The following is a 120,587-nucleotide window of genomic DNA, read 5'->3' as shown; positions in this document are numbered from 1 at the left end:
ATTAGAGCGAGAAGGATTGTGAGTTTGGAACTGTATAAACATTTGTTTGCGTTCAGCATGATAGTCTCTGCCATCTACTGCTGGCAAGAATATGATTGCACGGCAAACATGTTAAACATAAACTTCCCATTTTCAATCATCTTAGACAGTATTCGTCAATAGAACCGTTGTTGAGGGGGCAAATCACGCCACTGTTCACTTCATATCACCCTGCGCATTTCAGTACCATCAGCATCGCTCCATGACAGTTCGTCTGATAACCGTCGAAATACAGCTGTCATAACAATCCCATACGTCTTCCTCATACACATCTTTGCTAACCACAAAAAGGTAGAGTTCCATCCGAGTGTTAATAGAAATTAATATTGAAATCAATTTAAGTCATCCTGTAGTAAGCTTCGCTGTATACAAAACAAGGAGACCAAATGTAAGTCGAGATGAATTATTGTAAATCATATCTGAATTCATTATGTGAATATATTATATTATAGCTTTGAGCTCGCTCACCAACAATTCCCGCGTGCTGCAAAGAGTCGTCCGAAAAAACCCCAACAAACTCAAAGATTTGTTGCAACGTGTTGCAAGTAGCAAACCAGGATGCCGGAGACGGATCGTTTCGATTGCCAAATGTGCGATCTCGCCAACAACGCCGATGACATGGTACAATGCGAAGGATGCGGCAAATGGTCGCACTTCGGATGTGCTGGTTTCGATGAAGGGCGAAAGGACGAACATTGGATGTGCCATAAATGCGTCGTCGAATCTGCTAACAGCGTCGTCGGTGTTGATTCGAATGTTTCGGTTGGCCTCGAACCTGCACACGGGCAAACTAACGCGAACGGATCCGACGAAGGAGCAAAGCCGATTGGGGAACTCGCCCAGCTTAACCTCAAACTGTTGGAAGAGCGGAAGGCATTCCTGCTAAGGGAAATTGAGCTGCAACAGACGAACCAGTTGGAACAACGTAAGCTGCAGTTGGAGAAAGAGATGTGGAAAGCGCGGTACGACATCATCAATGCGAGGTGTGGAGCAACCAACAGGGATGTGATGGCTGGTAGTCTTGGAGATTGGTTACATCGCTTGGATCAGGTCGCCGTCAGCCAGAATGAGCTAACTTCTGCGCCGGCGAGAACGGTGACGGTCTCAGCAACGTCTTCCAGAACCAGACCGCAGCATTCCGCTGCTGGAAATACAAAAAATATTCCACAAACAACACCATCGTCACCTGCGGTCACGTCATTGTTCGGAGGTACATCTGTTCTCCCTTCTTGGATAATCTCTCCTACGATGTCGATGCAATCAAACTCGCAACTAAGCCAACCGACAACGAGTGGGTATGCAAGTGGGCAAGGTAGCCTCTCCCACGATTTTCAACCTGGCAGAGGAGCAAACGGACCGGGGGCGTCGACGCCAGTCAGCACGATCAATTGGGTCAATCCAGTGACAGGCTTTACCAGTTCCACCCAGTGCCTGCCACCATACATCAGCTCAGTGGGACAGATTGGAAGTCATCCAATGCAACCGTGGCACGTGAGTCAGCCATATCAGGTACCGAATAGTTTACACAATTTCGCACCAGTAGGTCAGGTAGCCTCTTCGCAGTATGCTTACGGTAGCGTAGGAACACTGAATCCTGTAGCCAGTTCAATAAATGCATATCCCTCTTACATCCCCTATTCCTTTCCATCGATGCTTCCGCAACCTAATCCATACCTCCCGCAAATCCCTCTGGGTGGGCAAATGGGACCTCTTGGTGGACAAATGGGACCAGCTGCGATTATCGACGAGCTAGCCCCTACACCTCGTCAAATCGCAGCGCGACATGTTATGCCGAAGGATTTACCGTTGTTCAGTGGCAATTCCGAAGAGTGGCCCATGTTCTTCAGTGCTTTTAACACCTCCACGGAAGCATGCGGCTACAGTAACGTTGAAAACCTTGGTCGTCTCCAACAGTGCCTGAAGGGTGCCGCATTGGAGGCAGTTCGTAGTCGTTTATTATTACCTACATCAGTGCCACAAGTGATACATACGCTGCAGATGCTGTACGGGCGGCCAGAACAAATAATATACGCGCTGCTCCAGAAGATCCGCGATGTTCCAGCACCAAAAGCGGATAATTTGTGCACGATCGCGGCTTTCGGCATGGCGGTACAGAACTTCAGCGAACATTTGGAGGCGGCGGGACAAGTGCAACATCTATCTAACCCGGTGCTGCTCCAAGAACTTGTGGATAAGCTGCCAGCAAATTTGAAGCTTGACTGGGTGGCGTTCAAACGACAATTCGCGGAGGTCGACCTCCGTGTATTCGGTCGGTACATGGCAAATCTGGTCTCGGCAGCAGCTGAAGTCACTCTTACGTTGGATCCGAGGGGAAGTAAGCAGAAGAGAGAGGAGAAGCTGAAAGGTTTTGTGAATGCTCATGCTGCTACATCAGACGCAACAGCTGACGAGGCCCCGAAGGTGGAATCACCAAAAGCAGCTTCGCAAATTAGCTGTTTGGTCTGCGGGAATCCAGACCATCGAGTGAAGGATTGTGACGTCTTCAAAAAGATGGACCGGGATGACCGCTGGCAAGTGGTGCATAATTATTATTTGTGTCGTATCTGCCTCGGGAAGCACGGAAGAAAACCCTGCCGGTCCTCATCGCGCTGTGAAGTTCTAGGTTGTCAAATGCGACACCATCCGCTTCTGCACGGCGATTCGGGCAGTTCGTCGACCAATCCATCTCATCCAATACCTCAAAGAGGCGGAGCAGGCCAGCGAAGTGATGCAACGGAAGGTGTGAATGCTCACAACGTCCAGAGCTCGACACTGTTTCGCATGTTGCCGGTGCGACTCTTCAACAAAGGACGGTGTATTGAGACGCTAGCTTTCATCGACGAAGGATCGTCCGTCACACTCCTCGAAAAGGGAATAGCCGACGTACTACAGGTTGAAGGCACGGAAAAGCGTCTTTGCCTAACCTGGACAAGTAACGTTAGCCGTGAGGAAGAAGGCTCCCGTCAGGTAGAGGTGGAGATTTCGGGTATCAGTGGAGGCAAGCGATATCCACTAAAAGACGTCAGGACGGTCGAGTCCCTTGCACTACCTGCGCAGACGCTGTGCTATAAAGAGCTTGCCGAGCGTTTCCCTCATCTGCGGAAGCTACCGGTCGTAGACTTCGAATCCAAAGCTTCAGGAATTCTCATTGGAGCCAAGAATACTCACCTCACCGCCACCCAACAAATACGCGAAGGTTGCGTGGGAGAGCCGGTGGCAGCAAAAACTCGTCTCGGATGGGCGATCTACGGCTCAATGCCAAACGGGACGAACGTTGCGAGTTGCAACTTGCACATCTGTGGTTGTGATGTAGACAGGAGCCTGCACGAGCTAGTGAAGCAATACTTCACGGTCGAGAACGTGGGCGTCTCGGTGAATCAGAGTCCCGAATCGAACGACGACAAGCGAGCGAGGGCAATACTCGAGCAGACGACTAGAAGAGTCGAAAACGGCTTCGAGACTGGATTACTGTGGCGCTACGATTATGTAGAATTTCCCAATAATTACGCTATGGCTGTCCGACGGCTACGATGCTTGGAACGCCGTTTCAACGCGGATTCATCCTTGTTTGATAAAGTCCAGCGGCAGATAGCGCAATACCAGCAAAAGGGCTACATTCACGAAGCTACGGAGGAGGAACTAGCCGAAGCGGATCAAAGGAGACTGTGGTATCTGCCGGTTGGAATAGTTCGAAACCCCAAGAAGCCCAACAAGATTCGCATCGTGTGGGATGCCGCAGCAACAGTGAACGGCATATCCCTGAATAGCATGCTACTAAAAGGACCGGATCTAGTCCAACCTCTCCCAGATATTCTCTGTGGATTCCGTGAGCGGAAGATTGCAGTCGTGGGAGATATCATGGAAATGTTCCATCAGTTGAAGATACGGCAAGCAGATCGTTACAGTCAGTTGTTCGTCTGGCCCGGTGAAACCGGGCGTCCTTCGAAAACCTTCGTGATCGACGTAGCAACCTTCGGCTCAACTAGCTCACCATGCTCGGCGCAGTTCGTAAAAAATTTGAATGCAGCCGAGCAAGCAGAACAATATCCGAGGGCCGCGGAGGCGATTGTGCGCCGGCATTATGTCGACGATTACCTGCATAGTTTCGACAGTGAGGAAGAAGCATGTCAAGTTGTAGAGGAGGTCAAGTTGGTGCATAAACGAGGCGGATTCACAATTCGCAACTGGCTTTCGAATTCAGGCGCAGTACTCCGCCAGATTGGGGATACCGAAGCGAGAGCAACGAAGATCGTCGGTGAAGGCGGTCCCGAAGCAGAACGCGTGCTAGGCATGCAATGGAGAGCAACCGAGGATGTCTTCGTGTTCTCCAGCGATACCGACTTGGGAGCCGTCACCCCTACAAAGCGAGGCATCTTACGGTGCGTTATGAGTCAGTTTGATCCGTTGGGGCTTCTTTCCCATTTCCTCATCCATGGCCGCGTTATCATTCAGGATATATGGCGCACAAAAGCTGGTTGGGACGACGTGGTAGGCAAGCCAATCCTTGAACGATGGCATTTGTGGGTAGCCAAATTCAACGACCTGAAAGCTGTTCGTATACCTCGTGCCTATTTTCCGGGCGTAACGACATCAGAAATCGAGGAATTGCACTTGCATATATTTGTCGACGGCAGCGAGACTGCCTATGCTTGTGTCGCCTACTTGAGGGCCACCATCCATGGAAAGTTCCAGTGTGCACTTGTCGGAGGAAAAGCGAAAGTAGCACCTTTGAAAACGTTATCCATCCCGAGGCTGGAGCTGCAGGCGGCGTTAATAGGCTGTAGGTTGATGAAAACGTTATGCAGCAGTCACAGTCTCCCAATATCGCGACGAGTGATTTGGACCGATTCAAAAACCGTCCTTTCGTGGATCCATTCTGATCATCGTCGCTATCGACAGTTTGTCGCCTGCCGGATAGGAGAAATCCTCTCCAAGACAAACATTGAGGAGTGGCGGTACGTTCCATCGAAAATCAACATCGCGGATGATGGAACCAAGTGGGCTAGTGGACCAAACCTGAAACCCGACAGCCGTTGGTTCAAAGGCCCGGAGTTTCTATGGGCACCAGAGGAGGCTTGGCCACAACAAGTAAAACCAGAGGAAACCGAAACCGAAGCTCGACCATGTCACATCCATATAGCAGTGCAACATGACGAAATCATTAACTGGGAACGCTTTTCGAAGTTCGAGAGGCTCCAAAGAACAGTTGCATACATCCACCGCTTCACAGACAACTGTAGACGCAAGGCGGCAAAACAACCACTGCAATCCTCGCACATTACCCAGGAAGAAATCTATAGAGCTGAAAATACCCTATGGCGATCGGCGCAGCTAGCTGAGTTTCCGGAAGAGATGGTTCGACTCCAGATGACAAAAGATGGAGGAAAATCGAAACTCAACCAAGGTAGCCGTCTTTACAAGCTATCACCGTTCATCGACGAATGGGGAGTAGCGCGAATGGACACTCGAATCGCTGGGGCAATCTTCGTTCCGCACGATACTAGATTCCCAATCATCCTCCCGAAGGGTCATCGCCTCACCAACCTGGTCGTAGAGTGGTATCACCGACATTATCTGCATGCGAACAATGAAACCGTTATCAACGAGGTCCGCCAGCGATTTCACGTACCCTGTCTCCGAGCACTAGTCAGGAAACTCTCCAGAACCTGTATGCAGTGCAGAGTGTCAAAGGCAAAACCGCTGTGCCCACGTGAAGCACCACTTCCTGATGCGAGACTCAGTCCATATACTCGACCGTTCAGCTATGTTGGACTGGACTACTTCGGTCCCATTCAAGTCAAGGTCGGACGTTCTCTGGCCAAACGATGGGTGGCGCTGTTTACGTGCCTCACCATTCGGGCCGTCCATCTGGAGGTGGTACACTCCCTTTCCACTGATGCCTGTAAGATGGCGATACGACGATTCGTAGTGCGGCGTGGATCACCCTTGGAGATTAGAAGTGATAACGGCACCAACTTCCTCGGAGCCAACCGCGAGCTACAGCATCAGATCCTGGATATGAACCAACAGCTATCCGCCGTGTTCACCAACGCTGCCACCAAGTGGGTATTCAATCCTCCGTCCGCTCCCCACATGGGTGGTTCGTGGGAGAGGCTCGTCCGGTCGATCAAGATCGCCTTTTCGTCCCTGAATAGCAGCAGAAACCCAGACGACGAAACTCTTCTCACATTGATGACCGAAGCGGAAGGGATAGTCAACTCTAGACCTCTGACATTTGTATCACTGGAAGCGGAATCGCAAGAAGCTCTCACGCCAAATCATTTTCTGCTGCTGAGCTCGCAGGGAGTTACTCAACCTCCGAAGCCTATATCTGGATGTTCTGAATCTGTTCGGACCAACTGGAGACTGACCACTAACCTCGTGGACCAATTTTGGAGCCGCTGGGTGCGAGAGTATCTCCCGACCATTGCTGGTCGTACCAAATGGTACGGAGAGGTGAAAGAACCGAAAGTTGGAGACCTAGCTGTCGTCGTGGATCCGTCTGTCCGAAACGGATGGCTGCGAGGACGTATTGTTTCCGTAATAAAGGGGAGAGATGGGCGAAGCAGACAAGTTCAAGTGAAGACGTCAGGAGGAGTGATGCGACGACCAGTGACTCGGGTTGCCATCTTGAACATCAAGGCCTCGGAAAACACTGAAGCAGGAAGTAACGCAGTACCACCGGACTCGATGGACGTGCATTACGGGTAGGGGAATGTTGAGGGGGCAAATCACGCCACTGTTCACTTCATATCACCCTGCGCATTTCAGTACCATCAGCATCGCTCCATGACAGTTCGTCTGATAACCGTCGAAATACAGCTGTCATAACAATCCCATACGTCTTCCTCATACACATCTTTGCTAACCACAAAAAGGTAGAGTTCCATCCGAGTGTTAATAGAAATTAATATTGAAATCAATTTAAGTCATCCTGTAGTAAGCTTCGCTGTATACAAAACAAGGAGACCAAATGTAAGTCGAGATGAATTATTGTAAATCATATCTGAATTCATTATGTGAATATATTATATTATAGCTATGAGCTCGCTCACCAACAATTCCCGCGTGCTGCAAAGAGTCGTCCGAAAAAACCCCAACAACCGTCAAATTTGAATTCATTGTCATCGCTACAGCCTAAATCGCACTCTGAAATAGTAAATTTTGCGATCACCATTTTTCACTGATCCGTTCAGTCGGAGTGGACCAAGTTCATTTTTTCATATACTCAGAATGTGCACATTTTACACTAAGGGGTTCAAGCACATTTCGACAAGGTATCTTTAAACTTCACGGAAATGTTTTGTTGGTTTAAATTTGGTGCTTGGATATTGTTTAAATTCAATATACAAATGATTGTCACATGGTCCACTCTGTCTGCACATGATATAGAGCCATTTCGCCATGGTAAATGGTACATGGTCCGCTCTGAATGCATACTATGAGGGATTTTCGTTGATCAATCATATCAATTTCGATCCTTTATTCCTGCTGTATGCGTGATTTTCCAAATCTGATGAATGTGGTGTGTAGCTTACAAAATGCTTAACCAAATGTAATCAATAACTCGAAATTTTTATTTTTGCGACTTGGTTCCCTCTGACTTAACACCGACCAACTATTCTCGATATGAAACAACATGTATAGTGTGAGGTGTACAGAAGGCTTAATATCATCAGTAACCTTCCCCCTTAATTAGTCGTTATAGGATGCAGTTGGAAGCACTGTTTGACGCAATGTTGGTTGTCATCCTTTGGGTTGCCGGGTCAGTCTCATCCGCAGAACAAGAGTGGTAAGCCGATCGGTTCATTGTCTCCCTGTGCAAAGTGATTGTTGTCGAGTACTCTAGCGAACACTCCTCCGGGAAAGTACCATATTCACATATAGAAAGTTATATCTCATGAAAAACCATTTACGCATACCACGAAATCTCAATCTCAATCCCTTGGAATCGTTTATTTTTTTATAGTTTTGGGTTATGGGCGTCTATGCATACTACGTAACTATGAAAGTTCGATCAAAGGAATTTTACATGAGATATTTTTTAGAATATAGATATAGAAAAGTTCAATGATATGAGAAAAAAATATGAACGTTTGACTGGGTTGCACTCTCAGACTGTTCAATTCGTTTTTTGATAAATACGGAGAGTTTTGAAATTCTTAAAAATATAAATTTTATTTAATTTTGAATGTATAGGTGATTGTATTTGAAAGAGTTCTGTTCTTCCTGTTCACGTGGATTATGCGTGAACATTTTCTTACCGGCTTACCGCCCCCCCCCCCTTTAGTTGTACACGTGGTATGTGGACAGCCCCTTAGTAGAATAAATGATACTCTACTACCAATAGAAGTAGATTGTTTCACGTACGTTACTTTCAGAATACACATTTCAACGTTTCACGATATCAAAATATGGGTGTTTGCCAGTTTTTTTTTCTTTCATCATTAATAAGATTTTCAGCCAAATGCTGGTTCATCTCTTAAGCCAGGCTACTTGTTATTTATTAATATTTAGGGTGCTAAGTATCAGAATGCATGAAAATAGAGAACAGTTTTCATTTATTTCATTAAGGTGAATAAAAGTACCTCTAGCAGCCATTGTGTGTACTATTATTCAGGGCTCAGAATTTCTGGTTTGCGTCTCGTCGCGTCGACTATCGATGCTTAGTATAACGTCCGACTATCACAGTCTGTCGATTTGTAATCGAAATTTAGTGCAACAGTCACTGTTATTTTGTGGTAATGAAAGCGAAGCAAATTGTCATTCAGCAGTTGAATCTGTAATTCCGATTAATGTTATGTGCTTTATTCTCCTTGCTCTAAAAACAAAGCTGAATATGTATTACAACACCTCAAACAACGCTCACGTCATTGCGCATGTCTATATGGAAGTACACATCTTGAAAATGGAACTGTCGACGCGACGTGACGCACAACGTGGCATTTTGAGCCCAGCTTTAGCCTTCCGTCGTCGTCTGAAAGTATATCACTCATGTCTATTCATTTTTAATTCTAGCAAACTTACGATCACGAGTTTCTATATTGTTTCTCCGGCAGTTTAACATCATCCCGGAGCATGTCATTCTTGCTAGTTTATGTTTTCTAGCATATCTTTTGAACATTTTCATCAAGCAATTTCTAACGCAAGCAAGAATATCGCGCGAAAGAAAAACATTACATTGTGAAATATTCGGTATAGGAGTTTCGTTAAGTTCGTTCATTACCGGTTCTCATATTTATTTTGGTAAACATGCCGCTCAAAACGTCAAAACACAAAATAACGTGCGCGATCCATCCATGCCAGTGTTTACCGTGAGATATTCCTCGTTTGGTGGAGATATTTCGTTGTTTTCAACGCTTCGGTATTAAAATCCAAGTTTTGAATCTGTCGAGAAGACACGATAAAAATGTCCGGTTTGGAGATAATCGTCGGCACGTACGAGGAGTATACCGTCGGCTACAAGGTGGAACCACTAAAAACGGTTGGTGTCTATCACTGTTATCACATTTACTAGCTTTTCTATATTTTATATATTTTTATATTTTAATTTTGCAGGATCCCTCCAGTCTGTATTTGAAGGAAATTTTCTCCACCCATAGTCACACATCTTCAATTCGGGTGCTGGCCAGCCACGACAAATTTCTTGCCTCGGGAGGAGCGGACGATCGAATCTGTATTTTCGATCTAGAATCGGGCACCCTGAAGGACGAACTGCTGCATCACAACGGAACCGTCAATTGTCTAACCTTCGTTCCGGACGGAAGCTACCTGTTCAGTTGCAGTTTCGATGGATCCGTTTCGGCGATCAATATGAAAAAGCTGGCAATTGATAAGACGTGGAAAAATGCCCACAAAGCACCAGTGCTGTGTATTAGCGTTCATCCCAGTGGCAACCTAATGCTTACCCTCGGGGCGGATATGAGTTTGCGAACGTGGGATCTGGTCAAGGGAAGGATGATCTACACTCGGGGTCTACGTAACGATCCCAAGTACAAGGGTGGACTAAGCTGGGTGGAATGGGGTCCGGATGGAAGCTTTTTTGCGCTTATGGGCGCCCATTCTATAGATGTGATTTCGTTAGAAACAACCAAATCCGTTCGCACCGTGCAGTGTCCCTGTCGGCCGGTAACATTCTGCTGGATTTCCGAAACCGAAATTGCCGTAGGATTGGACGATGGTCACTTGCTGATGTTTAATGTTAACGAGGAGGGAGAACCGGAGAAGATTAAGGCGTACGAAACGCGCCTCAAGGCAATGCAATTTGCCGCGGGTCATCTGGCGACCGCTTCGAGCGGTGGCGATATAAGTTTGTGGAAAATCGAGAACAATGAACTTCGCGAGGTTTGCACTACCAATCTAGGCTGCAGACCGACCTGTCTCGTGCTGGTGGAAGCGGATCGACTCGGGCTACACAAGTATCTGGCCACACAGGAGGATAGCAAGGAGGAATTGAAACAACAGTTGAAAAGAATTCGTTCGATCGGGAAGGTTATTGTGGAGCGCGAAGACGAGCTGCAAGAGTCCGATGAGGAAGGTGGAAAAAGTTCGAAAAAGAGTAAACGACAATCGAGGCAGAATGGGAAGGAGCAGATCACCTCTCCGGTGTTGAAGAAGAAAAAGAAAATAAAGGAGCAACTCTCCGGTTTACCGGTTGTAGCGTCGCTAACAGAGTCAAACAAGGAAAGACATAACCAAAGCACTTCGGGGATCTGGGAGGAAGAGGATATACAGGAAATAAAAGAATCAGTAGAAGAAACACCGAGTAGAGAAAAGCTTAAGAAAAAAAAATCTAACATGCAGGTGCAAATATTGTAAACAGTAAAGTGTTTCAAGTGTTAAAGTAACGAATAAAAAGACTAGATTAGAGGCGAATGAACTGCAAAGTTTAAAGCCTCTTAAAAACAAAGAAAGAAGAAGAAAAGACTAGATGACAGAACTATCTTACAACAGGGTATATACAAAAAGGTTGAGTCTGGCATTAATTTGGACAGCGTTGAAATTGTAATAACTTTTCAAAAAATATACTTGTTGCGTATGACGAAAAACTTCATTAAATTTTGTCAACTTTGCGGTGGCTATCGAACACTACAAATGTTCCGTATTTTTGGGATAATATGATGAAAGCTGCATTTTCCATAGCTTTTTGACGTAGAAGTACGTCTTTCAGATCAGGAAAGGTGCCAAATCAGAAAACAGGTCACGTTTTTATGAAATAAAGTTAACGTTAATAACTATTTTCAATGTGAACGAATTCTCATGCTTTGCATACCAATCGAATCGGGAATTGTCTTAGATTTATTTGATATGCTATACATTGCAATTCGCTAATCTCTAAACGGTTGAAATTCATGAAAACTGGAAGAACTTCCTTTTTCCCATACATTTATTCTCCTTATTTGTGTGCTAGCCTTACCCGTATTTCGAATGCTTATAACTCGAACATCTCTTAACAGATCGGAAAGATGTTTGCATCAATTGATAGGAAATATTTCTACGCGTCCATCACGATTAATAGAATGTTATTTTTCATGAGATGAACAATTGAATGACTGTAAAATGTCAAGCGTTATCTAAACGCCCTAACTGCCAAGTTTTGATTGGCCCGATTTACAGTTTCCTCAACACAGACTTCAAAATCGATGTACCTGTGGAAATACGCTTTGCAAATATACATGCAAGTTGGGGGTATTTTTGTTCCCACCGAGCTGCGTTTCCCTAACACAGACTTCAAAATTAATGTGCGTAGGGGAATCCGCTTTGCAAATACATGCAAGTTAGGGGTATTATTTGGTGTTGAGTACTTTTGTACTCGCTTGTCGTTGTGCAGACCGGAATTTTTTTCAGTTCAGCTGCACTAGTTCGTTCGTAAACAGTTCGCCCGCAAACACTTCGTTCTCAAACAGTTCGTTCCCAAACAGTTCACTCTCAATCAGTTCTTTCCCATACAGTTCACTCGCAAACAGTGCGTCCTGAACCAGTTCGTTCACAAGCAGTTCACTCGCAAACAGTTCACTCGCAAACCGTTCACTCTCAATCAGTTCGTGGGGAGAACTACCGTTCTTTGAAAAAGAACGACCGTTCGTTCACTCTTTTCGGCGAACTAGTTCGTTCGTACCGTTCGTGAACGGTTTGCCCATCTCTACCTAAAACGTACTTTTAAACTGAGAAGCCTGGGAAAATCGTGATTTCAGATACTAGAGGTGGATGAACTTTCGCGGTTCGAGAACTACGTAGACATGAGGTGTGTAATAATCTCAGAGGGAAATGTAAAATACAATGATCGTTTGACAAATCTTCCTTTCACATATTTTGGTAATCCTAGGCATCATATCAAACGTAAAAGGATGTTCATCAAATTTATTTGTAACGAAGAACATAATCTATTACAAAAAAAATCGGGTGGGTAATGTCGGGGACATAACCGGAGTGACGTAGGACTATACAAAGGGGACAGCTTTTGCTAAATATATATTTTAAATATATTGTTTTATTTTCTTCTGCTACGTGAATACCTACCTATCTACCTGAAAAATGGATTAGTTTACTGTTTACTCTTCATGAACATGTTGTGGATTCTGAAAAGAACCTTTGGTGTTGTGTTTTTGCGTTTTTTTTTACAAACTTTCTCAATTTTTTCTCGCTGTCTTATAGTTAATTCTTGATTTTTTTTCCGAAGGCTTTGTACTTATTAAATGTTCAACGCCGGGCATCTTTCGGCGTATGCACATATCGTACAATCAAAATGATGGCTGTGATAGGGGATGCATAGGTGGTCATCAGCTCATTCACTATCATATATTTCACTATTGAGCACATTACCGTACCTTAAACTGTTTCCGTGTTTCGGAGACGAATGAATTGTAAGATTTGTAGTTTCCGCAAACAAAGTAAATAAAAATGAAAAAGAACTGAGGTTTTGGAGACGAACTCTACGATCTGTCGAGAAATAAACGAGCTATAAGCGTTCTGAAAAACCAACAGTAAATACATGGACGAATGACCTTCGGATTAAAGCCCTTTAAAATAAGAACAGAGCAGCAGGAAATACATAGAGGCGAATGAACTGCAAAGTTCAAAGCCTCTTAAAAACAAAGAAAGAAGAATAAGGAAATACATAGCTCATCATGTTGCTCCTTAGTTATTTTTCTATACAATGCAGATGTAACGTCATTCATTTTTCAACATCAGTTATCAACCAAAGAAAGCAGTTCTTGCTACCGAGAAAATTCGTTAATGCCATCCTGCATACAACGTGTTGTAATTTGAAGCCATTTTTAATTCGGAAACCATGCATGGGTTTGTGAAAACTGAATGCTCAATTTAAAAGACCCCAACCACCAATAAGTTCAAGAACAAGATAAACAAAATAAATCAGTTTATATTATATGTCATATTATGTCACTTTAGAATGCATTGGTATTGTGAAAAACTTTCAATAACTCTTCTTTGAAAGGTTTAATGGCCCTGAAAAGCGCCGTGTTTTACGGTGGCTGGTTTTGCCACCAAAGCAGTCTGAATAAACGAACTTTTTCCTTCTTCTAACTGCTTCCGTTTTGCGATTGCGTTTGCCACTCGCTGAAACTAGTTGTTGCCACCGAACCGAATGTGCTCTGTTCTGTTCGGTTTTGCGGGTTTTTTTTATTGTTGTGAGCAGCTTTGCAAGTCAACTCGAGCACTCCGGCGGCCGAAATTCTATAACCGCTATTAGGTATACTGGTGCTCCGGCACCAATCCGTTGATGCGATGTGATGTGAAACGATGCCACACAACCAAACTGATATACGGTTTGAAAGAGAATGATATATTTTTCAGCGGATCCGCGCCTTTTGTACTCTAGCGGTACACACTCACAGGATAGAGACAAATCAGCAGACTAAGCCAAAGGGGCGAGTCCAACGAGACGAACGAAAGCGCGTTAAAAGGCAGCGATGGCAAAAAAATACATTCATTACGATTTGTTCGCTCGTTGGATTAACATGCAGGCTAAAAAGGGTCCTTTTCAGGATCACAAAATTTTCTTCAATGTAAAGAGTTTATTGTTTTGTTATCACTCGATATCCCCATCTTGTTCGGCTAAACCTTCCTGTTTAGCGATTGCGTTTGCCACTCGCCACAGCTTTCACAGTTGGAAAATTTCTTCCCATCCAGCTTGTGACATGTTGTACAGTAAATTACATTTAATGCGACGTGCCAAAACACCACTCAGTGTCGCATTGGAGGTGATTTTAACCTGTAATTGAACATTTGCGATGACAGTGGTACAGTGTCGACTTTCGATGTGGGGTCATAATTTGGACCTCGAACTTTATGTTTACAAAAATGTCCAACTAAATATGTCGCAATACAGGTCCGTCCAATTAGCTGAATGTCGAGCTAAATGTAAATTACTGTACTTTCAATCTAGAAGCAATTTAAAAATTAATGAATATTGAATAATCGGGAAAGTTCCCAACCATAAATAAGCTCAGAACAACTGCCAAATTCACATACTCATCATATACTGGCAAACAAATTATGAAAAAATCAATTTGTGTTTTATTATTATTTTGGATATTGTTTTAAAAAGCATTGAACTGTATTTCGTAAACTCTTTTTTGAAAGGTTTAATGGCCCTGATAAGCGCCGTGTTTTATGGAATTTTAGAAAACTTAGTACTCGTGGTTTTGAAAAAAACCATTTCGAACGCCCTCGATGCCTCCTTATTCTGGATTTGCCACCAAAGCAGATTGTATAAAGAACAAACTTTTTTCTTCTGCTACCAGCTGCCGTTTTGCGATTGCGTTTGCCACTCGCTGCAACTGCCTGTTGTCTTGATGTCCACCGAACCGAATGTGTCCTGTTCCGAATGCGGGTTTTCTTATCGTCGCGAGCAGCTTTACCAGCCAACTCGATCACTTCGACGGCCGAAACTATATAACGCCGGCTAGGTGGACTGGTGCACTGGTACTAACGCGCTCGGCCTAGCTACCCTTGCGGGGAACTCCAGATCAACACGATTCGAGCGGGATTTTGCCTTTCCCTTCACTTTTCCTCCTTTGCCATGTCCAGACATGGCTGCTTGGGTTGGTTTGTTGAAGTGTTTTGATGCGAACCGATGTGGTGTACGGTTTGAATGAGAATGATCGTTACGGCAGCGGAGCGGGGATTTTTAAGCTGACTGGCTGGCTCGAGAATTACGCATGTGTGAGACAGCGACCAATGTTTCGTTCCTTTTTTTCTTTTTCCTTTCCAATGGTGCTTCATTCTATTTCGCTGCTGCTCTGGTTGCCCGTTTTGGTCGGTACGATTTGAGGAGCACTAAATGGACCAATCAAAAATGGGCACATAGTGCATTTGGACAATGCTTGATATTTCACAATTATTCAATTATTTATCTCAAGAAAAATGAAATGTTATTCATTATGATAGATGCGTAGATATATTTCCTATCAATTGATGCCAAAACCATTGCGATCTATTGAGAAATGCTCGAGTTATAAGCGTTCCAAATCTTGCATTTTTTCCTACTTGTTCAGTGCCTAGATTTCCATTTCACCCCCTATATCTTCCGGTTAGACGTAGTCCTACGTCAAAATATCGATGCATTCTAAAATAATATTCGAAGTGGTAAACAAGTGGATTGCATAATATAATTGCGTAGTTCTTCGTCGAAAATAGCCCTTACCCCTTAAAATACAACCCCTTACGTTTTTTATTTTAGCTGATTCCATGGAGATTTCGCAGATCATCATATCTGGGGCAACCGCACAGGAACTGTTCGACGGAGTTGTGAACTTGGCAGTGGTCGAAGAATAGATGGAAAGATACTCTGTTGAATTCATGTGAGAGCGAGCAATGACCGGTCCTCAGTCTGGACAGGATTCGTTGTTCTCTCTTTTTTTACACGTCGTTGAACCTGACGGTCTTGCACCCTTGATTTTTCTGAGAAAGTGCCCTCTCTCTCTGCTAACCATCTTTCAGTTCAAATCCACAATTTACGTCGTCCAGCGGCAGCTCCTGGGTGAAAAGCGGTGTGAGCACAGTGTCGGGGAATAGGTACTTCCTGATAGTCTTTACCCAAGGATGTTTGGACCTGGTCGCACCGATGGCATCAATAGCGCTCGCCGAATCGTAGAAGACCAAAAACGGCTTGGAAGATGAAATTGTGGTTGCCTCAAAGATGCCGGCCAACTCGGCCGAGAAGACCTGATGTCCAGATGTTTCTTGCTGGAAATTGGAATAATATTACTATCACTTATCCCATATCCATCTTCTGATAGACCTTTTAAGCCGTCCGAATATTTGATCTCGTGGAGACGGTATTTTTCTGCTATGATGGCCTTGAAATATTCTAGCAGACCGGTCGAGTTTGCTCCGGATCGGAAGTTGTTCCTGATACCGTTCTTGACGAGAACAGTTGGAAACCTCCAGTCGTTCGCACCAAACCAGGATTGCTTTACCACCGGGGGGAGGTTGGGATGCGCCACCCGCTGCAGGATCGTGTTGCTAAGGTCGGTCAGGTGGGTCTCCCCTCTACCGCTGGTTTTCGACTAGAAACTGACAGTCCTGGCTACGATCGCCGAGCCTATGATAAAATCGAAAGGAGGTTCTCCAATTTCAGCGCAGACAGAGGCAGATGGTGTTGATGGTAGGAGGCCGGACACAGTCCGTAGTGCCTTGTTATAGATGGGTGCCAGAGTCTTTGGGAACTTGTCTCCAGCCAAACACGTCAGTTCGAGGACATATGTGAGGCGGCTGCTGATGATAGCTTTGGCCACCCGTAGTCGGACCTTTCTGTTGTTGTCACCAATTTTAACCACAAGGGTTCGGCGTGTGTCGAAGTTCTTGATGAAGTGCAGTAATTTTCCGTCAACGCCCCAATCTGCCAGAGTTTTCAGCACTAACGGGATCAATGTTCTGTTGAATGCCTTTTCCAGGTTCAGTGCTACCTTTTCCATGTGCTGACGGTTCCATCCCAAGTCGCTGTCGCCCATTGTCGCTGCTTTGGCCAACCTTAGGTGTGGGTATTACTAGGCTATGTCTCCAACTCTCGGGGAATTAGTCTGTATTCCACAGGTCGTTAAAGATGCTGAGAAAAACGGACTGTCCGAGCTGGGACAGCTGTTTCAGCTTCTTATAGCCAATACCGTCAAGGGCCAGTTGACTCACCTTTGGCAAAACGTAGGGTGACGGAAAGTTCCTTGATGGTGAAGTTCCAGTTGAGATGATTATTAGGACTCACGATTCACAGGGACCACAAAGTTTCTGACCGAAGTGATATCCGCTCCCTGTCGACGGATGAACTCGGGCTCACATTCGGAGATCGAGGACAGTCCTGCGAAATATTCCCCGAGCGTGTTAGAAGTATCTGCCGGATCGCTGAGACTTATATCATCCACTTGAAGAATGGTGTTGTGTGCCGTTCTCTTCCCATTGAGTGCATTTACTCTGCGCCAAAGATCCGCAGAGGACTGGTTTTCGTTGATAGACTCCAGAAAATCGGTCCAACTGTCCAAGTTGGCCTTCCGGATTAACCGCCGTAACCTGATGTGTTGCGCTCGGTACCTGTTAATGGCAGCTTCCTTCATCGGGTCTCCGATTGGTAGTCGTTTGGCCGCATGCAGAAACTTTCTCCGCTTCTTGGCCGCACCTTTGATGTCGTCGGACCACTAATGCAGCGCTTTTTTCCCCGGAGTGGTTTTCGTTCTTGGAATGAAGGCTTCGACCGCCTCCATGATGGTTTTGTTGAAAGTGGCAATAGTGGTTGGATTGTCTCTAGATAGTAAGAAGTCGGGGAATTTTTGAAAAGTCAGCTCTTTCGTAGATTCATCTCGAACTGCGAGTCGTGAGCGGCGGTGGGCCGTGGAAACTGATGTTTATCGGGTGATGGTCGCTGCCATGAAGGTCATCGGCTTTGTTCCACCCTAACCTACTGTTGTGGACAACCCTATTTTGCCGCGCTCGGATACGTTATTCATCCGACGTAGCTCGGACCGCAGGGCTCGCGTGCGACAGCATGACTGTCACTGAGCGATGCTGGAGATGCGCATATATGTGTTTTGAATGTGGTTGTCACTTGTTGTTGTTTACATTGTTATTGTTGTAGACATTGTCATTGTTTATCGTCCATAGTGAAATGTATCGTTTAGTCATGTCGTGAATAAAGTTTGTTTTATTTATTGTACCGTGCGCGTTTCATTAACCCTGTCGTGATATTGTCCCAGTGCAAGTCCAGGGTCCCGCGGTACAAAAGTGGCGACGAGTAATCGCGAGTGTGTGTTGTTTTTCACCGTCGGAAAAACACACTGAACATTTCGCCCCCCGCGCGTAAGAAAAGAAAGTGGAGTGAAAGTGCGATGGCGAGCAACGACGACGGGCAGAATAGTGTTGACCCCACGGGTGTGATAAACAATCAACGGCAACAAAACCAGCCGATTATCCCCGTGCCGGCGGTCCACTATCAGCAGCAGTTTATTCCCGTCTCTGCCGCCCAGCAACAGCAGTACGCGCCCTTTCCGCCCCATCAACCGCAAGCACAGGTCGGTAGCGATGTGTTCGTGCAAATTTTGCAAATGATGCAGCAGCAGCACCGAGAGATGATGACCCAGCTGATTCAACAGCAGCAGCAAAGTGATGAGAAGCATGAACGCTTTCTCCGTACGATCGCATCGTCAATCAACGTGCAGGTACCACCGAATCCGGAACAGATCCTTGACTCTTTGGCCGGCAACATCAAGGAATTCCGATTCGAGGCCGACTCCAACGTGACGTTTGCGGCTTGGTACTCGAGGTACGACGATCTCTTCGAAAAAGACGCTGCTAGATTGGATGGTGAAGCAAAGGTTCGACTTCTTTTCCGAAAGCTGGGTGCATCGGAGCACGAACGGTACGTGAGCTATATTTTACCGAAACTCCCGAAAAATTTTAGCTTTTTAGAAACAGTGGCTAAGCTCAAGAGCCTGTTCGGAGCTAAAGAATCGGTGATCAACCGTCGCTACCGATGCCTGCAGATAGCCAAAAACCCGGCAGAGGACCATGTGGCATTCGCTTGCCGCGTGAACAAAGCTTGCGTGGAGTTTGAGCTGGGTAAGCTCTCGGAGGAGCAATTCAAGTGCTTGGTCTACGTGTGTGGTTTGAAATCGGAGAACGACGTCGAGATTCGCACCCGCCTCCTCACGAAAATCGAAGAGAGGAACGATGTGACGCTGGAGCAGCTTTCGGAGGAGTGCCAGCGGCTGTACAACCTGAAGCATGACAGCGCCATGATCGAATCTCCGTCCACGTACGACCAAGTACAATCGATACGAAAGTTTGGTGGGAAGCGGTACGAAAAGCGTGACCGTGAGTCACCGAAACATCCTTCCAGTGACACCGACAGGAAACCAAATTCGCCATGTTGGTTTTGCGGTGGATTCCACTACGTTCGGGACTGTAGATACAAGAGCCACAAGTGTTCCGAATGTGGCCAGTTCGGGCATCGTGAGGGGTACTGTGCCAGTGCCAAACCCCGAAAAACTGGAAGGGGGCGCAGGAAGCAACCAGTGTCCGCCAAGGTGGTGGTCGTCGATGTGTGCAGTGTGCAGCAACGACGCAGATATGTCTCCGTAGGCTTTTCCGGAACAAAAATTCGCCTGCAACTCGACACCGCCTCAGACATCACCGTCATTAGCAGGGAGATTTGGCGGAGCATTGGCAGTCCTGCGTTATCGTCAGCAACGGTGAAGGCGAAGACGGCATCTGGCAGCATACTATCGCTCGATGGGGAGTTCGAGTGCGACGTCACCATCGGAAGCAGTACACGACGTGAGCTCATCCGTGTAACCGAGAAGCAGCTGCAGTTACTCGGATCCGATTTGGTCGACAGTTTCAACCTTTGGGCCGTCCCTATGGACACCTTCAGCTGCCACGTGTCTGGAACGCCAGTGTCGACAGGTGCACTCAAGTCGTCTTTTCCAGAGGTCTTCAGCGAGAAGCTCGGCTTGTGCACCAGAACAAAAGTGAAGTTGGAGTTGAAAGAAAACGTTCGACCCGTCTTCTGTCCGAAGCGTCCGGTAGCTTACGCTATGTATGATACCGTTGATCGCGAGCTCGACCGGTTAGAGAAATTGGACATCATCACCCCGGTCGATTATTCGGAGTGGGCCGCTCCGATCGTCGTAGTCCGCAAGTCCAATGGCTCCATCAGGATTTGCGGAGACTACTCAACGGGTCTGAATGCAGCTCTCCAATCACAGCAGTATCCACTTCCACTTCCGGATGACATCTTCGCCAAGCTAGCTAAGTGTAAGATCTTCAGCCAGATAGATTTGTCCGACGCCTTCTTACAGGTGGAAGTTGACGAGCAGTACCGTAGTTTGCTGACGATCAATACGCATCGTGGTCTCTACCTCTACAACCGCCTGCCGCCGGGTTTGAAGATCGCGCCTGGCGCATTTCAGCAGCTCATCGACATAATGTTAGCCGGACTGAAGGGCACTTCTGGCTACCTCGATGACGTCATCTTCGGCGGAGGAACTGAAGAGGAGCACGACCTCAATCTACGGGGTGTCCTGAAGCGAATCCAAGATTTCGGATTCACGATTCGTGTTGACAAGTGTTCGTTTCGCAAGCAGCAAATCCGATACTTGGGGCACATCGTCGACAGTCGCGGGTTGCGACCAGATCCAACGAAAATCGAGGCGATCACCAAGCTGCCGCCTCCAGCCGATGTATCCGGTGTGCGATCGTTTTTGGGGGCCGTCAACTACTACGGCAAGTTCGTCCCCAACATGCGCATGCTACGCTACCCGCTCGACAATCTCCTCAAGGTGGAGACGAAGTTCAGCTGGAGTCCGGAGTGCCAGAAAGCGTTCGACCGGTTCAAGCAGATTCTCTCGTCGGATCTTCTCCTCACACACTACGATTCGAAGCGGGAAATCATAGTTTCTGCTGACGCTTCATCCGTTGGACTTGGGGCTACCATTAGCCATAGGTTCCCAGATGGAACCATCAAGGTGGTCCAACATGCATCCAGGGCGCTCACGAAGGCAGAACAGGGCTACAGTCAGCCCGATCGCGAAGGTCTGGCCATCATCTTCGCCGTCACGAAGTTCCACAAAATGCTCTTCGGACGGCACTTCCGTTTGCAAACCGATCATCGCCCGCTGCTTCGTATCTTCGGCTCTAAGAAGGGAATTCCAGTGTACACTGCGAACCGCCTGCAACGCTTCGTCCTCAACTTGCTGCTCTACGACTTTGAGATCGAGTACGTGTCCACTGAGAAGTTCGGCAACGCAGACCTGCTCTCCCGGTTGATCGACCAGCACATCAAGCCTGAAGAGGACTACGTCATCGCGAGTCTCAATCTGGAAGAGGATATTAGGTCAGTAGTAACTAATACGGTTAAAGTGTTGCCTCTCAATTTCAGAGTCGTTGCGCAAAGCACCCAAGCAGATCCGCTGTTCCGTCAAGTCCACCGCTACGTTCAGAACGGCTGGCCCCAGTCAACACTCGATGGGTCAGAACTTCGCCGGTTCCAATCAAGGCAGGAATCGCTCTCTGTGGTGGATGGGTGTATTTTGTTTGCCGAACGACTCGTCATTCCGTCGCTGCATCGGAAACGGTGCCTCGAACAGCTGCACCGTGGCCATCCGGGTATGCAGCGAATGAAAGCCATCGCTAGGAGCTACGTGTACTGGCCTACGTTGGATACCGACATCGTCAGCTTCGTCAAGGCATGCCAGCAGTGTGCGTCTGTAGCTCGATCACCTCCTCACTCCCCATCGGTGCCGTGGCCCAAATCGACCGCTCCGTGGCAACGCGTCCACGTCGACTTCGCCGGTCCAATCGAAGGCGACTACTACCTGCTCGCTATCGATTCGTTCTCTAAGTGGCCCGAGATCATCCGAACGACCCGCATCACCTCTGCTGCGACCATCAGTATCTTGCGTGGGTTGTTCGCGCGGCTGGGTATGCCCGTAACCTTGGTCAGTGACAACGGTACCCAGTTTACCAGCGCCGAATTCGCCGATTTCTGCGCTTCCAATGGCATCGAGCACCTCACGACAGCACCGTTTCATCCACAATCAAATGGCCAGGCGGAACGATTCGTGGATACCTTCAAGCGAGCCGTCAAGAAAATCCGAGAGGGGAGAGGATCCATTGAAGAAGCACTGGATGTCTTCTTGCTGACGTACCGAAGCACGCCCAGTCGTGCTCTGCCGGATCAGAAGTCGCCATCTGAGATCATGTTTGGTCGCAAAATCCGAACGTGTCTCGAGCTTCTGCGTCCACCACCGGTACGTGTCCCAGTGCCAACCGACGATGACCGCAAGCAACCGAGGTCCTTCAACCGAAACGAGACCGTGTACGCCAAACTACATGGTCGTACCGGTTGGAAGTGGGCTCCTGGTGTCGTCGTCGAGAAGATCGGAGACGTTATGTACAACGTGTGGGTCGAAAATCGCCGAATGCTACGCTCGCATATCAACCAACTTCGGAGTCGCCTTGCTGCTGGCGCGATACCGAAGCAACCCACTGTACATGCCACCTTATACCAACATTCGCTGCCGCTGGACATTTTGCTGGATGCCTGGGATCTCCCAAGCCAATCACCAGGTCCATCTTCACCAGAGCCTGTCTCCAGTGCTGAGCGAACCATGGTAGGTTCCGGGCCGACTCTTGCAACGTCTACGCCACGTCATGAGGTCTCGGCGTTCGTCCCGTCATCAGCATCGTCATCATCAACAACAACAACGCCAACATCGACAGAGTTCGAGTCCGCTGTCGAAGTAGAACTAGCTGTAGACATCCCTAGGCGCTCTTCACGACTACGAAGACCGCCAGTAAGGTTTGATCCGTACCACCTCTATTAAGAGGGGTGATGTTGTGGACAACCCTATTTTGCCGCGCTCGGATACGTTATTCATCCGACGTAGCTCAGACCGCAGGGCTCGCGTGCGACAGCATGACTGTCACTGAGCGATGCTGGAGATGCGCATATATGTGTTTTTAATGTGGTTGTCACTTGTTGTTGTTTACATTGTTATTGTTGTGGACATTGTCATTGTTTATCGTCCATAGTGAAATGTATCGTTTAGTCATGTCGTGAATAAAGTTTGTTTTATTTATTGTACCGTGCGCGTTTCATTAACCCTGTCGTGATATTGTCCCAGTGCAAGTCCAGGGTCCCGCGGTACAAAACCTACCCACCAGGTTGAGACTAGCTGCTGTGATATCTATGAACTGCTGATAGTCCAATTTCTTGTTTTAGGACAAAAATGTGACCAGACGTCCGTTGGCTATTCTTTCCAGGATTTTGGAATCTTTTGATCAACCATTGGTCAACCTGAGCGGTCCTTTCATATTATTCTTTGCTAAAGAGCTTTGTTTCCAGTGGCACCATAGAACTAATTTATAGAGAGCCTCTCGGTTCTTTCTTAGCTTGGAATTAGTATTTGTAACGGGAATAGGGAAGATTTCTTTCCAAAAAAAATGAATCGTTTAGCTGCCTATTGTTAATGCTATTCTAATATTTCGCTTTTTCCTAGCTTATATTCGTACGGTTAAGGTAGTGTCGATGATTATACAGTAACGATTAAACAACATCTTCATTGCGTTTCTATTACTCGTGTTATGCCCATTACTCGCACATTGTATACCAATAACCGAAAATTAGTAATATCAAATTTAAAAAAGGTTCACGCAATTTTAACGGGAAAAAAATATTTTTGAAATGTGTCATGTACTCTGATATCATGTCAGCTCCTGCTAACGATAAGTAATATAGCTAGTTATCTCTTTCTACGACATAAACAATTCGCGTATTGATTGCGTCTACTATATAGTGAAGCTTCTACGAGTGCTATTCCATCGTTTTATCCCATTAACGTAACATTCCGTTTCTAACAAATCGTACAATCCATATCGCCCTGCTTGGGCAGCCCTTCCAACACGGAGGCAACTGCCCTCGCAATGTATGTCATCGTTCCGAAACTACCACTGGGGGCGCTATCATACAAATGCTGACAGATGTAGGCAGCACCACCGCAGAGCAGCAACCCAGCGGTTGTGGTCTCCCGGGTGTCAAGATTTTTCGCACAGCAAAGCATAGCGTCGCCCTGAACCTTCCGCTGGTCCTCCAGAAACAGTTGATTCGCCTTGTGCACCAAATGCTCCACATAGATAATGTCCCCCAGCGAGGCGATTATATTGTGCTCGGTGACCAGCGTCAGGACCATCAGAGCTTCCACGACCAGCTGACGGTACTCGGGCTGAGGGATCGTATTGAGAGCGGTTTCGACTTCCAGCGCAAACTTCAGCTCGTTTGGTGTCATCTCCTGGGTGAGACTTTGGGGCAAGATGCGACCCTCGATGGCCAGCCCTTGGCAACGCTCCAGCACTGTCCAAACTCTCGGGTAGAAATCCCTGGGAACTCGATTCAACGCTCCGTCCAGACGACGTCTTCTCAGCCACTGGCCCTGACGATCGTCAATCATCACGGTTTCATTCTCCTCGAGGTCCTTACCCAAACCAATCTGACTCTTCTTGCTTACCCGGCTGGATTTGCAACTTACGATCGAGATATTACCTCTGGCGACGCTGTTGATCGCAAATTCCTTACCGCTGAGGATGTGATGCAGGAGATTCTTCATCTCGAACGGTGACAGGTTAAGTAGATGTTCGGAAGCTTGCTCTCCGTCGCAGTTCAGCGTTCGCGAGAGCTCCTTAGCCATGACCTGGATAATGAGACCCACTCGTAGTCGCAGCATCTCATGGAACAACTGGGGCTCCGTGCGGATAAACATGGCTAGATAAACGAGCAACTCCTGCGTCAACATAGCCGTACTCTCGTCGTCGCCATACGCTTCGTGAATCAGTGTACGCAACTCCGTCTCGGGTAGTGGCGCAGTGATGGTGTACTCGCTGTTCGGTGGCATACCAACTGTCACCTGGAGGAAAACAAACATTTTACAGTGAACATACGGTGAGTGTGTGCTAACCAACAACCAACCTGCTTCTGCCGGACGAGCAAATCCGTGACGGATTTGGCCAGATCCTCGACCCTCTTGCCCAGCATACCGGCCGTGTGACGCACCAGGCCCCACATCTTCTGCTGGCAGGCTTTCTCGTAGAGTCCCTTCAGCAGCCCGCGAACGGTGACGACGCGACCTTCCTCTAGCATGCCTTTGGATTGGGAATCATCATTAGCAGCACCGCTAAGCAGCTCTAGAGGGGCAGAGGCGCGGCAAACCGAATTCCATGCGTAATGTGTTGCGCATTTTTTGTTTTGTTTTGGTCAAGAGCATCATCATCATCATCGGCAGGACACAGCAAAGCAAAACATTCGCGGTTTGTTTGTGGTGGTGGGTGTGGTTGGTTTCGCACGTGCATACGGAAAGCATGTGTTGTGTTTTGTTTTTTTTTTTATTGTGTGATGAAATTGGTGTGATGTTGAAAGTTGCATCAACGGCAGTACGTAATCGATACAGATGATAGGAGTACACAACAGATGCGGAAAACGGTTTTATGTGTATGTTTGTGTGTTATTTTAGCGGTAGATTCAATAGACGTGTTTGAAACGAGAAAACCAAGCAAATGAAGTTAGATAATATTTCTTCAGTTATTGTTATCAAGTAATACTTGTAGTACGACCTTTTTTAATTGTTTAATTTTGCGAACGGACACAATTTCACCCATATCGTGTGTAAGATTCATTCCAAGTTAACTCATAGAAATTTCGATCATTCGGTAATCAGCGGTCATTCGGATCGGTCGTTTCTATCGATAACCCTTGCAGTGTTTAGAATATAAACAGCCTTCCTCAACGCAGAGTGATTCCCTTTGATATTTTCTTTACGATTGGTCCGGATAAAGAAGAATTGCCTGGAATTGGTGAACAATAGAAACCACCAGTGCGCTCCGTGTGCAGATATAATCAAATCATCAAATCAGATTGAAGCCGGCTAAAAAGGAATTTTACATACTACCGTTAACGTTGAATCACCGTTAGAAGTGAAAACGTCGAAGGGGTGCACCGGAGCGCAACTGTTCGATACGCAATCGAACATTAATTCGTATAACTTGGCATATTCAAAGTCAGGGATTCTCAAAGTGGTCGATAGCGACCCCTTGAGTGTAAATTGATTCCCCAGGGAACGATATAAACAAAAACTGATTTTGGGGATCGACGACTTCTAAAAATCGATTAAATAATAACAAGTTCATGTTTGAAACTTTCAAAATATTGTATAATGAGTGTATCGGAAATAAGATTTAAAAATTTTTTGTGTCCCTGTCCATTGATGTACAAACGAATGCAGTTGTGCTTCCCTGTATTTAGTTTCTTGATCTGTCAAAAGTCCACCAAGGATTTGTTTACGTGTGGATTTTTCATTCCTTCCGAAATGTCACGTATAAAAAAGGAGACTAAAGTTCAAGTTTTGGACACACGGATGCAAGAGAAGGATATTACAACGAATGAAGAGACAAAACGTTTCTGTATTCATCTGGCTGGTGTGAAATTCATTAACCAGAAGTTCGGAGAACACTATTCATTCGACGATTTACCGGGAAGAGAAAGAAAACCAGGACCTTCCCACCCCGATTTGGAACGGAAAGTTTTCATTCATTTACTATGATTCTACACCCCATTGAGAGATTAGATCTGATTCACAACTTTTCGCCAATAAACCCGATCCATGGCTGCAGTTCTCCAACTCCCGGCTGCACGATTCTTGCCAAGTCCTGCTCTGCCTGGTCCAGCTACCTCGCCTGCTGGGCTCCTCTCTTTCTTGATTCTACCGGATTCGATGCGAACACCATCTTTGCAGGGCTGCTGTCCGGTAATCTTGCAACATGCCCTGGATGCTGGGTTCGCCATAGAGTTGCGCCAATTCGTGGTTCATTCTCCTCTTCCATACTCCGTTTTCCTGTACACCACCGTATATTGTTCTGACCATTCGGCGTTCTAAAAAAAACGAAACACCAAGTGCTTGTGAGTCCTCTTCAAGCATCGTCCATCCTTCATGCCCATAGAGAACAACCGGTCGAATTAGGGATTTGTACATGGTACACTTCATACGGGGTCGGAGTTTGTTGGACCTTAACCATAGTAGGCGCGACTTCCATTGACTATGCGTCTTTATTTTTAACGGCTGTTGGTGTTGTCAGTTGTTATCAACGAGCCAAGGTAGACATATTCCTCTACCACCTCGAACTCGTCACCGTCGATCACAACACTACTACCAAGAAGAACTCTGTTGGGATCAGTCCATCCTGCTAGCATGTATTTAGTCTTAGACGCATTGATCCCAAGCCCAATCGGCCCTACTTCGTCGGGTATAGAAGTCGGCTACCGTCGCATGTGTTCTTACGATTATGTCCACGTCGTCGGCGTAGCAGATAAACTGACTAGATTTGTTGAAAATCGTGCCCCGCATGTTGAAGCCTGCTCTCCGCAAAACACCTTCCAGCGCCACGTCGAAGTGCTGACAGGAGAGTTCATCGCCTTGTCGAAGTCCCCTGTGAGTTTCAAATGATTCCGACAGCTCACCTGAGATCCGCACACTGCACCGCCCACCGTTCATCGTCGCCTGAATCAGTCTGGTCAGTTTTCGGGGAAAGCCGTGTTCGTCCATGATCATCCATAGTTTTTGTCGGTCGATTGTATCATATGCGGCCTTAAAATCAACGAAGATGTGATGCGTAGGGACCTGATACTCGCGGCACTTTTGGAGAATCTACCGCAGTGTAAAAATCTGGTCCGTCGTCGAGCAACCGGGCATTAATCCGGCCTGATAACATCCCACAAATCAACTCACAATTGGCGATAGATGGCGAAAGAGGATCTGAGATAGAATTTTGTAGGCACCATTCAGCATTGTGATGGCACGATAATTCCCACGTCGTTGTTGTTCACTGCACCGGTGTAGTCCTCCTCAACGCCGTCTTGGTCTCCTGTCTGCGCGCTCATCGTAGTGCTGCCTCCACCTCTCGATCACCTCGCGTTCGTTCGTCAAGATGCTTCCTTCCTTGTTCCTGCACATTTCGGCCCGCGGCACAAAGCCTTTGTGCGAGGCGTTTTGTTTCTCGAAAAACTTACGCGATTCCCGAGAATGATAAAGCAGCTCCATCTCCTCACACTGTTTCTCTTCCAGACGGCGCTTTTTCCCGAAAGATATGTGTTTGCTGTCTTCGCTTCAGTCTGTATCGTTCCATGTTTTGTCGAGTCGCTCGTTGCAGCATGGCTGCTCGTGCTGCCTCCTTCTCGTTCAAGAGCGCTCGGCACTCGTCGTCAAACCATTCGTTCCGTTGTCCTCGTTGTTCATACCCGATGACGGCCTCTGCTGTGCTGCTAATTGCTGCTTTTTCCAGCATTCATCGAGGGGAGTAACATCCAGTTCGTCTACCCCCGGTAACGCAGCTTCAAGACGCTGCGAGTATGTTGCAGCAACGTTCGGCTGCTGCAGTCGTCGTAGGTGGTACCGTGGTGAGCGCTGGTGTCTTATGTTATTGACGACTGACAGTTTAAAACGCAGTTTGACCATCACCAGGTAGTGGTTTGAATTGAGGTTAGCGCCACGATAGGTTCTGACGTCGATGATATCCGAGAAGTTCCGACCGTCGATCAAAACGTGGTTAATTTGTGTTTCTGTTTGCTGTGGTGATCTCCAGGTGTAACAGTATTGGAGGCTGTGCTGGAAGAAAGTGCTACGTATGACCATGTTCTTGGAGGCAGCGAAGTCGAGAAGTCTTAGGCCATTTTCGTTGGTTCTCTGATGGGAGCTGAACTGATAATACTGATGTTGAAGAAGTGGCCTCGCATTCTCAATCTGCACATTCTTTCATTGATCGGCCACCAGCCAATCACCCGTTTTTGCATCTCCCCCATCATGATGAAAGCTCGTGTGTTTTCGCAGCTCTGGTAGATGGTATACCCACCTTGAAACGATCGCACCATCGAACCTTTTCAGCACACCTCCGGCAAAAATTTGATACAGATTCTTTGATCCATTTTTGCAATTGGAAAAAATCGAATATGAACCAAAACACAATATGGTTGCCATGGTTGCTTCGGTTGAGTGCTCTGCTCAAAAAGTTCACCAAGTTCAAGAGTTCACCCCTGCGAATATCGAGAGTTCTGAATCACAACATAGTTGTGCCGTCGGTGATACTAAACGAAGTGCTCCAGTTTCCCATTGCATGTTCTATAAACCTGAAGGCACTATCGTGTATCTTGTACATTTTGATACCTTGATTAGGTACTGAGTCGTATGATTTATTATAATCAATGTACGCCATGCTCAGATTCGTTTTGTTTCGGCTAGCATGTCCGGCGATGACTGCATCGATAATGACTTAATCTTCGCAGCCTCACCTGTTTTGTTTACAGCCTCTGTTTTTCTGTTATTATATTGTTGACACTGCAATGGTTTTCAATCTTTCTATTAATCACCGTTGTAAGTAGCTTGTACAGGCCTGTTAGACATGTGATTGCCCTGTACTTCGCAGCGTTCGCTTTGTCTTGATCCTTTGGCATCAAATGAGTAATTCTCCTGGTCACGAATCATGTTGTTGTTTGGGAGTTTTCCAGTAACTTATTGAAGCGCTCTACAATTCGCACGTGAGTTGAGGAAAACTTTCCGTACCATAAATTGTGTACAAACTCTGGTTGAGGCAGCTCGATTCCTTGCAAATCGTACGACTTCGTTTACATCATGGGCGGTTACCACAACGGCAGGCATTGCTTCAAATCCGTTTCTGTGCAAACGGATAACTTCGTCAATCTCGGTAAGACCACCATGGTAATTATTATGTGTTTGTTTGATGCGGCTGTGGAACTCCCTCTCGTTCATACTAAACATACGAGTATCCACATGTGTATTCGTACATTCCGTATAACGTGTCAACCTTTTCGATAGAGCATTCAACCGTTGTATATGGGTGGCGAGGTTCTCAATGATGCGGTTTTCATTTAAATCAGAGAGCTCTGCCGGCTTAACAATTTAAGCTACTCCTCGAACCAGCATTCTCGATCCACTTCCCCTCTTGTACTGCGTTAGTCAACCGATTTTTACTCGGAGCGCTTGCATACGACCTTCCAGATGTCTCATCCAAGGTTTGTTGGAGAGTACGCGGATCTGTCTATCGTCTTGGTGAAAGGCACGCATTCATAGCGTCCGTACAACAACTACAGTTCCACAATGACCATAAATTGACTTCTACGACTTCTAGGTACACAGGTGGAACATTCTGGTTGAGTACTTGGATGACACTCCCCAATCGATAGGAATACTGCAACTTAGGAATCTTATGTCGGGTTGAGGGATCCGTACCGTAAAACTGGGTCACTGCTACATCTATGTGGAAAGCTAATAAAATAATTTGGTGGGGCAATCGTGGAAAAAGGGATCCTTCACAATAAAATTTTAGACGTCTCCTCGGTTGCTCAAAAAGAGGACAGGAAGCTTTAGATTTTTCTGATAAGTTAACTAGGAATGATACACACGTTGTCATGCCAATTAGAATTCCAGGACAAAAACAATCACAAAAATACCAACAAATCATATTTTTGCCCGCAATGAACCAAGCCAATGATTATTCCATCGAACACACAAAACTCAGACACAAAATCCATCGCAAATCCGCTCTTCGATTTCACCATACATTTCGCCTTCAGAATATGTCGAAAGCTGCAGTAAGAGACAGTCGACTTACCCGTGTTAAAGTCCAATCCCTGAGTATCAACCAGATGCTGCAAGATATCGCCCTGCTCCTCGAGATTCTCCGTCTCACGGAGCATCGCAATCAATTCTTCTACCTCAGTGTTTTCGAAATTCGCTTCCGACGCTGGACGATGTCGGGGTAGAGGTTGTATTTGAATCTTCGGTGCTAAAATTAATCGTTAATTGCATTGGTGAAAAATTTGGAACTAATCACTCGCTCTCTCACTTGCAGCCGTGGCCGAAGTTTGAATGTGCAACTTCTTGTTGTCATCCATCGAAACACGCTGCTCGCCAAACCGACTCGGCTGATGTGGCGATGGATCCCGTGATGTTTGAACCGTGCCATCTTGCTCGGGCTCCAACCACTGCGGGGTGACCGAATGGGACAGCCGTCGCTCGGTGACGTTACCTTCCATACCAAGTGTTTCCGCTGGGGGAGATGAAACAAATTAATGAGTATTTTCCACTGAATCACGATACTTACAGTCGACATTGATCGATCGAGTCTTCTTGATAGCGCCCTTGACGGACATCCGACGACGAAGGCTCTTGGGACGTAGTCCGGACGAGCGAACCGAGGTCGTTGAAGTGCGATGGCTAAACGAGCGCAGCAGATGTTCATCCAGATAGGCCTGTACCGATGGGTTAAGCTCTGGAAGCAAGTAAACATCGATCACAACCTTGCATTTAAACCAGCATCACGTGCGTAACCTACTATCAGGATAGCCATCCTCCTGGCTACCGAGGAAGCTCAAGTCGGTGATGGCGGACGTGTTGATGAAATCGCACAGGTTCCCCAGAATCACTCGTGTTCCGTTGATGTAGCCGGATTTCAACTTCTTCATCGTTTGAATCATCGCCAGAGGAATTTTGTTGTTATCTATGTGACGGAGTGTGACTTTAGTGATCGTACCGTAAACAAATGCTCGCGAGTAGGAACTTAAATTAGGGGGGCACAACAGAATAGTAACATAAACCAAAATAATAAACTAGTATTTGTACACAAACGAATCGAAGCGGTTAAGAACTAGTAAGAAAAATTCTAAAAACAGTAAACAATCGGTGAGTGGGTAAGTAGGGCTAAGCTAAGCTAGTGATTAACGAATAAGGAAACTTAAACCATTATTTTTGATCAACCAATGGCGCAAGGCTAAACGATAACAAAGCGTACAGTTTTTGTCCACCTCCAATGATTAAAAGAATCGCGTAGGAAAAATATCTAAAACTAGGTTAGAAACATCTTGAACCAACCGCATACGTTGCCACATTGATATATCTTCGGTCCTCAGGGATTTAACCCCACATTTACACAATATGTGTCCAGTGACGACACCCGCGAGGGTCATGATTTACCGTTGAAACTCTCATCTTCCTTGATAATAGTAATCAGAACTATCACGAAATACATTCAACTGATTTAGAAAAGCTATGCTTATAGTATACTCTAACTTGTTTTCATTCCTGGTGAACATGATCTAATTGGTTTTCATATTATTATTGTACCGTTTCGACTCAAACACCGAACTCTTCATTTAAAAACTAAATTTACTGAACATCAATGTTGTTTTGATACCTATAAATATTGTTATACGTTTGGAATTTGAGTCAAAACGATACAATTGATTGCTAAAAAAAATATGATTACCATGTTTTATGATTGTTTTCTTTTGCTACTGTAGTAGGCTAGAATGATTGTACACTTGAGTAGACACCGAATAATCAATTCTGCCAATTGGATCCTACGTCTTCTTCTATGTTTTCAAGAGACTTTAAACATTGCAGTTCAAACGCCTCTAAGTGGATCGCACCTCTTTAGCAAACGGGTAGAGTTGGACTAAACCCCGTTACATTAGTGATGAATTGGGAGCGTTTTGAAAAACTACGGAGATAAAACGTGTTCAAGTGAAGAAAACATCTTGTATTTTGGTAACATCCGTACCTCTCACGCTCAAGCTCACTCCCGACATTCTTCCAAAAATGGAAGTAAAAGTTACGAACCAGCCAAGAGTGTTAAAAGTCACTATAATACAGACAAAAAAAATCTTGTATTTCGATGGGAATTGTTAATAAAGTTGAATCATTAATTATTCTTGCAGAAGAACACACTTCGATTTGGAAAAATAAATCCTAGCCGGGCAGATCTATTTGGGAAACAAACGAGTTTGGACCTCAGGGAAGTCGTGCCAAACGAATGCTTGTTAACCGATATCGAGAAGTTATAAGCATCGAACAATCATCATTCTCCTTGAACAGCTATGCGCTACGAGTGGTTGAACCCTTTGGGGCACGGTGGTATTAAAATGTCCCACCTTTCTGATACGTAATGACGCATAGTGGAACATTTTTTGACCCACCTAGAAATATTAGAATAGATCATATTTTTTTTCGGAACCTTCTCATTTAAAGTAGTTGACCATTAGCAAATGTCAGAAATATATTCGATTGCGTTGGCAAGGTTTATCATCATATGACAACACACCATTTTTTCAATTTTGAATGATATAAAATTTCCGTGTAACATAGGTATTTTTATTTTCTAAAATTCTATGCCTCAAAGAGCTAAGTATCCCAAAAGAAAGTTGCCAGTTTGCATTTCGGTTAAATTCTACGTTATGCTATGTGCTTCGGTGATCAAATGCATCCGATGATCAAGAATTAGATAGTGTACGCTATCAGTAGAGACGGCAAGCCAACGGCTAAATACCTCGAAACTAACACGTCACTTTACTAACGCTTGCGTTGGAAAATTAATTGTTCAAATTTTACCAATTTTCCATGCCTTAACTCCTGGCGATGAGACTACTTGTGCATCGTCAATCACAGTAACCCATGAGTGTTTTGAACAAAATTTGACAGAACTATCAGTTGAACTATGGAAATTATGACGGAAACAATAGAGTAAGTGCGCTACATGGTTTGTGCGTACTGGGAGCTCCAACCCGTTGCGAATAAAGCGGATATCGTCAGGTACTACGAGTCCCTCAGATACGCCCGTTCCGGTATCTATGATATTCTTACACTTCCGGAGAAGAATGAGCGCATTGAACGGAAGCCTGGTTCCGGTTGTCCTAAGGTGCTAAGCGATCGTAAACTGCAGCTGGAGTTACATCGTTCCAGGCATTGGACCGGGAGGTCGGAGCAACCTCGCGGAGATGGACATCATCATGCGGAAACGTAAGTCAAGATCGGCCCACAGTGGTCCCTCACACATTCTAGGTGGAAAAATGAATGGAAATGCCTTGAAATTAGGTTACGGGGGTTTACGAAGGTGCTGAATCTATTTTTGAGTCATTTTGGTTCTGAACCCCAAAGCAAGGGCAGGGAGAGGGGGCCACTGTGCCACTGTGCGGCCGTGTCGGAACAGCGAGCTGTGACCCAGAGACAAACGCTGAAAGAAATTTTTCCGGCGAAGCGGAACATCGCGGTCGTCATGGACAACGAGACGAGACCATTACGCAAAGAAGTCGCTGGACGAGATGAACCGCTTTAAGATAGATGTTCTTCGAAGTCCGCCAACCCCCAGCTGCATCCTATCGAGCATTTCTGGGCAAACCTGAAGCGGAAGGGTTATTCCAACAATTCCGTGGAAGGCCGCCCGAGCGGATGTCGAAATATTTTTGTAATATGGTCAATAACATTATGTTTTAATGGGAATTCGTATCTTTTGCAGTTTTTTTTTATCGCCATCCGAAAATTGTCCATTTTTTTAATGCAAGCGTTAAAAGCATGTCGCACTTTATGAGTCGATGAAGTGACAAATTCATATATTCGGTAGGTTCGAATGCCTTTATATATTTAGAAATTGTTGAATAGATAAGTCTATCGTTCCAGTAAGGTAATCAGCTTCTGGGAGAGAAAGCGACGTTTATAAGCGTGATGCCGCAGTAGGTGCTATCAGCTCAACTTGTCGACCTTTTTTGCAGATTAGGCACACAATTCCATAAATACAATCTTGTGGCACCTTCTTCTCATCCTATGTTTTTGAGATACCCCGATGAAGCACCCTCTCTCTTCTGCATACTTCGAAAGCTCGCCACCGATTGTTTTTTTTTCTGCTTCTCAATCTCTTCCTTAAACTTCTGCAATTTAGGTGCTGGGATCGTGTCGTCGGATGTGAGCTCTCATAGGTCAATTTCTCTTCCGCCTATGTTTGCTGCGTCATCGTCGAGATTTTCCTCGTAATACTGCATACACCTGTTGACAACTTCGCCTTCGTTTGTAATTTTGAGTGTACAACTTAATTCGTACCGTTTTTTTCTGCATGAAAAACATATTTATTTAAATAATAAAATGAATTAATACATTATTCGAAGTATTGGTCATCGCTAGCCAATACTTTTTCCCATCTTTTTGGCAATTTTCAGATTCATCTTTAGAAGCCAAGGACGATTCCAGCTAATTTGATACCCTGATATGAAGCGTATTCCACTAAAAGGGTTCTGCATCGATCGAAAGAAATGGTAGTCAGAAGGGGCAAGGGGTGGAGTGTAAAGCGAGTGACCCAAAATTTCCCATCCACTTTTTTCCAAATGATTTTAAACTTGAACAGCAGTATGAGATCGAGCGTTGTTATGATAGAATATTATTGACTCGTATCTAGTCGCACAATCTGGACTTTTTTCGGCAACAGCTCGCTTTGAAAGAATCAATTGTTGCCTGTAAATATTTCCTTTGATCATTTGATCATATTTTATCAGCTAATGGGGGATCACACTATTTTGATCCCACCAAATACGGAGTATTACTTTGGCGTGGATATTCGGCTTGATGCCTCCGTGACCGAGAGGTTAGCGTCACACACTATTATGCTGGGGGTTCGGTTCAATTTCGGTTCTTCGTTTTGGATTATCGTAGTGAATCCATTTCTCGTCTCCGGTATCGATTCCGTGTAACAAAGGCTTCCTTTCTTGAACGGCCAAAGCAACATTTCAGACAAACAAAATCGCCATTCGACATCTCTCGCTTTCAATTCGTATGCAACATAATTTTCATGTTTTTGAAAGTATCCTGCGGCTCTGAGTCGTTGAAAAACAGCTTTTATAAACTACTCCCAACGATTCTGCAAGCTCTGTTTTTCTCTACTTCTTCGTCCCGAAACTTTTTCGGTTTACCCGGACGCTTTTTGTCTTTTAAATTAAAATTACCACTCTTAAATTGTCCTACAAAATCGGTCCCATGGTGCAGAGTCACCATGAACTTCCACAAGCAATCGATGCACTTCAGCTGCACTTTTCTTCTAATTGAAACAGAAAAACAAAACTTCCCGCAAATTGTGCTTATTTGCAAAGAAACCCGGCATTTGAACGCAATAAAAATTGAACTTGTTGTGCAAAACTCAAAACAATATTTGGTTGACAGATGTCGACACTTTCCGAATCAGCAAAAATCAGCTGTCGCCATCGACTATTGAAAGAAATGAGTTTAGTTTTAACAACATTCAGGTCCTTGTACATAACGGATCGCGGTATGAAGCCTTTATGTTTCTGATTCATCTACTCATAGAACTTCTGCATCTCATTCGAACGGTGCAACTGTTCTATTTCCTAACCATATCGATTCTCCTACTGGCACTATTTGCTCTGGAAATCAATGTCTGGCGATTTTGATTGACTTCTTAGTGTTACTCGTTCATTCATGTTCATTCATACAGCACTCTTTCCATGCTGCTTTCTTCGCGTTGAAACGCTTGAATATATGCTCGGTAAGAGATTGTCTCGATTTGCAAAATTTTTTCTCGGTGTGATAGTGATAGGGATTGTATCGACTTCTCGATATACATAATAGGTCCCTTTGTTTCTTGCTCCGTCTGGCTTAAACCGCTCCACCATTCAGATCATATTCACCTCCTGAAACAAGCAGAGGAAACCCCACTCAATTTAAGTAAATTTTTTTTAATGCCAAGCCAATCGGTAATAAGAGACCCCATTCGAAAAACAAACAAAAAACACCCACAGACACAACAGCAAAACATGATAGTATAGGGATGATATCTGCTTCTGAAACCCAGAATTGAAAACGATAACACAGCGCACAGACAAAAATGAATCAGATAAACGTGACAAGAGCGATAACATGAGATGCAGATGAGATGACATTCGGCGCAGGATGCGTAAACATGACAATAGATGATAGCAGATGAGAGTGTAATGTGTGGGATGCGAGCGATCGAATGATGGAAAGAGCTATGAGTGGCAACAATAATTACCTATCGACCAGTGGGTGGCAGTCAGCGTGATCGTTGGTCGACCAAGCAGATGGCGCCAGCTTATGCTGAGGAACGCGAGCACGTCCATAAAATTGCTGACCATCAGTGCCGGGTCGCGGGACGTGTAATACTCGTCATGATCAAAGGTCTATGGCGTGGTGGATTGGCGCGTTTTTATTATTTTTTAATTAATGGGGGAACAACAGTGCATCGTCATCATCACCAATCGATTAGATGATAGGTTGATTGATTGATTAATTGGTGGTTTTCGAATGAGTCGTAGGTGAGTAGTGGTGGCGACCATGGTCGATTCCAGCGTAGGTGGTATGTTTTTTTGTATTATCGGGGAATGTCGTTTTTGAGAATGCCAGCCAATTGAAGATAGATGAAATAAAAAGAAAGAAAAACGAAAAATACTAATCAAAGCTAGAGAAAAGCTACCACCCAAAGTGTCAGCGTTTTCAGTAATGTGTATCTTTACGCCTGTTGATTGAATTGATGCTCGCTTATTCACGAGAAGCTGATGAAAGACTTCGAACGAATGTAGATTTTCCCACCGAGAACGAATCGCAGGTTGGCAACGAGATGACAACTGGTTATGAGTGCCTTACGATGAATAGAGAACGCATCGCATGTGGAATCGTTACGACCGATTCAAGAGTGGAGCGGAGATCGGAGAGCAGATCAACGTTCTGCTCATTGTCCGAGCTCCACCTTTTAGGCAGCCTATACTCTAGCCTGAAGGACAGAACCTACATCTAAGCATAACTAATTTTGTATAAAAAGCCAAAAGGGAAAAAAGGATAGATAGCCAAAGCCTATTAGATTAATAAGTAAGAAAGAAAAAAAAACAACTAAAAAAAACTCGAATTAAAACAAAATCGAACGTAAGTGCAGAATTAGATAACGAACAGTGAAGGAGAAATATACAAAGAACAGATACTCCGGACCTAGCGAAATCAGTGATTTGTTTTTGCAGGTAAATAATTCATGTACTTGAAGTATGTACTTCGCTGTGTTGATCGCACAGAAGCTCGATGTGGTCGCTGTTCAGTCAGACCGGACTAAGTAACATGTGCTCCCGTGGCCGAGTGGTTAGCGTCACACCTAACATGCCGGGGGTTCGGATTCAATTTCTGGTTCTGGTCGGGGGAATTTTTCGTCAAAGAAATTTCCTCCGACTTGCACTGTGGTCACCCGTATTCCAGAGCTTGCCACTGGGAATGCATTCAAGACATAGAAATCTCAACTAAGTACCGTCGTGCGGAGCTTCTTTTGAAATGCGGGGCTACTTTTGACAATTTAGATTTTCAATAATTTCTTATGAAATTACATTTTTTTTAAATGTATTATCTGTGACAATTCATTCATACAATACCTTTCTACCATTTTACGTTGGCTGTTTCTTTTTACCGCAACTACTCCTTGTCAGAAAATTAAAAAGCTCCAAACATCTAGCGGTAGTGATTTGAAGCTCCAGAAACAATGTTTCCGGATACATTGTTCCTACAATCGCAAAATGCCTTTCAGCCATCTTGGAAGTTGTATGTAAACAATCTGCAATATTTTGCAATATGTTTTTTCGCTTCTTGTGTGTGGAATTTTTTTGGTGGCAATAAGAGCATTGGAAAGTTGAAAGGTAAGTCTTTTACGGTTAAAGTTAGGTTTGTAATATACTCTATCTCATTATATGTTTCAGCTCAAGAGAATAAATCGACTCTCGGTGTCGGTCGGTGATGGAGATATTTTTCCGGCGTTTTGCAGTTAAAGACGTCGGTTAATTGTTCGATTAATTCAAATAATCGAATATCTGAAATTTTAATCGAGTAATTTTGTATCAAATAATGAAAAATCTAAATATGAATACATCGAATAATAATTAAAGTAATCGCGATTAATAAAAGAGGGAATATTTTTTTTCAAAAAAAAACAGTGCAAAATTTGTCTAACCGTCGGTGTTCCGTCGAAATTCATCGAATATGCTAAACCATTTACGGTTGAAGCATAAAAATGATTCCCTGCTGGTGGAGGATACTGGGAAGAAAAATTCAGGGTCTGCAGGAGTAACATGCGGACTTGAAGAACTGGTGGTCTAAACTCCCGTTATAAAAATAAAAAATAAAAGTATTCAAACTCCGGATGCCAGGGAAAATATACCATACCAGTGGTCAATGATTCTATAAATATACTTCTATTGAACTAGTGGGTAGGGGCTGTCCACATACCACGTGGACAATTTTAGGGGGGGTAGGGGTTACAAAAATGTCCACGTTTGTCCACGGTGAGGGGGGAGGGGGTCTGTATCACATCCACGTGGACACTAATAAATATTTTGAAATATATATATATATATATATATATATATATATATATATATATATATATATATATATATATATATATATATATATGTGTTCACAAATATAAGAAAAATATTCTGCATTGCAAGCAAATCTATACGTATTTCTGCTGTCTGATAGCACTGCGCGGTGGAAATTCTATATTTATACATATTGTTGAAATTTTTGCCGAAATTTGTATTCAGAGAGTATCGCACATGAGCTGAGAGCTATCGATTTGTTTTAATTGATTTTAAAGAATCTTACATTATCTTTATCGATCAGAATTGGGACGCTATTATCGGCAGGATTCAGATACCACTAAAGCATGTTGGAATGTTGTAATATTAATAAAACATGACATTGTTTTCGATGTTTCGTTTCAGTTTCCGCTCTCAATGTAAAAACCGCTTCGTTTATGTTATTCAAGAACTCGAACAACAAATTCATTCACGTGGACCTATTTTTAGAGAAGTCTTCCTAGCAGCGATGCTCTTCTTCGGTGAATTATAATATTTTGTGGAATACGCTTCTAGTTATTGGGTAGTCCAGCAAGTTTGGGTGCGCAGCTGATGATAATCGAATCGAGACGCTGATGAAGAATAATCCTCGGTATACGACACATCAATTAGCAGGTTCCTTACAAGTATCTATGTTCATGAGCACCTGGTGAAACTAGATTAAGAAACGCTACAATGTATGAGTTCTACACCTATTGACCGAAAACATGAAATGGATCGTATCAACAACTCGCTTCATAAATGCAATGAAAACTCGCAGTTTGAAGCAAATAGTGTCAGGCGAAGAAAAATATTATCCTTTACAACAATGTTGAGCGAAAAAAAAATCTTTGAGGTGAGCGAAATGAACCATCATTAGATATCTCCAAAACCGATCTTCACCTGCAGAAAGTCATTCTTTGTGTCTAGTAAAAAAAAATTCTGAATTATAAGCTTCTACCAAACATCCAATCGATAAACTTCAACAAGCACTATTCGTAACTAAACGAAGCAAAATCGTCAATCTAGAACAAACGTTCAGAATTGGCCAAGGCATCCTCTTCCAGAATAATGCCAAACGTCATATTTCTTTGGAAGCCCCTCCAGAAATTTTTAGAGTTTGACTAGGATGTGATAGTCTACCCGCTATCATCAGATATTGCAATTTTTGTGCATCACTTGTTTAGACCCCCAATAAAAAAATATTGAAGGTCAAAAATTTTGGTTGCGCGTTCGCTTAGTAAGCGATCGATCGTGAGTTTAAAACTCAGGGTCCTCAATTGACCATCTTTGTGTTGTAACAGAATAACTACGTCCACGCAACAATTATCAGCGATGGAGATCGATCCACGGCCGAAATAAGATCGATTCATCCTTAGGGGCTGTCCACATACCACGTGGACAGAAAAAGCATGATTTTCGACACCCCCCTCCCCCTCCGTGGACAAGCGTGGACATTCCTTATACCCCTCCCCTGTTGTCCACGTGGACATTTCTCCGGCTTTGAGGAAAAAATTAAGAAATTCAATTTTTTTCGCTTAAATTTCATTTCAAGTTTGTTTCTATTTTCTATTCCATATTTTTATTGATAAAAATTATAGCCTTACCAATGGTAACGATTTGTCATGAAATCTTCGATTTTTTTTTCAACATTGTCCGGGAGCTCATTATTTTCTTCCGAATTCATTCACTTTAGCTCCATATCCATATCAAAATATCGATGAACACACACACACAACACACAATGAAATTAAGCACTTTGTTTGAAAACAGAATTTTCTCGTCTAAACATCAATGACTTTCACTCTTACAGGTTCGGTAGTGCCTGATGGCTACAATGAACCTAGTAAAAACAAAACATCTGCAGTATCATCGTGATCGATGATTCCGTTGACCTACAACCCTTAATTGATAAATCATGTTAAATATTGTCCTGAAAAATTCGTGCCGATTCTAAGGAAAAAACCAAAATCATATTTTTGTAGACATACATCTTTTCGATCATAGATGCACCGTTTTTTCCTGAATATTTCAGCATGTAACTTGAGAATTCCATCCTCTCAGAACTTATGCTGTGCAGTAAGTTGAAGTTCTTACAAGAATCTTAACAGTTAATAATCTGAAGATGCAATATCTGGTGAGTAGAGCAGGTGGAGTTTTAGAAGTGCCCAAGAAGCGTTCTGGATCGTTGATTTTAATACGTTCAGCTGCTAGCAGTACTTATTGCAATTCATCGAAACTAGTTGCTTGGTAGCGGCACATGATACAGATTTCCTTCCAGTCCAGTCCAGTCCTTCAAGCGCAAACCTGCTTCGGGGTTCCATTCACTTGCAGATTTTTTTGTACACTCAACATTCTTGTGAATGATTTGCCCTTCACAATTCGCTACAAATATGTTTATCCTTGCGTTTATGAAACGAATCACAGATTGAGATAAGTCCCTTCAAGTGTTTTTCGGTAAAATAAACCCTTATTCCAGAATCCGGTCGGATTTGATATTAGCAATGTTGCGTTCTTTTTTTATTCTAGTCTAGAAATTTGAAAAAAATCAATTTTTTTCTTCATATTTCTTTAATTCAGACTTTTAAAAATATACCATAGAAGAGACTTTTCGAAAATCTCATTATTTACGAAGTTATAGCCATTTTAGCGATGCGATATCTTATCTAGTACGGCCATAACAATTAACTTCAAACGCGTTTTTCTCGAAACATGTTTTTGCAAACTGGCTTACACGATATCTCAAGTTCTACTTATCCGTTTATATGAATACAATCTGTATGCATCTCTCTATCCCATGAACCTATAAAAAATCATAATTTCGTAACTTTACTATTTTAAAAAAAATCAAGAAACTCGAAAAAAATGTTTTGAACAGCATTTTTTTCCTCAAATTTCCGCCATTTTATCAAAAAACACGTTTTTGACTTGTCCGAGGTTCATGCGATAGTGACATCTTTACTGATTCAGAATCTGTTCGATTTGTTTGTTTCAGATAAGCAGAAGGGCTGAAATCGTGTACGCCATGGCATAACTTTTTTTGAGCCACCTCACTTGATCAGCTTCTAATTATGAATATATATTTTTTTCCGTTCAGTTCTTGTTTTATTGTTGAATGATAGATGAACAAATAGTGATATAATGGATGGTAAAAATATTCTTTGTTTTACTTTTTCGGAGCTCGAAAAAACGTCCGAAAATCGTATCTCTATCCCTCTTAATCTGATCGAGTCAAATCCTATCAAATCCTATCAAATGTTGCAACCTTGAAATGCAGAGTGCAAAACTTTATCTCGTTCGGATTGCGATACGTCAAATCCGATCGGGTTCCGTAATATGGGTTAATATGTAGCTCATGCGTTGTAGCGTTTTTCGTGATGTTTCGTTTCTCATGAACGGTGATTTTCGACATCTGTAGCGAATCTACCAATTCATGTGCATCAAGGATTAATCTTAATAATTGTCTCGATTTGATTGCCAGCAGTAGAAGCATGAACTCTCCAGACAACTCAAAAGAAGCGTATTACAAAAATTACCAGACATCAATGAAAAACAACATCATTGCAGGAAATAGATCTGCAGAGATACGGCCCTTACACTCATGGAAGAATTTGTTGTTCGTATCAATGTTCAGAAATCCTTGAGAGTTCTCGAAAAAAAAACCAAACAGTTTTGTTATCAAGAGCAAAAGTTGAATTCAACCCGCATCTAAGTCGTGATTTTTAATACTACAAAAAATCCAACATTCTTTGTGTTTTTGGTTGTCTTTATCCTGACAGATTTAATGGCCCTCTATTACCGATTGGAATAAATTGATGAATCCTAGTTCATGTACGTTACCTTCAAAATATACATTTCAGGAAAGAGGTTCAGTCATATGAAAAAATATGGATGTTTGACCGACCAGCACTCTCAGGCAGTTCAGTCTTTTTATTGATGAATACTGAGTACTCAGGGCGGGCGTGAAGTTAAAAAAATCGTGTAAATACAAAACAGATCTAATTAAATTTTGACTTTCAACTTGAATGCTTTACTTTAAAAAATACTTAACGTGTCTACGTTGACATTATTAAAACCCCTCCCCCCTCACCGTGGACAAACGTGGACATTTTTGAAACCCATACACCCCCTAAAGTTGTCACGTGGTATGTGGACAGCTCCTTACAACTGCACTGCTCTGCAAGAAACATCGGGCTGTTGTTCTATTAATAACACAACAATGATCATATTAACTGTGTCCGCTGTCCGGTGGTCCAGCTGGACAATGGAAGAACAGATAGAGTACTCTTACGCCTTAATGGCTATTGTATAATGTATTGTAAAAGGAATACTCTTACACCTAATATGGCAACTGTGTCATGCGCTATTTATAGATTTGACAAAAAAAATGTGACATGTACACGATAAAATGCTAATGAACCTAAATAAATAAACAAATGGGATAAAAAAAAAAGAATTACGACTCATTGGACACAGTTTTTTAACGAGAAAACAAAGAAGTTCTGCGATGATAAATTCTGCAAGTTGCATGAAGAATGATGAATGATCGGCAATTTTGGAGTTGAACTCGCCAAAACTACATAGCACAACACAACATGTTTATATCCTCATACATGTTATGATTTTCAATCACTGTATTCCAACTACGAAGCACTTGATTTCATTGTCTTATTCTCTTGAAAACTCACAGTTCAGCCAGTTTGCGTCGGTTTATGATAGAAAATGTCCGAGATTAGATTTACATGTGATGTTTTGCTATAACGTAAATATTATGTTTTATAACGTGATCACATGGTAAATGAAATTTGGAAGGAAACAAACAGCAATACGAATAGCTTCACGAGTTGTTGTCCCCCAAAGCTTCAAAGAATTGAGAAGAAATTGCCTCTGTTAATTATGTTCACATGTTTATAATGTACAAACATATAATAGAGAATAGAAACAAACATAAACTTAAATTTAAGCGCAATTCAGCTATTTTTACGATTATTTTTTTCCAAGAAATGGAGAAATGTCCACGTGGACAACAGGGGGAGGGGTATAGACAATGTCCATGTTTGTCCACGGTGGGGGAGGGGGGTGTCTGAAATCGTAGTTTTTCTGTCCACGTGGTATGTGGACAGCCCCTTATAGGGAAAAAGCAGAAAAATACACACAAATGAGCTATTTCAACAACATTCGAAGAATAGGTAATTTTGAACAACCATTTTATGTTGGTACAATAAAAATATTGTGCATCATTTTCATGTTGTGCTCTTTTTTCAATCGTCCTCAAAAAATCATGAAATGGCAAATTTATCAATATACTGAAGTACCATTTCATTCAAGAACCATTATTCTGCACCATGTTTATTTCAAAATTATATTTAATGTAACTTTTAAAATTATGACATCATTTATTTTATTATAAATCACTGTTCGTTTTGATTACAAGAAATAAATATTCGCTCGATTAATCGAATACTGAAAGCCAATTAAAAGTTTAAATTTAAAAATGACCCCACGATTAATCGAATAAACGGAAAATTTAGACATCTCTATTTGCAGTCAAATCCCTTTTCACAGTCCTCTGTATATTTATACCGTTTCCTCTCGCGCACTTATTGACGACACGGTCACACCTTTAGTTCACACATCTTGGACCAGAGCTGCAATTTGTCATTGTCGCTGCATATATTTGGGCTACTATGACGACCATTGCAACATTACCACCAAACGACGTGCCACAAAATATAAACCGACAAAACAAATTCCTCACTCTTCGATACTAAATAGTTTGTCAGAGTGTGTTGACAACCAAAACATGTTGCAAGTCAGTGCCATATGATCGTCAAGACGGGAAATATTATGTCACTTGATGTAATGGAAGTTTACATGTTTACCAGGGTCAATTTGTTTACGTTGGGCCACCTGAATACCATTCTTATACGTTATCGCGTGTTCGACATAGTATTTACTTCAGTAAATACAGGGAACAACAACCGGAACGAAAATCGAACCTTTGCTCGATGAGAATAAAATGCAGTCTCCGACAATCATCAATTCGATGCTGACAATTATACCGCCTACTTGGTCGGTCAAAACGTATTGACGAAGCTCAGTAACAGGCAAACAAGCCCCGGGCAAGGGGATATGATCCGCGAGTCAAGATGTGCTACAAATTTACCTGTCATTGCCAAACCTATCAAATTACTCGGCGAACTCAAGGCAAATCTATGGAACAAGGTGCGCCCATTCGCTAACTAAAAAAAGAATTGTTTTTTGAAAAAAAATTTTATGTGAAATGTAATGATCATGATGATCACAAGGGTCTGAATGATAATATAAAACGTAGAACCCTAGGTTGATCACTTGAAATGTAGTATTATATTATAATGTAAACCAACTTAAGAAATTGAAAGAATTTAAGTGAAATAAAAGGGTTTGAATGAATTCTGCATTATTTCAATAATTTCAGTTGTATTTAGCTGCTGCTCATGCTTTATTCGAAAATTTGCGTTTTGCGTGCGGAAAAACTGAAGCGTTTGCCGAATAAAACGTTCTATTGAATAGAGTTCACAAACCGTGCACAAGTGTATTATGTTTTGTTTACAGGTAATTCGTAAATTTTTAGCTTTACTTTTCAGCCGAAGAACACAGCTATCACCGCACTAAAATACCTTCTTTACATCTGGCTTAAAACGCACGTAAACGTAAACGTCATATTTAACTCGAAACAATCGTTAAATTCGTGAAAATTTAAAGAAGGTAGTTTTGAAATCTTATAAATAGTATGTAGATTTTTAAGTTATTCGATTACTTAAAACACGTAGTCCTGACGCTTACTTAGCCATTTGGTTGTATATTTCCAAATATTTTACAACACAATAATCACAAAAACTCACCATTATAATATAAAATCAGCATCAAACACAATTTCAGTTTCATATTTTTTCACAATTTTCGAGGAAACGTATTACTCTATTACATAGAATACATATTGAATACAGAAAAGTAAATTTTCATTCATTATTTTTTGTTCTAGAAGTGTGTTAATTTCGTCCTTAATTTCGTTTTCCAAATGGCGCAAATCATTATGGTGCCTTCAACGCAAAGACAATAAATGAAACGCTTGCAGCGTAAAACGTAATGAATATAATGAATATAGCAATGAGTATTTCATAAAGTATCAGTATATTCCACAAATTGTGCTCAATCGTCTTAATTTACTTTTGTGTATTTTTTAAATGGCTGCAGAAAACCACTTCACGTTTTGACCCACCTGGTAGTATGTTAAGTGCCTTGTTTTACACCAGCTTGAGAGTTTGGCAGTTCTCGCGAGTGACAGTGGTCGCAAATTGCATTTGCGACCCGGACATGTTTGACGCTGTCAAATCCTATGTGCTAGTATACGGATGCCCTCAGGCTGCAGGCAAATTGTTGCATGGTACTCCGTCAGTCACCATTTGACCAACATTTTTGTCAGTAGGATGTGACTAACGTGGGTCGTCAGTTGTCAGTAGAGATGGGCAAATCAGCTCATCATGGTGAGCGGCTCAGAGCCGTTCAGCTCATACAAGTGAGCTGCTCATTTGGAACAGCTCTTCAGCTCAGTTGAATTTTGCAGTTGTCCACACAATTGCATATGAAACGTAATCACCATGCGACATTGCATAGTGTGCATTTTTTTAATAGACGGAAAGCAAAAAATAAACGAATTTATTTTGTAATTGTACAAAAACTAAAACTGATATGAATTCTAATAATATAATATACAACAAATACTGAATGCTGAAATCCAACATAGAAGATGCTTAGGATATGCTGAACTTAAACAACTGAAAAACCAGCAGTAGCCAAATAGAATGCCTCCAGGAATATTGGCCGAGACAACGTTTTTTGAAAAAAAAACCATCGAGATTTTTTTTTGCATCCGAGGATATAAAAATAAATCCACTAATAGGTGCAACGAGAAATAATTATTCGCGATCACAAAGGTAACAAAAGGACCAGTATCAATCATCAACAATAATGCCGGGTGGTTTCCTGAATTGTTTTGATTCAGCACGCGGAAATAAATGTATGTGTTTCCATAGTAATGTTTAAATAACAATGTAATATATTAAATTTATTTACAAGCATATAATAATGTGCATTATTTTGTTTGGACATATAAGAAAAATTTAATGAATTAACGAACGATTGCATGTCTTCAAAACAAAAACATTTTTTCCTATCTGGCATCTCTGCTAAAGCTAAAGTACGAAGAGAGATACACGAAAACAAACTGACGTCATGCCATGAAGCGCGGGAGACGAAAAATCCTTTCGCGTCTTGCAATTCACACTCTCTGTAGCTTTTGCGCTCCACAGTTATGCAGCTCAACAGCTCAATAGCTCTTGAGCTCAACAGCTCAACAGCTCAACAGCTCATCAGCTCATCAGCTCAACAGCTCAATAGCTCATCAGCTCAACAGCTCAATAGCTCATCAGCTCAACAGCTCAACAGCTCATCAGCTCCAGCTCCGTAATGAGCTGATGAGCTGCGTTTTTTTGATTGCGAGCCGATCCGAATCCGCTCACTATGATGAAGCGATTCGAATGAACAGCTCATGAGCGGATGGCACATCTCTAGTTGTCAGTGACATTGATGAAAAAATGCAGCTCTGGTCTGGACATCAGAAAGTTTTTACTGAGACGGAAGAATTATTATCGTTTTCGGACCCTCTCGGCTGCTTGTCCGAGTGGGGCTTTCCCGTTGGAACCGTTGATCTGGGGAAAATAGTTCGAATTTATTTGATAAAGCAGGAAAGAAAAGTGCCAACTTTCGTAAGCAACAAACCTTCACGGGACTGGGTGGCACGATTACTTCGCGATCACCAGCAACTGAGCAAACGTAATAGCACGTGAAATAATCGCAGAGTACATGGCCAACTAGAAGGAATCTCTGGAAGGTGTTCCGGCTTCCAATATTTTTAATAACGACGAGACGAATTCGTCAGGTGATCTGGGCAAGAAGCCTGCTATCTGTAAGCGTGACTTAAAATACTTTGAGAACGTGAGGAACTTCAGTAAATCTGATAGCCTGAAGCCCGAGACGATAGGAGACTCATTCAAACAATCTCTGAAGGAACAGCGTAACGACGTGATCGGCTGTCCAGTTGGACCTCAACCGAAAAAAAGATTATAGGTTTCTCCTGGAAAAAGTGTTTCTCCTGATGAAATTCCAAAACGTAATTTGAAACCCAAATCTAAGACACCAGGTAAAAGGGGACTAAAGCCCAAAATCACCTCGTTGTGAAATACCTTGATATAATAACAAATTTAATTTTGAAAAATTCGTTTAAATGCACAGATATATAGCGATCCATAATTCCTTGTTTCAAAAAATGTTAATTTATCATTATCCTATGTATTTGGGGTGATTTTTAATTTTTAAATGGCTATGTCAAAAGCAGCCTCCAACTTATACAACCAAACTATTTTTGATCGCTCAACCAAAGTCATATTTCTCGATTAAATTAGCCTTTATTTTATACAAATGTCATCTATACATCCACGTTAAATATATGCTTAAATTGTTAAAATTCACATTCGAAAATTAGAGTTAAATGAACTCTTTGAGTTATATATACTATATGTACTTGGTCCACTATGAGTGAACAATTCATTTTTGATGAAATCATATCATTTATTCAGTGGATTTCAAGCTGTATAATTTTCTCCATTGAACATTTACAATGAAACAAACTGGTTTCATGGCTTGAAACAGTAGTTAAATTACCAAAAATAATCGATTATCATCACTTGAAAATTGCTCAACAAAATTACGAACTTTCGGAACATTCTATTTAGATAAAATCATAATGTCATATGAGAGTTAAAAGGTTTGCTATCTGTTTTCAGAATAATGGTTTATATTTCTCTAAAAATGGCGAATGTGTGTGCTAATGTATGAAAATTGACTCAAACTCATAATCGTACGCTGGTTGAAATTTCAACTCGATTTCGAAAGGGTTGGCCAATTTCCGAATTCCATCATTAGTGTGGTATCCCTTGTTCATTGCAACTATTTTTAGCTGTCTTTAGCCATATCTACGAGTTTTTTTTGTGTTCGGGAGGAATATTCATCAATTTTGCATCAAGCGGTTTTTGAAAACGTTTTTTTTAGAAATTTAATGGTTTCTAGATTTCCTACACAGATAACATCCTCAGTTTTTTACTGAGATTGATGTCGGAAGATTGTGTTCACGTAAACATTCTGATCCATTACATTGTAAACATTCTGATCCATTAAACCATCGATAAAAACCAAATTAAGCAAACAAAAAGTTTGGAATGTGCCTAGGAAGGGTAGCTTGAATGCCCTAGCACAGAGGGACAAACCGTTTCTAAGCAAAAAAAAATCAGTAACTCCAATCTAATTATTCCAAACAGCATGAAACACATCAATGTCTTATTGGTAAGATGTCATTTCCATAGATGGGTCCTAATTTGGAATGGAAGAGGCCATCGATGAATTAAACGTAAAAAAAATCTGAAAGCAACATTTAGACACTGTGGTGGTGGAGGGATGGTATGAAGGTGTATGTATGAGCAATTTGGTTTTCATCGATGGTGTATTGGATCAGAATGGTTACGTGAACATCCTGAAGGAAAATATGAAGCAAAGTGTCAACAAAATGTGATAGAATCGAGGATTCAAGTTTTGCTAAGACAATGACCCAGAGCTCAAGACATATGAAGTTCGCACATGGTGACATTACAATTACTCAAAAGTAATTAATATTCCTCCACAATCTTCCGACATCAATCCCAGTAAAAAACTAAGGAAGTTATCTGTGTAGGAAATTCAGAAACCATTAAATTTCTGGAAATTATTGTTTTTAAAACCACCTTATGAAAAAATTGATAAATATTCCTCCCGAATACACAAAAAAATCGTAGATAAGGCTGAAAACAGCTAGAGATAGTTGCAATGAACAAGGGATACCATACTAATGATGGGATTAGGAAATTGCCCAACGCCTTCGAAATCGAGTAGAGATTTCAATTAGCGTACGATTATGAGTTTGAGTCAATTTTCATACATTAGCACACACGTTCACCATTTTTAGAGAAATAAAAACCATTATTCTGAAAACAGATAGCAAACCTTTTAACTCTCATATGAAACTATGATTTTATCTAAATAGAATGTTGCGAAAGCTCGTTTCCGATTTTCAAAATGAGTTAAAAGAAATCTGCATGGTGGGGAACGATTACGGATTTGAGTCACTGTATATGTTTATTGGATTTTTTATCTGCGATAATGTGAAGAAAGAAAAAACGAAAAAACTTTTGTCGTGTTGAGTCCAAAGAAACTGTTTCAATCACACATTCTCTGCGCCAAACAAATCTCTGATTTCACCGGTCCCGGTAATGACACATCAACAGTAAAGAAAGTGCTACATTAATTTAAAAAAGTGCTACATTAACTTAGGAAGTACTAAAAAAAATCATATTCAAGAAAACAGGGAGAAAACGCGAGGAGACAAGACAGTTAAGCTTCAAAATTATCTGTTCAGGAAACACAGGGAGAACTACTTCCTAAATTATCAACAGTTTTTTTTTTTGGAAGGGGACAATGGCTCGGGGAGGAACAGACCTAGATTCACGTTCTTCAGCACCAGCGTGAGCAGCGGTCGGCCCAGCAGATTCTGCCAGGCCGATTTCAGAAAGTTGATTTCCCCCTTAAGCAGATCAATCATCAGTTCATTGTCCGAGGCGATGTAGAACCGGTTTACGTCGGAGAACTAAATGTACAATGTAATAGTTTAGCTTTGAAATGAATTGTCCTAAATCCCCGTTCTCCGCCCTTCCGGAAGCTGTGAAAAGATACTCCGAAACGAGGGTGGGCCAAAAATGTATGTATGCATATATGTGAATCTGTCCGGATTGCTTGCGATACGTACCTGAGGAGTGAACGCAAAGATACGATCCTTGAGGGAGTACAGTTTGCTGGTGCTAAGAATGCCGACATCTCGTGATTTACGACCGCTGAGGCCAAGTTTTTTGTTGCGTCCTAAGTAGGTGTACAGATGGCTGAGGACGCGAGCCGGTTGGACTTCAATCGGTGCCACTTCAGCGATTGTCTGCACCTGAATACCGTGTTCCGCTAGTTTGTCCCGAATATCGTTGTCTTCCGCTAGAATGACGACCTGGACGACGACGTCGGGCTTCTTCTGTGCTCCCAACCGTCGATTAAGTGGGTCCAGTTCACCAACCGCCAAGAATCCCTTAAATTTACCAAATCATTATTCGTTTGCTTGCCCTCGGCACAACATGAATTACCTCTTGAAGTAGCTTTCCCAAGATAAACAGAGACTGGCCCCACAAAAAGGGACACCTCCCAACAACCATTCGCTGCGAGGAACCAGGATTCTGATACTCATCACCCACTGCATCCCCTTTGACGGCATATAGTTCCGGAACCAGCCGCATTCCCTCTTCGGTTTTCACCAGAATCTCCTCCAGTTTCTGCGAGTACTTCACAACGGCCTCCCGGTCGTTTTGGAACTCCTTGTTCAGAATCAGATAGCAGAAAAACAGCGGCCACTCGCACTCAATATTCTCGAACATCCGCAACTCCCAGCGTTCGTAGTACAGCCGGGAGTTGTCCTCTTTCGGTGTCTTGTAACCATCGCGCAGGAAACGTTTGCAACCGTACCGTCCCTGGAGGCGAGTCACGATCGCATCCTGGGTGGATTCGATCAACTGTGGATCATCGCAAGCGAACGCAGGGAACCCAATCACCGACAGCAGACCGGCATCCAGTTCCTTGCTGTTGGACTCTCGCGGCAGCATCGACTGCAGCACAGCCTGGCACTTGTGGGCCTCATCGGCCAGTACGTGAATAACGCTGCCGGAACCACCGCGAGCTCCAAACAAATCCAGTTCATTCATAGCCTCCAAGGCGGCTTTGGCCATGCCGATCGAGCTGGCGTTAAGCTCGGTCTGGCCGTGGTTCGATTTATCACCTCTCTCCCATATGCCATAATCCGGAATGCAATAAGCCGACTCGATGTAAAACACCAAATTCTGAATGAAGGCAACCTCGTCCAGAGAGAATACTATCTGCAACCCAGACGCGGTCATCTGGGCCAAAATCAGCAGATACAGCGAGATGGCATCAATCTGCAAGTGTCCCCACTCATCATCACCCACAACGGTCTGGCCATTTTTGCTGGAGTATTTCGCATGCAGTGAATCCAATGGATTCTGGGTCGTTTTGAAACGCTCAACCTTATCCTTCTGATTCATCATAGCCATCAGCAAGCCACGCATCAACTTGACGCAGCACTGCTCCAGCTCATACGCTTTGGCTCGATCCTCATCCTGATCGGCAATCTTCTTGTACGCCATCGAGAGACCCCACACGGCGAGGATGCAATACACATTGTCTCGAATCTGGAAATAAATTAACGCGAGAACAGAATTACCCCGATATGACCTTGGGCAATTCAAGTCAAACTTGTCAGTGCGCGGTGATTGCACTCAACAAACCCACCAAACAATACACACCCAAGCATGTTGCGTCTGTGGGCTGGCAGGGAACAGCCCGGTTACGGGCTGCTGGTGGGACATAATCAGGCGGTGCACGATTCGTTGGTAGTAATCCAACCGTACACCCGAATTACTGCGGCTCCTCATTTTGGTTTTATTGAAATCCTTACAAACTTATCTTAACTTTCGACAATTCAGCATCTATTACTTTATAAATACTCTGCTGACGAAATCGTTGAACTTTTTCGTCGCAATCTTAATAAAATGTCAACGAAGAATTCACACCAGATTTGAATTTCCACTTCGATTGCACCGATTTTCTTCAACTTTTAGTGCTCCCTTCGGGAGGATCACACTTGCAGCACCAACAGAACTACTTTGCACCAATTTTAAAGCATTTTTCCGTCGGAAATCAAAGCAAAATAATTATCCTCCGTGCTGGGTTCAGAGTTCCGAGAAAACCGAAAGCAGAATGTCACTTGAATGTCAATTCAATCATCTGGCTCGCAGACCGCCGAGTGCGTTTAGGGGCGTCTCATGCTGCAAAGTATACAAGAGACGGTGTGAGAGAGGAAGAAATTGCGTGACGGGCTTTTGTTGTTTTCGGTTTCCATCTGCATTCTCTTCGCATTCGCGAGGGGTAGGCATGCGATTAAAAAGTGTAAACATTAAACCTAGATTACATTGAACGAGAATATTGTTGGATATTAATTTTAATGAGATCGCGTTTAACTGACTTTAAAATTGTGTTTCATTTTTAACCTTCCGATACTCGCGTATAAAATCATAACTCGTATTCTCGCGCACGGTGTCACAGACCGAAAGTTGAACTTCTCTATAATGCTGCTATTTTGTATTTTTCAGGTTTCATTGTCATTTATTTGAAGAAGAGGGTATAATTGAATGAAAAAAAAACTCCAAAAGATATGTGGGAGACGTGGGAGACACTCGCGATGCAAATATTTGGAGGCGAGTGCGTGGCAACATCCAGGGTATCACGTCCAGCTCTCTGCGGTGATGTCAAGTGTATTTCTGGTCTCATTTACCGAGGAATGCTGAAAGTATTCCTGGAAAACATTATTCGTGACACTGTTGCCAATCGTGGCACGATTGCCAATCTACACGAAAATTCTGATTGGTCGAGCAGAATCAGTTTGTGCTTCACCAGTTGCTTATTTAATACGAATATAGGACTGTGCAATGAATTATACGTTCGGTTTGTGTTTTTTTTTTATTGGTTTGAATTTTGATTGGTTCAATTTGCGTCCCCCAGTTCCGCCGTCTACAAAAGAGCAAGCGGCAATTAATTTTGTCGTGCAACAATAATGTAAGCCGTGTGTCGCGATTTCAGTTTTTCAAAATTATTATAGGGATTGGGTAGTGTATGGCAAGAGAGAGCTGAGAGTTTATTCGACAACATTGCTTACAAGTGCTAGGTTGTCCTGAGAACTACCACTACCATTGCGAAGCATGCTGTAATAATCAGTCTTCCGTTATTCGCTCGCTCGAAATGCGGTATATATATATATATATATATATATATATATATATATATATATATATATATATATATATATATATATATATATATATATATATATTCGACATATTGGTTACTTCGCGAAATTCCTTTGCAATAGCCGATCACGCTTTGTAAACTGTTTAGTACAAGGGTATGTTGATACTGTCTGGTATTAATTCTGTTGGAAATAGCTTCAAAGCTGAAACAAATTATTTAAGTCTTCAAACTTCAAACATTGTAATAAATCGCCACAAATATATGTTTGCGCATTATTCGAAAACGGATCTTCCGATTTGAGCCGTCTATTTTGTCGTATTATTAGTCTAATTGGAATCCGCGTTGATGCATTTAGCTTTGTTTGCCGTTGGTCCGAAGCAAAAATGACAATACAGAAACTATTCATTCACTCTCCATATATACCTTTAATTATGTTATCCACACAGTATGCCGGAGCCACAAAGGGCAGTTTTCAGCACATCTCATTCTCATTCTTTTATTGTTATATGCACCCTTCAACGACGAATTACCGTTCTTCTGCCGTAATCGCACAATTGTCTCACTGATAATTGGGTAATTTGGTATTAATTCATAAAATCTGGAAGGTCATGGCATGGTTTAATGAATAGAGGCTTTAGATTCTGGACTGGTCAGCTTGTTTACCAAATCAAAACCCTGTCAGGAACTGATGAGGAGTGATCGAACGAATAGTAGATGCAGCTTACAAGCAGTATGAGTGATTTGAAGAGCTTAAATGAGCAGTATCCTCTGCGAAGAACGAGATACACACTACAACATGGCGCGGCTTGGTCGTAACCACCTCGAATGGGTTATTTGAACTGAGTGAAAACTAAAGATGACCAACGAATTGGAAACTTATCGTAATTCATGTAAAATTGGCGTTAATTTTGTAAAGGAGTGAGAGTTTTTCCATCTGATTCTATAGTTATGAAACACTGGAATTTTAGTTTTTGAATATTAAGCGCCTGAACAATGTCTCATAACTGAAACATATCATAAAGAAGGAATGGGCAAAAATCGACGAAAATTTCCTAAGAAATCGTGTTAGTTCAGTGCAAATTCTATTGATTGAAGTCTTGAAAAAAAAGTAGAAGCAATACAAAATATTGATGTTTTAAAATAAAACCCTATGATGTATATATTTATTACAAAAATAGTGCTTTTATAATTATTTACATCATGTTTTCCCATTATATTTCGTTTCGTTATATTTCGTTATAAAACTTTAATTTTCAAAACAGTGCAGTTGATTATTTTCGCTATCTCAGGCAAATAGTAACACTTTTAGTTGGAAAAAAAATTAAGTAACTAATCAAATACTGAAAAAAATCCGATGCTTATATATATTTTTCCACCGCTAGATTCCGCTAGATTCTGAGAAAAACGTAGTTTTATAGAGAGCATCCACGTATCCAGCTGCCAACATGATAATAATCACTACATTGGAATCCAAAAATTCATTAATTTTCGACCATCCAGAGTAGGGTTCCCCCTTAAGATTTTATGTGCGCTCATTTTCCCTTTGTTTCCATTGCTTCAAAAACAATTCACTTGATTACAAAAAGTTGGTTTTAGAGCTCTCCAATTCATGTTATGTTTGTGATAAATTGAAACCAGGAATAGTTGGGCCAAGGATATAGTAAACGCGGTGCGGTGCGATGCGATGCGAAGCGATTAATTGGAATAATAATAAGAAAATAATAATTTAATAACTCAATTTTAATTTTCGTTCGATTTGTTATATTGTGAAAATATTTTTGAAAATCGTCTGGCAGCCATCACTTGCATTCACTCGCGGCAAAACACTCCATAAACAGTTTCACCGCATTGAAATCAGCATCGCATCGTGTTTACTATGGGCCTGATTCTTAAATACACTTCACGATGGAAACGAAATAAACGGCACGCCATTGAACTACGTTTTACGAGTTAGTGAAGTGTCGAAGATTATAATGAGTTTTCAGGCAGAATGAGTACTTTTCAAATAAAAATCAATAATGAAAATTAACTTCTTCGTATTAAACTGGTGTTCAATATGAATGGAAAACTTTCTTTTTCATGTGGTATAATAATCTCATACAAATAATAATTTGATATTATAATAAGAAGTTTTAGTGGGAAACTAATTTCGTATCCAGATGTCGACACCGTACCGTTGTCATCGCGAATACATTTCATTTCGTTTCCACCGTGAATTGTGTTCGAGAATCAGGCCCTATGTTTTTTTTTATCCCATCTGTTTATCTTTATTAAGCTCATTTAGCAATTCAGCTGTAATAGAGCCGAATTTTCATTTTTTTTTCTTATGTTGTATATTACACAGTAGACATTTAGGCGTAATAGTATTCCTATCTTATCGATACACATTTTTATCTATTACACATTAGCCATTTAGGCGTAAGAGTATTCATATTCTGCCGATACACAACACATGTCGCATTTTTCGGCGTAAGAATATCCCTATTGTTCGAATGTTCACAGTTGGACACAGCGGGACTGTTGATATAAAGAATGCATTGTTGTGTTATTGTTACGAACCTTTGGTGTCGTGCGCTCCCATCTATAATTACCTTGCCCTAATGACGATCAAAGTTGTGTTGGTTTGTTTTATTTGTAGTATGTTTTGGTATGTTATATGGGTTATTGTTTAAATTCAGAAGTTGAAAAGGATCCTACGGAGGCTGAAAGTTCCTTTATGTAATGTCGATTGTAGTCAGTAATAGAAATAGTGTCTATAGTGAAATATATGTTGAAAGATTACGACAATATTGCGAGTGCGAGAAGCTTCAATAATAGTATACCACAGTTAAATCAGAACATTGCGATTCGCTAAGCCCAGGGCAATAGTCTTACTGCGGTCGGTCGGAAAGTAGAGCACGAGAAGGAAAGAAGAACACTTGAAATATAGTTTTTGCAAAATCGGATATCGATTTATTATTTCCTGCCACAACATTTTTTAAAATCGTTTATAAGGATGTCCGACCGAGAAACTGCAAACGTAAACCTAGACTTAGTAGGTAAGCGTTCGATAAAAAGCGTTGATAAAAAGAAAAATAAAGAAGCTCAACAAGAATCCAATGAATTATTATTAAGTGGTAATACTCCCTTTGCAACTGGTGGCGCAGCCACAACGGAATGTAAGGCTGGAACATCTGAAAAGGAAAAATGTACTCCACCCTCTGTAGAAAATAACTGTCGTATCTGTAACTCTGAGGATGATAGTCGAATGGTACAATGCGACAATTGCGATGGTTGGTATCATTTTGCATGTGTGGGCGTTTCACAAGAAATAGAGCACCAAGATTGGATTTGTACGGAATGTGAGTCAGCAAAAAGTTCGCAGGAGAATGCATTAGGCGCTAAAAAGAAAACTGTATTGAAATCGAAACCACTCCAAACTAAGGAAGAAGACATGACATGAAAGAATGGTTGAACGATGACCAGGCGATGAATACTGCAGATAGAGAAGCTCATGGTGACGAAGATTTATGTGATTCCGATAATGATGCAGCGATATCAGGCAAAGGCGAAGAGGCGTGTGAAGATGGAAGTCAACATAACTTGTCAGGTCAGGCAGGTGAGGATCAGCGTAAATCTGAATTCAATCCACCTAAGCGATCGACTCCAGTAGGCGTGGAGGTTCCGCATACATCTCGTACATTTCGTTGTTCAATCCACTCCGAAAAAAGAATCACTCGCGAGCAGATTGCCGCCCGCCAGGTTGTACCACGCGATTTGCCAAAGTTCAGCGGTAATCCCGACGATTGGCCAATGTTTTTCTCCACCTATGAGAGTACAACGACAATGTGTGGGTACAGAGACGAAGAAAACATGATTCGCCTACGAAACTGCCTGAAAGACGAAGCTCTCGCCGCTGTTCGAAGCTTCCTCATGCACCCCTCAACCGTTTCCAAGGCAATAGCAGCGCTCAAGCTACGATTTGGACAACCACATACAATAATTAGATGTCTTAAGGAGAAAATATTGGCGATGCCTCCAATAAAGGGAGACTCCCTGGATCGACTAATAGATTTCGCCTTGTCGGTACAGAATCTGTGTGCCACTATTGACGCGTGTGGAACGAAGGAATATATGAAAGATGTTACGTTACTCCACGAATTAATCAACAAACTGACATCACCCCTGAAACTTGATTGGGCAAGGTATCAGAGAACACTGAGCAAAGTCAATTTAGCAATTTTCAATAAATGGATCTATACGTTAGCCGAAGATGCATATGCAGTTACTGAACCACACAGCAATCATAAGGGTAAAGTTTTCCTAAATGCACACTCGGAAGAGCCCGCTGTCGTTGAAGAAAGATCGTCCATCGGTGAGTCAATACATAACGCGCGGGTTGCCGCTGCTACTCACGCTAAGTCGAGTAATTCTTCACCGTTTGAATTGCTGCCACGTGGCTCGAATACATACGTCATAAAAAAATGCCCAGTGTGCAAAGGCAGATGCACAAGCGTCGGATTATGTAATATCTTCGAGAGACTGTCATATGAAGCACGATGGTCTATAGCACGCGGGATGAAAATATGCCGAAGGTGCCTCAAACAACACAGAGGAGGCTGCAGTGGCAAAGTTTGTGGGAAAAATGGATGTACCTTCAAGCATCATCCATTGCTTCACAAAGACTTTGTAATATCTCACGAAACAAACAGCCAATCGAGTCGCGAATCAGAACATGACCTTCACACGCACCAAACGGTTTCGAGCGGTGGATTGTTCCGCTACGTCCCAGTAGAGCTGTATGGAGCTAGGAAACATATTCGATGCTATGCATTCCTTGACGACGGTTCCGCCCTTACACTTATGGATCAGCAAATTGCGGATGATCTTGAATTATTCGGAGCGGTCAGTCCCCTGTGTTTAAGATGGACTGGAGGTACACACCGTTACGAAGCGAACTCCCAAATTGTGTCGGTGGACATATCTGGGTGTGAAGGTAAAAAGTTTCATCTCCGTGAGGTAAGAACTGTAGGGGAATTACAACTGCCATATCAATCCCTCAACATGGAAGAATTGCAAAGGAAACATCCGTACTTGTCAGGTCTACCAATAAATTCCTATCACGAAGTACGTCCTCGCATACTGATAGGGTTGAAACACGCCAACGTCACCCTAGTTAGACGCAGTCGCGAAGGGAAACAGGGTGAACCAATTGCTGTGAAAACCAATTTGGGATGGACGGTCTTTGGAGTTATGCCCGCGGAGCAGTCTACGAATATGGTACATTATACCTACCACATATGTTCTTGTGATGGAGTTTTGCAACAAGCTGTAAAAGACTATTTTTCTCTCGATAGCTTAGGAATAGCGAAGTTAAGTCATACGTTCAGTTCCAATGAAGACGAGAGAGCTTTGTCACTATTAAATTCGCTAACACGTTGCATGGGGGAACGCTTCGAGACGGGCCTCCTTTGGCGCTATGATGACGTTCGGTTGCCAGATAGCAGGCCTATGGCTCTCAAACGGGCAAAATGTCTTCGAAGCAGAATGACAAAGAACCCTCAATTGGCAGATTCACTTAACAACCTAATCGCCGAGTATCAATCGAAAGGTTACATCCGAAAAGTTTCGCAGAGTGAATTGGTTACGACTTCTCAGCGTGTGTGGTATCTTCCAATATTCCCGGTTTTTAATCCCAATAAACCCGGTAAATTGAGGATTGTGTGGGATGCGGCTGCGACGGTACATGGAACCTCACTCAATTCTGTTCTTCTGACTGGGCCATATCAGCTAACTTCACTCATCTCAGTACTGCAAAAATTCAGAGAACATCGATTCGCAATTTGTGGGGATATCCGTGAGATGTTCCATCAAGTTAGTATTAGAAAAGAAGATCAGCAATGTCAACGATTTTTGTGGTATGAAGGTGACGAACAGGAGCCTAGTACATTTGTGATGCAGGTCATGACCTTCGGTGCGTGCTGCTCTCCGAGTGCAGCTCAATTTGTGAAAAATAAAAACGCAAAGAGATTCGAAGTCGAGTTCCCGCGTGCCGCGGCTGCTATAATGAAAAACCACTATGTAGATGATTGGCTTGCAAGCGCTGAGACGGAAGAAGAGACTATTGAACTAGCGAGAGCAGTCCGGCACGTTCATGCGAAGGGTGGGTTTGAAATGCGGAATTGGGTGTCCAACTCCCCTAAGATTTTATCAGCCCTTTGCGAGAGACCAACAGGTTCCAAAGATTTGAACTTAGGAGCTGCATTAGCTGCGGAGAAGGTATTAGGAATGTGGTGGGATACATCGACAGATTCCTTTGCCTTCAAAATTTGTTGGGCGCGGTTGGATCATGATCTTCGGAACGGATGTCGACGACCAACGAAACGAGAAATGCTCCGTATACTGATGACCATTTTTGATCCATTAGGGTTGATTGCACATTTTCTCATGTTCCTGAAGATCATTCTTCAAGAGGTATGGCGTTTGGGTGTACAATGGGATGAGGCTATCCCTGAAAAACAATTTGAGAGCTGGATGTACTGGGTAGAACTGCTCCCAACATTAGAAAATGTTCGCGTTCGAAGATGTTACCGGCAGGAAACGTCTATCAGCAACAATAATGTCATCCAGATGCACACGTTTGTTGACGCCAGCGAGAATGGAATGGCAGCCGTTGTTTTTCTACGCTGTGAAGAAAATGGAAGAATTGAGTGTACGCTGGTGGGAGCTAAAACTCGTGTATCTCCTCTGAAGTATATGTCCATCCCAAGATTGGAACTCCAGGCAGCGGTGATTGGGACTAGGTTAGCCGATTCTATTATGGAGAATCTTACCATCAAAATATCAGAGAGATTCTTTTGGTCAGATTCCCGCAATGTACTGTGTTGGCTAAACTCTGATCATCGTCGTTATAGCCCATTTGTCGCCGCTAGGGTACCCTTAGAAAAATCCTCGGTCGAAAACTACTAAATACATTTGGTAATGCAAAATTAGTAGAATGTACAAATTTTTTGTACATATTGTCAACAAACCCGCATCCCTACCAGAGATTAGTATATTTTACTCGATAACATTAGTAAGCTTGGATATTGTCATATCTGAAAATTGGTGAGAAAAGCGCGTATTAAACATTTTCATTGTTCCCATAAGGCAATACGGAGGTATAATAAGGATATAATTCTGGTACGTGCATTTTCGGCGAGAAAATGTAGCCGATATTGGGCTTCCGAATCATGGTTCTGCTTGACATATGTGTTTATTAGTACGGTCGAAAATGACTATAGATTGGTAGTATTTACCAAAAAATTCGTTATATTTACTAATTATTTCTCTCAGTGTAGGAGAGATACTAGAATCAACGGATGTCAATGCGTGGAAATGGGTACCCACAAGATCTAATGTTGCCGACGATGGGACTAAATGGGTGCGTCAACCAGATTTAACTCCTAACAGCAGATGGTACCGTGGGCCAGATTTCCTACGGCAGAGTCGAAATAATTGGCCTGTTATGTTGCTTAAAAACAACTCAACGAATGAAGAACTACGACCTAATGTATTATTTCATCAACAAATGACAAATCCAGTGATTCAAGCAACTAAATTCTCGAGGTGGCAACTCGAACGTTAAACTCCGTCAGAGTAAACTACCTTTAAGTGTTGGACCTTTGACTAGCCTCGAATTACGCAGAGCGGAGGAGCAGAATCTCCGGCAAGCACAAAGCGATAAATATATGGATGAACTACTCCTTTTGACAAAGGCAAAGTCTACCCGAACGATAGCTAGCGTTCCCAAATCAAGTTCACTGTATAAGGTAAGTCCGTTCGTGGATAACAGCGACATGTTGAGAATGAAAGGAAGAGCCAACGCGTGTGAATTTCTCAGCTACGAGACTAAGAATCTAGTTATCCTGCCAACAGATCACCCAATCACCAATCTTATTGTTGCGAGCTATCATGATAGGTTTCATCATCGAAATCATGCGACGGTTATTAACGAGATTCGTCAAAAGTATCACATAATTCGTCTCCGAGCAACACTCTCCAAGGTCAGGAAGAACTGTCAGCGATGCAAGAATAGGGATGCAGTTCCGCACCCTCCTGAGATGGCAGAACTACCTTTCGCCCGACTAGCTGCCTTCACACGACCATTCACGCATGTTGGGGTTGACTATTTCGGACCGATTGAAATTAACATTGGAAGGAGAGTCGAGAAGAGGTGGGGGGTATTGCTAACGTGCCTTACAGTGCGAGCGGTTCACATAGAGGTCGCCGCTTCATTGAGTACCAGTTCGTGTATCATCGCACTCCGTAATTTTGTGTCGCGACGTGGAACCCCTAGAGCGTTTTATAGCGACAGAGGTACAAACTTTGTGGGAGCCCGTAAAGAACTTGAAAAACACCTGAAAAATATTGATCAAAACGCGATTGCTGAGGAATTTACTAGCTCTGAAACAGAATGGAACTTTAATCCCCCAGCTTCACCTCACATGGGAGGGGCCTGGGAGAGGCTAATTCAGTCTGTGAAACGAAATTTAACCGAAGTTCTGCGTACAAAACGACTCACAGAGGAAGAACTCCGGAATGCGTTAATCGAAATAGAGAATGTGCTAAATTCACGCCCCTTGACACATGTTCCTGTTGATGCCAATTCGGATACGGCACTAACTCCAAATCATTTATTATTGGGATCGTCAGGCGGCTCAAAACCACTCACCACTTGTGACGACAATGCTACAGTAGTACGACGAGGCTGGCAGATCTCTCAAATAATGGCGAACCATTTCTGGAGACGCTGGCTGCGTGATTACATACCGGAAATAACCAGACGAACAAAGTGGTTTCAGAAGGTTAAACCAATTGAAGTAGGCGATGTCGTCGTTATAGCCGATCCAAATCATCCAAGAAACTGTTGGTCAATAGGCAAGGTTATAGCTACTTCCCTTAAAGGCGACCAGGTGCGTAGCGCTACAGTAGAGACGGCGAAAGGTATATACGAACGTCCAGCAGTGAAGTTAGCCGTTTTGGACATAGCGAGCGAAGAGAGGTAAACCGAATCTATGCTTTCGGTTCACGGGGGGGAGTGTTACGAACCTTTGGTGTCGTGCGCTCCCATCTATAATTACCTTGCCCTAATGACGATCAAAGTTGTGTTGGTTTGTTTTATTTGTAGTATGTTTTGGTATGTTATATGGGTTATTGTTTAAATTCAGAAGTTGAAAAGGATCCTACGGAGGCTGAAAGTTCCTTTATGTAATGTCGATTGTAGTCAGTAATAGAAATAGTGTCTATAGTGAAATATATGTTGAAAGATTACGACAATATTGCGAGTGCGAGAAGCTTCAATAATAGTATACCACAGTTAGATCAGAACATTGCGATTCGCTAAGCCCAGGGCAATAGTCTTACTGCGGTCGGTCGGAAAGTAGAGCACGAGAAGGAAAGAAGAACACTTGAAATACAGTTTTTGCAAAATCGGAAATCGATTTATTCTTTCCTGCCACAACAGTTATGTATAGCACCAATTACCGATGCAGCAGATCGTATGTGGAGATGCATGGATGTAGTAGCTAGAATAACACACAAAGATGGTCAGTTGATGGCCCTGAGTTATGAGCTCATGATTGTTCATTTAGTAGCGGACATGCAACCAATTAGGCTATGACGGCCCCCGTTCACAATGTTCTCGGCCCCAGAAAACTAAGCTTTTTCAAATTTTGATTTATATTGAGGCAATTTTTCATCATGTCGGTCACTGTAAGTGCACCCGCAGCTTAACGTTGATGTACCTTTGATGTATTTTTTCTCAGCTCTGTAGCTGCTGTCATTACTGTCACTGTTTTTCAGCCCTTGCAAAGCGGAGAAAAGTTCATTCCTACTGGGTGCCGATATTAGTTGCGTGCTGAAGTTTTAGTTCAAATAAAATCTACAAAAATGGTAAGTAAAACTTAAGAACAATATACAATCGTTTTGTTGAGTTATAAATGTTTGGAAAAATTAGGCATTGATGCGAAAATCGCTCGAACTGCTAGAGAAAATTTCACTCAACTACACCGGGTGCTATCCGGTCTTGCGAATCACATGTGAGGTCGCTTACGCAGAGATCGTCGCTCGCCTACGATTTTTTTTTCCCATTTTATGTTCTCGATGTTTCCAGATGAATTTTAGCAGAATAGCCGTATTCGAATTTATTTATTCACAATAAGTGAATCTTTTCTATTGAACCGCATTACTATCAACGATATTCATTATTGAAGCAGCAGTTTGTGATCGAAAGTGTGCAATAACTGTTCATTGTTTACTACCTCTTCGAGGTTATGTACCAATGCCCGATGACTAATAGTGTCTCCAATCGATTTTAGGTCTCACTGAACCCGGTCCGTATTCTGAAAAATGAGGCAGAGGAGGAGAAGGGTGAAATTGCCCGGTTGTCTTCCTTTGTGGGTGCCATCGCCATTGGCGATCTGGTGAAGAGCACACTCGGCCCCAAAGGAATGGATAAAATTCTGGTGTCCCACGGTCGCAATGCTGGGCAGGTGATGGTCACCAATGATGGTGCTACAATCCTGAAGGCGGTGGGTGTTGATAATCCGGCGGCGAAGATTCTGGTCGATATGAGCCGCGTGCAGGATGATGAAGTTGGCGATGGTACTACTTCGGTTACGGTTCTCGCTTCGGAGCTGCTGCGGGAGGCAGAAAAGCTGATCGAAAAGAAGCTGCATCCACAGACGATTATTGCCGGATGGAGGCTCGCCGCACAAGCGGCTCGGAATGCACTGAATGCAGCCGCTCAAGATAATTCAAAGGATGCTGAGAAATTCCGGGAGGATTTGATGAATATCGCCAGAACAACATTGAGCTCGAAAATTTTGTCCCAGCACAAGGAACAATTCGCCAAGTTGGCTGTCGATGCCGTGCTCCGATTGAAGGGATCCGGCGAGATGACTGCAATTCAACGAATCAAGAAGACTGGAGGATGTTTGGAGGATTCCTTCCTGGATGAAGGATTCTTGCTGGACAAAAAACCTGGCGTACATCAGCCGAAGAGGATGGAAAACGCTAAGATTCTAATCGCAAATACGCCCATGGATACTGACAAGATTAAAGTGTTCGGATCCAGCATTAAGGTTGACTCCATGTCCAAAATTGCTGAACTAGAGGTTGCCGAGAAGGAGAAGATGAAGGATAAGGTTAACAAGATCCTCGCTCATGATTGTACCGTTTTCATCAACCGACAGTTGATTTATAACTATCCGGAACAGCTGTTTGCCGATGCCGGTGTTATGGCCATCGAGCATGCCGATTTTGATGGAATCGAACGCTTGGCTCTGGTCACCGGAGGTGAGATCGTATCCACCTTCGATAACCCTGGTTTGGTGAAACTTGGTCGATGTGATTTAATCGAACAGGTTATGATTGGAGAGGATACGCTGCTGCGTTTCAGCGGCGTTCCACTGGGTGAGGCTTGTACCATTGTTATCCGTGGTGCTACTCAGCAAATCATCGATGAAGCGGAACGTTCGCTCCATGATGCTCTGTGTGTTCTGGCAGCAACCGTTAAGGAGTCTCGTATCGTTTATGGAGGCGGTTGCTCGGAGACGCTGATGGCCACAGAAGTGTTGAAGCTGGCTGCCGAAACTCCCGGTAAAGAGGCGATGGCTATCGAATCTTTCGGACGCGCTTTGCTTCAACTTCCGACGACGATTGCTGACAACGCTGGTTACGATTCCGCCCAGTTGGTTTCGGAGCTGCGTGCAGGACACTCGCAGGGCAAGTCCACCATGGGGCTGAATATGACCGAAGGCAAGGTTGGCTGCATGAAAGAACTGGGAATCACCGAATCGTTCGCAGTCAAACGACAAGTTCTGATGTCCGCCTCGGAAGCCGCTGAGATGATTCTGCGTGTTGATAACATTATCAAGTGCGCGCCCAGAAGACGTGTTCCGGATCGTGGTTACTGTTAAGCACTTTTACATCGTACGCCTTTCAATATAACTATCTACAATATTTTTTCAAACATATATGTATAACTATTTAGTTGCTTAGGAAGTGCGTTTTTTTATTATCTAGCACCAAGCATCCACCTGCATTTACAGGTGGAACCCATTCATCGCCTCTTAAAACTCACACTCAATATTAAATGTAATCCTTTCGAATCGGAACGGATACTAGTTCCGAGCTGGGAGACCTAATCATTTGTTTACAATGGAATAAAGTCATTGTGATAACACAAAATTTATGCTTTTTAATTGATGAGAAATATAACAACTTATTTAGTAAATAATTAACTGATTTCTTTTGTGGTTTCCCCTCAAAAGATATCCATTTTGTGTTAATGTTCGAAGTGATGCATCAATGATCGCTAAATTATGAATAAACTTATTCATGTAATTGGCAAGACCCAGAATGCTACGTACTTCAGCTTCATTTTTCGGCTCACAAAATGAAACTATAGCATTAGATTTTGGTTTTGAAGGATATAAGGTAAATGATTTTGGTTTGTGTGCTATTCATTATAAAATATTAGTAGGCTTTGAGATGAATTGTAAAAAAAGAAAGGCGGAATAAAGATAGTTCCGGAAGTGTAAGACGTGTTCAGTGATTGGGAAACCAAATCTCCGAATATTATACCTTATCCGAATCGGGATTACCACATCTGGCGACGAGGAGCGGAAACGTACTCTTCGCACTTTAAAGGTAAGAGCGAGCACATATTAAAAGACGAAGTGACAGTTTCTAAGATTCTGTTAAAAATTTGTGGTAACAGAAAATAGGCAACAGCCGCTGCAATAAGCAGAAAAAGGTTATTTCCGCTGCTGTAGAGCAGGGACAGGCGTCGAGCCGCTGCTTGAAATCAAGGCATTAGCCGCTGCGTAAAGGCAGAAAAAAGGCGTGTTAGCCACTGCATGTGAGCAGAAAAGAACAGAATCCGTTGCACGTGAGCAAGGAAAGGCGTGAAGCCGCTACCTGAAGTAGAAATAGGCTCAAGCCGTCGATTTGAATTGGAACGGAAAGGTAAAAAAAACCGTTGAGGTTGTTTTTGCGTTGCTATGGTCACATAATGAACATAAAAAAAAACAATTTTCAGCATACAATCCGTCGCCTACTGAGCGTTTCTGATGGAGAGTTGGAACATCAATCCCTTCAAATTCAGTCATCTTCCAGATTCGCAAGTTCGCAAAGAATGGTTGCGATGGAAACTAAATTTCGAAGTAATCGTCGCTGCTAGTGAAGAGAAAAATGCTACCAAATTGAAAATCTTTTTACTGGCGAAAGGCGGACTCGAATTGCAGGACTTGTTTTACTCGATCGATGGCGCAGACGTCGAAGAAGATGCTGAAAAGGGAATAGACCCTTTTAAAACAGCTATTGGAAAGCTAGATGGACATTTCTCGCCGAAACAGCACGATTCGTTCGAACGGAACGAGTTTTGTAAAATGGTTCCAACGATAACTCCGGAGGGAACAAGTGAGCCATTGACCAAGTTTTTGATGCGATGTACCGAAAAAGCGAAAAGATGCGATTTTGGGAAAACAGAAGCAGAAAGTCGAGATTTGCGTGTTATCGACAAAATCATTTACCACGCACCGGCTGAGTTGAGAGAACGATTACTCCACGAAGAAACGCTTACGTTGTCACAAGTATCCAGGATGAAGTCATGAATCGATTAAACAGCAAGTTCAAGCAATTGCTGGAAATGGTAACGGTGATGTAATGACAGTTCAACGTATGAGTCAAGATAATGTGAATCGTATATATGTAAGTGGCAAGCCAGCGAATGGATGTTGTTATCGATGTGGACAAAGGAACCATTACGGAAATGATCAACAGTGCCCAGCTCGTAATAAGCAATGCGAAAAATGTCGTAAGTTTGGACATTTCGCTCGAGTGTGTCGGTCAACGACGAAACGTAGGTATGAAGATCCAATTCCATATCCAGCTCGTAAGAAAGTTAAAACAGATAATGTACGAGCGATATCAACAACAGAGAATGGAAATAGTTCGAGCTTCATTTATAATATTGGTGATGGAGATGAATTCCGTTGGGTTAACGTTGGAGGTGTACTTATTAAGATGCTAATTGATTCCGGTAGGCACTTAGCAAAGCATGCTTGAGCAAGGAGTTAAAAGCTGGAAACCGAAACAAGTCCCAAATACGATTCTGCGTGCGTATGGCCGTAACACGAAACCCTTAGTTGTGTCACATGTTCACATGTTCACAGCATTGTGTCAGTTGGAGCGAGACGTTTTCCGAAGATATAAAATGTTCAGCTGATTATTCCAATCAACAGAGACGTTGCTCCAATAGCTCAGCGAGTCAGACGTCCTCCGATTGCACTCCTGAGTCGAATCGAAGAGCAGCTGGACCAATTACTCGTAGCAGATATCATCGAACCTATGTCAGGAGCAGCGCCATGGGTTTCACCGTTGGTAACCATTGTCAAAGATAATGGAGATCTTCATCTTTGCATAGATATGCGGCGTGCCAATCAGGCTATCATGAGAGAACATCATATGATGCCCACGTTTGAAAGCTTCCTTCCAAGTTTGAAGACAGCCAAATACTTTAGTCGGCTTGACATCAAGGATGCATTTCACCAGATTGAGTTAGCTGAAGAATCACGTTTTATTACAACCTTCATATGTCACAAAGGGTATCTATACAACCCTTTGTGACATATGAAGGTTGTAATAAAACGTGATTAGACTTATGTTTGGCATTTCTTGCGCTCCAGAAATGTTCCAAAAAACTATGGGACAAATTTTGGCCGGGTGTAAAAATGTCATTAATTGACGACATTTTCATTTTCGGAGAAACGGAAGAAGAGCATAATATTGCTCTAGCCAAAGTTCTATCCGTATTAAAAGATAATAACATTATGCTGAATCAAGATAAATGTATATTCAAAGTCCAAAAACTCGAGTTTCTTGGTCATGTTATTTCATCTGAAGGAATACGACCAACTGATCAGAAAATTCAAGCTTTAAAAAAGTTTCGTGAACCTCGTACCTCAGACGAAGTGAGAAGCTTTCTTGGTTTAGCTACATATGTTGGAAAATTCATACCTGATTTAGCAACAATCACTGCTCCATTGCGAGAACTAATCTGCGTTAACAAACCATTTAAATGGACGGATGAACATCAAAGAAGTTTTCAGAAGCTAAAACAGTTGATATCGAATGCTAGCACTCTTGCTTTGCTTTAATGATTCTTTCCGCACAAGGGTTGTAGCTGATGCCTCCCCGGTTGCTTTGGGTGCAGTTCTTGTACAATTTGCAGATCACACTGATGATTGTCCACGTATAATCAGCTATGCTAGTAAAAGCTTAACTGATACTGAAAAACGTTACTGCCAAACGGAGAAAGAGGCTTTGGCCTTGGTATGGGCAGTAGAAAAATTCTCAGAATATTTGATTGGCAGAAAATTCGAACTGGAGACTGATCATAAACCACTTGAAGTAATTTTCAGTCCATCATCCACGCCGTGCGCAAGAATCGAACGATGGGTCTTGAGATTACAATCGTTTAGATTCACGGTGAAGTACCGTAAAGGAAGCGGAAACATTGCAGACTCTTTGTCTCGGTTGGTTTGCTCGGATGGTGCTGATGACTTCGGAAAGGACAACAAGTTCATGATTTTGGCAATTCAAGAATCTGTGGCGATAGATGTTAACGAAATTGAGGAAGCTTCACGTGATGATCCAGAGATTTCTGCAGTAAGAGAATGTCTTCGTGCTGGAATCTGGAAAACCCCAGTAACAAAACACTTTGAACCATTCCAAAATGAGTTAGGTTTTATAGGAGATATTATGATCCGAGGTAATAAACTGGTGGTTCCCAAGAAATTGAGGGAACGGATGTTACAGCTGGCACATGAAGGTCATCCCGGAGAATCTGTTATGAAGCGACGGTTGCGAGATCGAGCATGGTGGCCTTCAATGGATCGTGAAACAAAGGAGTACTGCAAAGCATGCGAAGGTTGTCAGTTGGTTGGTTTTCCGAGCCGACCAGAACCAATGAGCAGGAGAGAATTACCCACGAAGCCGTGGGAAGTTGAAATCATGAATCGCATCACTGCTTCTGAAACTGTTGAGCGCCTAAGCAAGATTTTTACCCGCTTAGGATAACCAAAAACCATCACGCTGGATAATGCTAAACAATTTATTGGCAAAGAATTTGAGGAATATTGTAAGATTCATGGTATTATTCTAAACCATTCAGCTCCACATTGGCCGCAGGAAAACGGTTTGGTGGAACGACAAAACAGGTCACTGCTAAAACGATTGCAGATTAGTTACGGACTTGCCAAAGACTGGAGAAAAGATTTGAAAGACTATTTAATCATGTTCATTCCACAACGGGTAAAACACCAACAGAATTGTGTTATCAGAAGCAAGTTACCAGCCATTGATGATATTGAGACAACTCCACCTGCATCTGACTACCGACATCAAGATTTTTTGAACAAACATAAAGGAAAGGAGCGAGAAGATATGCGACGACATGCGAAGACTTCTATTATCAGCGAAGGGGATACTGTACTCATGAAGAATCTAACACCAAGAAACAAATTAACAACAGCATTCAATAAAACCAAATTTACCGTATTGGATCGGTCAGGACCAAGAGCAACTGTTGTAGACCCGAATTCTGGAGTAACATATCAAAGAAATGTCGCTCACCTGAAGAAGATCGTTAACGTGCCTGAAACTTCGACAGAGGAACAAATAAATGAAAACGATCCTGAAAAGTCAATAGACGAAGAAGAGGATTTTGCAGGATTTGGCGATGAAGAAAATGAAACTCTCAACACTGGATTTGCTCCTTTGCTTTAGACTAGTAATGAATACTAATGGTGTGGTTGACGAACTTTTTTAAATGATCAAACATTGTTAATTTTATAAAATTTCAAGAAAAGGGAGATGTGCTATTCATTATAAAATATTAGTAGGCTTTGAGATGAATTGTAAAAAAGAAAGGCGGAATAAAGATAGTTCCGGAAGTGTAAGACGTGTTCAGTGATTGGGAAACCAAATCTCCGAATATTATACCTTATCCGAATCGGGATTACCACAGTTTGTCCAGTCGAAAATGTGATCATGGCTTGTCCATTATTCTTGAATGCTCTAATTTAGCACACCTTTGTCAAATCAGGTATTCCAATGTTTTGAAACATATAAATAAATTGTCTTTTGCATGATTTACATTTTTTTTTATAGTATATTTTTATAGAAACACATGTTTTAAAGGATTATAAAATACACCTTCTGTTTGGGGGCTGTCCACATACCACGTGGACAACTTTAGGGGGGTTAGGGGTCACGAAAATGTCCACGGTGGGGGAGGAGGGGGTTTAGATAATATCCACGTAGACACGATAAATTTTCAAGCTGTATTTTCAAGAATTATTGAACTTTCCGCCCACTCTGTATTCTGTGTTCTTTAAAAAAGGGTTGAGCTGCTTGAGTGCATCAAACATCCGTATTTTTCATATGACGAAATTTCTTCCCTGAAATGTGTATTCTGAAAGTCATTCATATGAACTGAGAGCGATCGATTTATTCCCATTGTTAGAAGAGAACTCGAGATACTCGACAAAGAAATTAGATGAACAGAGTGTTAAGTTGAAAATTTTAAGTGATTTTGAAATGCTGTAACTTCGTGGAAAACCAACATACATCATTCCAAATCTTCAACTTCAACATTTCAAAACTTCAAGTTTTGGAATATATTACGGACACATTGTTATCTTGGTGTATGTGAATGTAGTGAATAAAAATATAGGAACAAATAAAAACCCATCCTCTTTCTGTTATTTCAAGGTTTTTCGGGACTTTTAGCTAAATAAGTCAACAGAAAATCCAATTTACCTTATCAACCTGGAAAAAAACGATTATTAACTTCAGTTTTCACGCGTTTGTGTTGAAAATTCAAGCTTCAAATTATGTATATCCTATATTCATGCGTTGATTTTTCACGTTATTCCAAAAATTACTCAAAAATTTCGACTTTAAACTCTGTACCTATATTTTTTTTGTCGAATGTATTCAAAGCACGACTTTATTTTTGTATATGCGGGTTGCGATTCAGCAATACAGGTTCATTACAGATATCTAAAACCACCTTTCATTGACATCTGGTGAATAATGGTTCATAAAACGCTGCAATGGAAAACAATTGATTGAATGCATCTCCAGGTTCATTGTAGCCGCCATGCGCTACCCAACCAAGTTTTTTTGTAGTGTAAATTATGCTTAGAGGAGAAAATATTCTACATTAATAAACTAATCTTGATAGGTATGATGAATCTGTTTGAATACATCTATAAGTTTGAAAACTCAAAAAACTCAGCAAACGTGCGTCGGTTTTTAATAAAAATGTACGAGATTAGATTATCCATGAGTAATATTTCAATATGGACTTCAGTGGCAAAAAAAACTGAAGAGCTTCCCGCGCTCGGTAAACAGTAAAAAAATGACAACAAACCATTTAATAGTAATAGCTAACATTTTTACCAATAAAAATATGGAACAAAACATAGAAAAGTCAATAATTCTCTCTAAAAAAATAGAGGGATGTCCACGTGGACAAGAGGGGGAAGGGTATCAAAAATGTCCACGCTTGTCCACGGAGGAGGAGGGGGGTATCTAAAACCGTGCTTTTTTGTCCACGTGGTATGTGGACAGCCCCTTGTGTCAATGCGTCCCTCATTCGAGCTAACTTTTAATCGATCACCAGATGATTAAGTGCGCTACACATACAGCGTCACCGTCGCCGTCCCGTCAACTATTCTCTTGGACTTATTTTGCCGACGTCAAAGTTGCCGGTGATGGTATATGTGAATGCTACCATACGATTTCCATGGAAGAATATTTGACATTTCATTCCTTTACGTTGACTTCACGGTGACGGGACGTTGTATGTGTAGCGCACTTTATTTGGCACGTATTCAGACCTTTTCTGGATTGTAACACATACAAATATTGTAAACATCATGATTGCACACCATTTGTATCAGATTTACATAGCTGAACCATTAAATTAACGCATTTTGATGAACTCATTTCTGACCATGAGTTGTTCTGTCCACATGATTTCTATGGTAACCGCTTGGTGCGCTGCAGTTTGTTTATTGTGTCCTCCGCGCATAGCAGAAATAAAGGTCTGTATGTTGACTGTCTTGAGATGAACACTTTTAAAATGCCCAAGAAAAGGCAATATTCTGAAGAAAAAGCCTAAATTATGAATGGATCAATATGATGACAGTAAACTCAAGCAATGATAAATGCAACATCTACTTGAGAATTCGAATGTTTTCATTAAAAAATGGTGATTTCTAAAACCGGTCAAACCATGATCATAATTTCTCTATGGGGCTGTCCACATACCACGTGAACAACTTTAGAGGGGGTAAGGGTTACGGAAATGTCCACGCTTATCCACGGTGAGGGGGGGGGGTGTGTTCAACAATATATGGAAATTTCTACATTCTGCATTTTCAATAAATTCATTCGTATTTATCGACAAAAAGTGTAGAGCTGTCTGATAGTGCTGAACATCTATATTTTTCATATAGTTGAACTTCTTTGCTGAAATGTGTATTCTGAGAATGTATTTTGGAGTGTATCTTTGAGGAAAGCAGAATGAATCATAATCAGCTATCCCCAAAAGTGGTCTTCACCCGGAGAAAGTCATCTTTGTATCTGGTGAGATTCGAACGGAATACTGCATCATGCATTATAAATTCCAGCAAGTTCAAGTACGAAACTAAACGAACCAAAAACAACGATTTATAATTACTCAGTATGATAGGAAAGCTGTTCCACCAGAATTAGTCCAAATCCAATTCATTGACAGCCCGAAAAAAAACTGTTCTATTCAGGCGCGAAACAAAAAAAAAACAAAACAGCCAGTGTTTCATAACTATAGAACCAGATGGAAAAGTCAGGAGTAGAACGAAGTATTTCGAAATCATTTGTTGCTGTTTTTCTGTCAAAACCACCGCGATTATTGGGTAATTGGGCACCAGTTAACGAAATCCGGACGGTCTTCGGGGACTAGGGACTTCCCAGATCAAAACCTATTCGAGAACTTGTGATGAATAATCTTTTGAAGGGTAGATGTAGCTAAAAAGCAGTATCATTATTTTAACGGATTTTAACGGCACTAAAAATAAGTTACGGATTACAAACTGGTTGTAATTCATGCACAATCGATTTAAATTTTGGAAAGGAGTGATAGTTTTCCATCTGGTTCTTTATTTATGAATCACCAGCATTTTTTGTTTTTTTTTATTTTTAGCGCCTGAACAAAACAATAAAGTTCAAATGGCCTGCCTTACAAATGTTATTATATCTTACACTATATACTCCATTTCAGTCGGAGGCTTAAAGAACACTCCAGCTTAAAAACTGAAACAGCCCAACCAGCTTACGTTGATTTATGACAGAAAATGTCCGAGACTGGATTCACTAGTGATGTTTCTAATAAAACAGCGATAAAAATAACTTCAAGGGAAATGTTAGGCAATAAACCAAAAATTGATTACAAACCGCTATTACTAATGAAGCTAACATTTTTATCAAGTAAAAACAGAGAATATAAAATAAAAACAAATTTGAAAAATAATTTATACGCCACACAATTTTTTCCCCGAATTTTGTTTCCAAGAAGCGAAGAAATGTCCACGTGGACAACAGAGGAAGGGGTATAGAAAATGTCCACGGAGGGGAGGGAAGTGTCTAAATCACGCTTTTTCTGTCCACGTGGTATGTGGACAGCCCCTTTGAGGAAAATCGTTAAAAAACATGAAAATTTGAATAATTTCAACACCTTATGGTAGTATCAGCAACTAGAGGGGCTTTTCAACAAACCCAAATTCGTATCGATTATATGTGATTTTCATGAAGGAAAATCGATTTGCATTTACTAATTGCGTAAAAACACCCCAAATCGGACAAACCAAGATCAGTTACCCTATACAATCAGTAGTAATGATGCATTCTCGAAACTCTAGCCTTTTGAACTTGAACATGCGGACCACCATAATTATTTCACTTTACAACCCAACACATAAAATGAGTTCAAACAAAGGAAGCGTTGTTACTATGGTTACCACTAAAACAAGTCAAGTGTCGCTGCAATGGCTAGTAGCTAACCTAACAACTTTTTTTTTAATTTCAAATTGAACTTTATCATGCAAATTAATTATGAAAATTTAAATTTCGCTACCAGCAGGTACATCAGGGATACCGCTACCATCAAGGTAGCATCTCCTTTCGGAGGATCCGTGATCCCATCGCTACTATAAAGGTAGAAACTCTATGTTATGGATTCGAAATCCAAACGCTACCAAATGGTAAAAACTCCATTACATCCAGGTTTTTTTTACGCGGGGGATGCGTACCTCGTAAAAAAACCGCATTAATTCGTAAATCCGCAAAAAAAAACCGCGTTGATTGGAAAACCCGCGTGAAAAAAACCATGTCACCTAATGAATGATAGATATCAAATGGAACTATCCTCATGTAAAACGGAAGTAAAAAGTTGAGTGTTGCTCGCTTCCGAAAACCCGTAGTTTTTCCCTACAATTTCGTTGGGTACTGGTAACTATAGTTCGGTTTTCCTCACGAATGAGGTCATCTGCTGTTGCTAGAAGATTCCCTTGTGATTTGTACACTCTACTGCCGATGCACGTGCAGTACCACTGTTGGACCGTCCAGAGCTAAGTAGACAGGGAAAGACGTTCACGAATCGCTCCCCGTTAAAATACCGTCCCGTTGTACCGCCCGGTGAGCTCCCCGTTACCCAACACCGAAAATCCACGTAAGAATCGTGATAAGGTGCGGCACTAATTTGCTTCATAAGCGCTAATCTCCGTTACAAGCACTAATTACCGTAATATGCTCTGAGGGAGTATAATTTTTTTTATTCTTTATATTTGAGACTTTCAGCCTCCTGGGCTGGTTCGTCTCAGTGAGGGAGTATAAGAGAGAAATGTGAGCAGAGGGAAAGATGTCATATTGCACTGGTATTTTTTGTACTCTTTTTCGTTTCGTTGAAAAAAATGATAACAATGATTTTTGGCGACGAAAACATCGAAGTACTCGAAGAGATTGCTCTGGTAGATAATGGTAAGTTGAGTTTTTTAATCGTTACTTAAAAATACTAGTTTCCAATCATAAATTTACAGTTGCAGGATCTGCCGAAAAATCAAATATTGAAGAAAATCGATAAAATGAAGACCGCCGTTAAGGAAAAAACGGATACCAAAAAAACAGGGAACGTTAAAATTGTGCTCAACTATCCGCAAGAAAAGTTTTATAGACTGCTGGGGGGTGTTGACAATCCCAGCCTCATCAGCGTTCCGTGTAAGTAAAAATTATTCAATTATTTCAATTATATTGAAACTTATGAATTGTTATTATTTATCATAACTTTTACAGATGGTCTGGCAGTAGGAAGCAAAAATATTGCAATGGAGAAGGATCCACCGAAGGAGGAGCATAATTCTTCTGATGATTATTATTACAACAGCTTGCAGAACGAGTCTCCGGCGCCGAGTCAAGCGTGTCAAACACAAAAAATAAATCTAAAATCAGTATGTGTTTTATTTTAATTCTACTGTTACTTTTCATTCACTCTTAGTGATTAAAATGGTATTTTTATTTCCATTTCTCTCCTAAAAATGTTCTTCAAAGCACTTTTATAGTTTTTCAATTCTTTTTTTTTTCATTCCAGGCTACACAACAAACTGTCTATGAGGAACAACTTAAGTTACTGAAAAAGCAACTAGATTATACGGATGTATTGAAAGCCAACCAAGAAGAGCGAAACCAAAAAGAAATGGAACTGTTGGTTCTGAAAAAGGAAATTGCTGTCCTGAAAATCAAAAAACTCAAAGAGAACATGATCATCTGAAAGAGGAAGTGTAAATATTTTTTAAATTAAAGTTAAATTAATAAAGTTTTAAAAGCAGAATATTTTTATTTTATAACTGATTTTTCATGTGCATTGCAATTGCGTCTCGACGTCTTTGCCCTCCATGGCGAATAGAGCTGCCATCATCGACTCCCCTGTTGGACTGTACATAGTTTGGCTGAAGTGCCTTTTCCGGCAACGTGAAATCTTCATCATTTATTATCTTCGCCACATTATGGAGCACGAAGCACGCAACGACCATCTGTTGCACTCTTTCCGTTGATATGCGGACTTTTGATTGTAAAATGGGAATCGTTGTTTAGCTTGTCCGAATACCCGTTCGATTGTCACCCTTTTCCTAGTATGCATAGTGGTGTAGCACCTTTGTTCTGCAGATGACGGGTTTTTAAATGGCGTCATTAGCCAAGGCGCTATAGGGTGTTTCATTCGCTAGCATAACGGTCGGAGAGTATTTCACGGATGGCGGAATTTCTTCATATTCTGGCATCGTGGACAGAACCAGGCCACCGACACTCCACACTCGCGAACATCTCTCGTCCATTGCACGTTGCCTGAACGTTAAATTATGTCAATCCTTTGCGATTGACGAATTCATTGGTAAGGTGGTGTGGCCCTTTGATGAGCACATGAGTGCAGTCAAGAGCCCCTATGCAGTAAGGAAACTTGTGCTTTTTGATCTATAATTTCTTTTCGTGTTCAAAATCTTCCTTCGTTGATGGGGATTTAATCCACTCGTGGGATTTTTCAACGATCGTTCGACACGTTTGCCAGACAGTTTTGCAAACGGTCGTTTGGTGTAGACCCAAAACCTCATCAACGCCACCCTAGAAAATCGTATATCAATTTTTTTTTGCAATGCCAGAGTAAATAATGAACAGCATACCTGGAATCCCGGATCGCCCACATAACGCAGTAAACATTTCATTTTTTGCATGTTTTGTAACATTCCCTCTCTGGTTTCCTCATAGTTGGGTAAAAAGGTTCTTGCTAAAAAAAACTACATTTTTGCGACTAAACCCTTACAACTGCTTAAAATTGTCATCTCCCTCTCTGCGTATTTTGTATGTTTTGGTAGCCCGTTTTTTCTCAAATGAATGACCGATGTCACAATCGAGCGCAAAAGGAATATTTGGCGCATCATAATTCATTTTTCACTTGTTTAAACGCAAGATAGCAGCACTAAATATTAATCGCATAAGATGAACAAAAGAGTTTTCAGAAGCGAAGTACGCTCATGAGCACTCAATAATGACAAAGTAAATACTTGATAAATGCTGTATTATTCATAAGAAATCAAATAATCTTCCATTTTCGAAAAGTTCATACTCAGTTGCCAGTTTTATTCATACCAAACGTAGTAAATATTTAATGTCACTGCTCGAATGCGTAATTCAAGTAAAGTAAAGCTGAATTTAGTTTTTATTTATTCGATGCTGATGATATAAGTAGTAGTAGTAGCAAACGGGAACTTCTAATTAGGCCTTGTAGTAATTGTGATCAACGGAGTTAATCTCTCTCAAACTTCACGATTCATCCGTGCTTCCCGATTTACGACTTCCCGACCCAAAGCCCGGAACAATGTAGCCATCTTTCTCCCCGTCTTCTGCCATAGCTTCAACTGCAGTTTACGTTCGCGTAGCACCCGAACTAGGCTTCCGTTCATTCTTCCCCAGAAGTGTGAGGATATAATAGATACCCGAACGGGCGTATCCAGCGGACTCAAAGTATTTGACGATGTCCACTTTCATCGCAACGAGATGGAGCTCCCAGTACGCACAAACCATGGAACGCAGTTGCTTTACTGTTTTCGCCATAATTTGCGCAGTTTAACCGGGGCTATGGCAACCCTATCCCAACCAATGCAAATTGAGCGTAGGCAGCATAAAGCAGGGCTCGCGCTAAGGGGGCTCACATATTGTTTACTGTTTGGAGTCATATATGTTAATATTTGATTACGTTGGATAGTTTCCTTTAACCAGCGATGTTTGATACCTATCCGGAAGCTTTCTTGGCGATTTGCAATTAAAATCACTGCTACAGGATCGCGTGGAGAACTTCATTTTTAATTTCAGGTTATGATTTCTATGCTCATAAGTGTCTATGCTGGCTACAGAAAGACGGCCATCTTAGCAATCCTTTGAGTTCAACCGATAGCGCTGTCAAATTTCCTTTGAAAACTCATGAGTTACTACGATTGACGATGAACAAGTGGTCTCATCACGCATACAAAATTGGTAAAGTTTGTCCATTTTTTTAATGCAAGCGTTACCCCTCATTCGGAGCAATTTCGCCGCGAACAGAACCTAATCGAATTCACATCGTAACCTCCTTGTTGGCTTTCTTTTAAGCTCTAACACTTCACAGGAAACTCCTCGATTATGCTTGATTTTTTCACTTTATTTTCTTTTTTCTCTCATCCAGTTAACAACTTATCAATTTCTGTTCCAATTGCAAATCGTTTCTACACGACCTCAACCAAACGAATTGTCTCTCTCTAATGGTCCAAACGAATGCCCGATATTTAACGGGTGAGCATTCCCAACACAATCCGTGTTCCCGCATCGTGCGGATTTTTTCCAAATGACAAAAACAGTGGGGTCCCAGTTTTTGTGTTTAAAAAATGTTTTTGTTTTGTTTTGTATGAATCAAGACATTTTCGTAGTTATTTTGTCTAACTCACTTCCACTTCCATTCGTCAGGTCCGTCCGTACTCAATTCTGTTTGATAAAAGTTCGCCTCCTAAAGTTCTCTGTTTTTTCTCTTGTTTTTACCTAGTTCTTCCTTACGTCATTACATTCAATATATAGGTATTTTTCGTGTATAAGTAAAAATGGTTTCCTCTTAAATTAATTATCTTCCTCTTTTATTTTTTCTCTAAATGTACATTTTTCCTCTGCAATTAGTAGCATTATTTGTTTTTAAATCAATAAGATTTTCCTTTCACTAAGTGTTCTTTATTCTCCTAAACGTCCCATCAGTATTTAAAGTTCACTTTACAATTACACGCAGTGCTTGTGTGTGTTTTCTCTCTCTTTTTCTGTTGTAATAGTAGGTTTTGTTTCACTCGTTTTCGGTAATCGTTCCCAGGAAAACAACGGAAAACAAACGGTTTCAAAGCTTCAATGTGTTGCTTTCCCGCATTCATTCACCAGCTGCGCGCGTGTTTACACGTGTTTCTCACCTCTGGACTGGCTAACAACAAATTGCCGCGCGGTTGCGGCGATGCTCTATCACAATAAAAACGCGCCTGCAAAGTTCACACTGCTACTCCCCTCCAATGTGATTTGTTTTGTTTAATATTGTTTTGTATCATTTTTTTGTTTTTTTTCAGGCGTCACAAGCTATGCGCACATAGCTCGAGGCGCCTCCACGGCTAATAAAGAAATACAACAAACAGTTTTTTTTCTTGCGCTGTGTGAGTGTGTTTTTTCGTATTTGAGCTGTTCCACCACAAATGACGATTTTTTTATAAATTTAATTTTTGTATTTTTCGATTTGGCTCAAATTTTGCAGACGCATTCTTCATGACCAAAAAGGTCAATTTGCACCATCGGTTTGTCATTTTGACACTAGCCTTACTTAAGTGAAGGGCCTAAGCCAAGAATGCTTGGAAATTTTCAAAAAATATATAACTCAGAAACGGTTGGTCCGATTGATCTGGTGTCTTCCGTAATGTTTTAGGTTATTATTGAGACTATGTGGAGACAGTACGCACTGGTAAAAAAATGTTTTATTTCTATTTTATTTCGAAAATAACACTTAGAACTCGATTTTCTCAAAAAATGTGTTTTTGGTGTGTTTATTTATTTATTTATTTTTATATGTTGCAGCGGACAACTAATCAAATTTATTGCACAGTGCGACGAAATGGAAAATAATGGTCAAAAAAGTAATATTTTTCAAATAAAGTTGTATTTTAGAAAATTGTTGAAATGTTTCTTATAATTGTTTTTAGACACGATTATATGAAAGTATGCATAATTTGCAGTCAAAAAGTTGTACGGCAAAATTTTGTCAAATGCTACCGTAATATTTACAGTGATTTTAGTTCTCAACTTTTGATCGTTTTCGAATGTTTTTTGAGTCTTTTCATCCTAGAAGTAAATTTTTCTAAAAGAGTAGATAATTTTCGACTGCTTGAATTAATCAAGTAATGTGGTGTTGCATTGATACAACTTCCTTTGAAAAAAGTTTATTACGAAATGGATGAAAAATATGTTGATGAAATCAACAGGTTTCCTCATTGGCTTTCTTACATTATCGGTTTGCCTAATGAACGAGTGTTGCATAAAAGTGTTCTTTTTATACAACAATCGGCGAAAATATGAAGGTAAGCTGTGAAGATTACTTATATAGTGCATGGTACAAATGTTTTTTGTTGTTTTGTACAGGAAAAAAAACATCTCTAAGGCAATATCCGAAGAACGGAAGATGCAAAAGCAGAAATATCTGGAGTCTAACCTCAATTTCACAGTAGAAGCTGTTGGCTTAGAAATGCAGTCGCTGGGAGAAGTTGCTAAACATTATAGGGTAACGACAAGAACACTGCATTTTCCGGACCCAGAAAGTCGTCTGAATAAATCAATAAAAATATACCTATTTCCTTCTTCACATCTATGGAAACGTCCATACATTACGTACCGTATAATATTATAATTTTCAACACCCCCTCCATGCTCTCAGAACCCTTCACAATTATTCAGTGTGTTCAATATTGGATGCCACAAAAATTGAAGGAAACCAACTAATTTTAGCTTTCTAGTTTGGAAACTAACTCTTCAACATCTAGCGGGGATCGTTCAACATTTGTTCGAATGGATGAATATGTATTCAACATTTGGATGCCAGAAAACCATTAGTTGGAAAAATACATTTTCCAGAACAATGCAAATGGTCTATTACAAAGTGTTACAAGGGTTTGGAAACTGAAAAAAAACCGAATTAAGAACAACGATCGCAGAAGAAGAATGACCACGAGAAAAGAAAACCGATGAATGAACAGCTCAAGGCCCAATCTCAGAGAAAGAACAAGAAAAGAAACAAAATCACTGCAGATAATTGGTAGCTACCGATTACGTGTGCAATTATTTGAATAATTTTAATAAATAACGTTTGCCTTCTCCGCTTTTTCTCCAATTTCTCAGGACGACTAAATCATAAGCAGCGATCGAAATCCTCGCCTGCTTGAGAGAAAAAACATCCATTTTCACTCACAGGGAAACATGGTTCAGAAAGGCGAGGGAATTTTATACGCTCACTTCGATTTCCGCGTGAAACGTAATGCCGATTTTTATTTTATGGCGAGTTGAGTTGAACCGAAAATAGTTTCTTTTTCAGAATCTTCGTTTCTTGCACGAGTCCTGCCCGCCAACAACGGTTCTGTTTTGGCCGATTAGTCTAAAGCAAGGTTACCAATAATATTTTACAAAAAAAAACTGGAAGATTGCTCTTGTAAAAACTGGATCCTGTAAAACCGTTTTATTTTCAGAAGATCAGCTTTGATTTATCTAAAATAATTTTTTTACCCATTCCAATATGCTTGAGAAATGGAATTTCCTTCGAAGCTTCGTGTAGTATCTATATTCATAAAAATTGCGAACTAAACCATGAATTGATCGTATCATTCGAGAACATTACTCTGAAACAATATTTGAGGATCTTTTTTTTCTAGAACCAAATAAAACCGTATTTTCTGGTTTTACATGGGTGAAACTTGAAAAGTCTCGTATTTATTGTTTCATGTCCATAAAATCACAGATAGAGGATCGTCGTAAAACAACTCGACAATGTGATTTATTGAGACGCATGAGGACACGGCTTCTGGTTATAGTTCACTGCATCGAACCTACACCCAACATTGATTTTTAGCTCATGTTTTGTCGTCCAGATTTATTAAATGAGCGTAAAAATAACAGAAAATGTCATGACTCTCAAATACTGGTAAGCATTTGTATAATATATGTGATACGGCAATATAAGATGAAACGCAAAGCCGTTTCAAATAAGCACGCATTTCTTTGCCACATATGTACACGGCCCAGACCGAGATGAATATAGATGTCCTTTATGCTGGAAAATGTTTTCTAAGAGTAAAATTAGAAAACATTTTCCAACTTCTATTTGTAATGAGATGTAATATTATCACGCTTCTGCGCAAAAGCATCATAAGGTACATGGATAGCGTGGTCGTGTAAAACAGTCCTGCATTCTAGCCGGCCTTGATTCGATCCCCGTTGACGTCGTGTGGACTTTTTTTTTTGGGTGCAATCCCAAAAAAGATGAAAAAAGAAAAAAGAAAGATGTCTGCTTCCACACATACAAACATTTTAGAGCGTTGGGGGCCAGATGACATTATTTGCTCATTTGACGCTACAAGGCATGAAAAGACATAGTTTCTGCCGAAAATGAAAAATCTATGCTTTTTCTTCTAATCCCAAAATATTAAAAAAATCCCAAATTCTGATTAGATTTAAGATTAAGAGAGAATGCATCACATTTTTCTCTCTCTCTTTCTTTCTCTCTCTCTCTCTCTTTCTTTCTCTCTCTCTCTCTCTTTCTTTCTCTCTATCTCTCCCTTTCTCTCTGAAAAAAAAGTTTCGATAAAAAGGAAGAGACGCAAATTTCAACAATGCACAACTCATCGAAAACGAGATTGGTTGAGTGAATATTTATCTCGCAGCTGAGCGAGAATTTCGATCTCTGATCATAGGTCATAAATCAAACATATGAAGCAGATATTGGCAATGTTATTCAACAATGTTTGCCAATCAATAAGAAGGATAACCTTTTTAACAGCCAACTTTACATTTTATGAGTGCGCATAGCTAGGAATAATACAATTTTAATGCGCAGAATTAGGCTGCGTGGCTCATATGTTTTCAAAAATATTTTTTAAACAGTTTTCTAAAGCATCGTTTACAGTTCTTATTTTCAATGTTACTGTTAATCATATACATAGTTTCAAGATCGCATTAACTGTTTTGTAACATATTTTTCGAGCAATCTTTGTTTAGGACCTTCTCAAAAGTAAAGATAGAATAAAAATGGAAAACTGATGGTACAAAATGTCCTTTTTGGTCATGAAGAATGCCTCTGTAAATCTTGAGCCAAATAAAAAAAAATACAACAATAAAAATCGACCTTCGAATTCAAATGGAATCGCTCATTTCAGACCCACATACAAAATCTACTCCTAAGATATTCATACTACTAAACAGAACAAGAATAGAAACATGGACATTTTCGTTTGTTTTGTGACCCCCGCGCTCGCGCCCTTCTTGCTGGCCCAAAGATTTATAATTGAGGGTCCGCTTTCGCTATCTTGAGCTAAGACACGTTTCCTTCCTTCTCGTTCCTTCAGACAACTTTTTTTCCCGATGGCATCAAACCGAGGGGTCGCGCGTTTTAAAAACTAACAGATTTTTATTTTTCTATGTGTGTACTTTTTACATAATTGGATGGATGTGGCGCGCGTACAAATCTGCACTCCTCTGATGTGTGGAGGGGAGCAAAAATACCTCCCCCCATCGCGGCTTGATTTCTTCTTCCTTCCAGCAAGGAAGTGTGTTGAGTGTGTGTACTTGTGTGTGTGTGTAGTGTGAGTGTGTGTGTTGTTTACAAAATAGTCGAACAAAATCTGATTCGATGCGGATCATCTACTTCCGGGAGCTTTGCTTTCCCCGTCCGGTAGATGTGGCAACAACGACGACAACGTTGGCGGCAGCAGGTGGTGGTGGTGGTGGTGGTGGCGATGATGCAGCGGGCTATCCTCAGTCATTCTTCTGCTGACAGTACAGCTCTTTCAGGGATTTGAGTTCCTCGATGAGGGCCTTGTTTTGGTTCTCCAGGACGGCCACTCGGTTCTCCAGGCACTTGATGTATTCTTTCTTCTTACGCCGGCACTCCCGGGCCGCCTCCCGGTTCTTCTGCAGGCGCATCTCTCGCTTGCGGGATTGGTCTTCGAGCTGAACGTTGCCGCCGATGACTGCATTGGGAAAAAGATCTTTTGTTGTTGTTGATGTTGTGTGTGGGTGGTAACCGAGTAACGAGTTGTTTTTTGTTCATTTTCAAATGCGTGCGTGCAAACACCAAGGTTCAAAAAGAGGATATAAACGGGACGCGTGCATAACGAACGAAACAGTTGGATTGTTATCGAGGGATGGCGAGGATCATGAAGGAAAGGGTGAGGAACAAAAAGAAAGAAAAGAAAGTAATCAAAATCTACCCAGTACAAAAACGATCGAAATAGACTAAAACAAACTACTGCTAGAGCCTTAGAACAGTTATAGATAGTGTTGTTTACGCTACGATTTGGAAACTCAACCAAAAAAGGCGGTACAAAAACAAACAACCAATAAAAAGATCAATGGATTGAGTTCTCGGCAGCGAGAGTCCTGCTTTTGGATTGTGGTCTCGAGGATGGCACCAAACCAATAAAATACTTACGAGGTACGTAAATTTGACCATCCTGGGCCTGGGTATATTGCACTACGCCACCGCCGGTCGCTGCTATCGCATGCAGTCCTGGACCATCGCTCGGGGCATTTGCTGTGTGTGAGTGAGTGTATGGAAAGGGATGATTCGGTCGGATTTCACTTAAATCATTCTTTTTGAAAACGACAATTTCGGGAGGTAGTGGACTGTGGTGAGGGGAAGGTTGACTATGATGCGCTTATATCGTTAGGAAGGCACATGTTTCACCCATAGATAAGCAGCGATACGGCTATGATGGCGATGGACTTAGACATGATGAAAATGCACGTGATGCTGTGAATGGTCAAATTTCCGGTTTGGTTTTCCCATTGCTTTTTGGTGGTGTGCAACGAATAAAATCAAGGAGGTATCGTGGGATGTAAAAGTTAAAACAACTCGTACGCTGTTGTACCGTTTTAAATTATGAGAAAAGGAAATAACTTCGATCGAAGATAAACTCGCATGCATACTATGGTAAACCTTTTCAGCTTGGTTAGTAAATGTACATATTGCTCTTGGGTTATAATTTGCGAAGAATGTGAACCAAACATTATTCAAACAAATTACTATGAGAAATGAGATTACTGTGCTGATTCAATTGGTTTGTGCCAAGCACTATCAAACTATCATTATTAAATTTAATAAAATAAAAACTTAACTGGCTAAAATTTAATAAAAATAAAAACTTAACTGGTCAAACTAAGCCACACTTCCAGCAATACATTCATTCTGGCATCACCGAAGTCAGTTCTCAATTTATTCTAGTCTAGTTTGTGAGATGCAAATTTTCCATAGGAGTAAAAAAGTGTTATTTTACGACTTGAATCATTCTAGAAAAAATGCGAAGAACTGCTCAGTAATTGCATTGTCATTGGCCGGAACTAGTGATGATTTTTGATGTAGGCCTACGTCCTCCAGTTGGAGTGCAAAATTAGAAAACAGGCCAAGATTTTATGAAATAAAGTTAAAACTACTTTCGCTACGAATGAATGTTGATGCTTTGCACATCAATCGGATTGGAAATTCTCTAAGAATTGTTGCACATGATATACATTATGATTCTCTAGTGAAAATTGGAAGCATTCCCATAAGGTTCTACTTCTGCATCGAGTTACAACTTTCATATACTACTGCGAATCAAATGTAGCGTTTGTTCTACGGGCAGTGTGGAGAGAGAAAATATTGCAACGTAAGCTCTGCCTATTTTCAACTGAGCATAAATAACCCATTCGCGGCTTCAAATAATGGTCAGTCGTTCGCATCGATAATACGTGTTTTGGTACCGCTCAATCAGATAGTTTTGTGTATTTTTTTTTACCTGTGTTGGAAGTGCTGCAGCAGCAACCTTATATGCATGTTTTTTCAGGTGTATTTACTGCATTTTGAAGTGACTTCCCCCAAAACGAATTCGTTCTCTCTCTCTCTCTCTCTCTCTCTCTCTCCCATGTATCACGTTTGCATGCATTGATGTTTGAGTTCAACGTTATTTGACATACGCTACAGGTGAGCTAGATTTTTTTTGTATCTATTTTGCACGCTATTTACTCATACTAACGCGAGGACCTTTATAGCATACTTGATAAATGTCTAAGTTCGTTGGCTTGAGTTCACGATGGGCAGACAATAATCCGTCCATTGATAGGGTAACTTTTTTTTGCATCAGAAATCATGTTTTCGTTCCTGTTTATATGGACGTAAAAATAAGAATGCGTACGCGGGTAACATTTTCGCTCCTTGGGGATATAAATGTGGGTTGAATTCAGTTGAATGAAGAGGCAGATTTGTATTCATTAGTCGAGTCAGTTAGAATAACCACTGACTGGAGTAGTTCATCAGTCATCCTCGCTAGTCAATGCTGGTCAATCCATTTTCTAGTCAATTCACTTTTTGTTGATGGCGACTGCCGAAGCAGTTCTAGTCGAAGCGAAGCTACTGAGAGTAGAGTCGGTCTTCATTTTTCACCTTCGAAGATTTCGGGCCCTGCTTGGGAGTTCGAGTGTGCGAAACCATGTGTCCAGCACTGAAGCACGCTGATTCGCACTTTGCCACACTGAGGAGTACACTGAAGAGTGCAATCTCATTCTATATATTTAATCCACAAGCATGTTTCACCTCGGCTCACTTTTTTTCAGCGAACCAAAGCGCTAAGTTAATTGAAAGCCACTTCTGTTCTTTTACCTGTGCGCATTAGAGTGCCAATGAAAATGACCATCTCGAATTTTCAAAGGGAACTTGGTTAAAAGTGTTGATTCCCACAAAAAACTACCCTATGAAAAATATCAGCTCAATCGGACTTCATTTACTAGTGTCGCACAGCCGTTAAAGTTTGAGTTTTTTGAAAACCGAAATATCACCCAAGGGAATCGGGGTTTCCAAATGTCTTCAAATTGCAAGAAACGTCGAGATCTACTGTCATCTCGAAAAAAATTGTTTTGTAAAAAAATGACTTTTTGGCACTTGTTCATTTGGTCCCATATGTTCTGCCGTGGGATCATAGTAGGCATTGTTAGTCCAATTGAAACTCGCGCTGACGCATTCAGCCTCGTTAATAATTAATTCGCTCATTAAAAAAACCCATTAACGCTACTTTTATCAAAATTTACTTTCTGGCAAATTTTGAGTCCTTGAGGGTACCTACATCGACTATCAATATTTAAGAAAAAGTTAGTTCTACGAACATCCTTAAATTAGGGTTGTAAATATTCGTTTGTTTGAGATACCTCATAGGTCCATTCGACGCACTTGCGAAAAAACGACAAAAAACTGCTTTTTCTTAAAATTTTGAGCTGGTTATAATACACAAAACATATAATGTGGAACCACTTTTTCATCAATACATATAACAGTTCTAGCTCAAAATATGACGTTTCAAAGCCTTAGTGGGTTTCTCAAACCAACGAGAAATCAGCAGTATATTTTGCGGTTTTCAAGTGGATCAATCAATTTTATGTGCTTTAAATTTTCATAATGCTCATACCAAGTAATAATGGGGCTGTTTATAAGTTATATTCTGCATTGAAGGAGGGAGAGGTAAGTGTTTGATTGGTGGTTGAATATGTTTTAATTGTTTCAACTCACATTATTTGTAATGCATACGGAATACAAAAATACGTTATGGAGGGAGATACAGGTTATTTTGAAATACTTTTTGCGTTACATTATGTATGAAAAGTACATAGTACTGCGGGGCTTTGTCTGTCACTCAGCATAGTGTTCTCTGAGCACTTGAGGACTTACTATGACTTTTGAAGGCATTCAATGGCAAGCACAGCGATACACGTTTACGCTACAGGTCTTTTCTTTAACAAGAGTAGCACAGTTTTATGTTTGGATGTTTCTCTTTGAACATATTGAAACTTATTGTGACAGCGAGCTTCTCCCTCAACTTTACCAAACCATCAACCATCAACTTGCGAAAAAAAAATTGCTATTTTGTCGCCCTCCGTATATACTTTTCATTATTTTATCCATATAGAACACAGAATCCATATCGTCCAGAGTCACAGAGGGCAGTTTTCAGCACATCTCATTCCTTTCACCATCCTTCTGCCATCGTCATTCAATTATATCATTGATGGACTGAACAAATAATACCTAACAATCAACCTAAACGGCTTGATTTAGAACAACAAAATTGTGGAAAAGTTTCATAATCAAATTATTCAAATATATCCAAAATAAGAAAAAAGCCTAACGTAATCCTACGTTGACTTTGTAGTCGTATCTCGGACATAACCTTCCGATTGTAGTGACTAAGTCACTCATGAGACATATTATTGCTGTATTAGTTGTTTTGTGACATATTGATTCATGAAAATAATAAGGGGTTATATCAAGAACATGACCACACTCTTAACGTTAAATTACTAAATAAATTTATACGATTCGCTAGTTCACATAACAGATCACGCCTCCATTTTATGGTTTGTGGATTGAGAAAATCAGATGATGATGCTTGATTCATGAATTCCTTGGAGCAATACACAAGTTTGCCGCTGCACGTACAAAACTGTGAAAATTCTTCTTCTTCTTGGAGTCATAGCTTCAATTATTTTTTTGGTTCTAACCTCGAAAAAAAAACCAATAAGAAAATCAAAATCAAACAGCTGAAACGGTGATCCTTTTGGCTCATCGCAGCTAATACACTACGGTCCCAGGCGATCATACATTCTTAATAAATGAACTATGGCAACGTAGAAAGCCAATAACAATGTATGTGTGATTTTAGAATATACGAGCACTCTCCGCCAGACGGTGTGAAAACCGGCACTGCATTTGCATTCCGAGCGACCGATTCACGCGCACCTAATGCGCAGTGGTATATAAAAATTGCACCTCGTCGCTGCATTAGTTGCTCGTTATTGACATCATAGTTAAATTTTAGTTGGAATCTGTTTTTTATTACGTTTCAAAAAAAGAGACTAGACCAGTTTTTGGAAAATTGAGTATATAAAGTTATCTATATCGCTAATATCTCCTCATCCACAAAGTTTGAATAAATTCTGAGAGGATATTGCCAACCACATGGACGAGTTGTAGCACAATTAGTCTACATCAACGCTGTTCTAGTGCTTGTCGATAGACCATTGAAAAATAGAATATATAATAATCATGAAAAATTTGAACCCAAGAGCAAAACTACGGTTATGTTAGATTTCTTGTCCTAAGAATAAAATACAATCGTTAGTAGGAATTCATGCAAAATAATCAATCTACGTGCGATGCACTCGCCAGCCTGTTCAAAGCTTTCTACTGAGATAAAAAATACCACATGAAGTCTAGAATGAACTATGAATATGTAAAAAATTGGTAAAAATTGGGACCCCGGCAGATTCGTTGATATTCGGTACGGTTTTGTTTCCTACGTATCAGTAATAAAAAATATAATAAACCAAAGTGAAAATGTTCTTCCAGACGAAATGCTGCGACCATTACCAATGTGTAAGTGTCTAATTTTTCCCGTTCAAGAAAAGAAATAAGCATGCACAACAAAACAGAACAAAATGATAAAACAGAATAGAAAGAAAAATGAAATAGGGGGACAGTGCGGGGTGGAACTCAAAATCGGGATTTGCGGAACATGATACGGGGTGTGATGATAGTGAGATGATGTGTAGGGGTCAGGAAACTGAGGGAGAGGAACATCTCGATCGAGCACCGAGAATGGATGGGGGCGGCCACAAAACGGAACAACTAAAACATACCAATTTCCGCTCCGCCGAGGTCGCTCAGAATCTTACGATAGGATGGTCGTCGTGTAAGTAAATCTCTTCGCTTCTTTGGCGAGGCCTCGTCATCCGACAGCGTATCGTCACTGTTGGTATCGGTCATGATACTGCCCCCGCTACCGACGTGCGGTTCTGGTTTAATCTGTGCGAGTGTGAGCGTAATACGAAGAGATGATCGAGATCAATTCGAAGTTCGATTTGGGGACACGAAATGCCCCATAACCCGTTCGACTACTCTCTACTACATTGGAGGGAGGTGGCATCCAAAACACTCACCTGTATAGCCTGCAAACTTCCTTGCGTTGTGTGGATCACTGAGCTGGGCTTGTTACACACTAATAATACGCCTCTGGGTAACGCTGGTATCTGACCGGCCGCCGTTTGTATCACTGACTGCTGGTTCTGTTGTATGACTGATTGTGCCTAAAAAGAAGGTAACGATGTTAGAAATGGGTTCTACTACATTTCTATTCGACTGAAAACGAAAGCATAGAAGTTTTTTTCCTGAATACTTCCGATGCCCTGTAGTTCTGATGCTGATACGAACCACGATTCGTCACCTAAAAGTCATCCGTACTGAAAATATTTCCCTAACTATTAAATCTGCTTATGAACTAAGGCTGTTTTCTGAGTGTTCTTCAAATGTAAAAAAAGTTTTGCACTTCGACCTTGATTTCCATTGTTGTTTACGTGTTAATTTTATCTTTTTAAATCTAGAATTCGTGTTAACATCGTCTAATGGAGGCTTGTGTTCGAAGAGTTTCATTTGTGAATTTATTTGTGTCCCATTGATAATGTTTACATTAAAAAATTTACATTTTCATTTTACGGATGGTGATCAAACAAACTAAGACAGATATTGAGTTTGATAAATTTGCCATGGAAGTTAATTATATTAGCTTACTTGCAAAAAAAATACTCGTTTTATTCGTCATATTATACTGTTCCTTCGTAGTTTTCGCAACAAAACTGTTGGAGTAGATCTTACGCCCAGAAATTCTCGATTGGACGCAGCGCACGTTCAATTGGTCCAATCGCAGAACTGTTCATTAATTGATCTTCTAATCGACCCTTTGAAATTATCTTTTACTATAAATTTCCTATTACTTCTACCAAAACTCTTCATTATTAAACCAGATTATTTTCAGACACAATTCTCGAAGATTTTTCAACCACTTGCAAATACCATGTTTCCCCGTTACATGGAAAAAAATGTTGGATACTGAAAATATGATGGAATAAAGACAGTCCTAAATCGGACAATTCCTTTCTCGAGTTTTGCCATTATCAACACATTCGGTGATCCATTTTTTTATATAGATAGAAGATGCGTTTCATCACATTGAAATCCATTTGAACTTTCGAACAAAAATCAGTTTCGTTAGCGCAAACATCGAATGGACTATCAACGTTTGTCACTATGTGATTGTAGAATTTGCGAATTTGAATTTTCCTAATTTTCCCATTTTCCTTCAGAGTTTTCCGAAAATTTTCAATTGTCATGTTTGGTTGAGATATGTGTATTATTTTTACTGGACTCCCTCTCCATTTCAGAGGAGAGAGGGGTGTCATACCATCATAGAAACATTTATCGTATCCAACAACCCTCACATTCCAAATTTACCTCCATTTGCTTGATTAGTTCTCGAGTTTTGTAGAAGTTTGTGTTTCATTTGTATGGCAGCCCCCTTGCCTTCAGAGAGGGGGAAGGATTTGTTCATGAGTTTTTCATTTGTATGGCAGCCCTCCGCTTAGAAAAGGGGTATGTAACCACCATAGAAATATTGATTGCACCCTAAAACCTCTACATGTCAAATTTGGCTCGATTTGCTTGATTGGTTCTCGAGTTATGCAGAAATTTGTGTTCCATTTGTATGATAGCCTCCGCTTAGAGAGGGGGGACGATTGTCTAACCACCATAGAAACATTTATTGCACCCAAAATCCTTCACATGCCAAATTTGGTTTCGTTTGCTTGATGAATTTTCGAGTAATGCAGAAATTTATGTTTCATTTCAACTGTTCCTTTACAATCTTTCTCCAAAACCTATAACGGTAAATTATTTTATTTAATTATTTATTTATTTATTTATTTTATTTGTTTATTTATTTATTAATTTGTTCATTTAGTTATTTACAGGTCGAACTCGATTATATTTTTTTATTTTTTTTTATATTTCAAATATGATTCAAGCGAAAATGGAATATTTTGACGTTGGAGTGGAAGTTAATTGGCTATTATAAGTACAGTGGAGTAAAAATCTTGATTTTGGTAGATTATAGTTGAAGATTCCAGGAATTGTTTGAGATGATATTGCAGCAAAATTAAAAAATATAGAAGTTGGCTATCGAAGAACCATTTGTAGGGCGGTTAGAGAGCTTTAATTTTGTTGATGGAAACATTCGAGTTTATTATGTATTTTTTGATAAAATCTAGAATAACACCTTAAAAACAACTAACTTTTATGTTTTTCACTTCTAAAATGATACTCAAATCCACTAATTTGAAAGTTTTACAACTGTATCGTGTATAAAATTCTCTCGTCTTTCAAATGTAAGCAACAAAATTGTCCTCAACAACGTATTTTTTTTAATTAGAGCCAGTTGAAGGCAAACAGAGCCCGCAACAGAGAAAGAGTTCACTAACTCTGTCATTGTTGAAATTCAAACATATGCATAGAAGGATTTTTTTCATCAAACATGATTCTCTATCATCTCCTGAAAGAATTTTTTTATATGAGAAAGGTATTTTAAGGTATTTAAGACTTTTGTATTCAACAAACAAAAATATATATGTATAAAAAACAAATAACTTTTTTTATTCGATTATATACAGTGAAAAGAAAGCAGAGACTGCATATAATCGAATCCGCCCTGTATTTTTTTATTTATTCATTGAGCTCTGATTCGTCTGAATCTGTGGTGTTAATGAATAAATATCTACGTCTAATAATAAAAATATGCGATTATTTTATGTAATTTGATTCGTGTTTAGATTTAGCCCATTAACGATCAAGCTGTAAATATTATTTTTTTAATAAAAGCTATTGGTGTAATTTCGATTTTTTGTGGTGCACCCGTGGCCGAGTGGTTAGCGTCTCACATTATCATGCCGGGTGTACGGATTCGATTCCCGTTCTGGCCGGGGGATTTTTCGTCAAAGAAATTTCCTTCGACTTGCACTGTGGTCACGCGTATTCTAGAGCTTGCCCCTCGGAATACATTCAAGGCGTGTTATTTGGCTTAAGAAATCTCAACTAAGCATTAGTAAATGACGCTACTTAATGCATACGTTGAGACGGCAAAGTTCCATAGGGAACGTTGACGCAATTCAAGAAGATTGGTGTAATTTCGATTATTGGCGTTACAGAAACTCTAATCTTCAAGAATAATTTTTTTTCGTTCTTCAATTTTCCTGAAAATGATAAAAAATCGAAAAATATTGGCAAATACCTATATTTTTGTTCCTGTAGAAGCTTCAATCCAATGTTGTTTTTTTTCTATATCACAATGTGTGATCTTTTATCAAAGTAATGCTGTAAAAAAGTTTATATATTTGTGAATTGAATAAGGTTTTGTTTTTTGTTAGGTTATGTGAGGTTATGTACTTTCCGGACATAATTGCTTCATACCGAATTTATTGCCCGATAAAATTATACAAAGTTTAATGAAATTGATAGTAAGTGGTAACTAATAGACTAAGCTATCATTTGATGCAAAAACCTCACCATGTTGCTCTCCAAAGCTATGAAAAATTATTGAAGTTGATGGGTTAAATTGAGATTTAGGTTTTTATTTATTTCTATACAGAGCGGACTCGATTATATACAGTCTCCAATTTATTTTCACTGTACAAAAAAATTTATACAGGATACAGTTGTGAAACTTCCAAATTAGTGGATTTACGCAACATTTTATTTATTTATTTTTTTATCAATCCGTTTATTTTTACAGGCTCAGACGCAACATTTTAGAAGAGAATAACTTCAAATTTAGTGGTTTTTGAGGTGTTATTGACGGATTTCGCGCCAACTCGTCTATAGGGTTGGCATAACCGTCTCAGAACTTACTGAAACTTTCTGGGCATGAAGACCTAATTAAGCAACTTGGCATATTTAGTTTTCCGAAAATGGGCTAAATATTTTTGGTAATTTTTTTATATTTTTTTTTACTCGAAAATGGTAAGTCCTACAAAAAAGTGATCTGTGGAGGAGTTTGAGGAAAACAATTGAATATTCAGAAAAAAATACTGAAGAAAATTTTTTGAAATCCTACACCGAAATCATTTTTATTTTAAGAACTAAAAGTCGATTTTCTCAAAATGGTCATCTCAGGTTTTGATGAAATGTTAGATAAATTATAGATAAATATGTGCCCTAAAACTCTTCCATACATCGCAACTTGTGCATATTTAAGGCAAAAAAGTTTTCCTAACAAAAACTTTTTCAAGACATTTTTCTTGAAAATTATCGATTTTTTTTGTACAGCTATAGAAAAAATCAATAACAGGTACAAATGGATTTATGGTGACCCTTGGATGCTGAAGTACAGCTTTCAGCTTGTTTTTGTAGTCAAATACAATATGTTTCAATTCAGAGAGCAACGACAGCTCTCAAACAATAGTCATCTGCCGAAAATCTCTTGATCGGTCGGTCAGGTATCGAATAGTTGTTGTAGATTTAGATATCTATTAAGAGTCACTGTAAGACTACAGACTTTCTGTCAACCAACAGTTTGGTCGGGTCGGCCTTCTGGTGCAAAAACCGACCCAACTGAATCGGCGTAATGTGCGCACATGCATACCTCTCCGTACTGATTAAGAAGTCGACCAAACTATCGACAAATCAGTCTGCAGTCTGCGGGGGCTCTAAGTCACTGTAGATATGATAATAATAAATGGATTGTATAGATACCTAACGGATGAATAAAATGGCTCTGCAGTTGTTTAAAAATTACCAGTCGTGACCGACAGCAAATATAAAGTGACGGAAAATAAATAGCATTATTTTGTATCTGCGTAACCATCAGAATTCAACAAAGAAAAGTGTGACATTATTTAGCAACAGAGTCAAGCCGTGATCTCCAGGATTTGCAAGGAATTTTTTTTTCTTTGTTTATTAAAGAGATTTTCAGCCAAAGACTGGTTCATCTCTGAAAATTTGCAAGCTTCCCGGTAAACGAAATTTTATAAAAAAATGATCAAAAATATTTAGCCCTTTCCATATAAATTAGTCTAGACAAATTTTCGATAAACTAAGTATGCCAAGTTCCTTAATTAGGTAAGGTCTTCACACACAGAGAGTTTCATTGAGTTTTGAGAGGGTCATGCCAACATCTGGTCGAGATGGCGCGAAATCCGTCTATTCTCAATTTTATCTATTTATTTTATTTTTGAACTGTATATAATCGATTGAACTGTATAAATCGAGTCCGAACTGTATACAGCCCGTTGATGAGTTAACAAATAAACTATAAAGGCACTTGGGATATCTCATTAAACCCACATATCAGAAGTTGAAATAGTAGCAAAAGAGAGGAACGACTGCACACAATATTCATATACATATGTTCGTCCCTGAAATAATGTAAATTAGCTAAAGTCATGTGGCACCAAAAAGCACCAACCATAACGAACCATTGGCATGCGATTTAGGTTCTGATAATCCTACAAATTTTGTCAATTATCGGGCCTCAATTACTGCCATCGATTGCAAAGCGCTAGCCATTCTCGTTACCTCTTCGAGGCAACGCAATGTGTGCATATGTTATTCGCAAGTCCGCATTCCCATCGCATTCGTCGTACCTGACCGAGGAATCACAGGACGATTAGAACCAATTAGAAACTAACCGATAATGGAGTTTTGTTCAAAATTAGTCTAATTATTAGTTCATTTTTTCGCTGTGCCACACATCCAACGGTCAAACTATCGTCCGAACAGCGAACGATTGCGTGAAAAGGGAATGGATACAAACTATAAACAACAAATTAAATATGCAAAACGCTTCTTTTTCCCTATCCGTCGCATGTATCAGCGAAGTGGGAATTCTGGCGACCGTAATGGGATGACGTCATGCTCCACTACTTTCTTCTCGAGCCCGAGTGCGCTCAAGTGCTACGAATCCCTTCTTTGGAGCGTCATTCATTTTTCCGTCCCGCTCGAATCACATTTCAGAATGGTTTTAAAAACAAAGTGTCACATTCTCTCCGCTTGATATTCTTTTTCGTTGTGTTGTTGTTGTTCTTGACTGCGAATGATGTCATCGTGGTCTATCATATGGCGCGCGCCACCGCACCGTTCGAGACAATTCAAACATGATTCAACGACGCAACTTCTCTCCCCGTACCAGTCACTACATACCACTCACCTGTACACTGCTTGTGTTTTGCGATGCCGGAAGAATTTGTACAATGGTTTCGGGACCGCTAGAACTGCCCCCGGCCCCGGTACTGTGTGCTCCGCTCGAGCTGGAGCTGTTGTTGTGTTGATCCGGGGTGCCAGCTAGCGGGTCAAGCGAACAGGATCCATTCTCCTCGACCATGTTGTCCATGGCTTCCTGCTTCAGCTGCCACAGACTCCGAGAGTTTCCCGCCAGTTTGGGGCGTTAGTAGTCAGCGTGCGTGTTGGAAAACGAGGGGCAGACAGGGAAGGTTGTGGTCAGCAGAGTGTTCTCTGCGACGGGCCAGCTCGCAATACTGGATGCTGCCTCCGATGGATCGGTTTCGCGTTTCTCTGAAGTCCTCCCAAAATACACTCCCGGCTGATGTTTGGGAGGAAGAAGGGTTAAGCCGTTAGCGCACACTCCGGTAGAGGTGGATAGTTTTTTCATTAGTCGTCACAATCTATTTGTTTTGGTTTCTTCTTCTGGAATGGATAGAAAAAATGAAAGTGTTAGAATTAGGATTGGGCGATCTTTAGAAAAAGATCGATCTTGACGGATCGGTTTTCTAAACGGTGTAGGGATCGATTCGTTGATTAAATCGTTACCAGTGAATCGATCTTTTAAAAATCGAATGCCTTTTTTTCCAATCCATTTACTTATTCTATATGGGTGTTGTCTTTTCATTGAACAATGAATAAACATTACACTTTTCTTTTCAAACATGATACGCATTTTATTTTGATTTTCAACATGAAGGACACAAACTAAACTTGAAAGCCCAGAATCGTGTATTTTCCTGGGCATTCATCTTGTACCGTCATGGAATTATTTAATTGAACAAATTAATTGAAAATTATTATTAGACATTCATCCAGAATTCCGCTGACAATAATCCCATAAAATACTGTGCCATACGTCTGACATTTAGTCAAAATCTTTGTAGCAGTCCCAATTCTAGAAATGGACGCCTGAAGGACCTTTTGTTACCATCCAATTTTGTCACAATTTTCACTGTCAGCCTAGTGAACGTAATGGTGTAAATATAACTTGTAATCGCTTGTTTTTTGCGACCATTATTTTTTTTATCAGAGTTTATTAGATGGTTTTTGGTGAGATTAAAATCAATGTTCACTGAAAAAAAAAAACAAATTTACAAAAGTTTTAGTTCGATCAAAAAGATCGATTTTCGCGATTTTTTTGGAATACAAAGAATCGATCCAAAAAATCGGAAATCGGAGAGGAGAAGGTCGATCTTCTGAATATCGATCCGCGATCGCCCAATTCTATTTAGAATAAGTTGCTTCACCGTATCACCAATTGAGCGTTGAAAAATTAGTAATGTAAACAATTTCATCTGATTAAAGATAATATCGATAAGGTGATCGATATTGATAAGGCTCTAAGCGGACTCGCTAGGTGAGCAATGAGTGTTATTGGGGAGGATAAACAAAATAACCAGAATCCGAACTTTATCTTCAAAGATCTCAATCAATTTTCCCGCTCTGAGATTTAAGTAATCGATCCACACGATAAATCTCAAGGTTCTGGCAGAAGTACTTCTTCTAACTCTTCGGTTTATAGAATGGTATCCATTTCGAAGGATTTCTTCAACTGAATACAGACTCGAGGTTTATTACTTCGTACTGTGAGTACCTATCCGAGAAGTACAGTCTTCAACATGCATTTTCATCCAAGTCTGCTTCCAGTACTTCTGACATACATCAAAGATCACACATGAATAATTCCACTGGTTTTGCATATTAATTAAAGCTACTACTGCATCTAATAGATTGACAAATACCCGCTCTAAGTATGTCGTGAAGTTGGCTGCGCTTGGGAGAAAATTTAATTTTCGTTGATTGTCGATATTGGCAGGTTTACTTCGGCCCAATGCAAAACCGTAATCCTCTGCTTAACGGACGAAATGCCGATGGAATCCACGCGTGCCGCCTGTGACATGTTTGCAAAACGTTTGAAGCTGGTACATATTTGGTAAATTATCATAATACATATTACCTTTCTTTCAAAACATTAACCAATAAAAATGGGTGGGTTATGTCTATGATATGACCGCTAGGTTGACGTGGGACTACGGTGGCTGAGTAATTATTTGTTTGTATTGATTAAATTATTGATTGAATGAAAAAAATTTTGAATTCAATTGAATTCAACATACAGGCAAACCTCTTTTGTGCGGGGGATAGGGACCGCATAAAAAAATCGTGCAAAATCGTGTTCGGTACACATTTTGAAAAAAACTTTTTTTTTGTGCGGTAGATAGGGACCGCATAAGAAAAGTTTCCCCCAAGGAAATAACTCAAATCCACGCCGTTCACTGTTCAATTGCCTTTAGTTTCCCTGCTTTGCGATGGGACAGTTTGCCTTTCGGTTGCGCGTGGCTGTTTTGTGCTTTTAGTTGCATGTCGAAACGTGTTGTGTTATCAATTGATTCAAACATCTTTCCGATCTATTAAGAAATGTTTGAGTTATAAACATTCGAAATCTTTCATTTTTTCCTGCATGTTCTGTGTTCAGTTTCTCATTTTACTCCCCATATATTCCGGATAGATGTAATCCCACATGAAAATCTGAATATTTTATGCAGAATAGCGAAGTTTGAATTTGTATGAGAATATATTGGACACGGTGTAGGCTCCACAAAATACCTCAGGCTCGCTGAATGTTACTAAGAACCAAATCGTGCTAAGAGTTTTTTTTTCATTTCCTTCTACATCGTCGTGATCGGGCACTGAGAGCAACCCCACCAGTTGCTAAATTTTGGCTGCTAAAAAAAGTTAGGCAACCCTTCATCATAACTGGGCAACCACTCCTGGAGTTGCCATTCTGGTTAGTAAAATAAAGTGCGATTCACATACATTCCATTCTTTGTTTGAAAGAGGCTTTAAACTTCTCAGTTCATTCGCCTCTAAATTCACGTCAAGTTCACGTCACGTCACGTTACGTCAATTATTCTCCCATACAATGCTTATGAAAACATTCACATGCACCGGCAACGGCAGCTTCGTGGATATTGTATGTGCATAGCCCTTAACAACGCACCCCCAGGGTAGCAACCGGTTCACAAATTTGGCAACGCAGTAGTAACTTCATCGCAAGGTTGCTATTTGCAGGAAACGTCAAAATTTCGTTTTGATTCTCTACGTCCTGCGTTGGTTGTGATTAAGTTGTTTTATAAAGTAGTGATATTTATAGCGAATTCGTTTTTAAAACTGAGTCAGTGCCAAACTGACTCTGTAATAAAAAAACCTTTTCAGTTTCACGAATGCGGTGGTTTGTTGGTGTGCGTTATATAGTCTGATTTGTTTATATTTACGACGGCAAATGTACAGTGTCGACGTCTGGTGGTGATATTAGTGCATGGGAGGTAAATTGTTCTCCATCAGATCAGAAGGGCCAAGTGCAGTGTAAACATATAAAAGTTTGAATGAAAATTTTTACTTAATATTGTTTGATTACCTAACACATGTAGTTCTGACACTCACTTAACCATTTGTCGATGCATTTCCTGTTTGTTCCACAAATAATTACTAGTATAATATAAAACCATCATTAGACATAGTTTTCGTTCAATATTCTGCGATATCGGAAAAAAAAATTTATTTAATCACATAAAATAAATATTCGATACGTTAAAGTAAATTTTCATTCCTAATTTTGATTTTGAGAGCATGTTTATTCCTCCTGAATATCCATAATAATTTTCGCCTCCCAATGAAAGCACACGGAGCTTAATGCCGTCTACACGAATATACTCTTCAAAATCAGAATCCGAATTGGATTACGATTCCAATAATACAAAAGCAAAAGCAGCAGGTTTTCCATTTTCATAGTCTTTATTTTTAGATTTTCCAAAACAATATTCGGAACTTGACAGTTCAGTATAGTTGTATTGGTGAACCCGAGTGCCAACCCGTGAAACATCTCAGTGCGAAACTAACAGCTTTCGGGGCGAACTAGCGTGACACTGAGTGCGAAACTGAGTGAATAAAAAAACGTTTTGACAGCAGTTAGTGCGGCACTGGGGTTGAAACTGAACAAAAACGAATTCGCTATTAGTTTTCTTTTGACGACGTTTCTGAAAACTCGGAGCAAACAATCATAACAACAAAAACAAACATCCTCGTTTGATAACCACCGGTGCGAAAAGGAAAATACTCTCTCTCTCTCTCTCTCTCCCTCTCGCTCTCTCTCTTTCTCACTCCCTCTCGCTCTCTCTCTTTCTCTCTCCCTCTCGCTCTCTCTCTTTCTCTCCCTCTCGCTCTCTCTCTTTCTCTCTCCCTCTCGCTCTCTCTTTCTCTCTTTCTCTCTCCCTCTCGCTCTCTCTCTTTCTCTCTCCCTCTCGCTCTCTCTTTCTCTCTTTCTCTCTCCCTCTCGCTCTCTCTCTTTCTCTCTCCCTCTCGCTCTCTCTCTTTCTCTCTCTTTCTTTCTCTCTCCCTCTCTTTCTCTCTCTTTCTCTTTGTCTCTCTCTCTCTCTCTCTCTCTCTTTCTTTCCCTCTCTCTCTTTCTCTCTTTCTTCCTTTCTCTCTCTCTCTCTCTCTCTTTCTCTCTTTCATACTCTTTAGAGAATATGACGAGAGTTATTGCTTGTGACGGAACTTTGTGCTCATGACGTTTTTACGCGTAAAAAAACAAGATTATATCTGCGAGCTAGTTCCATAGTAATTCAATAAGCCATCTCGAAATTTATTAGTGAGTAGCAGGCTCTTGCTCTTTCGTTTTTATCATGGCTATCACATCATCTGACTGGTTTACCCGTCCTCACAAATGGATCAAACAGACAGATGGATGAATACATTCGTGACGTTGAATATTTATATTTATAAATATTACACATATTTCGAACAAACATAACAAGGAGTTTCTAACCACCGTAAAAACATTTATTGCACCTCAAAACCTCCACATGCCAAATTTGGTTTCATTTGCTTGATTCCCCAGCGGAGAACGAGAGATCCGGCGCACCAAAAACGTCATCGACAACAAAATAAAACCATAAACAAAGTATAAGGTTGATGAGTGTACAAAAATAGGAGATTGTGAAATTATTTCAAGTAAAAATAATTGTTAGCTTGGGGTAAATATGAGGGAAATTGTTAGCATTGGAATTGTATTAATGAAACTAAAATTAAATGTAGAAAACAGGAGGATATTAAGCCTGGTTTAGAGTTCCCGTGAACGTGAACTTAGACAAGTGGTGAAATAGTACGATCATTTCACGGTGAACTACATTGCGAACAAACAACTCAAAAATTCGTGGTGAATAGAATGATTTTGTTCACGTTCACGTACATATTAAAAGTTCGGCAGTAAACGTGAAGTCAATGAATATCGATCTTCAATAACGTAATTCGGATAAAATATACAGTTGTTCACGAACCAACCCGAAGCAACGAAGTTTTTTAACCCGCGCAGAGATCCGATTAAATGAAATTGCATCCATATCAAAATTTTCATTGAAAACTTGAAAATTGCTAAACATATCCTTTTACAGTTCACGGTGAAATAATTTTCAGAATGCCTTGGGACATTCGAACGTGAACATGAACGGCGAAATATTTTGACGTCTATATTCACCACTGTTTTCACGTTCAAGTTCACCGAAGTCGGTGAACTATGGTGAGTTCACCAACATTTCGATTCCACAGTGGACATTCAGAATCATTGTGAAATATTGAATTAAACCACTTTTATCAATATGAATTGTGTTTAAACATGTTTTTCAACTAGAAAATGTTGCTTCCTATCATTTCAAGATGTTTTCCTTGCGTTTTATATATGGACTGATGAATTATTAACAAAAAATTGTTTGTTCGCGTTCACGTTCACGAGAACTCTAAACCTACCTTTGGGCGGAAAATGGCTGGTCGAAGAAAAAGGAAGTTGTAGAACTACTCATGTGAGTAATAGTTTGTTACATAAAAGCATTTTTATTAAATAAAGTTCATTGCAGTATTGAGCTGCTGATAAATGAAAGGCTGCTTCAAAAAATCTAGTTCGAAACAACGTCCGAACAGGATTTTCGAGTGAAAAAACGCACTCCTATATGTTATAACTATGTAAATGAAAATGAACCGCCAAATGTGTTGATAAGCACAGATCTCGAGGAAAAAATCATCCGATTTGAGATGTCTTCATTTTATTATATTTTATGTATCAAACATGTCTTCTTCTTGAATGGCGTTAACGTTCCGTGTGGAACTTTTGCCGTCTCAACGTATGTATTAACTAGCTTCATTTATTAATACTTAGTTGAGATTTCTTAAGCCAAATAACACGCCTTGAATGTATTCCGAGGGGCAAGCTCTAGAGAATACGCGTGACCACAGTGCAAGTAGGAGGAAATTTCTCTGACGAAAAATCCCCCGGCCAGAGCGGGAATCGCACCCGAACACCCGGCATGATAATGTGAGACGCTAACCACTCGGCCACGGATGCACTAAAACATGTATTTCATCTAACGGAGTATGCAATGCAATGTGACTGAAAAGTCTTGAAGGAGAAGAATATTGTAATTGTAATATGATATCATGATGACGAGTTTTGGTTGAAGTAGTAGGAAATTGCAAAGGGTCAATTAGAAGATCAATCAATAAACAGTTCTGCGATTGGACCCATGAACGTTCGCTTAGTAAGTAAACATGAATGTTCGAAACTTCTTCTTCTTAACACTCCTATACTCGCGCATTGGTCTGTCAGACCGAGAAATCAATCATTCATTCATTTCTCAGAAAATATCAACACTACGACTTTGCGATTCTCTCTAGCTTCGTTATTCGTCGTTCGTCATCGTACAAAAGAGACGTGTACCACTTTTGCAACACTTTCGGTCTGACACACCGACGCGAGTATAGGTGTAACTTTTTTGGACAAGAACCTTTTTTCATATTTTAAAATATTGTTCAATAAAATGTATAAATTAATGTTAGTGGCGTGGAATATTTATTGAACCTAATGCATAAGATCATTACCGGACCATTCTCATTTGATTTCAGTCCCTTTTCTAACTGGATTGATCGGATCCATATATTAACTATTCGTCGATATATTCGTCGTTAGATTCATACGTTCAAAAGCAAAATATAAATGTTTGACTATCGTATAGTTATTCGCTGAATATAATGGTCATACACATACACACTTGTGAAAGAGTTTCACTTGTGGAAGAATTGTAAACAGTAAACTATAAACTAATCGGTGGCTCACGGTAATTTTTAACAGTTATAGTTTTGGGGATATTTTTTTAATAATGGACAATATCGACAAGAAAACAAGAAATAGAAAAGGAAGTTCCTAGAAATCCTTTAATACCATCTTTTTAAGCCCCATCTAAAAAAGGCATTACTTCTTAGTTTACCAAGAATACAGAGACAAAGAATATTAGAACTATGCAAACTTTATATTCCAGAACCTTTATCATCTGGTAATTATCTAGAAGGTCGTTATACATTCTTCTCTTTGATAAAAGACCCGAAAAATATGCAATAACTGCATGAAATGTAAAAAATATGTTTGTTTCGAGCATGCAGTTATGCTACGTTCTGATTCTTACTCCAATGTAACCAGAACCGATTAATACGATTTTATGTTGTTTTATAGCACTTTATACTTCCATAAATTATATTCAGTTGCTTACTTTTAATTAATAACAGTGAAAAATTCGAATTTCGTTATTTGTGTTGGAGTATCGAAAATTACTCTATTTAGAGGATGCTGAGTTAGATGACTATTGAAACATAATAAAGATGGAGAAAACATATTTTTTTTGGAGTTTTTTTCATTCAATCATACCCTCTTCTTCAAATTAATGCCAATAAAGCCTGAAAAATACACAATGGCATTATTACAGAGAAGTTCAATTTTCGGTCTGTGACACCGTGCGCGAGTATACGTGTTATGATTTTGCACCCGAATACAGGAGGGTTAAATAGCTCTAACGTTCCTAGAGGAACTTCGCCGTTTCAACGTAGTATTACTTGCGACATTTTTATTAGTACAGTGGAACCCCGATTAACCGCGAAAGCAAGCTCCATAGTAAATCTATAGGCCTTCCCCGAATTTGTCAGTGAATGATAAGCTCATGCACTTTTGTTTTGGTTATGGCTATCACATTATCTGATCACTGGTGTACATGACCTGGTAGACGGATAGTTTAATGATTCCTGTATTGGTGTTTCCATGAGTTTCCATGCTGAAATGTCTTTTTTCCGTGTTTGGAACTCATTTTTGGGGCCTTTATATCGTTATCCGCGATTTTCGTTATTCGCGGTGAGCTAGCCAGACTATTACGCGAATAATCGGAGTTCTACTGTACTTAGTTGAGATTTCTATGCCAAATAACACGCCTTGAATGCATTCTGAGTGGCAAGCTCTAGAATACGCGTGACCACAGTGCAGGTCGGAGACAATTTCTTCGACGAAAAATTCCCCCGACCAGAACGGGAATCGAACCCAAACCCCCGGCATGATTATGTGTGACGCTAATCACTCGTCCACAGGAGTATATGTTTGAATTAGAGATGTGCCATCCGGTCATGAGCTGTTCCGAAGAATCGACTCTTTGAAGTGAGTTGAGACGGAACAGCTCGCAAAAAAAACAAACAGCTCTTCAGCTCACTTTGATAATGATGCAGGAGAGAAAAGAGCTGAAGAATTGCAGAGAGTGTGTGAGCTGTAACATTCAAATGAACTGACCGCCTCTCGCTCTTCGTGTTATGACATCAGTCCAGTTTAATTTGTTCCCCGTCTTTTAAACTGTTAGCGTGGAAACACACTAGACGGCTCTACCGCGCGATTTTCACAATGACAAGTCGCAGCAGGAGCTTCATGTAAAACACATTCAGCGGCTTTCGACGGTTTCACTATCTGCCATTATTATATTTTTATAGACGGATCGGATTTATAGAACCCCCATTGAACTGACAAGAGCCAACATATCGGGTATCTCACTGACATTTTCCCTTTGTTTTCATATGAATTGGGTATCCCACTGACAGTTCTGCTTGAGATTTTGCTAACGATCCTAGCATCAATCATAGCACCCGGCTGATAAAAACAGAATTGAGGAAAACGGAAGAGTGGATGTTTACCTGAACGAGAGGGAGAGAGAAGTTGATCACAAACGTCTGAAATATTGCATTTCTCGACAATTTGGATGGAATTCGAGTATCCGCAGCTACATGACCACAGGGTGGTTTTCACGTATTGGTTCACCTGATAGTACATTTATTATTGCCTTGCTTTATTTACACCTTTCAAAAGCGCATAAACACTAAGGCTGATGTCACATTAGGCGGATTCGCCGCCGCGGATATCGCGACGGTTTTTTTCTCGATATAAATTCGCTTTCAAAATCGCCCCGCTCTGTGTGACATGGCTCATTCACAATATACTGTAGATCCTCCGCTGCGGTTTTACTCGCGGAATCCGCGGCGGCGAATCTGCCTAATGTGACATCAGCCTAATACTCCCACAAAACCGTTGCGGCGCATCATCCCCATCGAGCCACCGCAGCGAATAAGGAACTGTACAACAGTGATTTTGGAACCGTACACACCCGCCCCGCCGTATGTGTTTTATCGCATTCACATTTCATTATCGAGGTCCCGCGGCGGTCTGTCTTTTCAAAATCCGCGCGGGAGAGCCGTCCAGTGTGTACTTACGCTTAATGTGCGATTCACATAGAACGTTACGGAGAAGAACGTCTACGTTCCGTCAACGTCTCCACCAATTCACACATGCAGTCAATGCTTCCATCAGCACCGTCGCGTCAAATGTCAAACGAATGATTTATGTAATGTTATTCATGGTGTCGCCACCTACAACAATTTTAAATTGCATTGCCCTCTTTCAAATCAGCATGCCTAGAATCAGTTTTAGATTTTGAAAAATTCAATGAAAATCATTGAATTCAATTATTTAACTGCTTAAACCCCGTATTTCGACCCTTATTCAACAATAATAATAAATAGAATATTTCTCTCAGCTAGTCGCGAATGATTTTCCTTCCGAAATTTGGAGCTAAGAGATATGTTGGCATAAAAAGTACAGTAAGTTACTTATCATGCGATATGCTGAGGCACCATTCAGTGTCGCATTGGAGTCGATTTTGACCAGTAATTGGACATTCGCGACTGGTGGCGACTTTCAATGTGGGGCCATAATTTGGGTTCCGAACTCAATGTTTACAAACATGTCCAATAAGAGGCAAAAATTTCCAAACGTATTGCATCACAGATCTGTTCAATTAGCTTAATGTCGAATTAGATATAAATTACTGTACAACCAAATCAAAACAAAAACCGAGACACAAAGCCCAGACAAAAACCAAACGAGCCGTCCGTCTCCGTCAATTATGTGCGATTCACATAGCACGTTACGGAGAAGAACGTCTACGTTCCGTCAACGTCTCCACCAATTCACACATGCAGTCAATGCTTCCACCAGCACCGTCACGTCAAATGCCAAACGAATGATTTATTTAATTTTATTCATGGTGTCGCCACCTACAACAATTTTAAATTGCAATGCCCTCTTTCAAATCAGCATGCCTAGAATCAGTTCTAAATTTTGAAAAATTCAATGAGAATCATTGCATTGAATTCAATTATTTAAATGCTTAAACCCCGTAGTCCGACCCTTATGCAACAATAATAATAAATAGAATAATTCTTTCAACTAGTCGCGAATGATTTTCACTCCGAAATTTGGAGCTAAGAGATATGTTGGCATAAAAAGTACAGTAAGTTACTTATAAAGCGATATGCTGAGGCACCACTCAGTGTCGCATTGGAGTCGGTTTTGACCAGTAATTGGACATTTGCGACTGGTGGCGACTTTCAATGTAGGGTCATAATTTGGGCCCCAAACTCAATGTTCACAAAAATGTCCAACTAGAGGTAAAAATGTCTAATTAAACGTGTTGCATCACAGATCTGTTCAATTAGCTTAATGTCGATGTAGATGTAAATTACTGTACAACCAAATCAAAACAAAAGCCGAGACACAAAACTCAGACAAAAACCAAACGAGCCGTCCGTCTCCGTCAATTATTCTTTTCTACAAACCCTGCCGGTCGTTTTCGTTGAACGTATGCTGACGGGTCGTTACGTTGCCGGTGTATGTGAATGTTTTCATGAGAATTGCATTGTAGAATCATTGACGTATCGTGACGTGACGGGACGTGAACGTGACGTGTATGTTGTATGTGAATCGCACTTTATTCTTTTCTACAAATCCTGCCGGTCGTTTTCGTTGAACGTATGCTGACGGGTCGTTACGTTGCCGGTGTATGTGAATGTTTCCATAAGAAATGCATGGTAGAATAACTGACGTAACGTGACGTGACGGAACGTGAACGTGACGAGGATGTTGTATGTGAATCGCACTTAATTTGAAAAATTGAATGAAAATCATTGAATTTTAATGCTCGAACCCCGTAGTCCGACTGTTATTCAACAATAATAATATATAGACTGTTTCTCTCAGCAAGTTGCGAATGATTTTCACTCCTAAATTTGGATCATAAGTACAAAGTACAGTAAGTTACTTCTAATGCGACATGCCGAGGCACCATTGGAGGCGATTTTGACCAGTAATTGGACATTTGCGACTGGTGGCGACTTTCAATGTGGGGCCATAATTTGGACCCCGAACAATGTTTACAAAAATGTCCGATTAGAGGTAAACATGTCCAATTAAATGTGTTGCATCACAGGTCTGTTCAATTAGCTAAATGTTGAATTAGATGTAGATTACTGTACAACCAAAATCAAAACAAAAGCCGAGACACAAAGCCCAGACAAAAACCAAACGAGCCGTCCGTCTCCATCAATTCTCGCATAACTTTTAAAAAGGTCCAATGTAACATTTTCGTCAACTCGAAAAAAACGAAGTTGAAGACCCAAACATTATTCCGCGAATTGTCTTAAAAGCTTCCGATCTTTATCGCTACTTTCACCACTAGCAGTCAAGAATAACTCAGAAAAACCAATCGTAACTGTTGTTCCGTGATTTGAGATTAAAGTTGAAGACTAGGAGCGAAAAATGTTACATTGGACGTTTTGTCTGCCCGCATTTGCACATTGGACATATTACGTTGCACGACAAAAAATTTAAACTAACTTCTAAGCAACAATCCAAATAACAGCATTTCATTCTAAAGGCGAATTATTGCTATCACTCGTCGAACTGCATTGAAATCGGTAACAACAGCTGTAAGAAACAAAAACTCAAAACGACCGAAGTACGACTTCGTATTGTTTTGACTGCTTTGTTACTTCGGACGTTTCGGGCGTCGGAGGAAAGAGGCGTCCGAAGTAACAGCCGGGCGCTTCAAATTCGTTTCTGTACATTGGATATTTTTTGTATCAGCGATAAAAAGATGAAGAAGATAGATGCGTGAGCAATTGTTTTTGTAATGCATTCAATGATTGAAAACTAATAGCGTGCATCCATTAACTTGATTTGTTTACATTTGTTACATAGGACCTTTTCAAAAGTTACGCGAGAATTATTCTTTTCTACAAATCCTGCCGGTCGTTTTTGTTGAACGTATGCTGACGAGTCGTTACGTTGCTGGTGTATGTGAATGTTTTCATGAGAATTGCATGGTAGAATCATTGTCGTAACGTGACGTGACGGGACGTGAACGTAACGTGGATGTTGTATGTGAATCGCACTTAATTCGCGTTGACGGCATTGAGCTTTGTTTACCAGTTTAGGGGGCGCCAAAGATAATAATTAATAATTTTCAGGCAGAATGAACACGTTTTTAAAATTAAAAATTTGAATGAAAATTAACTTCTGTGTAACAAATTAGTATCCTTTTTGAATGAAAAACACTTTGTTTGTAGACGGTGAAAAAATTTCATGTGAAAATTGTTTTTGAAAACAACTTTATATTATAATGAAAAGTCTCAGTAAAAATGTCGGAAATGTATAGACAAATGATTACATAAGAGTCAGGAATACGTGTTTTATGCAATTAAATAACATGGTGTGAAAAATTTCATTCAAATTCTAACATTTTAAAACTGGCTTCGTGTCTTCTGTCGAGTTTGGGACCCAAATTGAAAGTCGGCACCAGACGTCGACACTGACAACTGAGCTGAAGAGCCGCTCATAAAGAACAGATAGTTTAGATGAGCTGAGCTGATCTGAGCTGTTCATCATGATGAGCTGGGTTGCACACCTCTAGTTTGATTGTTTGAAGCTATCGATAATAAAAACATCAATTTCGGGCGAGATGAAATTTGCCGGGTCAGCTAGTCCCTACGATAATTTCTTGCAATAATATCTCATCGTTTCTTGTGGATTTATTTGCACTGATAATGTACTGGAATAAAACTAGAGATCAAAATCGCTCAATTTAAGGAAACTAGTGTTGCTACCCTTTCGAATTATCCATATATTCCTCGTAGATTGTTGGTGTAACTGAAACAAAACGATTACACTTGTTTCGTTTGGCATTGGGTCCTGTTAATATCACTGTACATCATAGCAATCAGCTCAACTATTGCTCATCAATTTTGTCTCTCACCCGGAAACTATTACCAATGCTTGAAGTTCAAGTTTTCGCCGTCACAAGAAACGGCACCGCACCCGCACCTTCTTCCAAACTACGATATCAAACAAGTGCACTATCCTTCTGTCAAAATCAGCCGCATATGTGATCACATTTCACCACATAACTACACAGACTCCGTTTACATATTTCCACTCTTCTGGAAAAGACGCCTCGGCAGAGCAGCCAAAGAGAAAAACACTTTTTTTTCGAATCATTATTTCCAGAGCCTGCTGCTGCTCCTTCTCGATTGTGTGGTTGTCAGAGAAACGCACTTTCAGGACCGTCGACCTTGGATCGGGTGGAACAGTAGCAATCGGGAGCGTGGGGTGGGTTGGGTTGGTTTGGTGGGTGGCATGCTTGGATGGTCGCTCGCTTGCTTGCTTGCATCATCATCCTCAGCGCATCGTCGCCTCTGCCGCCAGCGCCGGAATTGTGACACCCGACAAATCAAAACATTACACTCACCACCACCACTAGTGTCAGATTCGTGTGCATCCAATCCAGGTCCTTGCGGCTGATAGTAGGATACACTCCTATAGCTACCACCAAGTAATTTTCCATTGGCTACCCCACCCACAAAAAGGGGGTGGTGGTTGGGCGTATTGGGGTGGACGGTGAAATAACCTTGAAATAATCCAGGAATTAAGGTGTTGGCAGCTCGATTTGTTGTAACGCAGGGGAGGTTGTGTACAAGAGAAATAAGGCATGCGTTTCGCGCTTCTCGTTTCTGCTTGTTTTGTTGTTTCGATCATCATCGATACAATGGTATGATTCATCCAAACAGCAACCAGTTTTGCGGTTCTGTGTGCAAAGCAAGCCGTCGTCAGCATAGGTTTTTGTGACTAGTGCCACTAACTCTCTTGTGGGGCATTGTGGTGACTCTCCGATATGGTGGTGAGCTCACACAGGAAAATTCAAAAATTGGGATACACTTCTGTCGTTTCCACATTCTACGACTCTTGAGCACCACACAGCACCATGCGTGTGTTCGCGAAGCGCTTGTATAGCGCCATGTTTATCATTGCTGTTAGATAGCAAACGACACGAATAATTTGCTAACAGCAAAGAAAAAAAAACACGCTCCCCACAGTCATGATGAAAAACGCTGGATCGAACGAGGCAGGCTTATTACGTAGTTAGGTATGATTCGTAGTAGGCCGGCTATAATCACTCCGGTTATGTGGGGTACGAATCAAAGCTAGCAGCAAAAGGTGTTTGGGGAATGAATGGTTGCGACCCACACTCACTGTTGACATCTTGATGCAGCAACTCTAATGTTTATATACTCCACTGATTCGCACGTTCAAACTGGCATACCACTGACCAGGGTACTTTCACGTTTTCAGATGTACAAACACGCTTCAGACTAGGAAGTTTTTTTTCAAAACAGTTCATTTAGCTTTTCCATCACAAGGTTTCGTTCCACAAAAACACTAGGCCTCAACACTGAGAGTGAGCGAATGTTGAATTTTTACCCACATTGGCTACCTTTGCATTCCTACTATTGCACTCTCCGTCGACTGCTTTCTGTTGTTGGCTCAGCTCTCATCGGGAGCTGTTTTCGACAGGAGTAGCTCTGGTTCCGATTTCCACCAGAAATCGCACAATTATCCATGGACCGCGGTCATCTTTCAAAACATTTCAATTGCCGAATTCATTTGCTACTTGCAATCGATCAGCGGTCACAACAATCCACCGGGATTTAATCACTTTGGTTTGGCGAACCAGCGAACGAACGGAAAGAAAAGTTTTCGAGCGAAAAAGTTTACAAAAATTACATACCTCTTACGTATACTGCTCCGTCACTACGAACAGAGCGATCTACAAAAAATACTCGCAATAATGTAGGTAAGTACACACGTCAACAATTTCCACCACCACTACCACATAGCAATAGGTCCGCAGTCCGACTACAAAAATTTCGTTTCAAAGTTTCCTCAACCTAGGCAAAGTGCGCACGAAAGAGATAGCCGTACCCGTACCGCTGCTGAGGGTGTGTTGGTGCAGCAACAACAACCACTGAGGGGCCTACGTAACCAGGACCAGATTTGTCTCGCTCTCTCTCTCTCGCTCGTTCGTTTGTTCCCTCGCTCGCTTCGGCCCGTACCAGCGCCACCAATAATAGCCACAGCAGACCGCGTGTGTTTACTCTCGCCGTCACTCGTGCCACTCCGCGTCCGCTTTATCTGCTACCGGAGACAGGTTTCACACTATGAATTTCCCTATACGACACTCTCGGGGCAGCACAGAACACCGTGGACAAACTCGTCATATTCCTAGCCGGGCACCTAAGCGAAACTAGCGGAGGGCTGTTTTTGACAGTACGAGTGAACGTCATCGCAATTCGATCATGGCTGCTAGCAGAAGAGAAACGGAGTGCGAATGAGAGACAGAGAGAGTGCTTTTGCATTCGGGAGAGCGAACAAGCGAACACATTCACACAGTGGGAACACTCAAAAAATGGATCCTTGCGTGACGAGTAGAGGAAAAAAAATCACAGGAGGGTTGTGTCCGAGCCACGGCCACATGGTTGACGTAGGGTTCCGTTAGGCTATCTGTTGAATACTGATTTTGGGTATGTTTAAAAATTTACATCGTTAATGTCTTTGATAATGATTTTGGGGCCGATTTGTTTGGTTGTTGCGTATTGTTTGTTCACGTCACCAGTATTACAACCGAGTGATGATGACAGAAGGATGGCGCATTTCAGAAGATTCCAAAGTGGAATGAGATATAATGAAAACCGCCCTCTATGACCTTGGTCGAGATGGCTGCTGTGTTTTGTATGGATGAAATAATGGAAAATCCAAGCAATATAGTCTATATAATAACAATGGAAGGACAAATGTGTTGGTAAGCGCAAACCCCGAAGAAGGAATGGTCCGCTTTGAACCGTCTTTTTTGTTGTATTCGTCTCTGCTCGTAAATCAATGTTTTGGAAATAAGAATCGGAAAATTTTCGCAAATCTCTGAAGGAAAGTCGAAAAATTGAATATGTTTTATAATTACATTACGATAGGCGTTGCTTGTCCAAAAATTGCTCAAAAGTGGAGATAGATTTCAGATGAAATAACGAACACCTATATCTTCATTAAGTTACATTTAATTTGACACCTACCTTATTGGATAGTAAGAGCCCCCGCATACTACAGACTTTCTGTCAACCAACAGTTTGGTCGGGTCGGTTTTCTGGTGCGTAAACCGACCCAACTGAATCGGCGTAATGTACGCACATGCATACCTCTCCGTACTGATTAAGAAGCCGACCAAACTATCGGCCGACAAATCAGTCTGCAGTCTGCGGGGGCTCTAATGCGACACGTTTAATTGGACATTTTTACCTCTAATTGGGCATTTTCGTAAACATCGAGTTCAGGGCCCGAATTATGGCCCCACATTGAAAGTCGCCACCAGATTTATTTATTTATTCATTTCGTTAAACAAATGTAGACTACACACTTATACACTGTTTTTTTATTCATTGTTGTGTCAATTATTTCGCAGTGCTGAATGTATATACGCATCATGCGATTGATAGGGACGTTATTTGCATAATTTGTTCTGGATGTTTTGGTTAGAAACAAATTTCGTGTTCTTAGTTGACGCCCAGGTAGATGTCGACACTGTACCACTATCATCGCGAATGTCCAATTACAGGTTTAAACCATCTCCAATGCGAAACTGAGTGGTGCATGTCGAAAACCTTCTGTATATAAATAAAAATGGAAGGCCAAATGTGTTGATAGGAGCAATACCAGTGAAAGGAATCGTTCGATATGAGCTATCTTTATTTTGTTGTATTCGTCTCTGTCGATAGATCAATGTTATAGTGAGAAAAAAAAATGATTTTCTCTCCTTTCCTTTTTGAAAAGCTTTGAGAGAAAGTTCGAAAAAAATATTTCCATATGTTCTACAATGACATCGCTGTTAGGCCAATCGGATTGTGTGTTTGCAAAAATTAGGCTTCTTGTTCTGTTGGTGTGAAGCGAAAATGGTAATAAATTCTCAGGTGGAATAATGCGCATTGAAAATAAAAATTATGAATGAAAATAAGCTTTTCTGTATCAAACATACATTCCATATGACGAAGAAACATGTTATTTTCAAGGGAATCAAGAATTTTGAGCGAAAATTGTGTCTGAAAATCAATTTATATTATAATGAATTAGAGTACTAGGGAATTTATAGCAAGGAGCTTTACAACGTGAACAGAAAAAGTACAATTTCAGACACCACCTTAACCACTCTTACCCCCCTTGGACAAGCATAGACATTATATATACCCCTCTCTCTGTTGTCCTCGTGGAAATTTCTCCATTCCTTGGAAAAAAAAGGATAAACAATTGAACTGCAATTAAATTCAATTATATGTTTGTTTCTATTTTCGATTCTATGTTTTTACATTATAAAAATGTGATTTTCTCCATTATCGCGGGATGTCGAAAAATGCGAGGCTCGACATTAATTGTTAACGTTTATTCTAGATTGCCGAGTTTAATTTGTTTGGCTGTGAATAGTACTTGCGGAAATTCATCGATTGGTTGTTTGGTAGAAGCTCATAATGCAGAAATCCTCTCCCGTCCCACTAGACACAAAGAATGACTTTCTGTGGGTGAAGACCGGCTTTGATGGTTCATTTCGCTCACTCCAAGGATTTTTTTTTCGCTCAAAATTGTTGTTATTTTTTTCCGCCTGTCACGATTTGATTCAAACTGCGAGTTTTCATTTTATAAAGCGAGTAATTGATGGAGATGCGATCCATCTAATGTTTTTCGACGAAAAAGTGTAGAACTCATACATTGTAGCGTTTTACGTAATCAAGCTCCACCAGGTACTCATGAACATAGATACTTGTAAGGAACCTGCTAATTGATGTGTCGCATACCGACGATTATTCTTGATCAACGTCTCGGTTCGATTATTATTAGTCGCGCACACGAACTTGCTGGACAACCCAATACCTAGAAGCGCATTCCAAAAAATATTACAATTCAACGAAGAAGAACATCGCTGCTAAGGAGATATGGTCCCCGTAAAGGATTTTGTTGTTCGAGTTCTTAAAAAAACAATATGAAGCGGTTTTTACATTAGGAGCGTAAGTTGAATCGAAACTTCGACCATAATTTCGTGTATTTTGAATATTACAACATTTCAACATTCCAACTTTGGTGGTGTCTGAATCCTGCCGATAATGGCGTCTCAATTCTGATCGATAATGATAATGCACGATCCTTTAAAGTCAATGAAAATAAATCGATCGTTCTCGATACTCTCGATACTCTCAGAATACAAATTTCAGCAAAGGATGTCAACGATATGAAGAAATGAATAATTTCCACCGAAGGGCATTATTAAGACAGCCTGTTATTCATTAATGCGGATAAATTACTTGAAAATGCAGAATAGTTGTTGAATACAGATATATATATATATATATATTTTCAAAATATTTATTAGTGTTAACGTGGATGTAACCAATATCCTCTCCCCCCTCACCGTGGACAAGCGTGAACATTTTCGTAATCTCTTATACTTATTACTTATTCATAATTTTTACTTTCTGAGAGTTTATTCAACCCATTGCCATATTCGCTTCAAAACCATCGGAACACGATGCTATATGTCTCAACGCGAATTTCCACTAGACTCACAACAAATAATACGATATGTAGCTAATACGGTATGTAGAAATCACATTTTCGAATATTCCTTCATTTTTTCAATTTTTCTCGCTGGATGAACTTTCCTAAACACAATACCGATTTCCTCACGCTCCTTGGGTTTGCAGTCTGTGTTAGGGAAACACATTTCGGTGGGAACAAAATTCCCTCAAATTGCATGTAATTGCAATGCCAATCAATGTAATCGACCAATCAGAACGCGTAATTTTCATTGAAATAATGCTTAAAAAAAATTATATTGTTTGATAGTTAGTATCATTATTTCATAAGTTTCATAATCAAAAGAATCATTAACGCCCAGAGGAGAAATCAATTTCTCCTTGGAAATACCCAGCGCAAATAATACCCCCTCCCCAAGCTCTGACAATTGGAAACACCGGTCGACAGCGGCATTCATGAGCATTCGATAATAGAACTTCTGTTTTCACCAAATAATGCGGCTCTGTTCAGTCCGACTGCAGAAAAAAAATGGAATTGAGAGTGAAGGTCATAATGCATAGCCGTGTGATCATGATCATCCATATCTCACATCACAATCACAATTAAATGGATTTCCGAGCGGACGCCAACTTATGTATTATGTGATTTCAATAACCTTCTTTCAAAGCTATTTTTAAACAATCGAAAAAAAAATTCGAGTTGATGAGTGGCAATCATATACCTCTTGGACATTTTATCTTTTGTATCAAATGATTATCATACCATATGATTATCAGCACACGCATCGACACGCTTAACGGAAATCGACTGGAGCAAGTGTGTGTTTCTGCGAATATTCGGGGCCATCGTTTCCTGATGTGTAACATTTACATTCCACCCGATAAAAGCCGGGACGTTGTTTTGATGGAAGATCATATCGCCACCGTCCGTGAACTAAGTGTGTCCGCCAACTCCGAAGCTATCATTCTCGCTTGTGGCGACTATAACCAGCCGCGTTTAGCATGGTCTAACGACGACAACAGCTTACGTCTCGACAACCCGATACTTTTGACTCCGGCGAGCGCAGCGCTGATTGACGGAATGAATTTCTTGAACATGAATCAAATTAATGCACAACTAAATCACCTGCGCCGTACATTGGATTTGGTTTTTTTAACCGAAGGAAGCCATGCTGAAGTATTGACCGCCGTTGATTCACTAGTGTCCGTAGATCCTCATCACCCTCCTTTGACCATTCGCTTCAACGCACCAGCTAAATCAGTGACTTCGCTTCCAGTGGGAAATGTAGAAGAAAGGAAAATAAATTACCGCAAAATTGATTTTGACAGCCTTTCTGCCCATCTGTCCGGTTCTGATTGGAGTTGTATCTACGATTGTACGAACGTCCATGACATGGCATTCAAATTTTGCGACATCATTCGCCAATGGCTGATTGCGAACGTTCCTTTGAAACGGTGCCCAATTTCACCTCCTTGGAGTACGCCTCTCCTCCGGAGGGCGAAGCGTGTACGCAATCAATGGCAGCGACGTATGCGAACTCATCGATCCAACTTTACAAAAGTCAATTTCAAACATGCAAGCGATGACTACAGGCATCTAAATGCTGCACTCTACAAATCACATGTATTAAGGGTGCAGTTTGGTCTACGTCGTGATCCAAAATCCTTCTGGAGCTTTGTCAATAGCAAACGCAAAAACCCAATAGTTTCGTCCAATTTAGTGTATGAAGACAATGAATCCAGTGATGAAGCCGAAGCGTGCAACTTCTTCGCGAGACATTTTGCTTCCGTCTTTCAACCCGAGCCATCTAGCGATTCCGATGCTGAACTGGCTGCGTCTAACATCGTTGCGGATGCAGTAGATTTGGATACGTTTGAAATATTACCTGCAATAATCATCCACGCCTCCAAGAAATTGAAGAATTCATTTTCTCCTGGACCGGATGGTATCCCTGCATCTGTCTTCTGTCGCTGCATAATTGCAGTTGCAGAGCCGCTTGCCTTCATTTTCAGACACTCGTTTGAAAGAGGTGTGTTTCCCATGTGCTGGAAAGAATCATATATGTTACCTGTACACAAAAGTGGGGATCGACGTAATGTGAAGAACTATCGTGGAATAACCAGCCTCCCCGCTGCATCGAAAATTTTTGAGATTATCGTCAGTGATCAAATTCTACATGCTACTAAGTCCCACATTTCGTCCGATCAGCACGGTTTCATTCCCGGTAGATCCGTAAGTACCAATCTGTTGGATTTCACCAGTACTTGTTTCGAAGCTTTAGAACAAAAGGCACAGGTAGACGTGATCTACACAGACCTAAAGGCAGCCTTTGATAAGATCGACCACAAAGTGCTACTGTGTAAACTATCACGGATGGGCGCATCGAACAGATTGGTGTCGTGGTTGTCGTCGTACCTTACTGATAGGAAGCTTCGTGTCAAGCATGGCTCTAGCGTATCATCATCGTTTGTGAGCGTATCTGGTGTCCCACAAGGAAGCAATTTGGGACCTTCATTGTTCGTGTTATATTTCAATGACGCTGCATCTTCGTTAGGCTTCAAGAACAAACTTATGTATGCTGATGATTTGAAGATCTATGTCGTGGTACGTTGCATCGGGGATTGTCTACGTCTTCAAAGGCTACTCGATGAGTTTGTTCACTGGTGCCGCAAGAACAAACTTGTTATTAGCATCGGTAAATGCCATGTAATGACCTTTCATCGATCCAAGGACCCAATCATTTTTGACTATCACATCGTTGAAAATGTTCTTGAGAGAGTAGATGAAGTGGTAGATCTTGGCGTAGTGCTGGATCCTAAACTTTCCTTCCATTCTCATTATACCTGGACCATATCTAGGGCAAACCGACAACTTGGTTTTCTATTCAAGATTGCCAAAGATTTCAAGGACCCGCATTGCCTAAAAGCATTGTATTGCTCTCTTGTTCGTCCGATCCTGGAGAATGCATCTGCTGTTTGGGCTCCTAATGATGTCACGTGGAACCTAAGGATTGAACGAGTGCAAAAGAGGTTTGTACGGCTTGCGCTCAGAAATTTACCGTGGCGTGACCCATTGAACCTACCAGCATATGCTGACAGGTGTCGCTTGCTTGGACTTGAAACACTTGATCGGAGACGAAAGATTCAACAAGCGACGTTTGTAGTTAAACTACTCAATGGCGATGTCGACTGCTCGTATCTCCTATCGCTTTTGGACTTTCGAGCCTCGGGTAGGATGCTGAGATATCGATCCCTAATGCAGCCGGGATTTCATCGTACTTTGTATGGATACAACCAACCTGTTTGTGCAATGATCCGCATGTTTTCGTCCGTTGAATCAGTGTTTGAATTTGGAATGTCCACGTCACAATTTGTTAATAGTATTAGAAGACTGCATGTATTTTAAAACGTGATAGATTATTCATTAAGACTATTTCTGTCAGATGAATCAATAATAATAAAGAATAAAGAATAAAGAATTTTCGTTGATCGGGGAAAAAATTATTAATGCTTAAATAAGGAATGGATTTCTTCTCGGAATTACACAGCAAAAAAAAATACCACCTTCCCGACATTTAGAAACGACTATCGATCGCGGCATTTGTAAACAAATATTTTTATAGTGCTGCTTTCATCAATGTGTTTTTTCGGTATGGTGAAATAATATCCACTACACCATATCAAACATTTTGTATTCTTTACCATCAAGTCCATAATCAATAACACACATCGGTATCGAGTTGTCATCGATAATTTGATTTTTACTAAATGCTTCCTTCAGTTCGGCTGCTGATACAAAATGGAGTTGGGAGAGAACAGCATAATGCATAGGCGTGTGAGCGTGACCTTCCTCATTTACATCGCAATAATGACTAAATGGATTTTCAAGCGGCGCCAGTTAATATACGGATTCGGGTGATTTCAATAACCTGTTTTCAAAGCTATTTTTAAACTATTGAAAAAAGTTTTCGGATCAATAATTAACAATCATATAATTCTTAGACGTCGTTCGAATGGAGTGATTGTGACTCCGTTCAGCCGGCAAGAAGATATTAACTTTCAAAACCTTGCACT

At 41.0% G+C, this 120,587-nt stretch overlaps 6 protein-coding genes across 17 annotated transcripts; 4 read left to right on the top strand and 2 right to left on the bottom strand.

Moving 5' to 3' along the window:
- Window positions 1-393: 393 nt before the first annotated feature.
- LOC129761583 (uncharacterized) lies at window positions 394-6,750 on the top strand. The gene is made up of 2 exons (XM_055759319.1): window positions 394-427; window positions 492-6,750. Exon 2 carries the CDS (start codon window positions 598-600, stop codon window positions 6,748-6,750), a length of 6,153 nt encoding a protein of 2,050 aa, XP_055615294.1. The 5' UTR covers window positions 394-427; window positions 492-597.
- Window positions 6,751-9,310: 2,560 nt separating this feature from the next.
- Window positions 9,311-10,918, top strand: LOC129781244 (p21-activated protein kinase-interacting protein 1-like). Its single transcript, XM_055789165.1, has 2 exons — window positions 9,311-9,523; window positions 9,598-10,918. The coding sequence occupies exons 1-2, from the start codon at window positions 9,449-9,451 to the stop codon at window positions 10,855-10,857; spliced, it is 1,335 nt and encodes a 444-aa protein (XP_055645140.1). The 5' UTR covers window positions 9,311-9,448; the 3' UTR covers window positions 10,858-10,918.
- A 7,459-nt stretch (window positions 10,919-18,377) lies between these two features.
- LOC129761582 (uncharacterized protein K02A2.6-like) lies at window positions 18,378-23,606 on the top strand. The gene is made up of 2 exons (XM_055759318.1): window positions 18,378-23,214; window positions 23,273-23,606. The coding sequence occupies exon 1, from the start codon at window positions 18,378-18,380 to the stop codon at window positions 22,872-22,874; it is 4,497 nt and encodes a 1,498-aa protein (XP_055615293.1). The 3' UTR covers window positions 22,875-23,214; window positions 23,273-23,606.
- LOC129781124 (probable phosphorylase b kinase regulatory subunit alpha) lies at window positions 23,508-53,280 on the bottom strand. 2 transcript variants are annotated; one of them, XM_055789157.1, is made up of 10 exons: window positions 52,810-53,280; window positions 51,580-52,695; window positions 51,201-51,524; window positions 36,931-37,078; window positions 31,441-31,605; window positions 31,210-31,377; window positions 30,952-31,155; window positions 30,718-30,891; window positions 25,013-25,227; window positions 23,508-24,950 (listed from the first exon to the last, which is right to left on the bottom strand). In XM_055789157.1, exons 1-10 carry the CDS (start codon window positions 52,936-52,938, stop codon window positions 23,904-23,906), a joined length of 3,690 nt encoding a protein of 1,229 aa, XP_055645132.1. In that variant the 5' UTR covers window positions 52,939-53,280; the 3' UTR covers window positions 23,508-23,903. The 2 variants fall into 2 exon arrangements, with proteins under 2 accessions (XP_055645132.1, XP_055645131.1); XM_055789156.1 differs by lacking the exon at window positions 36,931-37,078 and adding an exon at window positions 50,894-51,041 and having other exon boundaries at window positions 52,810-53,278.
- A 10,816-nt stretch (window positions 53,281-64,096) lies between these two features.
- LOC129770844 (T-complex protein 1 subunit beta) lies at window positions 64,097-66,520 on the top strand. Its single transcript, XM_055773965.1, has 2 exons — window positions 64,097-64,222; window positions 64,648-66,520. Exons 1-2 carry the CDS (start codon window positions 64,220-64,222, stop codon window positions 66,247-66,249), a joined length of 1,605 nt encoding a protein of 534 aa, XP_055629940.1. The 5' UTR covers window positions 64,097-64,219; the 3' UTR covers window positions 66,250-66,520.
- Window positions 66,521-84,630: 18,110 nt separating this feature from the next.
- On the bottom strand, window positions 84,631-113,248 carry LOC129774573 (cyclic AMP response element-binding protein B). Of its 11 annotated transcripts, none has more exons than XM_055778369.1 (6): window positions 112,676-113,248; window positions 97,294-97,790; window positions 91,205-91,351; window positions 90,905-91,070; window positions 85,674-85,775; window positions 84,631-85,212 (listed from the first exon to the last, which is right to left on the bottom strand). In XM_055778369.1, the coding sequence occupies exons 2-6, from the start codon at window positions 97,474-97,476 to the stop codon at window positions 84,998-85,000; spliced, it is 813 nt and encodes a 270-aa protein (XP_055634344.1). In that variant the 5' UTR covers window positions 97,477-97,790; window positions 112,676-113,248; the 3' UTR covers window positions 84,631-84,997. The 11 variants fall into 11 exon arrangements, with proteins under 11 accessions (XP_055634344.1, XP_055634310.1, XP_055634320.1 ...); XM_055778335.1 differs by having other exon boundaries at window positions 84,631-85,230; window positions 112,676-113,247; XM_055778345.1 differs by having other exon boundaries at window positions 84,631-85,230; window positions 112,870-113,247.
- Window positions 113,249-120,587: the final 7,339 nt, after the last annotated feature.

This window comes from Toxorhynchites rutilus, chromosome 1, assembly GCF_029784135.1.
Source record: "Toxorhynchites rutilus septentrionalis strain SRP chromosome 1, ASM2978413v1, whole genome shotgun sequence".
NCBI lineage: Eukaryota > Metazoa > Arthropoda > Insecta > Diptera > Culicidae > Toxorhynchites > Toxorhynchites rutilus.
This window is presented reverse-complemented; position numbering and strand designations above follow the sequence as displayed.

What these genes read in the sequence shown, in the direction of transcription:
- LOC129761583 (XM_055759319.1), top strand. Translation starts at nt 598, where the DNA reads ATGCCGGAGACGGATCGTTTCGATTGCCAAATGTGCGATCTCGCCAAC.
- LOC129761582 (XM_055759318.1), top strand. Translation starts at nt 18,378, where the DNA reads ATGGCGAGCAACGACGACGGGCAGAATAGTGTTGACCCCACGGGTGTG.
- LOC129781244 (XM_055789165.1), top strand. Translation starts at nt 9,449, where the DNA reads ATGTCCGGTTTGGAGATAATCGTCGGCACGTACGAGGAGTATACCGTC. An exon ending in AGGTGGAACCACTAAAAACG is followed by an intron (nt 9,524 to 9,597) that starts GTTGGTGTCTAT and finishes TTAATTTTGCAG; the next exon opens with GATCCCTCCAGTCTGTATTT.
- LOC129781124 (XM_055789157.1), bottom strand. Translation starts at nt 52,938, where the DNA reads ATGAGGAGCCGCAGTAATTCGGGTGTACGGTTGGATTACTACCAACGA. An exon ending in GGAGGATGGCTATCCTGATA is followed by an intron (nt 31,378 to 31,440) that starts GTAGGTTACGCA and finishes ACTTGCTTCCAG; the next exon opens with AGCTTAACCCATCGGTACAG. An exon ending in AACTTCGGCCACGGCTGCAA is followed by an intron (nt 30,892 to 30,951) that starts GTGAGAGAGCGA and finishes GATTAATTTTAG; the next exon opens with CACCGAAGATTCAAATACAA.
- LOC129774573 (XM_055778335.1), bottom strand. Translation starts at nt 97,476, where the DNA reads ATGGACAACATGGTCGAGGAGAATGGATCCTGTTCGCTTGACCCGCTA. An exon ending in GAAGTTTGCAGGCTATACAG is followed by an intron (nt 91,071 to 91,204) that starts GTGAGTGTTTTG and finishes ACACTCGCACAG; the next exon opens with ATTAAACCAGAACCGCACGT. An exon ending in TGGTCAAATTTACGTACCTC is followed by an intron (nt 85,231 to 85,673) that starts GTAAGTATTTTA and finishes CAACAACAAAAG; the next exon opens with ATCTTTTTCCCAATGCAGTC.